The following is a 134,666-nucleotide window of genomic DNA, read 5'->3' on the forward strand; positions in this document are numbered from 1 at the left end:
TAGTAGAGAAGCTTGAATCTTCAGCTGGACTGGGTTGCTTTGATCTGAGTTCCACATTGTAAACAGGGGCAAAAGCGTGTGTCAGACCCCCTCCCTGATTAAGGCTGGGTTTAAACTGTTTCACATAGAAGGCCTCCTTCACCCCACTCTCCAACCATTTCTTCTCTCTGGCTAAGATTTTAACTTCCTTGTCCTCAAACGTGTGGTTAGTGTCTTTAAGGGGGAGATTAACTGCAGACTGAGGTCCAATGGTGCCCTCTCTGTGGTGCTGGTATAGCCTTTTGTGTAAAGGAAGGAAGCTTTGTATGTGAAACAGTTGAAACCCAGCCTTAACCGGGGTACCCCTTAATGGGGTACTCAGATCAAAGTAGTTTCAGTCTTTTGTTTATGGTAATGAGTCATTCACATCATCAGGAGAGGTGTCAGTCCCATCGTTAGGAGGGACAGCTACCCTGTCATTAGGAGGGTGCTAACTAGAGCACAATAGGTGCTAATTAAAGCAATTGTTTAATCACTAGCCAATAGCAGTCTGCCTCTTGGTAGGAGGTGTCTGGTTAGGTTTAAAACTTCAGCTTTTGTGGCTTCTGTTTGTTCTTCTCGACAAGGGTCAGACAGAAGTCAGACTACCAGAGCAAGAATTTTATCTGAGGAAGCTTCTGCAATTTGAAGAAAAACGTCCTTGTGTCAAGCAATCCAGTCCAGTCGAAGATTCAAGCTTCTCTACTATCCATCACAATATATACATGCACACACAGTCCCCTCCAAAAGTACTGGAACATCTAGGCCAATTCTTTTGTTTTTGTTGTTCACTGAACACATATGATTATAGGGTCATAAAATGAATATGAGACAAGAGTTCAGAATTTCAGCTTTTATTTCCTGGTTTTTACAGTTAGATGTGTTAAACAACTTAGTGTCACCTTTTGTACTAGTCCACAACATTTTTAGGGGGGTTGTCCCTTCAGTCTCCTCTTCAGGATGTTAAATCTGTTAGATCTCTAAAACCTTCCACTTTTTTTCCCCCTGATGAAGCCTTCTGTTTTGTTGGCAATGTGCTTTGGGTCATTGTTGTGCTGCATGATAAACGTCCTCCTGACTGGTTGGATGCATTTCACCATAAATTGGCAAACAAAAGGTTTCTGTACACTTCTGAATTCATTCTGTTGCTACCATCATCAGTTACATCATCAGTAAATATTACTGAGCCTGTTCCAGAAGCAGCCATGCAAACCCAAGCCATGACATTATACCTCCACAATACTTCACAGGGGAGCTTGTATGCTTCAGATCATAAGCAGTTCCTTTCTTTCTCCACACTTTGGCCTTTCTATCACTTTGGTAGAGATTAATTTTGATCTCATCAATCCATAAGATTGTGTTCCAGAACTTTTGTGGTTCATCTCTGTACGTCTTTGAGGATTCTTATCTGGCCTTCCAATTCTTACTGCTAATAAGTGGTTTGCATCTTGTAGTATGACCTCTATATGTTTCTTCTGTCTGTGATATCTTCACCCCTGCACTGTGGAGGTTGTTGGTGATGTCACTTAGGCTACTGACGTTTTGGGGGGTTTCTTCACAGCTCTCACAGTATTTCTGTCATCAACTGCTGTCGAACCTGTTCGATGCCTGTTGCTCAGTACACCAGCAGTTTTATTCTTTTTCAGGACATTCCAAATTGTTGTGCTGGCTATGCCCAATGTTTGTCCAGTTGGCTCTGATTGATTTTCCTTCTTTTCTCAGCTTCAAAATGGTTTGGTTTTCTCCCATAGACAGCGCTCTGGTCTTCATGTTGGTTTATCATCTTTAAACAAGAAATGCAGCCTTTATAGGCTAAACCCAAGGCTTAAACCTACACTAGTCATGCAGAGCGATTTTAATGATTGAACAATCAATGTAAAAGGCAACAAGAAACACCTGTCAGTCACATGCTCCAATAGTTCTGCTCACTTCAAACAAAGGGTGGTATGTCCTGAGTTGTTTAACACTTGTAGAGGTAAATACCAGGAAATGAAAGCTGAAATTCTGAACTCTTGTCTCATATTCATCTTTTGATCTTAAACCCAAATGTCTTCAGTGAACAACAAAAACAAAGGAATTGGCCTTGCTGTTCAAATACTTTTGGAGGGAACTGTATATATATATATATATATATATATATATATATATATATATATATATATATATATATATATATATATATATATATATATATATATATATATATATATATATGTAAAATGCGTGATGAGAGCAGCTGAGATGATAATATAATATAATATATAATATATAATATATATAATATAATATAATATAATATATATATATATATATATATATATATATAATATATATATATTATATATTATTATATTATATATTATTATTATTATATATATATATATATATATATATATATATATATATATATATATATTATATATATGGGTCATTTACTTATAAACCTGCTTGCTTACTCTCTAGGCTACTTACTAAAATTATTTGTTACTTATTTACTTATTTTGTGACTTACTTGGATATCGTTTGCAAATTCACTATTGAAAACATAATAATAATAATAATAATAATAATAATAATAGCGTCAGCTGTTGGAAGATGTATGTGTGTGTATTTGTTTACGTACGTACTTACGTACGCGTTTGCGCATGCGCACCATCATGGCCGACGCAGGCTGGTTAGAGTCTGTAAAGCGTTTGAAAGGTGTTATTTTGGACCTTTGCGGTGTTTTATATGACAGCGGGGAGGGTGACGGAGTGGCTATTGCTGGCTCTGTGGACGCAGTGAAAAAGTAAGTTAAAATAATGAGCGAATGTTTAGCGATAAACATGCTAGTACACTTATAAACCCATGCAGGTGTTGTGGATAAATATGCTTCCTTTTTAAACCTTCATCCCGTGTCGAAGATAACATTTAGCTGTCCTCCTCAACGCCGAAAGATTAAGATGTCAAAGTATTATTCGTATGCCAACGCTAACTGGACCAGAAAATTGATCAGATTTTGCCTCTCTAGAACCCAGCATTTCTCAACAACTGGATGTGATTAATATTTACAACTTTGTTGTTTTTTAGAATTAAGTCTTTTTTTTTCTGGTGGCTGGTGAAAACTGTTTAATTAGTTATATTTTGCCAGTGTCCCGTCGAGATGAGGTGCGTCGCGCTACTGCGCATGCGCACATCGCTCTACCCCGGACTTGAAGACGTCACCCGTCGAGATGAGGTCCTTCGCGCAACTGCACATATGGGGGAGATGATGTAACTCGCTTGACGTGCAACTGCGCATGCGCATTTTTTGTCAAAGTTTTATTTATTTATTTATTAATTGTATTCAGTGTATTTACAGCCTAGTAAGTAAAACATTTTCTGTATTTTATGTTAGGAGCATAAATGTATGTATATGTATATTTTGCCTGTGGAAATGAGCTAACTCCAGGTTAAAAATACTTATTGTTTTATAGTGAGTAGATTTTATACATTACTATGTTTGGATGAACAATTTATACATTTAATTGACCATCAAAATAACAGAACTTCATCAAGTAATTTTTTCTCATTGCACACATATGCAGTTACGCGAGGAACCTCATCTCGACAGAACACTGGATCCGGCAAACACGCACCTAGCAATATTTGACCAGTGTTCTGTCGAGCGGAGGTGCGTCGTCGAGATGAGGTTCCTCGCGTAACTGCATATGTGTGCAATGAGAAAAAATTACTTGATGAAGTTCTGTTATTTTGATGGGCAACTAAATGTATAAATTGTTCATCCGAATGTAGTAATGTATAAAATCTACTCACTATAAAGCGATAAGTATCTTTAACCTGGAGTTAGCTTATTTCCACAGGCAAATATACATACATTTATGCTCCTAACATAAAATACAGAAAATGTTTTACTTACTAGGCTATAAATACACTGAATACAATTAATAAAAAAACTTTGACGGAAAAAACTGTTAAACGTGATTCTGTGACACTCTTATTTTGATACGGAATGTTATCAATATTTATATGGTTCAGCCAATCAGTCTCATCGATGTGATGTAGCGTGTGATGTAATCACGCATCCTATACAGTTGAGTTCAGCATGTCCTGAAGAGCGGCCATGCTCAAGTTTAATAAAGAAAAGATAATTGTGAAACTACGCTCCGCTTATTATTCACCACGTAGGTAAAGGCTGCGCAAGTCGGACACCTTAACAGGTTATGGGCCCAGGGCTGAAGATGAGCGAGCGTGAGTAGTAAGGTAGTTAAGCGCGACGTATTACGCGATAAAGTAAAGTTTTGAGCTGAGAAGAAAAATTGGCAGGGTCACAGTGAAAGATGGCTAGCCGAGTCACTGGAGTTCTAGCACCACAGCTGCTGTTTGATGGGTCCGAGGAGAAATACGACCTGTGGGAAACACGGTTTTTAAGTTGCCTACACATCCTGAAGCTAAAAGGGACAATATTAGAAGAACCAGCTCAGCCAAACGATGATGACCGGCGAAAGAATGCCGACTGCTGCGTCGAACTGGTAAGGCTGATCGACGACAAAAGCCTTTCGCTGATCAGACACAAGGCTGCTGAAGATGGCAGAAAAGCACTAAACATATTGAGAGAACGTTACGCCGGGAAAAGCAAACCCAGAATCATTAACATGTAAGTAAGTAAGTAAGTAAACTTTATTTATATAGCGCTTTTCACAGACAGGGGTCACAAAGCGCTTTACAAGGTAAAACATTAAAAATATACCGTAAAAATACACACTCAGTACTAAAAGATTATTGGCCATGAAAAGCCTGTTTAAAAAGTAGAGTCTTTAGTTGCTTTTTGAACATCTCAACAGAGTCCAGGGATCGCAGGGACAGAGGGAGTTCGTTCCAGTGACGAGGCGCTACGGCTTTAAAAGATCGGTCTCCTCGAGTTTTAAAGCAGGTTCAAGGAACCATCAACAGGTTCAGCGATGTACACATCGCTGACAAAATTACGAATGGAGGGAAAAGAGACTTACAGACTATTTGATAAGGGCAGAGAACATCATTACAGCGTTAAGAGAAGCAGGGGAAGCCCTCAGTGATGGACTGATCGTGGCCATGGTACTAGGCGGGCTACCAGACTCGTTTAAGCCGCTAGCTGTGCGTGTGACACAGAATGAAGAAAATGTCACGTTCGCCGACTTCAAGAGAAGGCTGCGAATTTATGAAGAGTCGGAGAAAATGAAAATGACAGAACCGAGTACAGATAATGTGATGAAGATGCATGCAAGACAGGGCAAAGGCCAAAGCAAACCAGAAAGTAGCAGAAAAGATGAAGATGCAGACATTACGTGCTACAAGTGTAGAACAAAGGGGCACAGGTCGCGAAAATGCTACAGGAAAGTGTGGTGCGGTTACTGCAAGAACACCTTGCATGTAGAGTCACTCTGCAAGAAAAGGCATGGGCAAGATGGTGCCAGGAAATTTGCGGAGAAGCAAGATGGAGACCACGATTCCCTCTTCATGGCCAAGTACGTCCAGAGAGAGAGACCACTGGGCAATGTAAAGATGAAGGGGATTATGGTGGACGCGGGAGCAACTTCCCACATCGTGAACGACATCAACAAGTTTGAGAGCTTCGACCACTCGTTCCAGCCAAGCACCCACTCCGTGGAGTTAGCGGATGGAAGCAAGTGCAGCAGGATGGCGCAACAGAGAGGAACCGCGGTGATCCACCTGCTAGACAGCGCTGGAAAGCAACGCAGAGCGCAGCTACAGGATGCATTCTACATGCCTTCATACCCACACGACATCTTCTCAGTGTCAAGAGCAACCAACGGAGGCGCGACGGTGATCTTCGAGAAAGGGGACAGTCGCATACTCACCAAAGACGGTCGCAGGTTTGACATGCATAAGAGTGGTAACTTGTATTACTTACCAACTGCTGAGAATGATGCTGACCAATGTAAAGTGTGTCATGATGTACAGACCTGGCATCAAATATTGGGTCATTGTAATTATGAGGATGTAAAAAATTTACAAGGTGTGGTGAAGGGCATGGAGATTAAAGGAGGTTCATCTGGGTTGAATCAGTCATGTGAGGTGTGCACACAAGGAAAAGTCACACAGACACGAAATAGGGAGCCAGATAGGAAAGCAAAGAAGCCCCTAGAGCTAGTACAGGATGCAGGATTGCAAGTCTAGAGAAACACCATGTGAACCAAAACTTGAATACACAGAAAATGCAGAAAAAAATGCAAGAGCCAAGAAAGTACAGGGAGGCAGTAGGAAGTTTAATTTACTTGTCCACATGCACTAGACCAGACATTAGTTTTGTGGTCAGTAAACTCTCCCAGCACTTTGCTGAACCAACTGTTGAGCACTGGAACACTGTTAAACATGTGTTTAGATACCTCAAAGGTACAATGAAAAAGGAATTGTACTTCAGGAGAAATGACACAGAAAAACTAGGTCTAAGAGTCTACAGTGATGCTGACTGGGCATCAGATTCGGTAGATAGGCGAAGTACGTCAGGATATTGTGCCAGTCTAAATGAGGGTAGCTCTTTGATTTCCTGGAAAACAAGAAAACAACCAACAGTGGCTTTATCAACCTGTGAGGCAGAATATATGGCCTTAGCATCAGCCATACAGGAAGGCATTTACCTAGAGCAACTGCTTAGTGGTATTGACAATAATCAATATGTACAGACAGAGGTGTACGAAGAGCCATAGCATTGGCCAAGAACCCAGTGAACACACAGCGGTGTAAGCATATTGACATTAAGTACCACTTCATAAGGGAAAATGTAAACAATGGAAGGTTTATTTTGGAGTATTGTCCTGCTGAGCAAATGATTGCTGATGTTTTGACCAAGCCAGCTACTAAGCTGAAGTTGAGAGGTTTTTCAAGAAGCATGTTTGGTAATTGAATGTAATGGAATGTTTTGCTTCAGGTTTAATGAGTTGTTGTTTTGTTTTCTATGTGATGTGATGAGATAAGAGCGAGTGGGGGTGTTAAACGTGATTCTGTGATGCTCTTATTTGATATGGAATGTTATCAATATGTATATGGTTCAGCCAATCAGTCTCATTGATGTGATGTAATCACGCATCCTATGCAGTTGAGTTCAGCATGTCCTGAAGAGAGGCCATGCTCAAGTTTAATAAAGAAAAGATAATTGTGAAACTGCGCTCCGCTTATTATTCACCACGTAGGTAAAGTCTGCGCAAGTCGGACAACTAAACAAAAACAAAATGCACATGCGCAGTTGCATGTCGAGCGAGTTACATCATCTCCCCATGTGCAGTTGCGCGAGGCACCTCATCTCGACGGGTGACATCTTCAAGTCCGGGGTAGAGCGATGTGCGCATGCGCAGTAGCGCGATGCACCTCATCTCAACGTTCACCTCATCTCGATGGGACACCTGTTCTCCTCGCAGATTGGTTAGTTCAAATGACGTCATCGTATGGTTTATTTCAACATGGCGGTGCCCTCGGCAAAGTTGAACTGGACCATATTTCACCATATGCGGCACCGGCAAAATGGCAGGTTGCGCTGTTTTGCCGGCCGTCTAAATTTATTCACGACGGAATGGCCGTGGTCAGGCGGGAACTTAAAGGCGATCAGAGTTTAAGATCTCCTTATTTCACATTCTTGATAGTAGCTCAATATTGGTGATTTTCATTATTGAAAATTGGCATATTTTACCATTCACTATTTTCAGGGGTGGACTGATCGAAGGTTATGCAGACATGACACTCACAGAGGAGAAAAAAAAAAAACAGGATAAACACACGTGCTGACGTGGACTTCTGCATTTTCATTTTTATTCTGTCTTAATTTGCAGCTTTTGTTTATCATCCTGGCCCTACACAGAAAATTACCAAGACTGCAAAAATTATTTCCACCGCGTGGCGAAAAGTGCCGGTGGAAATAATTTCAGGCACGGTGGAAATCATTTTTGAAGTGGCTAAGGATACGTACATCCGTATCTTTTGCGGGAGTGCAAAAGGTACAGACAGAGGAGAATAAGCGAAATGCACAATGCATCTGCACATGCGTGGGTCAAACGGGGGCAAAAATTTCAGCTACCAAACTCACACTGCTCCCATTGAATTTCGTATACAGTAGCATTAGCGGCCTGTGAAAGTTAAGGCTTACAGGGATTGTTTCAAAGGCTTTAAGCCTTAAGCGAGGCATACAATAATGACAGGTGCGCATGGGTACGGACATATTTGCGCATTCTGATTGGTCGGTAAGACATGACGTCACCGGGGAATACCCTCCATATCTTTAGAACGGTCTCTGTAGATACGGGACCGTACCCGTAGCCACGGCCAGTAATTTTTGCCACATGGTGGAAATAATTTCGGGCACGGCTATGCCACGTTTTTGAGCTGCTTTTAGTGTCCTAGAGAACCTGCGCTAGTAGGTGATTTTCTGTTCCGATTCAAACGACTTCATGGCACCCAAAATGACATTTAAAGATGAAAAATTAGCACGAACACTCAATGCCAAGGGCGCCGCAACACGCCGCTATGTTGAAATACCCTCTAAGATGACATCATTTGAACTAGCCAATCAGCGAGGAGGTCCGGTCAAATATCGCTATGTGCGTGTTTGCCGGATCCGGCAAAATATACACTTCGTTTAAGCATTAAGACTTGCTAACCAAATTAAAATGAACTGGCCCTGTGGCCACAAAAAGTTACTCAAATATCCAGTTTAGATGCCCCCTTTGCTCCCCATGTTGCAAGTCTTCACAAATGCAGTATCACATGACAGTTACTCCAATATTATGATGCCTACAGTTCCACAAACACCCCTATCCTTCACCTATGTACAAAATGTTCATCTCCAGAGAACCATTCCAAGATGCAACTGTGTGTGCTGCTTCCAGGACTTTTCAAGTATGGTTTTACTGAGCCTCCTCAAAATGCTAATGTAATGACACAGCTTGAGAAACACAAAAGTTGAAATATGTTATCAAATGGCTGAAATGAGCTGGGTAGTCATGTGCCAAACACAGGGTAGGCTAAGGCGAGGAGTTGGAGAGAACTCCAGCTGAGTGTGCCGAGGGAGGCCGCATCACAGTGACTTAGTGGTTATCACTGATGCCTCACAGCACGAACATTGTGGGATCACTTCCTACCCTTTCAGTGTGAAGTTTGCATGTTCTTCCTGTCTGGGTGGGTTTCCTTTGGGCACTCTGGTTTCCTCCCACAATCAAAACATGCTGTGGAACATCTACCAGGGACAACAGATGGAAATTAGCTGATGGCTATAAACTGGCTTGTTTACATCACTGTATGGTGACGTACATGAACTTGCACTGTCCCTTCACAAAAAAATTAATGAAATGTGATGTGGATTATTTCTGTAAATATGAGCTAAGATGTATAGTCTCCAGAAGACCAGTGTATTTAACATTCTTTTAAATTCACTGGTGCCACTGAATGGAATAGTTTACCTGTTGCTGCACAGACCATTACTGTCAACTTTACTGTCAAAGATCCATTTATGAAAGTTATCAAAAAAATAGCTAATTGTTTACTTTAATAACATTTTGGACTTTTTTATGTTATCTTTGGAAATTTACATGTACTGTCAAATGTGTATTTTGCTTTTAAGTGCATTTTGAATTTGAAATCGATCAATCCCATTTATCCTATGGATAAATCACAGTATATCGTATTGTCGAATTGCAATACTTGGAGAATTCGTATTTCTTAAGAATTGATGTGTATCTAATCAGCACCCAAGTACTGTGACATGTTTTGTCCCAGGAGATCAGTGTATTGAGGACAATAAGATGCACATTTTGGACAAGACAGACAAGAGTATAGATACAACCCCAATGAAGTTGGGACGTTGTAAAAAATGTAAATAAAAACAGTATATGATTTGCAAATCCTATTCAACCTATATTCAATTGAATACACCACAAAGACAAGATATTTATTGTTCAAACTGATAGACTTTATTGTTTTTGTGCAAATATTTGCTCATTTTGAAATGGATGCCTGCAACACATTTCAAAAAAGCTGGGACAGTGGTATGTTTACCACTATGTTACATCACCTTTCCTTCTAACAACACTCAATAAGCCTTTGGGAACTGAGGACACTAATTGTTGAAGCTTTGTAGGTGGAATTCTTTCCCATTCTTGCTTGATGTACGACTTCAGTTGTTCACCAGTCCGGGGTCGCGCTTCATAATGCACCACACATTTTCAATTGGCGATAGGTCTGGACTGCAGGCAGGACAGTCTAGTACCCACATTCTTTTACGACAAAGCCGCGCTGTTGTAACACATGCAGAATGTGGCTTGGCATTCTCTTGCTGAAATAAGCAGAGACGTCCCTGAAAAAGACGTTGCTTGGATGGCAGCATGTGTTATTCCAAAACCTGGATGTACCTTTCAGCATTGATGGTGCCATCACAGATGTGTAAGTTGCCCATGCTATGGGCACTAACACACCCCCATACCATCACGGATGCTGGCTTTTGAACTTTGCGCTGTTAACAATCTGGGTGGTCTTTTTCCTCTTTTGTCCGGAGGATACAGCATCCATGATTTCCAAAAACAATTTGAAATGTGGACTCATCAGACCACAGCACACATTTCTACTTTGCGTCTGTCCATTTCAAATGAGCTTGGGCCCAGAAAAGGCGGCAGTGTTTCTGGATGTTGTTGATGTATGGCTTTCGCTTTGCATGGTAGAGTTTTAACTGGCACTTGTAGATGTAGCGACGAACTATCTTAACTGACAGTGGTTTTCTGAAGTGTTCCTGAGCCCACGCGGTAAGATCCGTTACACAATGATGTCGGTTTTTAATGCAGTGCCGTCTGATGGATCAAAGGTCACAGGTATTCAATGTTGGTTTTCGGCCTTGCCGCTTGCGCATAAAACGTTCTCCAGATTCTCTGAATCTTCTGATTACATTATGGACTGTAGATGATGGAATCCCTGAATTCCTTGCAGTTGAACGTTAAAACATTGTTCTTAAACTGTTATAGACTATTTTTTTCATGCAGTTATTCACAAAGTGGTGATCCTCACCCCATCTTTGCTTGTGAATGTCTGAGCCTTTTGGGGATGCTCCTTTTATACCCAATCATGACGCTCACCTGTTTCCAGTTAGGTGTTCTCTGAACATTCATCAACTTTCCCAGTCTTTTGTTTCTCCATCCCAACTTTTTTGAAACGTGTTGCAGGCATCAATTTCAAAATGAGCAAATATTTGCACAAAAACAATAAAGTTTATCACTTTGAACATTAAATATCTTGTCTTTGTGGTGTATTCAATTGAATATAGGTTGAAGAGGATTTGCAAATCATTGTATTCTGTTTTTATTTACATTTTACACAACATCCCAACTTCATTGGAATTGGGGTTGTAGTTTGAGAGATCTGTAAAAAAGAAGCCAACTATCTGAAATTCTAAAAACCTTTCTTCAACCATGAGGACATCTGCCACCATCTTCCTTTCACTTGTGTATTTTGTCCCTTCCTCACTCAATACACATCTGTCATGGAGAACACACCAACAACCCTCTGGAGATGAGTAGACTTCAGTGACTATCATGAAACACTCTTACCGTGATCTTTCTTGTTGAACAGTTGTCTGTGTTCGGTGCCAAGTCTTCCTGCGCGGTACCTTTACATGGCTTGTGTGTCCCAAGGGAAGGTCAGCATACTGGTTGGCCGACATCGGCATAAGTCAGGAAAGGTTGGATAAACTTGTTCCAGTTTTGAACCTACTGAACATTTTTGGAGGTTCAGCTGCCTCATGCTCAGTTCCAAGCAGCCTGGTGCAGGCTTAGCCCAACTTGGCATCCAATTGTCATGCTGAGCACGGAAAGAATTACCCCGAGGTATCAAGACTGTACACCAAATTTGTCCAGTTACATTGAGTTATACCAGGCGTACCTGGTTTGTCCTGAGCTGAGAGTGGGTAGTATAGAAGGGGCTGGAAGTCCACCAAGGCACACCACTTTTGCCAGGTTGTCTGCATGCTCAGGAAAAGTCAACACCAAACATGACTAAGCAAGAGCTGCTTTTTGAAATCAGTCAAGGTCCAGTGTACTGCGCTGGAGCTCAAGTGGCCTGTTATGGCGTCAAACAGTGCCAAAGTGACATCACTTAGACAAAACGTCTTGAAGACCAACAAGGGAAGAAGTCCAGTTCCTGTACAGTAACGTTTTAGCTATTTTTTGTTTTGTTTACTGAAAACCTTTATTGACAGGATTTCAAATAGCATCTATTTTATTATTTATTGCCATGTTAACAGTCTCTTTCTAACCTTCTGACTCTTTAAAGGCTCAAATCATCTGACCTGAAGCTGCGCTTCTGCACTAATGAGACTCAGGCCACTAGAGAGAAGTTTGTAGCAAAACTCCAAAGACTGGGCTTTGACATCTCTGTTTCTGAGGTCTTTTCTCCAGCCCCTGCAGTCATTGCTGTTCTCAAGGAGAGAGGATTGCGACCTCATCTGCTGGTGTATGATGGTAAAGATTTCTTTTTTTAAATTTTATTTCAGATTTTCACAGTGCCTCGGAGTTATTTTCAGCATCTTTTTGTTTTGCCTAAAAGCTGTTTGCCATAATGTGAATGCATGTATGCATGTTGTGGTCCCAAGCTCTAGATGATAAAGACTCCGTATAAGTACACGGAAACAGCTCCTTTAATCTGATATTTGAGCCTAGTGACCTTGAACTTCATTCAAATTATTGACCTTTGGCTGACCTTGACAGGACAATTCTGGAATCCACCTAAATGTGTGCTACATGTGGTCCAATTTGGGTTGAAAAATAAAATTAATTGACCTTTGACAAAATGATTATTTTACTTTAACAGAAATTTCAGATCCAACCTGAATTGATATGCCATGTTTGGGTAGAAATCAGCAAAAGGATCTGGGAGGAGAAAGCCAAACAACAAACAGGCAGATATGATGTTGACCCCAATTTGATCTTGCTGGGCAATTCCAGAATCTACCCCATATGTGTGCCAAGTTTGATATAAATTTGGGGGGACAATATACTTTTGACTTTTGAAACCATTGGCCTTAACGTTGGCCAAAAGAAACCCTTTGAGTACAATTCTGTGGTTGACTATCATCCACATATCATATCTGGTGGAAATTGGTGAATGGACCTCAGAGGAATAGTAGTACAAATGAACACACACACAAAGAAATGTTTCTGAACTCCCACTATAACGTGAGCCAAAAAGAAGCCATGTCCACAGTTTTTGGCTAGCAGTAAAACAGTATTTCCAGATGTATACTACTTTCTTAAAGATGGTACTGCTCATAAAATGGACAAAAATGCATTCTATTCTACAACATTGAGCCCGCATTAGTGAAAATGACATTGATTTAAGGCAAAAGATGACTGGACATAATGGGGACTCAAATTTCTTTCTTGTGGGCATTCCATCCATCCATTTGTAAGAGCCTATCCCAGCAGTCATATGCTGTGAGGCTGGGTGTACACTGACAGACAATAAATAATGTGTTAGACCTCATAAACAGTGATATTTTATTGTGAAATACCTACAGCTGTTTGTGGGTGTGAGAATTTCAATGAAGCATGTGGCAACTAAATGGAGTGGTATGGTTTACATTGTCGGTAGCTGCAGAGATATTCAGGTGAATAACTGTTTAATCACTTGGGCTTAGTGTGGCACACGGTTGAGCAACTGTGCAGTTTTTGGAATGCAACCAAGCAGCAACAAATGTGTAGACGTCTTTCTAGGTGGAGCATCCCTGTTGCTTACTATATTCTACTGTTTATGCTGGGCAGTCATTCAACTGAGTTGTTCTTCCAAAATAAATAAATTTGACATAGACTCTTACAATGGGAATATAGTATGGAACATTGATTTTAAAAAAACAACAAAAACCTCCCCGCAAATATTTGAGTTGTAATATCGCTGAAACTGCACCTGATTTTACATATGAGAAGCTGTGTATAAAACTTAATTTTCTTGCTTTTTACACTGTGGTTTCTGTAGGTATTCAGACCTGCTGCTGGATTTACACAGTCAAAATTATCGGAAATTATGGGACCCAGCATTCTATGTTAAACTTGAGTCACATTCCTGAGTCCAAATTCAGGACCAGCAGTACCAGAAATTACCAAAATTTGAAGGACCTAGCTACTATACTGTTACAGATATTGTAGTTTTAATATGTCTCTGAAAGAGAAAGAGAATGAAGAAGCTGGTCAGGAAGTCTAGCTCTGTCCTGGGCTGTCCTCTGGAGGAGGTGGCTGAGAGGAGGGTGTTAGCCAAGTTCAAATCCATCATGGACAACTCCTCTCACCCTCTGCTCCGGACTGTAGTGGAGCTGAACAGCTCATTCAGTGACAGGCTGAGACACCCTCAGTGCAAGAAGGAACGATACCGCAGGTCGTTCCTCCCTGCTGCTGTCAGACTGTACAATAACACTGTGAAATAACCACATGAAATAATATGTCCACAATCATGTGCAATATTATGTCCACAAATCATGTGCAGTAACAACTCATTTACAAATCCCTGCACTAATGTCACCTTACCACATCTAAACGCCATTTCACATATTGTAAATAAGATGCTCCTATCTCTTTTTCAATCCCAATCATGTTTATATATGCATATATACTTATATATGTACATACATATACGAGGTCTGTTAGAAAAGTATCTGACCTTTTTATTTTTTGCAAAAACCTGATGGATTTGAATCACGTGTGCTTGCATTAGCCAACCTTGAACCTTCATGCGCATGCGTGAATTTTTTCATGCCTGTCCATTGCGTCATTTGCTGGCAAGCAGCCTTTGTGTGAGGACGTGTGTTGTGCTTTCGGCGGATTTTCATTGCAAGGAAAATGGGGGAACGATGGAGCAGCGCTACTACATCAAATGAAACTGGGCGACAGCCAGGTGGAAACCATTTGGAAGATTCAGACGGCCTTCGGTGGCTTTTCAGTCGTGTGACTATCCGAGAAATTGTGGAAGAGGTGGGCATAATTTTTCGGAGTCCAGCATGTCCTGAGACCTCAACACGGAGGTGCTTTTGCTCCGCCGTTAGCAGCTTTGGCATGAATTTCGCCGCCACTCTTTTCGTGGCCAAATCGTCTGTCACAATGGAATGTGCTGAAAAAGTGCTGATGTCCACCTCTTCAGCAATTTCTCGGATAGTCACACGACGGTCCCGCATCACCACAGCATTCACTTTGGAAATGATCCAGTCATTTCAGCATGTTGATGGCCGACCGGCGCGTGGCTCGCTCTCCACCGTTGTGCGGACATCTTTAAACCGGTTGTACCACTCCTTAATCTGTGTGATGCCCATAGGATCGTCACCGAAAGCCATCTGAATCTTCCGAATGGTTTCCACCTGGCTGTCGCCAGTTTCTGGCAAAATTTGATGTAGTAGCGCTGCTCCAGTCGTTCCGCCATTTTCCTTGCAATAAAATCCGCCGAGAGCACCGCACACGTCCTCACACAAAGGCTGCTTGCCAGCAAATGACACAATCAACAGGTGTGAAAAAAATTCACGCATGCACACGAAGGTTCAAGGTTGGCTCGTGCAAGCACACGTGATTAAAATCCATCAGGTTTTTGCAAAAAAATAAAAAGGTCGGATACTTTTCTAACAGACCTCGTGTGTGTATATATATATTTGTGTGTGTGTATATATTCTATTTCTTCCTCATTTTCTTGTCTTGTACTGTTACAAGTATTATTATTATTGCTTATCCTTGCACACGCTGCTTGATGAACATGTTCCTCTACTTGCACCCATCTTGTGTGTTTTTTAAGAGCTGACGTAACGTGAATTTCTCCTCTGTGAGATCAATAAAGTTTATCTTATCTTAAATGCTACAAAAGGCCCATATATATTATATAAATGTATATAAATTATTTTATTAAATTTTTTTAAAGAGGGAGAATGGTGCAGCCAATGGGCGATTATGCCAAAAAGGCCCCAAATAGCTGAACATATGTTTAACACTGCTGTCTGCAATGTCTGAGTTCAAGTCTTCAAGTTTTCTGACAATGGTAGTGTTTATTTCTCTATATATTCACTCCTAGTGAAATATGGAAGAACTACATATAGTTGCAGAGTTTGTCGGGGTGATGGCCAAGTGGTTAGTGTGCTTAGTTTCGGAGTGGAAGGTTCCTGGTTCAAACCCCACCTTTGCCACATTTGTCCATGTAATATGGAGCTGTGTCAGGAAGGGCATCCAGCGTAAAACTTATGCCAATTCAACATGCCAGTTCAACAACACCTTGGATCTGCAGTGGCGACCCTGAGTGGAAAAACAAGGGAGCGGTGGTCGAAAGGACTTACTTACATATGGCTGCAAAGTGTAATAGTGAGTCATTATAGGTGGACAAGGGATACAGTCGAGATACAGTGCAGAAAACTAAAAAAGAAGCTACTAAATTAAGATTGAATTGAATTGAAAGCCTTTATTGTCATTGAATTGATTATACACTCAACAAAAATATAAACGCAACACTTTTGGTTTTGCTCCCATTTTGTATGAGATGAACTCAAAGATCTAAAACTTTTTCCACATACACAATATCACCATTTCCCTCAAATATTGTTCACAAACCAGTCTAAATCTGTGATAGTGAGCACTTCTCCTTTGCTGAGATAATCCATCCCACCTCACAGGTGTGCCATATCAAGATGCTGATTAGACACCATGATTAGTACACAGGTGTGCCTTAGACTGTCCACAATAAAAGGCCACTCTGAAAGGTGCAGTTTTGTTTTATTGGGGGGGATACCAGTCAGTATCTGGTGTGACCACCATTTGCCTCATGCAGTGCAACACATCTCCTTCGCATAGAGTTGATCAGGTTGTCAATTGTGGCCTGTGGAATGTTGGTCCACTCCTCTTCAATGGCTGTGCGAAGTTGCTGGATATTGGCAGGAACTGGTACACACTGTCGTATACGCCGGTCCAGAGCATCCCAAACATGCTCAGTGGGTGACAAGTCCGGTGAGTATGACGACCATGCAAGAACTGGGACATTTTCAGCTTCCAAGAATTGTGTACAGATCCTTGCAACATGGGGCCGTGCATTATCCTGCTGCAACATGAGGTTATGTTCTTGGATGTATGGCACAACAATGGGCCTCAGGATCTTGTCACGGTATCTCTGTGCATTCAAAATGCCATCAATAAAATGCACCTGTGTTCTTCGTCCATAACAGATGCCTGCCCATACCATAACCCCACCGCCACCATGGGCCACTCGATCCATAACATTGACATCAGAAAACCGCTCACCCACACGACGCCACACACGCTGTCTGCCATCTGCCCTGAACAGTGTGAACCGGGATTCATCCGTGAAGAGAACACCTCTCCAACGTGCCACACGCCAGCGAATGTGAGCATTTGCCCACTCAAGTTGGTTACGACGACGAACTGGAGTCAGGTCGAGACCCCGATGAGGATGACGAGCATGCAGATGAGCTTCCCTGAGACAGTTTCTGATAGTTTGTGCAGAAATTCTTTGGTTATGCAAACCGATTGTTTCAGCAGCTGTCCGAGTGGCTGGTCTCAGACGATCTTGGAGGTGAACATGCTGGATGTGGAGGTCCTGGGCTGGTGTGGTTACACGTGGTCTGCAGTTGTGAGGCTGGTTGGATGTACTGCCAAATTCTCTGAAACGCCTTTGGAGACGGCTTATGGTAGAGAAATGAACATTCAATACACGAGCAACAGCTCTGGTTGACATTCCTGCTGTCAGCATGCCAATTGCACGCTCCCTCAAATCTTGCGACATCTGTGGCATTGTGCTGTGTGATAAAACTGCACCTTTCAGAGTGGCCTTTTATTGTGGGCAGTCTAAGGCACACCTGTGCACTAATCATGGTGTCTAATCAGCATCTTGATATAGCACACCTGTGAGGTGGGATGGATTATCTCAGCAAAGGAGAAGTGCTCACTATCACAGATTTAGACTGGTTTGTGAACAATATTTGAGGGAAATGGTGATATTGTGTATGTGGAAAAAGTTTTAGATCTTTGAGTTCATCTCATACAAAATGGGAGCAAAACCAAAAGTGTTGCGTTTATATTTTTGTTGAGTGTAGAACAGCGAAATTAGGGTTGCAACTCCACTAGGTACTCATACAAAAAATAAAGTTACATAATAAAATACACTTACAACAATTTAAAATACATAAGTATAAAGTGCAGTGCAACCAGGTAAACGTGCAAGTAAACATATGCAGGAAGGTGGTGGGAAAGGAAGGGGGGGTTTATTGTCAATGATTGTTTAGTGCAGTTATGGCATGCGGGAAAAAGCTCTTTGTGAGTCTTGATGTTCTGGAGTTGATAGCCCTGTAGCACTGAAAATAACGTATTATTAAAAAAAAATATATATATATATAAGTAGTTGTTTGGGTAACATTATATCCAGAATTGGCAAATTTCCAAATGTTTTAATACATCATTCACTGTTTTAAGGCACCCTTGTGCATGTAAATTGACACAAGGGGGAGCGCTGTCATTTCTCCAAAGAAGCCATACCAAGAAGCTCACCGCGGGGTTTTTTTGGGGGGGGTGGGGTGGGGGGGCTTTTTTTTTTTTTTTTTTTTTTTCCCCACTTTGTCTCATGAGCACATACATGAAACAATTGCCAACGCCAATTATCTCCAAATTCATGTAATTGGCCAACCAATTAATTGGTTTGCCACTAGTGCAACTAGTGGGTATGAATCCCAGAGCAGGCAACAAGTCTCTGGGGACCTCAGTTGATTGAGATGTAGTGTATGGGGCTGTAGTGTCTTGTTTCAAGAGGTTGAGGAACTCATCGCTGGATAAGAGTCGTGTTCCCCACATCAACCACATCTGCTTTGTCACCAAAATGTCATTTTCCTAGCATGATGTTGAACCAGACAAAGGCTGTTCTGCAACTCAAAGGTAATGATTAATAGAGACACCTAAACATGAATTTCTGGAGTTGAATCTGAGTTGTTCCCCGCCCTATGATGGTCTGACAGTCATGCAGCCTTTTAAGTCAAATGGAAACGTGGTCTGCAAAGAGAGCCAGCAACTATAACAGGCATCGGATGTCCAGTGTTACGAAGCTGTGTGAGAGTTGAACTCTGGAGAGTTGTCTCTTTGTGCACACTGGTCAGTGCATCAGATTGCATTACATTTGTAAAGAGACAGGGTGATGCTATCAGGTGATGCCTAAAAAGATACCTGAGATACAAGAAGACAGCAATTGATCCAGGTCAGGACACCCTGTATTCGCTAAATAAATGGTCCAGTGGCTAACCTTTTACACAGTATGTTGACAATACAGACCTGAAAGCTTTCATTTTTCTTTCAAACAGTTAAATATTACCCTCCAGAAAAAAAAAAAAGCTCAAATGGTTAGATTAAACATTTCCTTAAAGTGTAGGTGACATGTAATGCCATGTTTTCATTAATATTTAAGACTAAAATTAAACAGTTTGAAATTTATCCTTTCCTGGTGTGCAGTTCTTGAAGAGATAAATATTCGGATTTTGAACTGCGCGCCACTAACAACCAGGAACTTCCCGGCGTGCCGACATTGGACAAGCAGGAGGAGGAAGTGGCGTCAGCTTCGGAACCATCATCTTAATTGTCCCATTAATTTATGGATTTTTATACGCTACTGACAGCACTGTGGTTCGGGTCGGAGCTGCACCATGCTTTTGGTGTCAGTGGTTACTTTTAGCCGGCAGAATGGCAGGTGGAACGCTGACATTGACGAGCGCGCACTTGCACGGAGTCCCTGGCTTCTCCACTCCACACTGAGACAAAACTGAGGATCTTCAGATTATTTTATTGTTTTCTGGATCATGGGGTAATGTCGTCACATGCAGACTGAGACGTTATGAGGCACTGGGAGTCTTTTTCTTGCAGCACAAAGCTGCTCATTAACAGCACAGACTGGATCGATCAGCTGCGATAACCGATTACAGCTGGTGCTGGAACCTGCCACCAAAGTGGCAACAAATAGCGTTTTCTTGAACCAGGACAGAAGGAATTAAATTATTTTTCAGATGTAGTTTTGTAAAGGTGGATACATTTAAAAAAGATCTCAATGAAACGGACAGGGAAGACTATATATTTACGTCTTGTGTGAATGGTTTTAATATTTAATAATAACGTATTTAAGAAGGAAAACAGTATTTTAAAAATGGCTGATATTTTCAGGCCCTTGTCATTTTTCAGATTTGAAACTGTTTCTAAGAAAAAAAAAAATCCACACTTCCTCATCACTTTTTTCTAATTTCACAGATAGTAAAACTATTCTTTTTTTATTCAGTTGATTACAACAAAAGAGCTGGCAAAATAAAAACAATCACCAACTATAATTCTAATTACCAATATGTGTTCTGAACTCTGCCAATATCGTGACTGTTGTCAGACTGAAGCTTTTCCTCCAAAGTTTGTCATCTAACTAAGGCTCAAAGCCATAAATGCTGTGTCCCCCACAGCTGCTTCAGAAACACCTTTAGATTGGACTTAAAAAAAAAAAAAAGGAAACAAAAATCATCTTCCAGACAGGACTTTAAAAAAAAGCTCCACACTATAAAAAAAAAATCGCCGGAAAACAGCTCGACCGGGCTTGAATCAGCAGGTACTGTTCTGGTGACAACGCAGCAACAATATGGCCGCGGCTGAGGGCTAAACAGGGCTGAAATAGACCGCAGGCTTCAGACAACTGTTGTTTATCCTTCACCTGCGCACTTATCGACTTTTATTGTTCATGATTTTGCTTTCTCTTCCACAGGGCTTCTCCCTGAGTTTGACATAGTTGACCAGACCAACCCAAACTGTGTGGTGATAGGCGATGCAGCCGAAAAATTTTCTTACCAGAACCTGAACGATGCCTTCAGAGTCCTCATTGATTTGGAGAAGCCAGTGCTGTTCTCACTGGGCAAAGGGTTAGAAGGCGCTTCCTTTATCTCACATCTTTCTAGTTATTACAGGGTCAAAACTGCATAGACCATAACATGAAGTGTTTGTGATGATACACTTGTTTATTTTTTTCGTAGGAGGTACTACAAGGAGACGGATGGTTTGAAACTGGATGTAGGAGTTTATATGAAGGCTCTGGAGGTACGGTCAGTGCTTAATATGCTCATTTTTTATGATTTAAGTGGTAACCGTAGCTTGGAATAAGTAGATCATGATTGATATTAATTATTACTCTTTGTTCCCTGTAGTATGCTTGTGATTTGGAGGCTGAAGTAATCGGAAAGCCGTCACAATCCTTCTTCCAGGGTGTTCTCAATGACATGGGGCTTCAACCACATGAGGTATGTAATACTGCCAGACTTGTTGATGTGGGTTAAATTGTCATTTATTACTTTTGAACGTCACTGCGGCGTATTCTGCTGTGGCCAGATTGTGTTTTCACTGCACAGTGAAGTGAATTCTATACTTTTGAACTGCTGTGATTCCTGAGTATTCAGTTCTCACTAACAGACCAGTTCAGACAGCAGGTCTGCTGACTGTAGGTTGTAACAATATGTACAAGTACATTTGTAGTAGTATTTGCAAAAATATAAACCCACCAGTCAGCATCTGACATTTTGTATTATATGGAAAAAAAAAACTTGACTGGAAGGTAATTAGAACTCTTCTGCAAGGTAAAATGAAAATCCAATAGCTCACAGGATTGTTCACTAAAGTCTTACCTACTATTGGACCTGCAGCATTAGCCATTGTCAAATCATCAATGATTACAGGTTATGTCCGTTCCTATTTTAAACATACCTACTATTTATATTCAGCCTATTTTAAATATACCAAATTTTGAGCCATCGGTGTTGAAGAATTATAGGCCCATTTCTAAATTGTCTTTTTTTTTGTAAAATATTGGAAAAGGTTGTTGTCAATCAACTTACAACTGTTTTGGAAATCATGGACCTATGTATATGATTAGAAAGAGTCATTCCACTGAAACAGCCCTGTTACAGATGCATAACGACATTATGGCTTCTGACGCAGGAAATTGCTCACTTCCTGTTTATAACATTTAACTTCTTGTTATAATCCTTCAGACGAGCTGCGCTCTGATGCGATCCGCTGACGTCACCACTCGCTCTGTTCATATCTTGTTTACTCCACTTGACAAGCTGGATGTCGTGCTGGAGATTAGATCGCGCCACATAGCACAACATTTGTATGTGAAATATTTTTTTGAACATTTCAAAATTCTCTTTGTGCAATTGCACGCACCGGCACCCCTCTGGTGTCCTGTCTGCACCAGTTAAAGACGGGTTTACTCTCCAGCGCAACACATCACGACACAGGTCATGCTGTACAGTAGATTACCACACCCGAGACTTCATGATAGGCATCTCAGGTATGGCCCTGCATTGGTTTATCTCCTCCCAGACAGACAGGACTTTTGCTATCTCTGCTGGGGATTTTCCTCTACCTCCTCACCTTTGTCATCACTGCAAAAACTGATATTTAAGAAAGTAACAAAACGACTTGTATAAAGAAAATTCAACTTAATTTCTGTCTAAATAGAAAAATCATCTTGTCAAGCATTTTTTACATAAGAAAAAATGTATTTTTGGGGAAAATGTATCTCACTTTTTCTTAAGTTTTTCCAGCTAATATCAAGCTCTATTTAACCAGTAACAAGGAAAGGTAATGGATTTCAAATCAAAGGAACAAGATTGTTTTCCTTATTTTAAGATGGAGGCTAATCTTAACATAAGAATTCTGTCAAGTTTTAAGGCACATTCTGATTATTCATTGCCTAGGCATTTTTCTAGTTTTGAGAATTCTAACCAAGTAAATTTTTCTCACCCCATTTGCACATTTTTTTGCTTAATACAAGACAATTTGGCTAGATTTCGGATTATTTTGCTTATTTTGAAAGGGACAGTTTTTGCAGTGATGCGATGTCCCTCAAGGTTTTTTTTTTTGGATTCAGCTGTTGGCACTTTTGAGAAATGGTTTCACCTCAGCCTAATAAGCCTTGCTAGATTCATTTGGTGTTATATCTTTAACTGCAGAGCCTAGAATGTGCACGGCCATATCTGCTGCCCTTTCTAAAACCTTTAATTGCACCGATAGCTTTTTAAAACGGAGGCAGCGGTTTTACTTTTCTTGAGAGGAAATTCCTTTTTATTGAGTCACTTATTGTCCCATGAAATTAAAACCAGTCCGCATCTGCAGTGGCAGTCAGTTCTCTCTGAAACTATTGCTATTGTTTTCACTCTTATTTGGTATTCATGAACTCATATTCCTAATTCACTTCTTAGTAGAAATGAATTCAGATGTTTTACCTTTGGTGAACGTGACTGTTTAAAAGGCTACATAATATTTTCTGTAACTGCCTGATACTTTAAAATCTGGGTGTGCCAGTGCTGTGCTTGGTGGGCACGCTTTGAGCCAGTTTTGTGGTTTGATTTGTTTTTGGATAAAGACACATTCCATCACACATTTGTTTCACAAACATGCAAAACCAGATACACCAGTTCAAATGTAATAGGAGCCCTTCTGTCTGGTGCTGGTTTTAGTTTCAGGAGCACAGTTAGTGAAATGAGTTCACGAGTCCTCCTTGACTTGTGTCATGCCTGAGTCTGCATCAGTCTTCCTCTTTCTTAAACCCTTTACCAAACAGCGGTTTATGGTCTATGTAACACATATAAACACATTCATATGTGACAAGCCTCATGCTGGAGCAACATCATTTCCACACACATCATCTACAGAATTCATACCCTCACTTTCTTTATGATCTTTACTTGCAGGCGCTGATGATTGGCGATGATCTTGTAAATGATGTAGGCGGGGCCCAGCACTGCGGAATGAAAGGCATACAAGTCAGGACGGGCAAATACAGGTTAGTGTTGATGCCAAATTCTGTTTCGAGTCCACTAATGTTCTGAGCAACATCTTACCAAGTATATTTGTCTAGTTTCTAGTCAAAATATCTGATATACACTTAATGTAAGACACAATCACTTAAGTAAATTTTCAGTAATGCTGCGTTTACACATAATAACGACAAGTTATGAATGCCACAAAGTATACATTCTTGGCCGCTGATCACGAATGTGATGATTTGAGGCAGAGGCCTCAGGTGTCCTCAGGAGCTGCTGTAACCTGTTACCACATGTTACGATTAATGGCACGTGTTGCTGGGGAATTATTAAGAACCATTACCATCCTGCGTGATGTTGGAAGATAGGGTGGATCTTTTAGGAAGCCATATCCATAAGTTAGAACAGCTTCTTAGCTCAGTGGAGTTAGATGTTATGGACACTCCAGATGAGGTTAGTGTTGTGCCAGCTAGCGTGCCCATTAGCATCAGCCTTGAAACGCTGGCTGTGGAGGATGGCTTTCAGACTGTGGCAAGGCAGAGGAAGCCCCGTAGGGCTTGGTGCCTGGTTGTGGTACCCCGATCACACTCGCCACTGCAAACTGTAAATCGGTTCTCCCCCTTGGATTTGCCTGATGTGAATTCTCTGACCCCATGAGTGACTTCGACTCCTGTCTCCAGGCTGAAACGCCGGACTTTAGTGATAGGGGATTCTATCAAAGTCAGGTTACAGACGCCGGGTGACGTTAAATGTATTCCTGGGGCCAGAGCGCCCAACATTGCCTCCCATCTTAGGGTGCTGACGCTGCAGAAGGGAAGGCAGACTAAGGAACATGACATGAGATATAGTCACATAGTTATTCACTTCGGCACCAATGATGTCAGGATGAAGCACTCAGAGGTCACAAAAATGGACATAGAGAGGACTTGTGACCTTGCCAGAAAGATGTGTCAGCATTGATTAATAGTCTCTGGTCTCCTCCCCTCCTGGGGTAATGATGAGGCGTTTAGCAGGCTGACATTGTTAAATAGGTGGCTGGCGCAATTTTGTAGACAGCAAGGCTATAGCTTTATCAGGGCTGTGAAAACTCCACGAATCCGCGGGATTCTGAGGATTTCATCATGGGGAGGGGGGGTGGGGTGTTGGGATGTACTGTTTAATCGTGAACATCACTGAGTTTTTAAAATGCTTATCGCAAAGCGTTCTTTTTTATGACATCGTGTAAGTTTTATAAGTCAGCGGACACTGATCTGTGTGTTACAGATACAAATCAGTTTCCTCGGATCCGCGGAGTTTCGCGGAGGAAAACTGCCACTCGAAGTGTAGCTGTTACGACAGTAAAGCAGGACTGGTTGGTTGCTGCGGCGACGCTGTGTTGCTCCTGTGCGGCGCTTAAGCTAAACTTAGCATGTGGACATCCCAAACTTTTAGAGCTTTCAAGTTTTTAAAATAAGATTTGTGCAGCATGTCTGTGTCACGGACCGACGTCGCAGAGAGAGAGGATGGCAAGAAAGACTGTTTGAGCAAGTCTTATTAGGACAAGAATCCATGGAATCGTTGCTGGCTTCATCAACACATCTGAAAGATAAAAGAAACGGGAAAAGTGAACTGTGTTCTCTCAGGAAACACGGTAAGAATTTTTTATCTCCCTGGAAAATAAACATTCTGTTGTTCAAACAGGATTTTAGGCAAGATTATGTGACTTTTTTCACTAATCTAGACTTTGACATTGTGGCTTTGAATGGATTTAGGCTGCATGAATTTACACAAGAATATAAGTGACTTTTTACTATAAGGTATGTTACTGATATTTTACCATGATTTTCCAAATATTCTACAAGCTTTTTCTGTTCTTTTCAGTCTTCATGAATTTCATGTAGTTTAATTGTTCTGAGTTATTGCATAATTTGGTTTACAATTAAAAGGAAAATCATTCCAGGTCCTGCTTCCACGTCATATTCTGTTATTTCAACATCATCATTGACAGATCAAATAAAAGGTTGAATGTAGGATCATTTAAATATGTATTAATTTTGAGAATTGTTCTTCCAGGAGATGCTGAAAAAGTATCATTAGATAAGAATTTAATTGTGGGGCTCCACAGGGCCCTAGACCCCAGCTCCTGGGGAGCTGTACTCCCCCCGCAAATTTTCCTCGGATTTCACAATTTTCATTTCACAGCCCTGCTTTATTGATAACCGGCCTTCGTTCTGGGACCGCCTTGGCTTCCTGATGCCAGACAGCCTCCACCCTAAACCACCACCCTAACCACCCCCTAAACCCAAACAGTCCAACTGTCAGCCCCACTGAGGTCCTTAGTCTGGGTCTCATTAACATAAGATCACTATCCTCAAAATCAGTGACTACGTTTACATGCAGCCAATAACCCTTTCATAACTGGAATATTAGCAATAACCTGGTTGCGCACGGCCATGTAAACACCTGCAAAAACCCAAATATGCTCATATTCCGGTTTTTAAAAACCCGAATATACTCATATTCCGGTTTTTAAAAACCCGAATAAGACCCCTGGGTTACTCCTTTTCTAAAAGTGAATAAGTGGGAGAAAGAAATGAGAATCGTCCTCCGTTCCGTTGCTCCAAACGCTGCGCCACCGAGTCAAGTTAGAAAGATAGAGTCCGTTAAATTGCCGTTTAAATCAAATGACAGCTCTTTCCAAACGTTATAATACAAACAATAACCTGCAATCGATCAAAATATTTTGGTTTGTTTTTTTCCTCCCAAAATGAGACATTCTGGCTGACGTGCAGCAGCCCAAGACTGTATGGCTGCAGACCTGCAGACTCCAGCAGCCAGCTGAGCTCAGCTCAGACGTATGGAGTGACATCGATGCTGTTAATGCATGAAAGGAAATGCTTTTGACAAAAACTACAGGGTTTTTTTCTATGCATGTCCAGAGATCAAGGATCCAGTGACCAATTTCATATTTATTTACTTTAAGACTCAATAAAATGTTAACATAGAAAACCTGTAAAGCCTACTTGTAGCAGACAGAAAATTCACAGGAGGTATCGATAAGGAATCAGATTGATAAGCGGAATCGGTAATGGTATCGATATCGATAAAATGCGATAAGCTGCAATTTATGTATGATCCGACTAGTCGACTAATCACAAAATAATCGTTGACTAGTCGACTATCAAAAGTCGTTTGTAGCAGCTCTAGAGCAAACAATCCCAAGAACATGGAAGACAGTGAACGGGGAAGATGTAAGGGCGCACGGACAGCGGGAGACCACACAGCTGACCCCCACATGCATGAGGGAGACACCACGGATACACGCACACACGCACACACGACAGAGACCCACACTGATGACAACAAGCACAAACAGTGACACACATGGAAGATGTAAACACCGGGAGCGTGCACACACCAGACTCGCACATGAACCGGGGGCCTGTCCACACACACACACACACACCAGACATGAACAAGGAGCACACACACACATTTGCAGCAGGTGGCTTAGTGGTTAGCACTGTTGCCTCACAGCGAGAAGGTCATGGGTTCAGTTCCCACCTGTGGCCTTTCTGTGTGGAGTTTGCATGTTTGCGTGGGTTTACTTGGGGTGCTCCGGCTTCCTCCCACATCCAAAGACATGCAGGTTAGGTGGATTGGAATCTTTAAATTGTCCATAGGTGTGCGAGTTTGTGTGACTGTGTTTGTTTGTCTGTATGTGGCCCTGCGACAGACTGACGTCCTGTCCTGTCCTGGGTGTACCCCGCCTCGCGCTCTATGACTGCTGGTATATATATATATGGACCAACCCACAACTACCCCCCCCCAACACACGAAACCTATGTCAATGCACAGAGAATAAACACGGAACTCAAACAGAATGAAGTGTTGACATGAATACTCCATAAAGGAACTGATGAGCAAACAATCCCAAGAACACGGAAGACCGTGAACGGGGAAGATGTAAGGGCGCACGGACAGCGGGAGACCACACAGCTGACCCCCACATGGATGGAGACACCACAGATACAATCCCACACACGACAAAGACCCACACGAATGACAACAAGCACAGACAGACACACAGAAGACATACACACCGGGGTGTGCACACACACCAGACCCACGCATGAACCGGGGGTGCACCCACATACACACCAGACATGAACATGGAACATACACATATACCCGACAAGACCCACGGTTCCAGACACATACATACCATGACACAAAGCTTCACGGGAGACAGACCAGAACTACACACATGCAAAAATGGCACAGAGACAAATAAATACACAATGCCTGGACCGACCCACAACAACTTCAGATTGTTTTAATCTTTCGTTTTTAGCAAACAGCACAGCAGCTTAAAAATTTTATAGTACCCCCCAGTCATCTCGGATATAACTCAAACCAAGATTTAACAATATCAGGATTTAACGACACTTAAGACTTGATACCACAACTTATCAATGTTTTTAAGATGAAACACCTACAAATAAATCCTTATATCTCACTGAAATTTTACTTGTGAAGTCATTCTGTCATATATTAAGTGCTATTTACATTTTAGACTACATTCACTAAAGATTTTTTTTAATTCATGGAAAAATCTCACTTTGAGCTAAAGTTTCCAGTATTATTAGGCAGTGTGATGTCTTCAACAGCTTAAAAATCTTATGGCAAATTATAAAAGCTTATTTCATCTCTAATATGACTGAACTTACCAGGACTCTTTCACTTAAATTTTAACTTTTATTTATTTATTTATTTTATTTTATTTTTTTTTTACTGATATTTTGCTTAAGCAGTTATCATATATTGAGTGTAGAGTAAATGTTTCCCACAAATTAGACAAATTCACTTAAGCTATTTCTTAGTTAACTGAGAAAACTCGCGTTGAGCTACATTTTACTTTTATTAAGGAGTGTTCTATCTTTAACAAGTAAAAGTAGCTGACATTTTTCAAGGGTGGTTATAAATTAAGCAATGGGTTGGAATCGTGTGTGTGATTCCAGAATGTTTTTAGAGCCTTAGACCTCAACAAATTTTAGAAGAGGAACTCATGCCTTTTATTTCCTGTTAATTATGTAATTGTTAATGTTGATTTACTGTCTTAATGTATTTATAAATTGTTTAGGTTGTTGTTATATACACACACTATTACTATTTTATTATTACTTCTGTTTTGTCATTTGATTATTAAATGGACCACAATGGAAATAAGTGTCTTCACTTTGTTCTGTCATCCATGTGTTTTTAACATATTTATAATTAAATGTGCTTACATTCATGCTTTTAATATAAAGATGATTTACTGCCCCCTGCTGGAAAGGCATGTGAGTCCAAGATATAATTAGCAACATTAGCTAATATTCGTAGCTTCTCCAAAACTATTAGTTTTATCAGTGTTCTGTTTTTGCAGCGTTCACCCTTGACCCAAAATACATAAGCATGCAAAACGGCAAATGTCAGCTCCTCCCAGTTTTTGCATGATCGAAGCCGTACACACACACACACACACACACACACACACACACACACACACACACACACACACACACACACACACACAGAGGCCACTTGGCTATTATAATATAGACTATCTAAAGACAAGTCCTTATACAGTATCTTACAAAAATTTTACTTCGGTGGTTGTCTTATATTGGGTATAGATGCATTTTTGTTTATAAACTAGACATTCACTTAAGAATTTTTGAAATTAGCTGATAAAACTGTCATGAGATTTATTTTACTTGTATTAGGGAGTGTTATATGAGTTTAAAAAGCTTCTTTCGTGTCAGGTGAATATGATTCAAAAGCTTATTTTGTGTCATGTGAATATGATTCAAAACCAGATCTTTCTAAGACTTTCTCTGCACAGGAATTTTAAGATGTATTATCTAAAGACAAGTCCTGCCATCACCCTTAGATGAATGAAATAAGCAGATATAAAAAATGAATGAAGTCCTTACAGCTTACTGAAATTTGACCAAAGTAATTGTGTCTTATGTGTAGACTGGATATTTTGATGAGAAATAGGCAAATATGAGTGAATGTTGTCAACTGTGCAAGTGTGATTTTGATATACGTACCCATGCCACCAAACGACTGGTTTCAGAGGTTTAATGTAAAGGTTGCATTAACGCCTACCATCTTTTTGGTTTGGTCTGGTTTGTAGTAGTTAACAGACAATCTCAATATTTAGGATTTTATTAACCTTTTATTGTCAAATATGCTTTGAGCAACATTGTATAATCAGAAAATGTGTGCACTATTGCCACAAGAGGACGCCCTTACGCCACTTGTGCACATAATCACCCTCCCGAACATGCAAGACAAGCCCTTCATTCTACATACAGTCTACCAGATTTGTTGGTTTAATTGAGAAAGTGTCCCAAATATAACTTTATTCACTCCACATGCTGAAAACATGTCTCACCCACAACGACATAGCCAGTGAAGGATTTATGGTCCCCAATCTGGAGGTTACTGGGACGCCCTTCTTATGTTGTAATTACACTCCCATATGGTTGATTATTTTAAAAGAAATATGTTGCATTTATGGTTGGGAGAAATGAGAAAACAGACTGGGTGTAGGAGGGGTCGCTGTATACCTTAGCTTTAAGTTTTATGTCTTTACTTAGCATATTTTTGGAAAGGGTGACCAGTTCTCAAATATTTTAAATACTTTTTTTATACACTTGAGGCACTCCTTCTGGAAAGCCTTTTTTAAATGTCCCACCACTGTGTGCATACCATGTGTGATGTGGTGTCATCTTTGCACGCTTGTGAAAATAACACATTCATCAACAATACATGTTAGACACTCGATACTTACACTGGGAAAAGATCAGCTCATTTGATTTTAAGGTTGTCTGGTGCATATTTGAATACTGGTGAGGATGAAGTGATCCGTCTTGTGAACGTGATCACTCTTGAAGAATCTCATGAAGAATGCATTATAGATACTTGATACTTACATGATAGATAAATTTAGGTTGTGTTTTTGTTTTGTAGATATAATTGAATATTAATGAGGGTGAACTGATATGTTCTGTGACATGGTAATACCTGAAGAATAATACATGGTAGGTGATTAATATTTGCCTAATTGATGCTTCCTAAGGAGCAGATGAGCCAATTACGTTTTAAGGTGATTTGATGCATATATTTGCAGATTAATGAGGACGAAGGGATGTGTTTTGTGAACATAATGAAGCATGAAAAATAAATGACAGGCACTTAATACGTACACAAGTGATACATCCGGGAGAGCAGATGAGCTGATTAAATTATGAGGTTGTTAACCTCCGCCAACAAAGTTGGAGAAGGTTATGTTTTTGCCCCTGTTTGTTTGAACAGGCCACAATTTTTCATATATTATTATGAAAACTTACTTAAGATTTATATCCTGATGAGCAAGAACTGATTCAATTCAAGCAAAGTCAGGAAAAATCTTGGAAAATTTAAAAAATCCCCATGTTTAACATTGAACAAATTTTAAAAAAATTCATACCTCTGTTAAAATAGATCAAATTTCTCTCATATTTGGATGTTATGTAGGATGGTATAGTTTATTGACAACACCATTTCATGTATATTTGACATTATATCTTATACAAACGTGCCCCAATCACTGTCATATTTGAAAGTGAGGTGCAGACTGGCACTCACTATCACCTGACAAAGTTTGATCCGGATCTGATCCAGATTGCAGATTTTGTGGCCATTCAAATTTAACATTGGAAACCCAATTTAATGTATATTTTACATTATGTCTTAATCAAACATGCCCCAATCATTCTCATATTTGAAAGTGAGGTGCAGACTGGCACTCGCTATCGTCTGACAAAGTTTGATCTGGCTCTGATCCAGATTATAGATTTTGTGGCCATTCAAATTTAACATTGGAAACCCAATTTAATGTATATTTTACATTATGTCTTAATCAAACGTGCCCCAATCACTCTCATATTTGAAAGTGAGGTGCAGACTGGCACTCACTGTTGCCTCTCAAAGTTTGATCTTGATCTGACCCGGATTGTGGATTTTATGGACATTTGAATTTAATATTGAAAAGCCCATTTGGGGTACATTTTGCATTCTGTCTCAATCAAAAGTGCCTCAGTCAGTCTCATTTGTGACACTGAGGTGCAAACTGGCACTCTCAATGAGTAGTCTAAGTTTGATCAACATCTGATATTGCGGATTTAGCAGATATTTGATTTTAACATTAAAAAGCCCTTTCGGTCTATATTTTGTATTATATATTTTAGTTTGTGAAAAGCCACTTCTAACAGGACTTTCACCTTGAAAATGTTTTCCAAGGTAAAAATTTGTGGAATTGGAGGTTTGCACAAACTAGAGCGCAGTGCTCTAGTTTGGTGTATGTATTGCATACATTTACATGTTAATGAGGATAAAACAATATGTCTTATGAACATGACTAGCCGATTACCCGCTACAGGGTGGGTTTGATTCACAGGCTGAAATGAAAACTTTATTTTTACCAACAAAGTTGTCACCTCCCACCTATCCTGGAATCCAGAGAACTGTTAGGGTGCAACTACAGCTGCCTCAAGAAGAGACAGCTACTACTACTACTAATAAGACTACTACTACTTACAAAAATGAAGAGGTAAAAAGTTCAAAGGAAAAAGAAGAGAATAGAAAAGTATGACACCAACCTTTTAGCAAATTTGCCAATGATAATGCAGTACAAAAATGTCTGTCCCCTAAACTGCTACTAGTGCAGACAAACAGTGATATTTAGGAAGTGAAATGAAGTTTATAGGATTTACAGAAAGTGTTCAGTAATTCTTTAAACAAAATTAGGCAAGTGCATAAATTTGGGCACCCCAACAGAAAAAAATACATCAATATTTAGTAGAGCCTCCTTTTGCAGAAATAACAGCCTCTAAACACTTCCTATAGCTTCCAATGAGAGTCTGGATTCTGGTTGAAGGTATTTTGGACCATTCTTCTTTACAAAACATCAGGTTTGTTGGTTTCTGAACATGGACAGCCCGCTTAAAATCACACCACAGATTTTCAAAAATATTCAGGTCTGGGGACTGAGATGGCCATTCCAGAACGTTTCTACTTGTTCCTCTGCATGAATGCCTTAGTAGATTTTGAGCAGTGTTTAGGGTTGTTGTCTTGTTGAAAGATCCAGCCCCGGCACATCTTCAATTTTGTCACTGATTCATGAACATTGTTCTCAAGAATCTGATATTGACTGGAATCCATGTGACCCTCAACTTTAACAAGATTCCCAGTACCTACACTGGTCACACAGCCACACAGCATGATGGAACCACCTCCAAATTTTACTGTAGGTAGCAAGTGTTTTTCTTGAATGCTATATTCTTTTTCTGCCATGAATACCACCCCTTGTTATGTCCAAATAACTCAATTTTAGTTTCATCAGACCACAGCACCTTATTCCAAAATGAAGCTGGCTTGTCCAAATGTGCTTTAGCATACCTCAAGCAACTCTGTTTGTGGCATGTACACAGAAAAGGTTTCCTCTGCATTACAGCATCATACAGCATGTCCTTGTGCAAAGTGCACTGTATAGTTGAACGATGCACAGAGACACTATCTGCAGCAGGATCATGTTGTAGGTCTTTGGAGGAGGTCTGTGGGTTGACTATGACTGTTCTCACCATCCTTCAGTTCAGCTTATGAGATTTTTCTTGGCCTGCCACTTCGGGCCTTAACTAGTACTGTGCCTGTGGTCTTCGTTTTCCTCACAGTGGAAACTGACAGCTGAAATCTCTGAGATAGCTTTTTGTATTCTTCCCCTAAACCATGATGCTGAACAATCTTTGTTTTCAGGTCATTTGAGAGTTGTTTAGAGGCTCCCATGTTTCCACTTATTAGAAGAGATGCAAAGAGGGGAAACATTTGCAAATGGCCTTTATCATGAAATACCCTTTTTCATGACTGGATTCACCTGTGTAAGGAGGTCAAGGGTCAGTGAGCTTACCAAACCAATTTTGTGTTCCAGTAATTAGTGCTAAATGTATTCAAATCAATAAAATGACAAGGCAGTGACATTTATGCACCTGTCCAATTTTGTTTAAATAATCATTGCACTCTTTCTGTAAATGGAAACTTCATTTCACTTCTCAAATATCAGTGTGTTTGTCTGCTATATGATATATTTAACTGAAATTTCTGATCCAGACAACCAATGATTTATAAAGGAAAATCATGAAAATGATCAGGGGTGCCCAAAGGTTTGCATACAGCTGTATGTAGAAGGCCATTGTTGTATCTGGATATATCATATTAATAGCCATAATATTAAGTACATGATAACCAGAAACAAATACTTGAAGTGCGTGTACCTCAGCACACTATCTCAGTTAATGTACTTGTCTACTGTCCACGATGCTTTGGAGGACATGAACCACCTTGATCCCAGTATTGCTGCCATCTGTGCCATGGAGTTATATGCGCCATAATGGGCTTCGCTGCTGGGAATTGGCATGTATGTCTCAGTCACGTAACCAAAGAATGCTGAGTAATCTGTTTGAGCATCAGCTGGCCTTAATCCTGTCATCAACAGCGCACACAGTGCACTCTGTAAAATCTGTCCCCCGTGTTCAGTTATTCACATGCATGTAATAGCTATACGTGTCAGCGGGTTCGACTGCACGCAAACGACAGTTTCACAGCAACACAAAAATCACATAAAATATTACGTGAAAAAATATAAAGGGAGCTTTTTTTCCCACCACTATTGCAGATGCACTCAGCAATGCACATCTTAATGCTCATGTTCCTACAAACGCACGTCAACATGTTATGATAAATTCAGTTTAGTGCTACGTTTCATGTTTTAGGGCTCATTCTGTGAATGGGAAAAAGTTCAAGTGGTCTTTGTGGTGGTACTTAAGTTTGGACTACGGTACTTGAGGAAGAAGATTCCTCCTTGCAAAACTGGGGTGAAATCTGTGCTTTCATGTCCGTTCTCCTGGTAAAACTTACATTTAAGTCTCATCACATTTTGGTTAGAGCAGATGTGGTTATAGTTTATATTACTTGTCCAGTCTTGCAGGAACCTTGAGCTGATCTTTGAACTTTTCTGGGTTTGAAGGTGCGACGTGAAGCACAGGCTGCAACACGAGCTCAATGATGAGCTTCAAATTAGTCCTGAGTTTTTACTCCTCAGGTATGCACACCTCATAATATGTCAGCTCTTTGAGAAGACTTAATGGATTCTATTTATTTTGGATAAAAGAGAGAAACCATGACGGTGACAATGAATTTTGGGAGCCTGGGTGTGTGGCAGATTTAACACTGTTTAGTCAAACAGGCTCAGTGAACCCAGGCTCGCTGGGAACAGCTATAAACACAGTCAGATCTGTGAAAACACAGCTGTTTTCAAGTCATCCAGATGCTGAGCAGGCCTCCAGTTCCCATCTGACTCAGAGAAATGACCACTTTATAGTCACAGGACCACTGACAACACAGGAAAGGGAATAGCCACAAATCACCGATAAATCTAATTATATCAGCCTACAATAAAAAACCTTTTGACTGGAGTAGCTGAGTGTAGCTCCACTACCAATGTGACAACTTTTAACATTTATTTAGAACTGTGGAAAATTTCTCATTTGGTATGTTTGTATTTCATAGACAGCATAATAAAATATTCACAAATATCAGCTTAAATGCTGTTCAACTGTTATATTTTTACTTTCACAAGATTTCTGTGTGTTTGCTTTGGCAAACTTTTTCATATTTTTGTAGGGGCTATTTCTGAATGAAAACATAAAAAAGCATCTTTTCTAGTCACACTAGATTATAATGTGTTTACTTTTAAATGGTTCTTGTCTTTGAAGAACGAAACAGCACTCTGAATTCGAAACAGTTTATCTTCAACTTCACCATTTCAAAATAAAGTAAGGAGGTAGAAATACTGGTTTTGCGGATGTCATTTTGGGCTTAAAGGAATATGTGGACATTCTGCTATACAAAATTATGTGCTTATTTTAGGGTCAGTCAATGTGAACTCACTAGAGGCCTCCACAGTAAGCACGTAGTCCAGTGGGATTGGAGTAGGGCTGGGTTTGAGCCCTGTCAGGCTGCCTGTTCTTGTCCTAATCCTAGTCCACCCAACAGAAAATGGGCACTGGCCTTGGATTGCGAAGTAACCTTCATTGGTCTAGCGTTCCATCCAGGCAGAATTATAGACTTTCATCTGCATCACACTGTGGTATCCAAAGAGCAATGCATCCATGGACCTCTGGGGTTAGAACTTGAATCTTCTTCCTCAACATTGACCATCACATACTTGGTTCATATTTTCACAAAATAATGCCGTTTTTACCAGTAAACTGCAAAATTTCAACCTTGTATCGTCAGCCGAGATATTAGGGATTTAAAAATGGGGAATGGTCCCATTTTAATATTTTTAAAAATTAAAAAAGAGCAACATGGAAAAATCTGCAAACTTCAACAAGTCATAATTTTGTAGCATTCGTGCTAAGTGCACACTAATGTAATATAATGTACACAGTTGCATATTTGTGTTTGTATGGCTTGCTGAAAACTCTAAAAATGTATATGTTTTTGTTGGCATTTTGGAGCTATTTTTGCCCTCTGTCCAACGTGCAACACATAGAACCTTTCACATTTTTCTTATTTATTTCTCATATTGTAGTACTGTTTGAGTAAATAATTATTTGTCTGAAATAAAACAAAGTTTCTGACATCCAAACCATTAAAATGGGGGAAAAAATTATTTCACTTCAGTATTTCAAATGTATGTTTATTTGATGTATGACAAGGTTTACCAAAAAAAGAATTATACCACTGGAAAGAATGTGTACTCCAGCAGACACAAATCAGTATAACTGTTATTGTTTGTTTCCATCTGATGCCCCCAGGAGGTTTTCCACATCCTGTGCCCAGTGCCCACATCCTCTAAGTAAGGAGTCCACTTGCGCTCATTTGGTCATGTTTGTGTCTGGCACCAGAAAGCAGTTACGGCATTGTTTAGGGAGAGTAGAATAATCATGCAAGAGGTGCCCTTGAGGAACAGATTTTGGGTGATTTGCGCTATATGTTATAGGCCTATCACCAAGATGGAGCCCTATGTGATAATTAGGCCATTCACGAAATAATAAATCATGTCTTGAACCAAAATATATTTATCATGGTATCAACCATGTTTTACTTCTAAATCCCTCTGCCACACACAGTTCTAAATTTTAAACAAACTAAATGGCTCAGAAAAATCAAAGTCTACAAGAAGTACTGTTTACTTAAAAAGGTTGAACAATGCAAGGCTCTGTTTTCCACATAAGATATAAGCTTATACTTCCTACCAATTGACATAACCAAGGCATCAGTGATCTAAAGAATGCGTCTTCTGGGCCAAATGTAAGTCCTCCAGGTTCTTTGAGGATGCATAAGTGTTACTTGCACATCTTTTTCAACTTCTGATATTACACGTGTTACCTACCTTCCATTTTTGTAACATAGTGTAGTTTGAGGTTCAACAGTTAGTTGTCAGTGCTTCAGAAATCAATTGAATGTTTGTCTTCTTTCTTGAGGTCCAGTCTTGTATGGTTTTTTGTTTATTTAATGGTCTGTTTGTTTGTTTGTATTATTCCTTCCCTACGGAATATGGCCTGAGAATGGGGTCTTTCTGTAGCAAGCACTTGACGTTGAACATGAGTGTTGGGACCCCATTTTATGAGCTTAGTGTAAATGCTCCAGAGAGGGTTAGTCCCAGATGGTACGAACTTTAAACTGGTTTATAAAAAAATACCCTCACAAAAACACAGGCTGCCTCTTACACATTTTGTCTTCCACATGCACAGAGGGACACAACAGGAAGTGTTGGTGTTGGTATGTGAACACCCTGCAGGGTAGTGTTGCTTCCATATACAGTTCATCCAGAAAGTCGTCACAGCGCTGCACATTTCCCACTTTTTTAATGTTACAGTCATTCCAAAATGGATGAAATTCTTTTTTTCCCCCTCAAAAAACAAAAACAAACAAACCACAGAAAAACCCACAAACAAAAACAAAAAAACATTGTTTACTGTTTCTGTACTCTGGCAAAATAATTTCCTTTAGGATGAATAAAGTTGAGCTTATCTTAAATTCTACACACAATACCCCACAATGACAATGTGAAAAAAGTTTTTATGATATTTTTGCAAATTCATTAAAAAAAAAACTAATAAATCACATGTACAAGTATTCAGTCTTTGCCAGGAAGCTCAAAATTGAGCTCAGGTGCACCCTGTTTCCACTGATCATCCTTGAGATGTTTCTACAGCTTAATTGGAGTCCACCTGGAGTAAATTCAGTTGATGGGATATGATTTGGAAAGGCACACACCTGTTGAACATCTCTGGAGAGATCTGAAAATGGCTGTGCACTGACACTCCCCATCTAAAAAGGAATGGGCAAAACTGCCCAAAGATAGGTGTGCCAAGATTGTGGTATCATATTCAGGAAGACATCAGGCTGTAATTGCTGCCAAAGGTGCATCAACAGGGTATTGAGCAAAGGGTGTGAATATGTATGTACATGTGACTTCTTAATTTTTATTTTTAATAAATTTGCAGTAATAATAAACTTTTTCATGTTATCATTATGGGGTGTTGTGGGTAGAACTTTGAGGGGAAAAAAATAATTCACTCCATTTGGAATAAGGCTGTAAGATAACAAAATGTTGAAAAAGTGAAGTTCTGTGGATGCACTGTAAGCTCTTGTAGTTGAAGTATTTCCTGCTTCTGATGTTTGTATGATCTGTATGCGAGGGTCGAGTGAAGGGTTCTGCCTCCTACATGATTAATGCAATAACAAACAAGATATTCACATGAATCATAGAGCTGTTTGAAGCTTGGAATGTTCTCTGTCAGGCAGTGTCATTTCTTATCCCCATAATCACCTTCCCTTTCCATGCACTTAACCCAATGCTGGGAAAGTTTTTGGCATCACTTTGCTGGTATGAACAGGAAGGCACGAGGATGGACGGACATGGCTGCAGAATAAAAAGGTGAAGAAACACAAATTAGCAAGTGGCAAAAAACTTGGCTAGAACAACGTGGAGCAAAGAACACAGGTGATATAGAGGCCAAGTTACCACACTGCTGACAGAAATACTGTGGCAGCGATGACCTGAATATCCGGGACTAAATATACTTCCAGGATGATGAGGAGCAGGTGTGCAGCAGTCACAGGTGTTCTCAATCAGCAGCTCCACTGATGACATCAGGGAGAGAGGAACAGCAGACATCCAAGACAACCACAACAGTCAGTGAAGAAATAGTGTCTTTTCTCAGCACCTGCGATGCCCAGCGACTTGCCCCTGCACATCATTTGTAAAACTGTGTCCCTACAGTTGTTCTTTCAGTTTGGGGGGAAAATGGAAAATGTCAGAGGGCACAAGACCCAGACTGTACAGAGGGTATAGATCTCTTAAAATTTGAGCCGCTACAATACATCCTGCATATGTCGACTGGTGTGTGTCTGGATGAGTTTTGTCATGCTGAAGAACTGCGTCTTTTCCAGGATGAACCCACTGTTCTTTATTTTGATCAGAGTTAACAGTGTTGTTTTGTTCCAAAAAGTCTGTGAGGACTGTGCGATCACAACCACACTTGATGCTGTGCCTCTGTGGATGTTATGGGGCGCCTGTTATGAGCCTGGTCATGCAGACTCATCATGGCTGGATTTTCACACTTCAAAGTCCTTGCTCACCTCCTGACTGTACTGACAACTTAATATTGAAATAATCATGTTGGAGGTAGAAATTTTCAGCTGACCCTTGTATTTTATGTTATTTTGTTATCTTTGCTAGGGGGCATTGTTTAGATTTAATGATTTAGTAAGAATTAGTTCACCTGCATGGCCATAAACGCAGCCTGTTGAAATCAAAACAAAATGCTTCTTAGTGTTGTATTTAACTGTTAAAAGCGGCAGCAAGACGGCTGAGATTTGCATGTTAAAACGGCGTGCTGTGCCGCACACACAAGATCCAAATTTCCACAGTCTCTCTCAAAGTAAAATAAAAATAAAGCCTATTGGCTCCATTGAGGAGGACACTACAAAAGAGGAAAAACTGAACATGCCACTCACCCAGTTGTAAAGATTTCCAAATGTAAAGTCCACACCATCAAAGACGGCTTTATGTGTGCGATCGCCAGTCAGAGAACAATGCAGGTCCACTGTAAGTCCTCACACATATCGCCAGCCAGAGAACATGCCCAGGTTCAGTCCTCTCTCACGCACACTTTGTGCTCGTGATCGCCAGCCAGAGAAAGTCCATTATTATTCTAACTTTATCCAATGTAAGAAATAAATCTGTGTCCAGGCAGCCTGTGAAAAACAGCATCATGGCGCTGTCCCACATCCATGTACACAGCGGCAGTAAACCAGCATCCTGCCACACAAACAGCAGCGTCACCACTAGACATGCAAATCTCAGCCATCTTGCTGCCGCTTTTAACAGTTAAATACAACACTAAGAAGCGTTTTGTTGTTTGTTTGAAAAGCCACTGTATTAAAGCCACTAAAATTTTCCGTTATACCGTCCCTACAGTATGAGTGGGTTATGAGAATTCTTGAGAGGCAGAGCGGAGGCAGCCGCTGCTGCCCTTCCCCCTGGTGCGCACCTCTGTCTCTGTGTACAAATAGGCAGCTAACGTTAGCTAGCTCTGACAAGCTCTCACACGCGCTTCATATGCAAATAGCCATAATGTTGTTAAAGCATATTTTAAAGCTATACATAATACCGTGAAACTGCGGTATTTTTGTCCATGGTTATCATACGGTCCAAATCTCGTACCGGCCCATGCCTAGTCACCACACTTAAGGTTCCAAAATCTGAAAGACTGAAAAAGCTAAGAGTTTTGGGGTGCAGCGTGTCGTCTCCTGTCTGTATATCATCTGTAAATCCGAGCCATCACTTTCGATTAAAAGCTCAGAAGCTTTATCGAATGAAGCAGGTTCTTTTCACTCTGTCAGTCATCGAGATGTTTTGACTTACTAAAATGTATGTCTCACACACAGAGAAATGCTGAGAATTGTGGACTGAGTTTTCTAGAAATGCACCTGCTAATGCTCAGAGAGAGAGGAAAAATTACCAATAAAATACATCTGCAACCATTTAATTGGTTGGTTAGCACATGTGCATGAGAGACTTAAAATCATATTAATTTTTGTTTGATGGCTAGGTTAGCAAATTACAACCAGACAAATGTATTTATTGACAGATTATTTGGTTTAAGATGGGGGAAGGTGTTAGATTTGTGTTGGCAGATACTGAGGGTTCTAATATCAGTATCGGACTTGAAAAAATTGCTTTTGTGTCATCCCTAAAAACAATATCCATATTTTGTTTGTCCAGTTACATAAGGCTTCGGAAAATGGAGGTGCTACAATGCCCTCCAAGAGTATTGGGCCGCTTGATATTTCACACATTTTAATTTGTTTATGCCATGTCAAATACAAAAAGGAAACCAGGCTTCTCAAGATAAACATTTCTAAAATGATCTTCCATAAACTCAAAGCAAATCTCAACTTGTTAGAAATGAATTAAAAATATAAAGGTCAAGACAATAGTTTGCATAAGTAATGGGCCACTTTGGTATAATACCTGTAAATAATTAATTTTATTGCCAGTTTTGGTCAGACAAGTGAGGGGATGGATACATGTACATTTCTAAGTCACTGAATATATCTTGGACTTTATTTACATCAATTATGAATACAAACAGTATGGCACTCTATGGTAAATCTGTGTGCAGTAGACAGTTCTCTGAAACTGAGTGACTGTGCAAGAAGGAGAAGAATGAGGAAAGCCACTAAGAAACCTGGATAACCCAGAAGAAGTTATAGGCTTCTGTGACTGTGATTGGAGAAATGGTGCATATTGCATGTTTTACATTTTACATCACCAGTTATACAGCTTCATGATGAAGTAGTATAGAGGAGGATTTTCTTTCACCAAAACATTAAATCTAGGCTTGCATCTCAGATGTACCTTCTGGCAAGTTGTAGCTAAACTTTCAGGTTTCTCCATACAGGAGGCATCTTGAGGTTGTCCTTACCAACAAAGGCTTTTGTACCAAGACTGTGTTCAATGCTTTTCCCCTGTGTTATTGCACATAACTTAATTTCTGTACTTATTTGTGTCTTTGTATGTGTGGATTACTTGGGTTGTTACTGACATCTAGTGAAAATTTAATGTCGGTAGCCCCTTATGAATATATTTACTGAGAGAAATATATACAGCTATCAGCCAATCATTGGCCATCAGCCACTGTTGCTCTCTAAACATGGATATTGGCACCAGCCATTGAAAAACACACATTTATTGTTTCATTGTGGTGATATACAGCAGCAAAAGTACAAAAATTGTCACTGTCCAAATACTTATGGGCAAAACTGATAAAGTCAAATACAGCAAAAACAAGCTGCGTCTTATCTTATGTTCTACCTCTAATTAAACTTTGTCTATTACTATAATTTGATTATTTCTGGAGTATGTACTTTTTTTTTGCTCTTTTGTGTTCTTGCTGGTGATTTTACAGAATTAATTTGATCTTTTCTGCTGTGACATTTGTGCCACATTGACAGTGAGAGTCTGCAGCAGGTCTGCAACACATCTGTTGCTTGTCGCACTGCGCCACCTCCAGGAAAGGAATGTAATAGCGTGTGTTCCTGGGTGACACACATATCAGGCAGACACAGGCTTGAGCAGGAGTGAGGGGAAACCAGGAGACGTCTGCAATCGGCTTCACCACCCTTCAGGAATCATTAGAATTACTGAATACTGATGTTTTTCACTCAGTACACATTTTCATGGGACTTCAGCTGATTACAGAACTACTCACACACAGCTTCACCATGTATTTTAGTGTTGGGTCTGTTAATGATTATTGCAAAAGCTCAGTTTTCTAAAATGAAGCAGGGAGAACTTAACACTGCTTGGGATAGTTACAGGCCTGAGAGCATCCACATGGTGCAGGGTGCTCTTCTATGGGCTCTGACTGTGCCCAAGTACTGTTTTAATCTTTATGGTTGCTGTGAAACCGATCTACACACGCATGCTGTGGTTCCACTTCTTATGAAACTGTAGTACTTTCATGGCTCTCATATGCACATGTATGTTATTGTGCACTGAGTAATGTCAGTTAAAAGAGCCAGTTCTCACCAGATGGTTGGCATGCAAATACTTCAGGCTATCACTGTAACTGCTGTTTGTGTAACTGGAGCCAATAGAAGCAGAAGGTCTGTGATGGATGTGGCTTGATGGCATACTGAAGGCCTCTTATGCGACCTGTAAAGTACTCTTTGTACTCAGCAATCAGTCCAGTGGATACACCAAAGAGTTTCTCAAAAATTGAGTTTTACTGTGTGCTATATGAAATTAATTCTGTAAGGTAAAGGGGAAAGTCCTGGGAACTTACACTCAGTCTCCTCCTGTGCTTGCCTCACACTCAGTAAATACAAAGTCCTTCATATAGTTCACTTTACCAAAGCCAAGCCTGGATTGGTTGACATTTAATGGTTATTGTATGCAAATCTATGCATATGCTTTGTAAGTATCCCATACGGTTTTAATTAGTAACATAATGTATTTAATGTTGGACTTTGACCAATATGGATTGTTTAGTGGCCATTTCTGATATCCTCCTGACTACCAGGACACACACATACATACATATATTGGCTAATATTAACAGCCACTCGCTATCTAAATCTATTTAATGTCCAAATATGATGCTTCTACTGTTGCATGAGCCTTCATCATCAGAATTGACCCTGGGTCCAGGACCGCAGTCAACCAGGTAGACAACCAATCCATCCCCACCTCTCGAAAATAACCATCTGTCTGCTGCATTCAGGTGAATTGTGGGCATTCCCATGACCTTCTCCAGTCACTGGTGTCTGCAACTTTCAGGCATCCATTTTCAGATGCATGCATTAAAAAATATAATGCAGTGTTAAAATACTCTCGGCTGTATGAGCGGAGGAATAGGAAACAGAATGTGACCTTTTGACCTCTTAAAATAGGTCAGGGTTAGCCATCTTTGAATTTGTCCACGGTCTGTGTCCCAAGAATGCGCTCTGTGAATTTGAAGACCCTGGAAGTAATTGGACTGGACTTATGCTGAGCACGGACAGACGGGCACAAGGCCTTCGCAATACCCAATGGCCATATTTTGGCCTCAGGTAAAAACAGAGTGTGTGGCCAAAATTTTAAAGCTGATGCTCCCTCACAACACAAGTGATGCTTCTCATATGAGTCACACTAAGTGTTCGTTTGATACAAAATTATTTTAGCAGTACCCAAGGATCCCTAGAATGACCTGGTACCAAAGACATCCAGACATTGCCTTAGGTCACTGATTAACGTTCAAGTCTCTCAACAGTACAGTGAGACTAGTAGCACCAGTACCCCAAGCACTTGGACCTTTGTTTTCCTGCAAAGATATTGGCTTTGCCAAACACATCTATCAACCTAATGACTCCATAAGTTGTTTCCAGGCGTCTCTCGATCTCAAAGCCAGAGGACCCAGAGACATGAATGTCGCTGCTGAGATAACCGAATGTCTCTACAAGTTCTAACACTTTCATCACATACAGATACACCTCTGATGGTTGAGTCCAAAAACTCATTTGTAGTGTGTTTATAGTGTGGAAGAGAAGAGAGATGTTTTCTGTTGATGTAAAACTATGAACTGCAGCAATGTGTGAACTAATCTATGATTTATGTTGAAACACTAAACAAGACTGCTCTGATGTTAGCTGTGCTGTAAAGGTTTCATTTAGCAAGATTTATTCACACAGAAAAGCATAGTTTGGAACAGATTTTTGACAGTGATGAGAAGAAAACAGGATGTGCCTGTCAGATAAACAATCAAAACCAAAGTAGGATGAAGTTGATCTGTTGCTCGGGTTCAATGTCAGGGTTAGACGGATCTTTTTGTTGATACTTAGCAACAACAACATTTAACAGTAACAAGAGCAGATATGCTCATAATCAAAACATGGCATAACGTTAGCAGAATTCACTGCCGTTGTTTGGAACCTCTGACATAATCTGAGCCACTTTCAGACATCAGTCAAGATTTTGATGGTATTACTACTCATCTGGATACTGCCTATTGGTCCGGTACTTAAAAAAATATATATATATATATTTATCATTTCTTTTCAACAAGGAACTAAACACTAGCACATCTTTTTCAAAAGTACAAGCATAATTAAAGTAAAATCAAATATGTGCTACAATCTGAACATTTATGAACATCCAATCCCAACACACTAACCATAGGCCCTTATGAAATAATAATAAAAAGCCACACGCAACACACCCATGATGATCAATTCAATCAAGTCCAGAAGTTTTCAAGGATCCATGATAATTGATACAAGGTTGCCACAGTTTTAGAAACCTGTCAGTCCTCCCTCTGAGTCTGAACTATACCCTCCCCCCAAGTAAAAAACATGAGAATTCTCAACCATAAAGAAATTGATTTGGGCAGTGGAGCTTTCCAGGATAATAATATTCTGCGACATGCTAGCAATGAGTTAAAGGCAATTACATCCTCCTTCGAGTTAGTAAAGGACTTTGGGGGCTCAGGAACTCCAGAAATATTGATCAGCAGACAAGGCTCCTACCTGACTCCAAGAACATGGGAGGTAACATAAAAATACAAAATCCAATATGGTTGATGTTTGGGGCAAAGAAAAAATGTGATTTAAATCATAGGGAGACGAGTTACATTTATCACACAAAGCAGAAACATGGGGATAAATTTTAGATAATTTGGACTTTGATAAATGCTGCCTGTGTACTACTTTAAATTGAATTAAGGAAAGTGTTACACAAGATGATGGCGTACGAATTCTGCCTACAGCCTTATCCCAGAAACCTTCACAGAACTCCAGACCAAGTCTTGTTTCCAATTACAGATAATTTAATTGAGTGGATGATTGTTCACTGAAAGAACAACATTATATATCTGTGATATAAGAGCTTTCTTATGGGACATAAGTTCAAAGAGGTCCTCTCAAGGCTATTTAATGGGCTGAGTGGGGAACACAGAAAAGTAGGAGATGCACAATGTCTTAATTTAAAACAAACAAACGCATAAATAAATTAGATGAAGGCAGGCCATATAAGGAAGGCATATCAGTCAGATTAAGAAAGGATTATCCTTTAAAAAGATCTCAGAAACATTTAATGCCCTTCTCACCCCATAAGTGAAATGCAGCATCTAAGAAGGAAGGAGGAAAGAGGTTATTATTACAGAAAGGACCAATAGCAGAAGCAGAAACGCATTTAAATTGAAGTCAAATTTGATACCATATTTTAAGAGAGGCAAGTACAACAGGATTGTATGTGTATCAAGACAGGGACACAGGGAGGGATGAAAATAATTAGAGCCCGACCGATATTATCGGCCGATACAAGCCCTTTTCAAAGTACTCACCATCGGCCGAAATTTTGCCGATAAAACGCCGATAATTTCTCATAAACAGAACAGTTACTGAAATAATGTTTGTGTCGGCAATGTAAAATGTCCTTGCACCGTTCGTCCAGTAGATGGAGCTCTGACTCCATTCAACTGAGAGCTGCTTACACCCCTGCTTAAATGTGTTCATCACCATCCCCGTAGTTCATCGTCACACTGCACTGATCGGCTTGACAAAAGCATACAAGTAAGTTTATAAGGATGTTGTTTGTAATAACTTTGCGATTACATTCACCCCACATTTCGCCCGTTTCAATTTAACTCAGTTTGATTAACTCAGTTTATGTAGTAATGTGTGTCAAGTGTGCTTCATTGCATCGGTCACGCTTTTTATTAAGCCCACATTGTGTAGACCTTATTTCTTAGTCCGGGGGCTGATTCTCAGAAGGGGCTTAAAAACACTTTTACTCCACCTCGCAGCAATCATACGTTTGATATTTTCTGTTTATTGTGTCCATAAGCTTAATATTTCAAGACATTACCCCTCACAAAAAGTGTCCAAAAGAAACGCCCAACTGCGTTATTGCATAGTGGTGATTTTGGGCTTTTAGCTCTAGAACCTTCAACTGATGGTGCTAAGTTTATGATGAGGTTATGTACATCACTAGAAAATTATATGTACATTAAAAAGAAATAATTCTATACTCTATGTTTTTTTAAGCCTTTTTATCCACACATTTGAGAGGAAAAATGAGTAATTTCCCAACAGTTAAACTAGTTATACCCACGTGGGTGTACGTGTCCATTTACAAGACAATGTGGTAGTTTTGTGATTGCATTTACAGTATTGCAACTCAGTTGTTATTTCTTTACAGAATGAGTGGAGGAAGCAGGGGTTTAAAGACAGGATCTTTTCTTTCGACATTGAGAAACCTGAAAGCACAAAATCAAAAATAAACTGGAAAAAGTGTCTTTGCTATGGGACATTAGCTAGTGTTGGGAATCTGGAAAAGTTCACAGAGAAGCCCTGGAAAACCTTCTGTGAAGCAGCAAAACGTCATCAAGACAGTGTGTATAATAACTTAAAAGCTTACATCGAAGAGGAGCTTTCATTACCAATAAAAGTAACAGAACTTATAAAACATCACAACTGCTTGGACAAAGCAGAGTGCTGCCCCTGGAGAAGCTGCTGGCTTATCCTCTTGGACCACTTCCACTGTCTGTTGCCACACCTGAAGGGACACCAGTCAAGACTATGAAGGCCACACTGAAATTCCTCCAGGTGCAGTGTGGATAGTAGATGCCATGGCAGTCCTACAAACACTGAAGACACCCACGAGCTACTCATACTCTCAGGTGGCATCTGACATCTTTGAATCATCACCAGAGGAGTATCAGAGCAGGGGCGAGTCGACTGGGTCGAGTCGACTGGGTCATAGACACCTATCCTGAGGTGTCTATCAAAGAACCTACTCAAGACAGAAGCACTAGTGTGTCTGGGACCATAAACATCAAGATCTGTTTAGGTGCCCAGAAAGTCAGCATTCATCTGAAGAAGTCCCTGAGAAGTGGCCTGTTTAAGCGCTCACTCATGCACTTTCTACTAGAGGAGTGGTCCAAAGACACATACACTGGCAAGCTGAAAGGGCAGTCTTTATTTGTTACTGTAGATGACAAGTGCTTCCTTTTGATGGTCAGTGGAGACATGACTTCCATCAAGAAAGTTGAGATACCTCACCTGAGGTGCACACATGAAGAAGCTAAAACCAGGCTCCTCTTCCATGTGGCACATGCATCTGATCATGGTGTTGCAGGTGTCGTGATCACATCACCGGACACAGATGTGGCTATAATTGCAATAACAGTGAGCCATCATATCCAGACACAGCTAATCTTCCAGACAGGCATCAAGCAATGTGTGTGAAGCCCTTCCAAGTTACCATGCCTTTAGTGGTTGCGACTCATTTGCTGTTAGAGGGAAATCCAGTTGGTTCAAACTCTTCAAAGATGATGCCAAGTTCAGGGGTGCCATGCAGGGGCTTGGGCAGTCTTTTCAGATGGCTGTTGACTAGCTTGCAGCAGGGGAGGCAGCCATATGCTCCTTGTATGGAAGAAAAGACATGGACTGTGTCAATGACTTGCGCTATGCAATGTTCGGGACACACACCACTGACCCATTTCGACTCCCACCTTTCCAGAGTGGTGCCAGGCTGCACCTGCTCTGTGCAAACTACCAGGCTGCCATTTGGAAGCAATGCTTGAATGGAACTCCAGACATTTCACCTCCACATGGCCGTGGGTGGGAGATGTTGCACCTGCACCACAGTCCATTCTGGAGTGCATCTCATGCAAATGCCAGAAGAAGTGTGCAGACCGCAGGTGTTCCTGCCGGCGCAACAACCTGAACTGTACAGGGGTATGCAAGTGCAATGTCAACATGTGTGAGAATTCAAAGGATGAGTCAGATAGCACAGACATTCTGCTATCAGATGATGAATCTGATGAAGAGTGAACACCTGTTTCAATGAACATAACAGTTCGACAGTCTGGACTGCCAAAATAAAGCCATTTGAGTCATTTTTGTTATGAATACTATCAATAAACCATTCTGTTGACTGTCTTTGTGTCAGGGTTGGGTCCGGGCTCAGGGCGAGGTTATGGGTTTGTACCCTGTTGTCATCTGCCTCCCTGGATTTGATCCTTTTGGTTACCGTTTTGATCATTTTGTATTATGTTTTCTCTGGTTGCATTTATTATGTATCTTTGGTGTTTTATTATCTTGTTGTATTCTTTTTGTTTTCTGCGATCATTGGTTCTAGTTTTTCCATTGTTTTACTGTAGGTTCTGGTTTTGTTTCTGTTCTTCTTCTTATCGGTTCTGTCTTATTTCCTCTGTCTGTGATGTCAGATTGAGATTCAGTTCAAGTGGTGTTTTTAGTCTTATTATTCTTGTGCTATTTTTAGGTCTGTCACTCTGTTTCCTAGTTTGCCCTTTATTCGATTCACATTTAGTTTTGTTGGTCTGTGGGCATGTTATGGTTTTCATTCACTGACTCCTTGTGCTTTTGATCTGCTTTGTTTTCACTCCACGCCACTGGACCTGTCTCATCTCATCGTCCCTCACTCATTCTGTCTGTTTAGTGTATTTATCCACTCACGCTCCTTACTCTGGCTCACGTCTCTTTGCATCTTACATCACTCCAGTTTGTGTTGTCTCCACTGCACTATCTTGCACCTGCTTCCCTCATCTTTGTTGCATCCAGCCACACCTCCTTCCAGAGCCCTCGATCACACGTGCACCTTGTTTGATCACCTGTTATTTAGCGCTCACTTCCCTCACCGCGGTGCCAACTCGTTGATCTTCGTATCTTCGTTCCAGCCCTGTTCTCGTCTCGTATACCTCAGTGTTTTTTGACCTCGTTCTGCTTTTCCGGATTTTGCTCTCTGCCTCTGACTCTGATATTGTGTCTCACTGTGCCTTCGACCTCACCCTGTTCCTGACTACGTATTTTGCCTTGTCCTCATCTGTACCTTTGCTACGCGGCCTGCCTTTCTGTGTACCGGACCTGGACTGTCTGTAAGATAAAGATTATTATTACACTGCATCGTCTGAGAGTTTGCATTTGTGTTCAAACACCTTCTGTGTCACGCGACCACGAATCCTGACATAACGAGCTGGCCTGAACATGGAAGCAGTAGGCTCTCACCCGGTTATGAACTTAGCCTTGACGGATTCTGACATTTCCACTATCAAGGAGGTTTTTGCTGATCTGAAATTTTTTTGTGTGTGTGCTTTCATGGCATCCTCTCCCCGAGAGAAAAGTTTGATTATTTGGATCAAGCTTGGGAGTTACTGGAGGCTCACTCATGGCTATTTAAGGTCTTCCCCGACCTTCAAGGGCTGGATGATTTGTTTTGCCGAAAAAGACTTCCTGACTGGGTGAAACACCCTGAGGCATATCTGTCGGCCACACTGCCACCTCCTGACAGCGAGTCGGAATGGGAGGACATTGAGGATGAGGAGGATGAAGATTGTGACGCCGATGAGTCCTCATCTGAGTCGGCGAGATTTGCGCTTCAGGCCACAGCAGAGACGCTGTTTAAAATACAGGACTTATTTTTTGAATTTCTGGGCAAATCAGGACAGCGACACAAGCAACATATTTTTTCCGCTCTCGATCAGTTACTTCTAGCGGAGCCTAATATCATCTCAGCTTTCCCGGAACTGGCAGATATTAAAGCCCAGTTTGAGCGAGGTCAAATTCCTCCATGTGTGGAAGACCCAATGGACTTTTTGTATGAATCCGAAATCCATGATGCCTTGTCAAACATGCTGAAGACCATCATATTATCCCCTGCGGCAGTCTTGCCACCTCAGATTTTTTCTCCTTCATTTGTGACGTCACGCCCGCCGACGTTACAGGCCCCGCAGCTTCTTTCATCCGTGCTGAGTACGCATGACGTGCCACCTAAACCAGCTCTGCGGCACATCTTGGTACAGGAGTTGGTGGTGCCAAGTCCCATAACCAGAGCAGCGGTACAGCCATGTTCGGGCTCCATCTGGACTGTGAGTTTTTCCTTTCTTATTTTTGGACTATTATTGTGGTTGTGTTATTTTCCTTTTTCCCTGAAAAGTAGACCATTCATTGTCTGTGATCAATGCCCAGTTTTGTTTTCACTGAATAATTTTGGTACTTCAGTAATCATCACTTCCTTGTTTTTATGTATTAGGACCCCCATATTGGTCTGTCTACGTTTAAGAATGATAAGGGTCTTTCCCTCACTTTATGGTATTGTTAAAGTCTCCCTAAGGTCTTTATATAAGTTACCAATTTTTTGCCACCTCCAGAGCACATTCTCATGGTTTATTCGTCTTTTACATTCATTTGCTTTTCTGGTTTGGGCCCTGGTTAGTTCTTCTGTTTGTTTGTCTGGTTTTCAGGGTGTTAGGGGTTTATTTAATCTTTTTCATTGGTCATACTCCTATTTCAGGCTAAGGTTCCCTTTTGGCCTTCTCCCCATTTATTTTTGTGATTTTTTTTTTTTCCATTTTTGTTTGGCCCCTAGTATGGTGTGTTTGGATGGTTCTCCGGCTACAGCTGATTTTTTCACAGTATGGTTCCCCCTATTCTTTTACTAGCCTGGTTAGGTTCTTTTGCGCTGACAGCATCTTTTTTGGTTGGTTTCTTCACTTTCTTTGCTTCCTTCTTAAGTCAGTTTGTTCCTCATGCCTTTTCTCTGTTTTCTTTCCCCCCTGTTCATTTTGTGGTTTGTTTACGACTATTTACCTCCGGGATAAGTCCTTTTGTTGGTTTTTTTCATTTGTTAGGTTCTGGTAATAGTGGTTTGGAGTTTTTTGTTCCACTCATCAATTCGTCGTTTGCATGGTTGCTTTCTTGGTTTGTCTGGTTCTTATTGGTTGGAATATATTTTTGTTGGATCCTCAGATTTTTGTGGTCCTTTCTTGTACACACCCGCATGATTATTTGTTCTTTGTTTACTTTGATGTGTCTCTTCTGCTGCACCGATCACCGGCAGTTGGTTCCTGGTCAGGGGCGCTGTGTTCCTGATGTTGTGGTTCCTGTGTCCTCACCCGTTTTTTGCCAGGTGCCCGCTGTCTCCCCATCAGTTCACTATGGGCCCCCCGGCCGGCCTCCTGACTTACCTGGGGTCTCTGTTTTCGGTTGCATGTCCGATGGTTTTTCTGTCCGTGGCCTCTTGCGTGGTTGTCCTCTGACCTCTGTTGCCCCCCTGCCGGTCCCCCTCCGCCCTCCCTTATTTGGTGGGCTCTGGTTGCCGCCTTCGGTGCTGGTGGGGGGTGTTCTGTGTTGGTCTCATTTGCCGGCCTCTGGTCGACTTCGTCCGCCGGGGTTTTTCTGTGTTTCTGTTTTCCCCTTTGGGGTTTGTGGGGGTTCTGGTCTCTCGGCCATCAGTGTCGGCCGTACGGGGGAGGGTACTGTCAGGGTGGGTCCGGGCTCAGGGCGAGGTTATGGGTTTGTACCCTGTTGTCATCTGCCTCCCCGGATTTGATCCTTTTCGTTACCGTTTTGATCATTTTGTATTACGTTTTCTCTGGTTGCATTTATTATGTATCTTTGGTGTTTTATTATCTTGTTGTATTCTTTTTGTTTTCTGCGATCATTGGTTCTAGTTTTTCCATTGTTTTACTGTAGGTTCTGGTTTTGTTTCTGTTCTTCTTCTTATCGGTTCTGTCTTATTTCCTCTGTCTGTGATGTCAGATTGAGATTCAGTTCAAGTGGTGTTTTTAGTCTTATTATTCTTGTGCTATTTTTATGTCTGTCACTCTGTTTCCTAGTTTGCCCTTTATTCGATTCACATTTTGTTTTGTTGGTCTGTGGGCATGTTATAGTTTCACCATTGGTTTTCATTCACTGACTCCTTTTGCTTTTGATCTGCTTCGTTTTCACTCCACGCCCCTGGACCTGTCTCATCTCATCGTCCCTCACTCATTCTGTCTGTTTAGTGTATTTATCCACTCACGCTCCTTACTCTGGCTCACGTGTCTTTGCATCTTACATCACTCCACTTTGTGTTGTCTCCACTGCATTAAAAAATCCATATCGGTCGGGCTGTAATAATAAGGCTGGGAGAAACGGGTAGATAAACACAACTGAGTGTCTAACTGACACCAAGTTGTATGAGGATCTTTTAACCAGTAAATGTATTTTTGAAGGTTAGCTGCCCATTAATAAAACATCAAATTAGGTAAAGACAGAGCTCCTCTGAACAGACATTATTGTAATAGGGATTTATGTATTCTTGAAGTTTTTCATTCCCATATAACTGAGGAAATCATTTGATCAATAGATTTAATAAAGGTTTTGGTTAAGAACAGATAATACACTGAAAAGGGTATAAAACTTGGGTAAAACATTCATTTTCACTATATAAATCCTACCTAAAAACTGACCTTATATTGGACAGTAAAGGAGCAAAATTTGCAGCCCGCAGAGCCTGAGCTGCACCAGTTACATTCACTCCCAAGTACTTAAAACCAGAATGAAGCAGATGGAAGGGAAGAGAAGTTTGTCTGAGATGCTGTGCAGCTACATTTATAAGAAAGAACTTTTTGTATGTTAAGCCTATATCCAGAAAAAGCCAAAATTTTGGACTACTGCCATAATATATGTTAAATGACTAGTTGGATTTGTGACATATAAAAGTAAATTGTCTTTATACAGAGGAACCCTATGTTCTGTACTCCCACGAGTCTCACCCTTGAATAAGGAAGAGGTTCTGAGGCTTATTGATGGTGGCTCTATTGCTAAAGCAAAAAAAGTACAGGAGAGAGGGGACAACCTTGATGTGTTCCATGTGATAGACTAAAATAGTCAGATTTTACAATATTAGTACAGACAGAAGCTAGGGGGAAGTATACAAGAGACAAATCCAAGAAATAAAGCTATCGCCAAAACCAAATTTCTTCAGAACTGCACAAAGGTACTCACATTCCACTCTATCAAATGCATTTTTGGCATCCAGTGAAATGACCACTTCAGGGAGATTAGTATGGCATTTGGAATACAGTATATTGAAACGGGTGCATATATTTAAAAAAAAGAATCCCTTCCTTTGATAAAACCAGTCTGTTGATTTGATATAAGGGAGGATTCTATATGGGATGCTAACAGCTTGGCTAAAATTTTCACCTCCACATTATGGATGCTAATAGGGCTAGAAGAAGCACTGGAAGTTGGATCTTTTCCTTCCTTGAGCAGTAATGAACAAAGCTGTCTCAGCTTTGTTGGGAGAGAACCCTGTTCCAGTGATTCCTCAAAAAGTGACAAAAGTAAGGGGGCAAATTTCATATGAAATGTCTTATAAAAATCAGAGGGGAATCCATCAGTGCCAGGGGATTTGCCTGACTGTAACAATTTAATCCAGGATAAAATCTCTTCCAGATTAAGGGGAACCTTTCATTCTACTGCTTTTTAAAGTATAGATTTCAGGGATTTCTATGTCATCAAGGAGTTGCTGCATATTTTTAGAGTTAGAAGGAAACTCTGATGTGTAAAGAGTGACATAAAATGATTTTAAAATGAAATTAATTTCAGTTGGGTCAGATGTCAAGGTACCTGATGTATTGTTTTATTATTATTTGTACAGTTTGGCACCTGAGTTGGTGGACCAATAAGTGAGTAGCTTTATCACCATATTCATAATAGCTACTACAAGACTGTAGTAACAACTGCTCAGCTTCCCTCGTAGAGATGAAGTCAAGCTCAAGTTGTGAATCAAGATGTTGCTTATAAATGTCTGGGGGAAGGTTTCTGGGTATAGTGATGGTCAAGTTTAAAAAATTCTAAATTAATTTTTATACATTTTTTTGTTACCTGACAGTTCGGCTTTTGCAGCACAGATGTCAGGTGTGAAACAGGAGTTAATGGGAAGTTTTTACAGCAGTAATGGATCACTCGAATGGTGAGAGAACATTTCATGAAAGTGTGTAGTGCAAAAACGCATTTGGAGTTAGAGGTTAATGTCTGACTTTTTGTATGATGATACAGTGGTATGTTTACCACTGTGTTACATCACCTTTCCTTCTAACAACACTCAATAAGCCTTTGGGAACTGAGGACACTAATTGTTGAAGCTTTGTAAGTGGAATTCTTTCCTATTCTTGCTTGATGTACGACTTCAGTTGTTCAACAGTCCAGGGTCTCCGTTGTCATATTTTTCACTTCATAATGCACCACACATTTTCAATGGGTGACAGGCCTGGACTGCAGGCAGGCCAGTCTAGTACCCGCACTCTTTTACTACGAAGCCACGCTGTTGTAACACGTGCAGAATGTGTCTTGGCATTGTCTTGCTGAAATAAGCAGGGACGTCCCTGAAAAAGACGTTGCTTGGCTGGCAGCATGTGTTGCTGCAAAACCTGGATGTACCTTTCAGCACTGATGGTGCCATCACAGATGTGTAAGTTGCCCATGCCATGGGCACTAACACACCCCCATACCATCACAGATGCTGGCTTTTGAACTTTTCGCTGATAACAATCTGGATGGTCTTTTACCTCTTTTGTCCGGAGGACACGATGTCCATGATTTCCATGACGACGCCAAAACAGAACGCTGATAGGACTAATATTTTTGGAGAAACTACGGATATTAGCTAACGTGACTAATTATATTCTGGACTAACACGCCATTCCAGTATTGGGCGGTAAATCATCTTTATATTAAAAGCATGAGTGCGTGCGTGATTTTATTTAGTAAGTTCAGTCTAAGTACATAATATAATTGTAAATATGTTAAAAATACATGGATGCACAAGAAAGTGAAAACACTTATTTCCATTGCGGCGCAATTTAAAAATCAAATGATAAAATAGAAGTAATAATATAAAAAATATGATAATGGTGTGTGTATGATAACAAGAACCTAAACAATTTATAAATATATTAAGACAGTAAATGAACACAAAAGAATTATGTAATTAACAGGAAATAAAAGGGTTGAGTTTCTCTTCTAAAATTTGTTGAGATCTAAGGTTCTTAAAACATTCTGGACTCACACGCCATTCCAACTCATTATACATGCTTTGCTTAAATTATTATACCCTTGAGAATTGTCAGCTACCTACTTTATAAACACTACCCAATCTAGAGCCTGTGGATCCCCACAGACAACATGCTAGTAATATACAATTCTCTTGTTGAAGAACAGTTTTGTCAAACTGTGCAGTCGTGTTTGTGCAAGATGTGCTTTACTAACTAATCATTCTCTCCACATTCTCTCATTTGCAGTTTGCAGAGCCTTTAACCTCAGTGCATCGCTTTTCTCTGTAACATGCAGGCATTTCACAGCATCTAATAGAAAAGTACAGTCATACGCCCTTTGCTTTCAAACACTGTGACCACACTAGTTTTGTCTGTGTGGGAAGAAAATTACGTTAGCTCGGTTCATGCACGTCTCTGTTCAGGCTGTGGGCTGTGTTGCTTGGCTAATCTGACAGTAACGGTCTTTCTGAATGTGTCATAAATTCTGTTTGCCACTATGACACCAGAAAGAGCCTTTGCAGATACTCTGAACAGGATACTGTGTCCGCAGTACGACCTATAAAATGGATGCAAAATCTACAATAACCTGTCTGTATTTGTTCAGCTTCCCTCAGATAACAACCCAAATCAGCATCTCTGAGGTCAAGTAAAACATTATATATATATATATATATATATATATATATATATATATATATATATAAAAATGCCTGACCTTGTTTTAGGGATTAATGTTGTCATCACATTCATGATGGAAATTAGGAGCAGCTGGAGGTGAATTTGCATTTAACTTGAAATGAACTCTGTTGTGTGGGCCGCTGAAGAGGAGGTACTGCTGGCCCACCACCACCAGAGGTGGTAAAAACCATTTCATAAACCATTTCATAAACCATTTCAAGGAAGTTTATTTTCTCCATAATTTGGTGGTTTGTTGGGCAACATGGTGGCACAAGGTGGTTGTACATCTTGCATCAGGAAGGGCGTCTGGCATAAAACTTGTGCCATATCAACATGCCATATCCAGACCGGTTCTGCTGTGGTGACATCAAGTAAAAATTAAAGAATAAGTCACTTTTTTATGTGGTGGTACTGCTTCATGCAACAAGAAGCAAAATTAGTTAAATTGGTGCACTATTTATTTATAAAGGAAGCACCATGCTAGCAAGCAGAAGCTATTAGACTAATCAAAGTTATTGTAGGAGGCACCGTGACTTCAGAGTAAACTGCTTCTTTTCATCACTGAGCAGAAAATCATAGGTAAGGTAAGCGTCCAGTGTAATTAAATATTTGAAAACTTAGCACATTATTTATATGTAACAAAAGTACTTAGTAAGTAGAAGCTAATGGAATAATTAATGTTTTTGATGAAAATAGTTTAGTGGCTTGTTTCAGTGTAAATTTTTGAACCATCCTGTGTAAAACGTTTGTAAAAGATAGCAACCTTACCTTACCTTTAGCAAAGCTAACCTACCGTTGCTGTTCTTGTTGGCTGTTCTTGTTGACTCAAACAGATCAGACAAGTCTTGTTCTCAGGTGTATGAAAGTTACATCCCCTCCTTTTTTTTTTTGGTCCCAAGAGTGTGGTCCTTCAGTTTGAGAGCATGATTTTTTGAATTTACACAACACCTTTCTCATTCAGAGCTGCTGCTTCTTCTTTTACTGTTGACATCCAACTTAATGGTGTCACGTTCTGCTCTGGGGTGTGAATTACAGCACCTCAATCAGTACACAGGGGCATCTTTTTATGGGTTGGGGAAAAGATTGCTTATTGTTGATGCTTGCTAACAAGAAACTCTACAAGGCAAGATTTGAGAAAGTGAAACTATGATGACTTTAATTGGCCTTTTACTGCCTTTAAACATATAAGCAATATCAGTAACCTCAAATTTTCCTGCCCATTGAAATTCAGGTACCTTCCTAAATATCCTGACCCTTGTTGCAAAAGTTACTTTTTAAAATTCTTTTTAATTAATTATTTTTCATTGTTTATTGTAATTTTGGAACTGAACATGGTGTTGATGTATTTTATATGATAACTGTTAAAATCACAATGTATGTGTTGGGAAGGTGTCATAGCACGGACCCACAACAGGGGGCGCAAAGGAACGGACAATGAATAAGCCAAAAAGTAACAATTTAATGTTGTGACAACACACAACTAAACACACAAGATCTGTAAAGTCAATTAACACCAAGTGACGTGTGGGCAGGCTCGAAGATAGAAGACCCCCGACGAGAGATGAGCCGCGTCCCACACGGCTTCCACCACCAACGGCCTGAAGAACACCGGAGCCGCCAAGTCCCGAGTCCCCAGGTGGCCTCTGTCTTCGGCTGTCAACCCTGGTACTGCTGGCAGAAAACAAAGACAGGATGGATGAGTGTGAATTCGCACACTCAGTAATCCACAGTCTGCACTCAGGAGGGAGCACCTCCACCTCCAATCACACACTCGTGCAGCTCCTGTTTAACCACTTATCTGATTGGAGTGTGAAGCGAAGCCGTCGCTGATCACACCAAACGCCAATCCCACAGATAAGGCAGACACAACAGGATAACGGCTGCAAAAGAAGTTCAGATTATCACTCAACGATTTGAGTCAGCAGAGAAAATTACCTCTTCGGTAGTTGATTTCTCGGCGAGGAGGTGGAGTTGCAGTCCGGCCTTTATGGTGATGGTGATGATGATGAATGAGTGACAGCTGGTGCTGAGGATGAGTGACAGCTGTCACTTCTTCTGGGTCTGGTGCCCTCTCGTGCTTGGAGCCCGCACTCCAAGCAGGGCGCCCTCTGGTGGTGGTGGGCCAGCAGTACCTCCTCTTCAGCGGCCCACATAACAGTATGTTTTGAGTTGTAATCCAAAAAATAATCTTTGGGGGTGGGGGAAACAGCAACCGGCCCGCTCTGCTCTCTTCTACTGGGGGGGGGGGTGATATTGTTTAAAGGGGGGGGGGGGGGGTCTGAAACAAATCTGAATGAAGATACTCTGAAGGATGACCATGGGGCTTTTCATACATGTTTATTCATACAAATGTTAAGATGTAGTGCTTTATTTATTTTGATCAATTTACCTTTACTAAGGGACTCATTCAGAAACACATTATAATTTTTACACTTTATAGCATTTATAGTGCGATATATACTGTTACCGTGAAGGGATTCAGTTTATACCGTGATATGAATTTTAGGCCATATCTTACAGCCCTATTAAAATGTCACTGTTATTTGTACCTTTTTATATAAAATTACACACCACTGACTAAACATTAGAAACAATGGCAATAATTATGACAAAATATCTGATTGTGCAATTGATGGAGCCATTATTATTGATGAATTACATCATAAAAATGCCAAGTGTAGTTTTATTTTTTGTCTACTTCCTTAAATGTACAGTAATTAATATTTTCAAAACAGAAGGAAACGCTTTCAAAACTATTCCACCAGACATGATCACGCATAATAATGTAGCCTTTATTGTCATTATACATATAAACACACAACGAAATTTGTCATTTGCATTTAACTCATCCTAATTACAGCTAGACACAATCCAACCACTTGGAGCAGTGGACTACCATGTTTGTTTTCAATACATCAAATTACAGGAACTGGAAGTAGAACACGCCCATGATGAAGTCAACTGTATATATGCAAACCATGCGCTGGAATCTGTCTCACTTACTCACTTTATATATATATATATATATATATATATATATATATATATATATATACTCAACAAAAATATAAACGCAACACTTTTGGTTTTGCTCCCATTTTGTATGAGATGAACTCAAAGATCTAAAACTTTTTCCACATACACAATATCACCATTTCCCTCAAATATTGTTCACAAACCAGTCTAAATCTGTGATATTGAGCACTTCTCCTTTGCTGAGATAATCCATCCCACCTCACAGGTGTGCCATATCAAGATGCTGATTAGACACCATGATTAGTGCACAGGTGTGCCTTAGACTGTCGACAATAAAAGGCCACTCTGAAAGGCCGGCATACTCACCGGACTTGTCACCCATTGAGCATGTTTGGGATGCTCTGGACCGGCGTATACGACAGCGTTTACCAGTTCCTGCCAATATCCAGCAACTTCGCACAGCCATTGAAGAGGAGTGGACCAACATTCCACAGGCCACAATTGACAACCTGATCAACTCTATGCGAAGGAGATGTGTTGCACTGCATGAGGCAAATGGTGGTCACACCAGATACTGACTGGTATCCCCCCCAATAAAACAAAACTGCACCTTTCAGAGTGGCCTTTTATTGTGGACAGTCTAAGGCACACCTGTGCACTAATCATGGTGTCTAATCAGCATCTTGATATGGCACACCTGTGAGGTGGGATAGATTATCTCAGCAAAGGAGCAGTGTTCACTATCACAGATTTAGACTGGTTTGTGAACAATATTTGAGGGAAATGGTGATATTGTGTATGTGTAAAAAGTTTTAGATCTTTGAGTTCATCTCATACAAAATGGGAGCAAAACCAAAAGTGTTGCGTTTATATTTTTGTTGAGTGTATATACAGTGAGGAAAATAAGTATTTGAACACCCTGTGATTTTGCAAGTTCTCCCACTTAGAAATCATGGAGGGGTCTGAAATTTTCATCTTAGGTGCATGTCCACTGTGAGAGACATAACCCCCCCCAAAAAATCCGGAAATCACAATGTATGATTTTTTAATAATTTATTTGTACGTTACTGCTGCAAATAAGTATTTGAACACCTACCAACCAGCAAGAATTCTAGCTCACACAGACCTGTTAATTTTTCTTTAAGAAGCCCTCTTATTCTGCACTCTTTACCTGTATTAATTGCACCTGTTTGAAATTGTTACCTGTATAAAAGACACCTGTTCACACACTCAATCAGTCACATTCCAACCTGTCCACCATAGCCAAGACCAAAGAGCTGTCTAAGGACACCAGGGACAAAACTGTGGACCTGCACAAGGCTGGGATGGACTACAGGACAACCGGCAAGCAGCCAGCTTGGTAGAAGACAACAACTGTTATGATTATTTATTAGAAAGTGGAAGAAACACAAGATGACTGTCAATCTCCCTTCGGTCTGGGATTCCATGCAAGATCTCATTTTGTGGGGTAAGGATGATTCTGAGAAAGCTCAGAACTACACAAGAGGACCTGGTCAATGACCTGAAGAGAGCTGGGACCACAGTCACAAAGATTACATTAAGACCGTTAATTACGTCCACCAAGGACATAATAAATTCATTGGCATTTATTTATTTGTCTGTCTGTTAGCAGAATTATGTCAAAACTACTGCACGGATTTTAACAACATTTTTACCACAGATAGATATTAGGCCATGGAAGACTCTGTTAAATTTTGGAGGTGATCTGGATCCAGATTCTGGGTCAGGATTTCACTTTGTAGACTTTTAAGTATTCCATCAAAACTACTTCAAAGATTCGCACCAAATTTGCACCACAGATAGATATTAGAGCATGGAAGACTCCACTGAATCTTGGAGGTGATGCAGATTCTGGATCAAGATTCCCCATTATATAGGCTTTGAAGGATTACATCAAAATTATTTAATGTATTTTTGCGAAATTTTCACCACAGATAGATATTAAGCTGTGGAAGACTCCATTAAATTTTGGAGGGGATCCTGTTTGTGGCTCAAGATTTCCCTTTATTTAGGCTTTGAAGGATTATGTTAAAATTGTTTCAAGGATTCTCACCAAATTTGCAACACAGATAGATATTAGAGCATGGAGGACTCCACTGAATTTTGGAGGTGATCTGGATCCGAATTCTGGCTCAGGATTTGTTGGGAGTGACCCAGATAAATATGCAGGTTCTGCAGTAGAAAGATACGACATCACGATGTAAACCAAGATCGGGAAGACACTGTTTTGTTTCAGCTTGTGAATTCAGTAACAGCTTGATCAATCGGACCATTCTGGATCAGTATGCAATTCTTGCATTGTGTTGTGGAATCCGGATCCAGATGAAGTCCGGTTCAGGATGTGAATCACGTATCTTTGAGTCCTTGACAACCCTTGGTGGACGTCAGAAATTTCAGATTGCTCTTGTTGGATGCATCCAGGGCTCACTGCAGATCACTACGGTGCCTTCACTCTTATGTACGGCTTCTACTGTGGGTTTATTAATGATGGTGTAATGCACCATGATATAAGACCCTCATTCGTTCGCTCTCCATTCTTTTTGCCATCAAATGGATTATTCTTGACTTTTTTCTTTTTCCCAAAATCAAGTTTACTGATAAACTGCTAATTTTATGTGTGAGTTTTCAGTCGTCTTCCTGAGTAGTACAGTGCATGTAGATTCATGATAAGCATCACAAAACTGGAAGCTAATTGGTAATGTATTTTGGTTGAAAAAGTTGCAGGCCCTCCAAAACAAAAAGCGACAATGGAAAAGCATCTGTTACTCCAGTGTGTCAAAGAATTACTAAGCAAAGAAAGCACAGAACCTAAATTGTTCTGTCCCGAGTATGATGATGATAAATCTACATCCTGGTCGGCATATTGTATTTAATTTTGGGAGTATCAGATGAGGTGTATCACTTGCATTGTGAGGGAACGTCAGCGATGAACATTTTGGCCATGTGGAATGTTTCTGTAGACATGATCCAGCACTCTGTGTTGAGGACCCCAAGAACAAGAAAAGTCAAAGAGATGCTAACTTTTCAAATGCAGCAAATGGGTGGTTACCTCCAAGAGGTGAGGACTGACAGGTTGGCTGCCTGCATGCTTGTCATCCAGGATCCAAGGTGGTTCCATCGTGTGGTGGAAACAATCAATCAATCAATCAATTTTTTTATATAGCGCCAAATCACAACAAACAGTTGCCCCAAGGCGCTTTATATTGTAAGGCAAGGCCATACAATAATTATGTAAAACCCCAACGGTCAAAACGACCCCCTGTGAGCAAGCACTTGGCTACAGTGGGAAGGAAAAACTCCCTTTTAACAGGAAGAAACCTCCAGCAGAACCAGGCTCAGGGAGGGGCAGTCTTCTGCTGGGACTGGTTGGGGCTGAGGGAGAGAACCAGGAAAAAGACATGCTGTGGAGGGGAGCAGAGATCGATCACTAATGATTAAATGCAGAGTGGTGCATACAGAGCAAAAAGAGAAAGAAACAGTGCATCATGGGAACCCCCCAGCAGTCTATGTCTATAGCAGCATAACTAAGGGATGGTTCAGGGTCACCTGATCCAGCCCTAACTATAAGCTTTAGCAAAAAGGAAAGTTTTAAGCCTAATCTTAAAAGTAGAGAGGGTGTCTGTCTCCCTGATCTGAATTGGGAGCTGGTTCCACAGGAGAGGAGCCTGAAAGCTGAAGGCTCTGCCTCCCATTCTACTCTTACAAACCCTAGGAACTACAAGTAAGCCTGCAGTCTGAGAGCGAAGCGCTCTATTGGGGTGATATGGTACTACGAGGTCCCTAAGATAAGATGGGACCTGATTATTCAAAACCTTATAAGTAAGAAGAAGAATTTTAAATTCTATTCTAGAATTAACAGGAAGCCAATGAAGAGAGGCCAATATGGGTGAGATATGCTCTCTCCTTCTAGTCCCCGTCAGTACTCTAGCTGCAGCATTTTGAATTAACTGAAAGCTTTTTATGGAACTTTTAGGACAACCTGATAATAATGAATTACAATAGTCCAGCCTAGAGGAAATAAATGCATGAATTAGTTTTTCAGCATCACTCTGAGACAAGACCTTTCTGATTTTAGAGATATTGCGTAAATGCAAAAAAGCAGTCCTACATATTTGTTTAATATGCGCTTTGAATGACATATCCTGATCAAAAATGACTCCAAGATTTCTCACAGTATTACTAGAGGTCAGGGTAATGCCATCCAGAGTAAGGATCTGGTTAGACACCATGTTTCTAAGATTTGTGGGGCCAAGTACAATAACTTCAGTTTTATCTGAGTTTAAAAGCAGGAAATTAGAGGTCATCCATGTCTTTATGTCTGTAAGACAATCCTGCAGTTTAGCTAATTGGTGTGTGTCCTCTGGCTTCATGGATAGATAAAGCTGGGTATCATCTGCGTAACAATGAAAATTTAAGCAATACCGTCTAATAATACTGCCTAAGGGAAGCATGTATAAAGTGAATAAAATTGGTCCTAGCACAGAACCTTGTGGAACTCCATAATTAACTTTAGTCTGTGAAGAAGATTCCCCATTTACATGAACAAATTGTAATCTATTAGACAAATATGATTCAAACCACCGCAGCGCAGTGCCTTTAATACCTGTGGCATGCTCTAATCTCTGTAATAAAATTTTATGGTCAACAGTATCAAAGCAGCACTGAGGTCTAACAGAACAAGCACAGAGATGAGTCCACTGTCCGAGGCCATAAGAAGATCATTTGTAACCTTCACTAATGCTGTTTCTGTACTATGATGAATTCTAAAACCTGACTGAAACTCTTCAAATAGACCATTCCTCTGCAGATGATCAGTTAGCTGTTTTACAACTACCCTTTCAAGAATTTTTGAGAGAAAAGGAAGGTTGGAGATTGGCCTATAATTAGCTAAGATAGCTGGGTCAAGTGATGGCTTTTTAAGTAATGGTTTAATTACTGCCACCTTAAAAGCCTGTGGTACATAGCCAACTAACAAAGATAGATTGATCATATTTAAGATCGAAGCATTAAATAATGGTAGGGCTTCCTTGAGCAGCCTGGTAGGAATGGGGTCTAATAAACATGTTGATGGTTTGGATGAAGTAACTAATGAGAATAACTCAGACAGAACAATCGGAGAGAAAGAGTCTAACCAAATACCGGCATCACTGAAAGCAGCCAAAGATAACGATACGTCTTTGGGATGGTTATGAGTAATTTTTTCTCTAATAGTTAAAATTTTGTTAGCAAAGAAAGTCATGAAGTCATTACTAGTTAAAGTTAATGGAATACTCAGCTCAATAGAGCTCTGACTCTTTGTCAGCCTGGCTACAGTGCTGAAAAGAAACCTGGGGTTGTTCTTATTTTCTTCAATTAGTGATGAGTAGAAAGATGTCCTAGCTTTACGGAGGGCTTTTTTTATAGAGCAACAGACTCTTTTTCCAGGCTAAGTGAAGATCTTCTAAATTAGTGAGACGCCATTTCCTCTCCAACTTACGGGTTATCTGCTTTAAGCTACGAGTTTGTGAGTTATACCACAGAGTCAGACACTTCTGATTTAAAGCTCTCTTTTTCAGAGGAGCTACAGCATCCAAAGTTGTCTTCAATGAGGATGTAAAACTATTGACGAGATTGTTCTATTGTTCTGTACTTCACAAACTGAAGTACAGAACAAAAAATTGCGCTCTTTTTTTATGGCTTCATGATCAGCTAGACTTTTTGCTTATTTGTTTTGGGTGCATCCTACAATTTGTTTTTTTTTAATACATTCAGACTTTTTCTGGTATTATGAATGTTATAACATGTGGAATGTTCAAAATCTAACAAAGATAAAAATCACAGTCAGTATGTCAAAGTGGTACGTATCATATCGGGACACCATAGACTGCAGATCTGAGGCGTCTGTTGTCGTAGAGGCTGAACTGCTTGATGAGACTCTCCACTGCTCCCAAACCTGGTGGAGAATCCCTCAGCACTCGGGGGTGACAGCTTCCACTCGCCTGCAGGCTCCTCGAAAGCCTGTCAACTGTTAAGTCATTGCAATGTTAATAATTAACCTGAGCTTTTTCTACAGTGGGAGTAGACTCCTGCGGTGGGACAAAGGAGTGGGCCAGGCCTCAACCACCGAGTCCCTCAGCAGTATTTTTCCACTCGTGAGAGTGAAAAAGAAAGAAAAGGGGTGAGAGTGGGAGAGAAATGGAGTGCTAAAGCCCACAGATGGCAGACTGAAACATAGCACTGCCTCTTAAATACATGAGCACAGGCCCTTAGCCGTTTCAATGGAGATCCAATCCGTCTTGCAGTTACCCACAGACAGGCTGCTTGGCTGAGGCGGGGGACTTGGGCCCTTGCCTGGTTTCTGCTCAAGCCATTTTTCTGCTAATGGTTTGTGTATGTGTGCGTCTCCGTGCTTACACGTGTGTGTGATTGCATGCTCTGTACTAGAGGCAAGTGACTCAGCATTCCCTTTTCAAAAACAAAACAGTCACACATCTACTGCTAACAACACGTTGGTGAAAAGAGAGCACTGGAAATTGGATGTGGGTCACACAGGGTTTTGCATGCTGAGCAAAAATCTAAAGATGACAGCTGTGAAGTGGAGTGAGAAATAAACAGGGTTGGATACATTTGTTGCAAAGTTTTAAGTGTATGTTCACAATGCATTTGAAGACAACCTGATGAAACTTGCAGCCAAGAAAGTTGTTTTTGTGGCTTCTAACCTTTAACCTTAGTGTGACCTTTGACCTCAGTCAACAGAACTGACCTCAGCTGAAAGGTCTAGAGACCAGATTCCTGCATGTGTAATGGAATGTTCCATGCTGATAAATGGCAGCTTGTTGAATAGTTTATAATTTTTTGAAAATAAATGAAAAAATATACACATCATGACTTTTAGGGAAGTTAGGCCAATATTGGGAGTATCTTCTGGTGTTGTACATTACCTGATCTACCACATCATTTAAATGTTTTGAGTAACAAGTGATAACCAGCCTGTAATGTTATAGCGGTTATATAAAACAAATAATGTTTTTACATTCTTTCAATGGAACAAATATTTCATTTGTTGAAAGATGGAATGTTCCATTCAACTCTGCTTTGCCTCGTTGAATGGAACATTCCATCTTTCACCTCATGAAATATTTGTGCCATTGAACTCATAAACATTCATTATTTGTATATTACATAACGGCTGAGTGGATCCTTTTCATTTGACTGGTGCTTTGTATGTCACGTGACATGGATTATTCATCCCATTTGTGTTGCATTGCATTTAGAGTGCAATTTGGTTCCATACGTTTGGTACCATTGCAGTCTGCGCATGCACACATGCATCTACACCCAAACGCTTACACAAAATAAATCCACTGCACTGTAAACTGTCTGGAGACTGTTAGCAGGATGTTAGAGCTGGAGTAATTACCTCCGCCAAGGAGGTTATGTTTTCAGTTGTGTCCGTTTGTTTGTTGGTTGGATTGTTAGCAGGAGTACTCAAAAAATCCTCAACGGATTTCAATGAAATTTTTACCAGGGGTGTATCTTGGCCTAACTTAAAAGTTATTAAATTTTGGTGATGATCCGGAACACGATCTGGGTCCAGTAATTTTTTAAGGATTCTTTATCATTGCAGGATAGGGCCAATTTCAACATTTTTGCATCTAACTTCATGAAGACGGGTCACAAAGGCTGAACAAAAATTAAGTTACGACACAACAATAATTTAGCACTTGTTTCTCCTCATTGAATAAACTTATTATTAGAAAATTAAAAAAAAATTGTGTAGTTCATGCAGTTTCTCTTTATAAATACATTTGCTGAAGATCTAAGGGTTTAACCCTCTGGGGCCGACGCCGTTGGATACAACGGCTGAGACCAAGCTTTACTAAATTATAAATAACTTTTTAATGATATGAGATAGAAACATCATTTTTTTTTTGCTGAAAGGTTAACTCTGTGGACTTTGGAGCCACCGTCCACCATCTTTGTACTCCTCATAGAAGCTGTGTGATGATGTGAGCAATTAGTTCACCGTCACATGGTTTTTCAAAATCCAATTGTAGGGCAGATTCACTTCACGTGACACACCAAAGATTGTTTGTAGGAGTGATGTGTTACTAGTTGGCCCGTTTGAATAGCCCCCTGGCTGCTCCAATGCACCCTGCACCACTACGCACAGCGGAAGTGAAAGTGAGCAGACAGAGAGCCTCTCATACAATCTCACATGCTCAAACAGTGTGTGAGTATCAGGATTGCTCGACTAGCTTTCCTGTGAATGTTACTGCAGTGGCAGGCTCTCTTGCTCCGGCGTAAAGCACTGTTTACCATATCAATGGAGTGAGGGGGGAGGAGCCGCTCCTCAAACTGAATGAGCCTCGAAGTGTGAATGTTGCTTTCAGAGCAGGAGAGAAAAAACACAGTCAGCTTCATAGTAGAAGTTTGTGATGTGACCTTTGGGTAATAGCAGACAGAAATTGCTTTGAGATGAAGACAAACAAAATGCACAGACCGTTTTGTATATATTGTTCAGAATGTGCGTTTGTGTTTATTGTTTGAACCTTTTAGTTGTACAGTCTTTCAACAGGAGCCCAAATTACCTTTATAAAGTGTCAAAACTGTTGTTTATTATAGTTTGCTGTGTGTTTTGAATAAATGTGTGAAAAATTATTTTCCACTTTTTCCTTTCTTATTTTATGATTGTAAACCTGTATTACGCTTATAAAAATTACAGGTTGTCCTGAAAAAAAGAGACATAAAACCTGATTTTGAGATGCAGGGAGAGCTGTTAACAGCAATAATAAAACATTTATACCAGGCGAGTGAACTGTCCAAAAAATGCCCTCGGACCCCAGAGGGTTAACCACTGAATCTGAAACATGACGGTAGATGCGTGAAACGATGTGGAATAAGCCAAAGGGTATTCCATGTGATGTCAGTGACCCTATGGCCTTGGCGGAGGTTTGCGCTCTCCGAGTGCTTCTAGTTTCTGACTGGATTTTTTTCGCTGCTCTGAGGAATATACAGTCCTTTTTTTGTAGTACACACGCACACAAGGGACATTGACACAAGTGGGACTACGATTTGATTGAGCTAACTGACGGTGCTAGTTCTTGTGAAACACACACACACAAACAGAAAAATCCACTCTGCTGTAAGCCATCTGGATGCATGAAGAACTGTTCAGATGAAAAGCTGATGTGATTTTTGGCTAGACTGAGGAACTCCATGAAGTCTTTTTTTTTTTTTTTTAATGGAAGTATGAAGTCAGTGCACAGCATCACCGGACTACACATGTCACAATTTGGACTCCTATTTAAAGTTTGTGTTGGACTTTAGCAACAGTGGAACCCCAAAATGTAAGTTCCTTTTCTGTTGTTTATAAATTAAAAAATATCAAATGACAATGATCTATTTTGGCCATTATATAAAACCAATAATGAATGTTTTTACATTCTTTCAGTGGAACAAATATTTAATTCGGTGAAAACTGGAGCATACCATTCAGTGAGGCGAATGACGCACCAGCATCCTGGTTCATACTTGCCATATGGCTGCAGTGTCACACCAAAACCCCTTCACAGTACAAGGAGTACATTTGATCTGGGTCTCCATATGTAACCACTAATTTGACACAAAGTCATTCCAGTGGTACCCAAAGATTGTCAGAGGGATCTGGTGCCAAAGACATCCAATCATCATTTGAGCTCACTAATTGGCATCCAGATGTTGCACAGGGATGGAAGTACAGTAACTACAGCTCCTCAAGTTAATGTAAATAAGTACTTTTTTTAGTTACTTATACTTTTGTGAGTACATCTTTTAATTATGTAATTATGCAAAATACACATTAAATCATGTAGTCTACTTCACTGCTACTAAAATCACAATAGATTGAGTATGCCAGTTCTTCATCTCGCCCGTACACCTACTCACGGAGAGGAAGAAAAATGTCGTAATGCCAGTCACGTGCTCGTAAAAATGACGCACATCACATCTCTGTCTTTTTCATTTGATTTCATTTTACACTGTCCACAATCAAATGTCAGTTGTACAGTGGTTGGAGAATATTGTCCAGAAGCCATCAAATGCTGGAAAGTTGCAGCTTTGAAGGAATTTCTGAAGACGATAGTCATTATGCACTCGTACATGCATTTTTCAGTTCTCCAGTTAGTGGTGAATAAATGTCTTTGTTGGGAATTGACAGAATGAAGATCTGTTTCATGAATAAAATATGAATTTCCTTCATCTGGTCATGACTGTTATAATAAATGTTTGTAATGTAAATGTTTTCATCATACTCAAACTCAGATATGTAAAGGAGAGTGGCTCAGTCCGTGGAGAGAAAAAAATAGGAGTCAATGTGTTACAGTACTGTAATATACAAATAATGAATGTTTGAGTTCAGTGGTATGAATATTCACCTTGTTGAATGGTTTGTTCCAACTTTCACCGAATTAAATATTCGTTCCATTGAAAGAATGTAAAAACATTATTTGTTTTATATAATGGCTAAAATATATCCTTGTTATTTGATATTTTACTAATTCATAAACAACAGAAAAGGGACTTAGATTTTGGTGTTCCACGGCTGCTGAAGTCCAACATGAACTTTAAATAGGAGTACAAATTGCGACAATGCAGTCTGGTGATGCTGTGCACTATCAAAAAAAAAAAAAAAAAGACTTTTCATCCGAAGACACTTCATGCCTCCAGACGGCTTACAGCGGAGTGGATTTGTTTGTGTGTGTGTGTGTGTGTGTGTGTGTGTTAGAAGAATTAGCACCGTCAGTTAGCTCCTTCAAAATGTCGTCTGTCAGAAAAACAAACTCCGAATGTCTAGCTAAACGCAGCCAACACTAGTGGGCAGGGTTCGCAGTGTGCAGTGGTACAAAACGTATGGAACCAAATTGCATGCTAAATGCAGTGCAACACAAATGGGACGAATAGTCCATGTCACCAATCATATGACAGGGATCTACTCAGCCATTATATAATGTTAAATACTTAAACAGTTTAAGTGAATTAATGTGACTGTTAATGTTGGTAAATACAATTAAAGGGAGTAATTTAAGATTTTATACAGAAAACTCACACACCTATATATATTAGAAATGACAATGGAAAAACATGCTTTCCAGGCATCAAGAAGCTGTCTATCAAGTTAAACACATCCTGGCATGTGAAAAGCTTTTTAGTTTCACCTATTCACAGCCAAACAAAGCCGGATAGACTGGTGTATCAAAGAGTTTAAGGCCCGTGTTCAGCTGTTTGCAGTGCGCTGCGAAAAGGTCATACTATTCATACAGATTCAGATATATTTTCAGCATTCTTAAAATGTGTTGAGAACACAAACTGCCTGATTTTGGTCAGTTTATACACTTAATCAGTCAGAAATTTGTTTTGTTGAAAGTAGGAAAGTAGCTATTTTCGACACAGCTCTCCAGTTTGATTCGGTGTCTATGTATAATTCATTAAATACCAATGACTAAATAGTAACTTGTTCTCTGAGTAGTTTTTGAGAAAAGTACTTTTACTTACAGTGCCTTGAAAAAGTATTGGGCTTCTTGGTATTTTATACATTTTAATTTGTTTATGCCATTTCAAATACAAAAAAATAAATAAGGCTTCTCATTACAAAAAAATTCTAAAAAAAAAAAAAAAAAAACTCAAATTCAAAGCAAATCTCTACAACTTGATATAAATGAATTAAAAATCTAAAAGCCAATATGATGGGTTGCATAAGTAATGGGACCCTTTGGTATAATACCTGTAAATAATCAAGTTTTATTGCCAGTTTTCTTCAGACAAATCAGGGGATGGATACATGAACATTTCCAAGTGACTAAATAAGTCTTGGACTTTATTTACATTAGTTATGAAGGAATACAAACAGTGTGGCACTCTATGGTAAATCTGTGTTGGTAGATAGTTCTCAAAAACTGAGTGACTGTGCAAGAAGGAGAAGAGTGAGGAAAGCCACCAAGACACCCAGGCAACCCAGAAGAAGTTACAGGCTTCTCTGGCTGTGATTGAAGAAATTGTGCATAGTGCATGTTTTGCATTTTGTATCCCCATTTATACAGCTTCATGATGAAGCGATACAGAGGAGGATTTTCTTAAAAAGAAGACCTGAAAGTTCAGCTACAATTTGCCAGAAGGTACATCTGAGATGCAAATCTAGATTTGATGTTCATTTACAGGTAGTATACCAAAGTGGCTCATTACTTATGCAACCCATCATCTTGGCTTTTATATTTTTAATTAATTTGTATCAAGTTGTAGCGATTTGCAATAAGTTCAAGGAAGATAATTTTAGAATTTTTTATATTGAGAAGCCTGATTTGAAATGCATAAATAAATTAAAATATGTGAAATACCAAAGGGGCTGAATACTTTTACCAGGCATTGTAATTAGTTTTTACCATCAGTACTTTAACTTGTAATTGAGTATTATTTCAGTAATGTAACAAATACATTAAAAACGTTTAAGTATTCTTTTCACCATGGTTGCAATCACACAGTAAAACTGGAAGAACCAGTACTCTCAAAAACGTAAACTTCTCTTCTCCTGCAGAGGTCCAGTGTCAGCAGCACCACACACCTCTATCCAGGAATGTCATGACTTCATAGGCGGTTTTTGGATGTCTTTCAGCTTTATATCCTGAGCTCCCAGAAATGTTGATGCCAGTGCAAAGATATACAGTAGTGTTTAGAATAATAGTAGTGCTATGTGACTAAAAAGATTAATCCAGGTTTTGAGTATATTTCTTATTGTTACATGGGAAACAAGGTACCAGTAGATTCAGTAGATTCTCACAAATCCAACAAGACCAAGCATTCATGATATGCACACTCTTAAGGCTATGAAATTTGGCTTTTAGTAAAAAAAAAAAAGTAGAAAAGGGGGTGTTCACAATAATAGTAGCATCTGCTGTTGACGCTACAAACTCAAAACTATTATGTTCAAACTGCTTTTTTAGCAATCCTGTGAATCATTAAACTAGTAATTAGTTGTATAACCACAGTTTTTCATGATTTCTTCACATCTGCGAGGCATTAATTTTGTTGGTTTGGAACCAAGATTTTGCTGGTTTACTAGTGTGCTTGGGGTCATTGTCTTGTTGAAACACCCATTTCTAGGGCATGTCCTCTTCAGCATAAGGCAACATGACCTCTTCAAGTATTTTGACATATCCAAACTGATCCATGATACCTGGTATGTGATATATAGGCCCAACACCATAGTAGGAGAAACATGCCCATATCATGATGCTTGCACCACCATGCTTCACTGTCTTCACTGTGAACTGTGGCTTGAATTCAGAGTCTGGGGGTCGTCTCACAAACTGTCTGCGGCCCTTGGACCCAAAAAGAACAATTTTACTCTCATCAGTCCACAAAATATTCCTCCATTTCTCTTTAGGCCAGTTGATGTGTGTTAACCTCTTCTGCATATGTCTTTTATTTAAGAGGGACTTTGCGGGGGATTCTTGCAAATAAATTAGCTTCACACAGGCGTCTTTTAACTGTCACAGCACTTACAGGTAACTCCAGACTGTCTTTGATCATCCTGGAGCTGATCAATGGGTGAGCCTTTGCCATTCTGGTTATTCTTCTATCCATTTTGATGGTTGTTTTCCGTTTTCTTCCACGCGTCTCTGTTTTTTTTTTTTTTTGTCCATTTTAAAGCATTGGAGATCATTGTAGATGAACAGCCTACAAGTTTTTGCACCTGCGTATAAGTTTTCCCCTCTCCAATCAACTTTTTAATCAAACTACGCTGTTCTTCTGAACAATGTCTTGAGCGTCCCATTGTCCTCAGTCTTTCAAAGAGAAAAGCATGTTCAACAGGTGCTGGCTTCATCCTTGAATAGGGGACACCTGATTCACACCTGTTTGTTCCACAAAATTGACCAACTCACTGACTGAATGCCACACTACTATTATTGTGAACACCCCCTTTTCTACTTTTTTTTTTACTAATAGCCCAATTTCATAGCCTTAAGAGTGTGCATATCATGAATGCTTGGTCTTGTTGGATTTGTGAGAATCTACTGGTACCTTGTTTCCCATGTAACAATAGGAAATATACTCAAAACCTGGATTAATCTTTTTAGTCACATAGCACTGCTATTATTCTGAACACTACTGTATGAATCATTCAGTGAGACACGGAAGCAGCCACACAACACATGGCTGTGTTCAAGAAGTCACAGAAAGCCTGAATATGGGTCTTAATCCAGGGTACTTGCACAAGCAATTGACACTGAATTATGTTGATAATGATCCTTGTAAATACCTTTGCTGACACAGAGAGTATGGTAATACCCCTGTTGTTGCAATCCAGGTAGTTGCTCTTTCCTTTCTAGAGAGAGACCACATGTTCTTTATTCCAGTCTGCTGGGATGATACCTGACTCCCAGGTGGAAGCAGAGTATGCTTCCAATGCCAATAGAACAGTATCTCTTTTCATCTGAAGAAGTGTATCTTCAAAAAAAAACACATTCATGCAATTTTTTTTACCTTACGGATGTTTCATCACATAACATGCAAATGGAGGCACCAAATTATAATAATGAACTCATAAAAATGTTCATAAGATTAAAATAAGACAGAATATTAAAAATAAAGTAAAATAACATGTAATAAATGTACAAAAAAATTAAAAACAGTACTGAAATTAAAATGCTGAAAGGTCGAGCTCTCCTATAGGTTGCACAGTAGGATGTGGGCTTATTGTAAGAAATGGGTGAGTTATCAGCCATTTTTTGGTGGGAGGTTGGGGTCAGTGCTGAGGATGAGGCAAGTTCATACACATGTGTTTGTGTGCACAGTCTGAGAATATTAATTTTATTTGTTTTGGCAGGTCTATGTTGAGCCTTGTTTTGGTAGTTTTACTATGTTGACCTTGTTGTTTAGTGCCCAAGTATGTCATTGAGAGTTATACCGGGTAGTTTCACCAACTTGCACCAAATGCGGTAAGCTTGTGGGTTTACCAGAGAACATTTGTATGCGCATTCCATTGGCCATGTCCAACAAGAAGCAACTTATTTTACATTTTGTATATTTTGACACTTTACATTTTGATGTTCTCTTCCTAGGCCATTCATCAGATTTGTGTCAGGTTTGGTTTACATGGTGTCAAGATGTTGATGGTTTTGAATTGCAAAGAGATTGTGATATCTTCACCACCATTGCTTGATACAGTTCAGAATTTGCTGGTTGTGAGTTATGCAGGTTATGGTGATAGGTACATGCCCAGACTGGGTGTCGAAATCCAACCCTTCGTCTGCATCGTGACACTTTTGTAATGGATCAAGCAGGGGATTGCCTGTTGGGGTGAAATACAGCGGGGACCATGTGTGCCCCGTGGCCACTACTGTAACCATGAAGGCCCAACAGGAACCCTGAAGATTAGACGGTTAATGGGGCTCTGGTGAAACAAGAAGCCCTCAATGGTGGATCAGGTAGAAGAGGTGACGGCTGTGAAGCCATATGAAAGTTGCAGCAGGTCCTCAGAGCGGTGTCTGGGATTTCCCTGTCATTGGACCAGGCTAAGGATCTGTCAAGGACCGTGTGTTTGTTGGCGTGCAGTGACATTTCTACGTTAAACTCACTCACTCACAGGCATCTCTAGATCGACCATGGATGCAGATTTTTCTCCATGTCCACTATCCCATCCGAGAATCAATCAAGAAACAGTCTTCCTCACCACAGAGGGATTGCCAGGATGACAACATGCCCAGACTGACTTTATGGTATAGCGTCACCATCTGGAAACAGGAAAATGGTGCATTCTTTGTCATAAAAACTCATAAATTGGGCACATACACTGCATCTGAATTTTTTTTTTTGATGTTTTATACAAAATGTCACTGCTCTCAGAACAAGATTGCTGAGGTCCCTACATTAGCACTTGGTAAACAGAGGTTAAAACATAACTGACATGGTTAAAACTTTGTTGTAATTAATATTATATGATGCTGACTTTTCTAAATGTGTTTGCATCTACAGCTGGAAGGGCAGTTAGAGAGGTCCATGCCTCTGCTAGAGAAGTACCTGTTGGTATCTGTGCCACCTGACAGATGAAGGCATTGTGTTCCTGTTGTATCATAAAAGGGAAATTCTTAAAACATACCTGATTCATTACAAAAAAAAATTTCAAATTCTTCCTGATCCACAGATTATCTCCCCACAGAGTAGCTTTGCAGCTCACCCACCACTTTGTGAATTGTAGCCTCCACAGCAAACGGGGGTAGTCACATAACCTTTACCCTCCTGTGTTAGCTGGCTAAGGTAACTACATTACTGCGACAATAACTGGAATGGCACTCAGCAGGGTGCTGACCCATGCATTTGATTGCGCCTGTTGACCTCATGGCCTAATGGTTGTTATGGTAACCGTTCACCCTAGCTGGACTACCCAAGTGCTCTTATGGCTGGGTAACTGTGGAGATGTGCCAGATGCTTCGAGCGGAATGAGTGTCATCAACCAACCTCCACCCACCAGTAATTGGAGTGGGTAATAATGGAACATTGATTATTTTCAGAGTGAAGATGATTGTGATTGATTACACATCCGTAGCAAATTTTGGGTCTGGACTGTAAAATAAACAACTAAAGATACCATCCACTGCTATTTTGAGGCATGTCAGAATAATCTGATTTCAATATTTTGTCGTAGATTGCATTCATACTGATTCCTTTTTTTGGTCCCGACCAGTGACCAAATGTGCAGTGTTGTATTTTTCTTTGGTTATCTTTGCTTTCACAGAACAAATCTTATAAATAAAAGCCACATGTGAGCACAGTGGGCCCTCACTGGTCACAGCTTCTCTCTTTATGTTTCAGGCTATGTGTTGTTTCGCTACTCCTTGGTGATTTGCTGTTAGCTTCGACTAACCTGTCTCTTTTTTTCTTTTCCTTTTTTAAATACATGGCACTGTTTCTCTTTTTCCTTTTTCTTTTTTTTATATGTGGCACTGTATTATAGACTCTGAAGTCATGCACTCCATGCTTCACTTTCCATTTCTGTGGATTTCATAAGCTGTACAGAATTGTGTTCATCTTAAAAAAAATTAAAAATTCGCTGCACATTTGAACGCCGCACTAGCCCCCATTTCTTTGTTGTGTGGTTTTTATAGTAAAATTAGATATGTGTGTTTATAACATTAAAACATTATCTTCGATAATTATCTGTTATCGGATTATCTGAAGTGTGCCCACCACTGTATGTGTATATATATATATATATATATATATATATATATACCAAAATTAAATAATCAGATGGGATTAGAGCAGGCAGGCATGAAAACATGCCTATCATGAGTTGAGCTTCTGCTGTAACATGCACACAGGCTCTCTGGCCTCGTCCTCCCTCCCAAAATAATAAAAAAAAAAAAAATCTCAGCTAACATAAGGACAAAGTGTCCATCGTCTCTTCCCTGTTTAGCCGTGAGCCCAGCGAACCCACTGTCTCACTCGAAGCACGTGCACAGCCAACCTGGCTGAAATTCCATAGCTCCGGAAAATCTAAATTTTACTGTGTGCCCATCAAACGAGAAGTAAATTAGTGATTTAAGTGATTTATGTTTATTTTAATCAAAATAATACTTAGGTGCTGTGTGTCACAAATTTGGTGGGGTTTGGTGTCCCCCTTTTCAGATAAAAACTCAAAAAAGAAAAATTTCAAGATAATTTTGTCCTCGGTTATCACATATAGAGAGAGACAATGATTTGATTGTTTTTAACTGCACGTAGGGCTGTTCTGTTTTTACTGACCAATAATGTTGGCTTGTGTAATGGTGACCCTTTTCATGAAATGACCCATTTCAGACCGATCGAGAACCCTTAACCTCATCCGGCCCTGAGGGTTTATTTTTCCTCAAATTTCTCAGTTACTGAATCACATCCTGATCTTTACGTTTTGGGAGAGTTCTTGGCCTTGGCAGAGGTATTGCCTCAGAGTGCTCCTTGATGTTCACACAGTACTGAATAGAAACCAGTTACTGTCTGAAAGCCAGGAGATATTCCTCACCAAAATATGAAAAAAACTCAAAATATTTTGAGAATTTTAGATGAGCTGCAGGATGGAAGCATCTTGTGTGTCACTCTGCCACCAGTAGGGAATCCCCGTTGTGTTTGTCAAGTGGAAAGAACTATTAATCCGTGCAAAGTACAAAAACCGTGCTGCAGCTGTTTGCTGAGCGTGACTCAACATTATAGATCATGTCGAGGAAAAAGCATGAATGTTGCATCGCGAGGGGATGTTGAGGTTCCAGTTTTGTCCTTTGTGTTGCAATACGATGTATTTGACGTAGTTGTTTCCTTGGTGCAGTTGGGCTGGTTTCCATAAGAGGCAGCAGCTGTATTATTTCAGCTGCTATCTGTGTGCTTTATTGGAACTCTGTAAACATCAGGTAGAGACAGACAAAAAGACAAGAAAAGAGGCTGAAGAGGGGGATGGATGGATGATAAAACCGAGCTGGAACATCTGAACAAACCTGCACTGTGTTTTCTCTCTTTGAGGATCTTGATACACTATTAATCTGTCCCATGACATTCCAACTGTGATCACATTCTCACCTTCAAGGCCCAAGACTCCTGCAAGCTCACACAGCAGCAGAGAGCAGACCTTCTCCTGCCGGCTTTGTTTTGTGTCGGTATCTCGTGTCGCCCACACGGCTTGGCTCACATGCAGCTGATATTTATGGCTTTGTAGCCTGCGTGTGAGAAACAGCAGCGTTTGGCTGCTCATACCTTCACAAGCCTCGTGTAGTTTTCAATTTCGTCTTCACACGCAGAGCAGGTAGCTCAGTGAATAGGAGTTGGGTTACCAGTATTTAGACCTGGGATCAATTCCCAGTCATCCTTAGACAAGTCACTGTATCTGCAATGCCTCAGTCCCAGCTGTAAATGGGTCCTGGCCTAAGCTGGGGGGTAGTAACCTTTGGGCGAAGATCGCAAAACCACTCGCGATAGGACACACTGTGTGTAAAGATCTGTGTAAAATGTCATGAAAAATTGTAAAGTTAGTTTTCATTTGACAGACAATAAAACTGAAATATAAAAGAACACTTGTGTTTCATACGTGGAAGTGATACGGTCTATTTCGTTTCACATAATACGAGATTTAATTTGATGATTCAGAAGTGGTTGTAACTTTGAGTACAGATTCCATGGCAATTTGTAATACTTTTTGAAATTTAACCTTAAAAGGAATTACATTGTATGTTAAAAATTAGGCTGTGGTAGTCTACAGCCCATCTAACATTTAGACAACCCCCCCTCCCCCACCGAAATCTCTTGAGCATACGTCATTACACCCCCTTTTTTCCGGCCAATATGTGATTCATTCAGAGGATGTTTTGTAACCAGCCTCAGTAACCACATGTCATTCTCTGCATATTCAGTGTACTGATTCACTTTGGAAACTATCAAAACAAGCATTTCCCCCCTCAAATACTCCTACACTACTTATAATTCAGTGCAGCAGACAAATTGAGGATGTGAAACTGAATAATAAAAGAAAAAGATGATTACAGCAGTCATAGTTGGACAGAGAAAACTGGGAAGAAATATCTACACTGTGACCCTGAAGGACCATTTAAACTGAACTTGATCACGAGATTGGGGGAAAAAAAATGGCATTTTGCAATTTTTTTACTTGCGATTATATACAGTAGTATGTATTGCAGTGTAGAAAAAAATACAGGTACCTTCACACACATTAATTGAATAGGTCTGTCTGGAAAGAATGGCTTATTCTAGAATGATTGAGGTGATTTTGTAGGCCAGTGCACTGAAGATTAAAATTATAAACTACAAAAACAAAACTAGCAAACGTGGGACCTTATATGTGAACTGTGGGACCTTACATATAAACAGGTGTGTCTTTCCAAATCATGTCCAATCAACTGAATTTACCCCAGGTGGACTCCAATTAAGCTTTAGAAACATCTCAAGGATGATCAGTGGAAACAGGATGCAAGTGAGCTTAATTTTGAATTTCATGGCAAAGCCTGTGAATACTTATGTGCATGTGATTTCTTAGTTTTTTTTTTTTTTTTTTTGTATTTTTAATAAATTTGCAAAATCTAAAAAAAAAAAATCACAGTCAGTATTGTGTATAGAATTTTGAGGGGGGGATTTCATCCATTTTGGAATAAGGCTGTAACACATTGATTAACTGATTCAATTTGCTCAACATCACTTTGAGCAGATGGAATCACTTAATCAGAAATCACCTGGTGGCGTAGGTGGTTGTAAAGAAAACCTGCACCGTCTTGCCCCTTTCTGGAATCAGTTTGAGACCTCTGCTGTAACATAACAAAATATGGAAAAAGTGAAGTGCTTTGAATACTTTCCAGATTCACTGTATATCATGTTGCCCTAATATGAATGTTGTTTAAGTAATGAATGTAATAAAATTTTGATTCCACACCAACGTATATTGGTGCAAGGACTACTGTTATAAATGTAGAACTAATCGATATATTAATATACAGGACTCTCTGGAGTATAGACCGCGTTATTTACTTACAGTACTTTCTGGAGGATAGGTCTCATTATTTTATTTATTTATTTATTGCTAACCTGGGAGGTCCTGCAACTTATACTCTGTTGCAACTTACCGAAAAATCGCATTCATTACTAATAATAATCATTAGAACAACTGCTTGTGTAGGACTTTACCAGGAATCAAATCACGAAACTAAATAAACTATAAATGCCATTAATAATGAATAAATGACAAAAATACAAAGTACACTACAACAGTGCACAAAAAACAAAATTTAAAGAGCTAATAACACAGAAAAATGGTACAAGTCTCCAGTGCAGCTTATACGAGGTCTGTCCAAAAAGTAACTGACCTTTTTATTTTTTTCAACAACTATATGGATTTGAATCACATGTGATTGCATCAGCCAAGCTTGAACCTTGAGTGCGTGAGTTTTTTCACACCTGTCGGTTGCGTCATTCGCCTGTGGTCAGGCTTTGAGTGAGCACTGGTCCACCCCCCTCGTCGGATTTTTATTGTCAGTGAAATGGCTGAGAGACTGCCGCTTTCTCCATGAAATTTTTTTCAAAAACTGTTAGAGACAGCCAGTTGGAAACCATTCGAAAGATTCAGATGGATTTCGGTGAAGATTCTGTCGGCGTCACACTGATTAAAGAGTGTTAAAACCTTTTTAAAGACGGCCCACAGCGGTGGAGGGCGCGCAGCGCACCGAGCGGCCATCGACAGGCTGGAACGACCAGATAATTTCTAAACTGAACGCTGTGTTGATCCGGGACATCGTGTGACTACCACAGAAATGGCAAGAGAGCTGGACATAGCACTTTTGCGGCACATTCCGCTGTTACAGGAGATTTTGTAATGAAAGACGTGCGGAGGATTTCGCGTGTCGGCACGGAGCCGCTCATGGCGCACAACAAAAAAAACACCTCCATGTTGGAAGTCTCACAGGACATGTTGTGGCATGTCCAGCTGTTACACAATTTCTTGGATACTCACTCGACTGAAAAGCCATCGAAAGCCGTCTGAATCTTCTGAATGGTTTCCATTCCATGTGTGGCCTCACCCCCTCCACATGAAGTCCACACGGTGTACAGTAATTTAACATTTTTAAAATTTATTGTAATTTTATTTTATTTTTGTCTTGGTGGATGAACATGGGATTTATTTTTATCGGGTGCAGAATGCTGAAGAGTGGACACTTGGCTGTTGTAAACGCTGGCGTGAATTAATGAGGCGCTGTGACTCTCAACTTTTAAAATAAGTTAACTTTCTTTTTGTGGCACAAACCACCAGTGTTCTCTGGATCAGGCTGAGAAACGTACCCGGAGCAGACAAACACAGAGGGACTTCTTTAAAACGCCTTGTTTCTTTAGCCACAACAAGGAACTAAAGTATTTTCAGATGTCGTTTTCCAAAATAAGGACTCTTTATGTGGATAAGTTTTCATCAGGATGTGATGGTGAATCCGACTAAAACAACATAACAGGTAAGATTAAGACTTTATATGTACTCAGTGTGTGAATGGTTTTAATATTTGAAACTGAACTGTTTGCATGAGGATTGCAGCTTTCACTTTTAATTGCTGGGCCAAGCAATGCTCAGCTGTGGGATAGCGCATCCCTTTTGTATCCATCCATCCATTTTCTTCGGCTTTATCTGGAGTCGGGTCACAGGGACAGTAGCTTAAGCAAAGCCGCCCAGACCTCCCGATCCACCCACACCTCTCCCAGCTCCTCCGGGGGAACCCCAAGGCATTCCCAAGCCAGCCGAGAGACGTAGTCTGTCCTGCGTGTCCTGGGTCTTCCCCTGGGCCTCCTCCTGATCGGACGTGCCTGGAACACCTCTCCAGCGAGGCGTCCAGGGAGCATCCAGAAAAGATGCCCGAGCCACCTCAACTGGCTCCTTTCGACGTGGAGGAGCAGCGGCTCGACTCCGAGCTCCTCCCGAGTGACCGAGCTCCTCACCCTATCTCTAAGGGAGCGCCCAGCCACCCTGAGGAGGAAACTCATCTCGGCCGCTTGTACTCGCGATCTCGTTCTTTCGGTCATGAGCCAAATCTCATAGCCATAGGTGAGGATCGGAACATAGATTGATCGGTAAATCGAGAGCTTTGCCCCCCTACTCAGCTCTCTCTTCACCATGACGGTCTGACACAGCGACCGCATCACTGCAGATGCTGCACCGATCCGTCTATCAATCTCACGCTCCATCCGTCGCTCACTCGTGAACAAGACCCCGAGATACTTAAACTCCTCCACTTGAGGCAAGGACACTCCACCAACCTGAAGAGGGCAAAGCACCTTTTTCCGGTCGAGAACCATGGCCTCAGATTTGGAGGTGCTGATTTTCATCCCGGACGCTTCACACTCGGCTGCAAACCGCCCCAGTGCACGCTGAAAGTCCTGATTTGACGAAGCCAACAGAACCACATCATCCACAAACAGCAGAGACAAGATTCTGTGGTTCCCAGACCAGACCCCCTCTACACCCTGGCTGCGCCTAGAAATTCTGTCCGTAAAGATAATGAACAGAACCGGTGACAAAGGGCAGCCCTGGCGGAGGCCAACATGCACTGGAAACAGGTTTGACTTACTACCGGCAATGCGAACCAAACTCCTGCTGCGGTCGTACAGGGACCGGCTAGCCCTTAGCAAAGGATCCCGTACTCCCGGAGCACCCCCCACAGGGTGCCCAGAGGGACACGGTCAAACGCCTTCTCCAGATCCACAAAGCACATGTGGACTGGTTGGGCGAACTCTCATGAACCCTCGAGCACCCAATGGAGCATGTAGAGCTGGTCCAGTGTGCCACGACCAGGACGAAAACCACACTGCTCCTCCTGAATCTGAGGTTCGACTATCGGCCGAATTATCCTCTCCAGTACTCTGGAATAGACCTTACCAGGGAGGCTGAGGAGTGTGATCCCCCTGTAGTTGGAACACACCCTCCAGCCCCCCTTCTTAAACAGAGGGACCACCACCCTGGTCTGCCAGTCCAGAGGCACTGTCCCCAACCACCACGTGATGTTGCAGAGGCGTGTCAGCCAAGACAGTCCCACAACATCCAGAGACTTAAAGTACTCGGGACGGTTTTCATCCACCCCAGGAGCCTTGCCACCGAGGAGCTTTCTAACCACCTCGGTGACTTCGGCCTGCGTAATGGATGAGTTTGCCTCTGAGTCCCCAGTCTCTGCTTCCTCTTCGGAAGATGTGATGATGGGATTGAGGAGATCCTCGAAGTATTCCTTCCACCTCCCGACAACATCCCCAGTCAGGGTCAACAGCTCCCCACCCGCACCGTAGACAGTGCGGGTGGAGAGCTGCTTCTGCCTCCTGAGGCGTCAGACAGTTTGCCAGAATTTCTTCGAGGCCGACCAATAGTCCTCCTTCACGGCCTCCCCGAACTCCTCCCAGACCCGAGTTTTTGCCTCTGCGACCGCACTGGCTGAGCCACGCTTGTCCTGCCGGTACCTGTCAGCTGCCTCCGGGGTCCCACCTGCCAACAAAGACAAGTAGGACTCCTTCTTCAGCTTGACGGCATCCCTTACTTCTGGCGTCCACCACCGGGTTCAAGGATTGCCGCCGCGACAAGCACCAGAGACCTTGTGTCCACAGCTATGAGCGGCCGCATCGACAATGGAGGTGGAGAACATGGTCCACTCAGACTCCATGTCTCCAAACCCCCCCCCACGGATCTGGGAGAAGCTCTCCTGGAGGTGGGAGTTGAAGACCTCACTGACACAGGGTTCCGCTAGTCATTTCCAGCAAACCCTCACGATACGTTTGGGTCTGCCAGGTCTGACCGGCTTCCTCCCCTCCCAGCGGATCCAACTCACCACCAGGTGGTGAACGGTCGACAGCTCAGCCCCTCTCTTCACTTGAGTGTCCGAGACACGTGGCCGAAGGTCAGATGATATGACTACAAAGTCGTTCATCGACCTCCGGCTCAGGGTGTCCTGGTGCCACGTGCACTTATGGACACCCTTGTGCTCGAACATGGTGTTCGTGATGGACAAACTGTGACTAGCACAGAAGTCCAACAACTAAACACCACTCTGGTTCAGATCGGGGAGGCCGTGCTTCCCGATCACCCCCTCCAGGTCTCATTGTCGCCACCCACGTGGGCATTGAAATCCCCCAGGAGAACAATGGAGTCCCCAGTCGGAGCGCTATCTAGTACCCCTCCCAGGGACTCCAAGAAGGTCGGGTATTCTGCACTGCCGCTCGGCCCGTAGGCTGAGACAACAGTGAGAGACCTGTCCCCGACCCGAAGGCTTAGGGATGCGACCCTCTCGTTCACCGGAGAGAATTCCAACATATGGCGACTGAGCTGGGGAGCAGTAAGCAATGCAACCCCAGCTCTCCGCCTCTCCCCGTGGGCAACACCAGAAAAGTGGAGCGTCCAGCCCCTCCCCAGGAGTTGGGTACCAGAGCCCAAGCTGTGCATGGACGTGAGCCCAACTAGCTCTCGTCGGTATCGCTCAACCTCCCGCACAAGCTCAGGCTCATTGCCTCCCCAGTGAGGTGACATTCCACGTCCCAACAGCCAGGGGATGTGAGCGCGGACCGGGCCGCCGGCTACCCGCCCTCGACTGCCACCCAATCCTCTCTGCACCCGACCCCCCATTGCCCCCTCTGCACGTGGTGAACCCACAGGAGGGCAGGCTCACGTCGCTCTTTCGGGCTGAGCCCGGCCGGGCCCCATGGGCTAGGGCCTGACCACCAGGCGCTCGCGCGAGCCCCAACCCCAGGCCTGGCTTCAGGGTGGGGCCCCGGCTCCGCCATACCAGGCGAGGTCTCAGTCCTTGATTTTTTTACTGGTCATGGGAGTTTCTGAACTGCCCTTAGACTGACCCGTCACCTAGGACCTGTTTGGCTTGGGAGACCCTACAAGGGGCACAAAGCCCCCAATAACATAGCTCCTAGGATCATCCACGTACGCAAACTCCCCCACCACGATACGGTGGCAGCTAGAGGGGGAGATCCCTTTTGTAACCAGTCCATAATTTTGGCACCCCAGTTGAACGGTGTCAAAAAGGTAGTACAATACTGGTCGGTTATTTTGGTACCCCTTTCTAAATCTGGATGTGGAAATGCACAAAATAGTGTGCTGTCAAAACCCGGAGCACTCTGTGTAAACGGGGCTTTATACTCTGGAAAAGATTACCCCATGCATCAAACTTCTATATCTAGAGTCAGGTCAGGAAAGGCATCCGGTGTAAAACTTCTGCCAAATGAACAAGTTGAGCTGTATGAGATCCTGAGTGATAATCCCAAGCAAACAGGAACAGGCAAAAGAATCACACACCCTTGGTACCTACTTGTTTTGGATAGCTATCAAGCTTACACAGTTGTGACACAGACAATAAGTTAACACTCACAAAAAGTGGATTTGTTTGTACAATCTAGTAGTATGTTTTACATAACTGGAAACTCTGTAGGGTAGACTTTTTTACAGAATTAATCCATTAAATAGATTATCTTGCATTGGTAGCTAACTGTGGTTTTTGGAGGTTGTTTGACTTCTGTCCGTCATCTGTACCAGCTTAATGCCAGTTCTGTTATTCTTGTCAATGTGTAGACAAAAATTGCAAAGAAACGTAATGGTGTGTAAGACCGTGTGACCCACATGACAAACAGGCAGGCGAGTAGGAAGACTCGGGTGTCAAAGTTGTTGTTTTTGCATAGGTACGGATAAGTCAGCGAGCCCCTGTCATCAACGTGACGTCCCACTGGGGAAGGAATGGATCATGTTTGGGAAATATCGGCAAAGCTAACGTCATGCAGTTCCTCCAGCTGCCATGCTGCTGGAAAGAAGGCCGGTTCTTCCAGCTGAAGTGAAAATCCACCTGGCATCAAGCACTTAAGACCCATATAGTTGGAAATGGTGTGTGTGTGACAGCAAAAGACTTGAAAAGTTTTTCCAAAATGACAGAGTTAGTTTCAAGTTAAGTTGTCATTTCCCAGTGTCAGTGATTTTTGGATGTTTTCTGTGTCATGTGCTGTTTACTCAGGTTCAGGTTGAACTTTTCGTCTCCCTGCTGCATTCTTTATCTGTTGTATTTGTGTCGTGTCAAGCAAACTCAGCAAAGGACAAAAGGTTAAGGGAGAAGTTTAAATAGACAGCAAGTGTTTGTGACACTTTTGTTTCTCTCTTCGCACGTGTGTCTTTGTGTACGTGCTCATGTGTTAAGTACGAGTATTAACCCAGGAGAAGACTGTCATGCCTTTCACCCAGAAGTCAGCTTCTTTGAGAAGACACTGGAAATACCTGAGAAGAACATATGCTTTTGTTTTGCTCAAATGTCCTTACGTTAAGCTGGGCAAAAGTTGACATTTGATCACCAGGGCAAAGGCCGAGCCTTTATTATGTCAGTTTTGGATTAACGATTTCCTCTTTGGTCAACAGTCTTTTAGGTTAAAGGTGAATGATGTCACATGTCTGTCTGATGCCTCCAAGTCCTTCATCAGTTCCTTAGTTGGGATCCTGAGGTTGTGTTGGACTACTATAACAAAAGCTATCTTAAAAGAATCTTAGATTTTCTTCTAAAATAGTTTATGCAGTTGCTCGTAGTACAATTGTTTCGAGATGGCTCATGAGGAGGGGTTGGCTATGGATCGTGCCTGACTCCACCAAACTCCCAGCCAATCCATAAATGGGTAAAGGGGTGGAGCATAAGCAAGGCGTGTTCTAGGCGGGAGGAATGACATCTGAAAACACCCACCTAATACATCACCAAACTGGCTTAGCCTAGCCAACCTTAAATTAAATTTGGATGATTGATTAACGCAGTTTTGCAAACTGGCCGTTGGCTTTTAGAGCTGGTGGCTTGTGTGCCAGTACTAGAAACTCATTCATTCACTCATTTTTTCTACTTGTCTGGAGTGTTACAGCGTCACATACAGGCCTGCCGTTTATACTACAGCATTGAATGAAGCTTTGAGGCAAATTCTTTGCCTTTAACATTTTTTGTATTTGAATTTTTCAAGTTACTTGGTTAATCCTTTCAGTCCTAATATTTAGTGCATCTGGAAAATATTCACAGCACTTAACATTTTTTACATTTTGTTATGTTACAGCCTTATTTGATAATGGAATACAAAACTATAAACCGAATACTCGCACTCACCAGACAAAAGCAAAAGTCCCAATGCTTTTGTATGGTCTTCCATTTAATATACACCGTGGATACCGGATTTTGTATAACAGATTTTCGCTCACATCAGACAAAACGTCCCATCCCATCGTAATATATTTCCATTAAAAACCCCTCACATGTAAATGGACAGAGCAATCTGGACGTGCCCAGCAGCAACAGAGGTACGAATTGAAGTTCAGCACTGACACTCCCTAATTCGAGGAAAGTGGGACTGTATTTCCTTGATAAAACGCCAGGGCGTTTATTTTTTTCAAACAGTGCGCAGACCTGGGGTCCTAAATGAGGCAGGGCTTTATTCAAGGCTGGCAATTACCGCTTTAGATTAGCGCCCTCTGCGTGGCTGCGAACCCTCTCTGTAGCCTGACGTGCACCTGCGAAACAATGAAGGCTGTGATCACTTTGCTGGATTCACTCCTTCCTCTCCTGTCATATTTTAAAAGTTTTTGCAGTGCACACGCTGATTACATTTTGATCATGGATCAAATAGAGGAATGTCTGGCAGAAAAGTCTGCAGATATGAGTCAAAAAAGCTACAAAGCAGAGAGAACATAGAGAGGGCCGACTTCCTATATGCTGCATTGTAATTGGCTGAGCGCTAGCCGCCATTTTGAATGTGTGTAACTGGGTGTTGCTATAGACACACAGTGACAGTCTTTGTGTCACTCTAGAGTCGTATTAGAGACAAAAGTTTCTGTTTATGTGCATTTTTCATGACCAGGGATCATAACTATCATACCAGCAACATCAGAAAAACATCAAGATCTAAAGTGAGATGAAGATCTAAACTGAGTGTTTGGCTATCAATTGCACCAAATACACTAAAACAAACAAGGTGTGGCATTCTACTCCTTTCCAAAGGGTATCGTTAAGAAATTATTCGATCCACCGACATCAATAACCTTTTTGCTAAACGATTCCCTTACCGGTCCTTCAGACTGGCTGTTGTTTTTGGGGGTGTTGGTCAGGAAAATGATAATTTCTCTACATTGATTACAGACCCTGCAGTGGGTCTGTAATCAGCTTTTCTGCAGTGTGGCTTTGCTTTGAACCTTGAACCAATCGAAACAGTGATTCGCAGATCGAAGCAGTGCTTTTGATCTAATGCTTCGATGATTCATTGTTTTATTTCACTTTATTTGAATTTTTTCCCCACTAAAACCCTAAAGAGCATAAAGAGCATATGTCTGTGATTAATATTTACCTTTTTTATGTTAAACTGACCTGTTATGGTCTTCTGAAACAGTTGATAGATGTATTTTATAACTTAAAAATGGGACTGATGCTAACACGTTAGCATGTCTATGGTGTTTTCAATGATAAAGTTAGCATTAAGCTGTTGCAGCTGTCAGCACGTTTGTGTGCATTTGTTTTCTCGCTCAGTGTTTGTTGTCGTAAAAGAGTCAAATGTATTACAAATTGTAATATTTTTTAATTTCTTTTTATATATTCTAACAATAATAATAATAATAATAACTAATAATGCTACAATACAGTTTTAGAGAAAGAAACAAAAAGAACCCGATTAAAAACACAACAGAAAATATAAAACTAAATATAAAATATAAAACTAAAAATATAAAAGATCAGGCTGTCTAGGGTATAATATACTTACAGCACCTTATTTTCCACTCTGTACATTCCACAATCATAACAGCTGTTTAAATAAACGTTTGGAGTAGTAGTTCCTTGTGTTCTAAAGTCAGTTAGTGCATTACAGTAGCTTGTAGTACACTCGAGAGAAGTTTTGTTTACAAAACGTCACTCCACTGCAGCAGCCAAGCTACCCCAGTTACACACAATCAAAATGGCGTCCAGATTACATAATTTTGTGGGAGTCGGCCCTCTATGTTCTCTCTGCTACAAAGACACTCAAATGAACTGGATTTCATGGAGGGAAATTGCACGTACTGTAACATTGGTTTGGAGGTTGGTGATTATATAAAGAAGTGGATCTTGATGAGGGACAAATTAATCCAGAAAAAGCCACTATTTCCTGTGGTAAATTGCATTAACCACCAACATGACAGAGAACTATAAAAGGGTCACACGCACATTGGCGTCATTCCATAGCCACAGTGTTGCGGAGTTGTAGAAGCATAGATTTGCTTTAGGATTTTAAGGTACCACTCTGCAGGAGACTTGAGCCCCGGTCACAAGGCACTAACGAAGGACACCGAAGCCAAAACAAAACAAGAAATCTGGACTTACGAGGTCTGTGAGAAAAGTAACGGACCTTATTTTTTTCAAAAACTATATGGATTTGAATCACGTGTGATTACATCAGACATGCTTGAACCCTCGTGGGCATGCGAGAGTTTTTTCACGCCTGTCGGTTACGTCATTCGCCTGTGGGCAGTCTTTGAGTGAGGAGTGGCCCACCCTCTCGTCGATTTTTCATTGTTTAGGAATGGCTCAGAGACTGCTGCTTTGATTGATAAAAATTTTTCCAAAACCTGTAAGGCACAACTGAGTGGACACCATTCGATAAATTCAGCTGGTTTTCGGTAAAAATTTTAACGGCTGATGAGAGATTTTGGAGTTTTACTGTCGCCGTAAGGACGGCCCATGGTGCTTGCGCTCCGAGGCGTCGTTGTCTCGCTGTTTCAAGCTGAAAACTTCCTAATTTCAGGCGCTGTGGACCCAAGACGTCGTGAGATAACAGAGAACTTTCAGAAGAATTTGGGATCAGGAGTTTATGCGGACATTCCACTGTTAAAGGAGATTTTGTAATGAAAGAACGTGTGGGCAGATTCGCATGTCGGGCCGGACCCGACCGCGGGGGGTCGCCACAGGAAAAACACCTCCGTTGGAAACCTTAACGGACAAGTTGGAACATGCCCAAGCTGTTAAACAATTTCTCAGATACTCACTTGTTGAAAGCCATCAAAAGCCGCCTGAATTTTACAAATGGTTTTCAACACGGAGGTGTTTTTCATGTCGCGGCGCAGACGGATTTGCCACGTCGTCACGGATCCGACTCTGCAAATTCGTCCGCATGTTCTTTCATTACAAAATCTCCTTTAACAGTGGAATGTCCGGGTAAACTCCTGATGCCGGCTTCTTCTGAAACTTCTCTGTTCTCTGACGACGTCCTGGGTGAACAGAGCTTTAAATTAGGATGTTTTCAGCTCGAAACAGCCAGACGGACGCCACCTCTGACCGCGCCATGCCGATCCGCTTTGTGGGCTGTGCTTAAAGCGAAAGAAACTCCACAATCTCTCATCAACCGTTAAACTTTACACCGAAAACCAGCTGAATTTCTCGAATAGTGTCCACACGGATATCCCTCACCGGTCCTGAAAAAATTTGATAAAGCACATGCGCCGTCTCCCTGCAGCTTCTCAGACAAAGAGATTCCGACGGGAGGGGGAGTCCACACCTCACTCAAAGCCTGCCCACAGGCGAATGACGTCACCGACAGGCATGACAAAACTCACGCATGCGCACGAGGGTTCAAGCTTGTCTGACGTAAAAACATATGAATCAAATCCATTTATCTTTTGAAAAAAATAAAAAGGGCCGCTTTTTTTTTATCACAGACCTCGTATGTTGACTTTCGGAGACATCGTTTAACCGTCATCCAACTTCGTTCCTGTAGCTGGCGCTTTGTCAGAATTTTCAAACTGTAAAAAAATGTGAACGAATCCTGACGACAACCTCAAATCTTCCGTATTCCATTTTGCTTTCTGTCTTGACGGTCCTCATCGTTTGTGTAGTCCCGTACCATCAGCGTTCCATTTGACTGTCATCCAGCTTCATCCAACCTCCCAAGTCCGTCATCTTGCACGAATATTGACGATATCTGAAAGGATCAGTAACTAAAGCTGAGACGAGCTGATTGTGACTTGTCCATGTGTGGGATCAAAAGCAACATTGTCATACAGAAACAATAGTGGCAAGAACATTTTATCAACTACTTTAACTATTTACGCATGTTCCAGCCATCTGTGGCTGGAAAGGCTGTGCGCACATGCATATTCCAGCCATAAACGGCTACAACGTTTTTTTAATGCACATAATGTCCCGTGCTTATTTAAGGCAGGCATTTATTTTTTTCAGACAAAGTTTTGACCCGATCATTAAATGAGGCAGGCCCCTATTCAAGGTCAGGCACTTAATTGAGGAAATACGGAAGCCTAATTGGTGCTGGGATCATTCGGTGCTTCCTGAATGTAACTAATTCGTCACATACACATAGCAAATGTTGTCCATTTTGTACATATAGGAATTTCGTTTATAATGGACAAAATTCGCTGGTCCACCTGAATCCATTATATGCAGGTTTTACTATGAATTCATTTTTTCCCCTCAAAACTCTACTTACAACACCACATTATGGCAACAGGAAAAACGTTTTTTTTTTTTGTTTTTCTTTCACGTGTATACAAGTATTCACACCCTTTGCTCAATACTTTGTTGATGCACCCTTTGGTACCAATTACAGCCTAAAATCTTCTTGAATATGATGCCAAAAGCTTGCCGCCCTTATCTTTAGGCAGTTTTGTCCATTCCTCTTTGCAGCACCTCTCAAGCTCCATCATGTTGGATGGGGAGCGTCGGTGCACAACCATTTTCAGGTCTTGGCTTTGGCTGGGCCAATCAAGGACATTCACAGAGTTGTCCTGAAGCGACTCCTTTGATATCTTGGCTGTGTCCTGAGGGTCAATGTCCTGCTGAAAGATGAACCGTCACCTAGTATGAGGTCAAGAGCTCTTTGGAGCAAGTTTTCATCCAGGATGTCTCTGTACCTTGCTGCATTCATCTTTTCCTTAATCCTGACTACCACCACCATGCTTCATTGTAGGGATGGTGCTGGGTTTCCTCCCAACATGACGCCAAAGGCTTCAATCTTTGTTTCATCAGACCATAGAATTTCCTGTCTCGGAGGTCTACAGACAATTCCATTGACTTCATGTTTGGTTTGTGCTCTGACATGCACTGTCAACATGTGGGACTTTATATTTAGACAGGTGTGTGCCTTTCCAAATCATGTCCAATCAACTGAATTTACTCCAGGTGGACTCCAGTTAAGCTGTAGAAACATCTCAAGGATGATCAGTGGAAACAGGATGCACCTGAGCTCAATTTTGAGCTTCATGGGAAAGGCTGTGAATACTTATGTACATTTGATTTCTTGGTTTCTTATTTTTAATTAATTTGCAAAAAAAAAAAAAAAAAAAAGACTTTTCACATTGTCATTATGTGTGTAGAAGTTTGAAGAAAGAAATTAATTGCATCCATTTTGGAATAAAGCTGTAACATACCAAAATGTAGAAAAAGTGAAGCGCTGTGAATACTTTCCAGATGTAATATATATATATATATATATATATATATATATATATATACACACACACACACACGGTGGGCCAATAAAATGTTATCACTTTTTGATACAAGTTTTTGAAATGAGAACTTATTCGAAAATTTTATTTACAGACTTGTAACAGAAGCATCAAATTAACATTTGATACCAAAGTTTTCCACTTTGTCTTGTTTTCCGCACACTTCAATAATTGATGACATTTTTTAATTGTACGACTTAAACAAGTGGTAAACATATATCCCCGACAGTCTTACAGTTGTCGTGAGTAGGGAAAGGGAACTACGAGGTCTGTTAGAAAAGTATCCGACCTTATTTTTTTTTTTTTAAAAACCATATGGATTTGAATCACGTGTGATTGCGTCAGACAAGCTTGAACCCTCGTGCGCATGCGTGAGTTTTTTCATGCCCGTCAGTTGCGTCATTCGCCTGTGAGCAGGCTTTGAGTGAGGTGTGGTCCACCCCTCTCGTCTGATTTTTATTGCGAATAAATGTCTGAACGATTTGGAGCTTTGCTGCATCAATTTTTTTTCCAGAAACTGTGAGAGACCTCCAGGTGGACGCCGTTCGAAAAATTAATATGGCTTTCAGGGCCGATTTTATGGGGATTAAACAGATTACGGGGTGTTACTGCCGCTTTAAGGAAGGCCCACAACTGCTGAGAGCGCGGCGCGCTCCCAGCCCCCATCGACAGGCTGACACCCCGCTGGAACAACCAGATCATTTCCACCGTGAAAGCTTTGTTGATCCGGGACCTCGTCTGACTTTCACAAAAAGGCAGAAGATGTGGACATCAGCACTTTTTCCGGCACATTCCACCGTTACAGGAGTTTTTTTCATGGAAAGAAAAGCGGAGGGACGCGCCACGGCTCCGTTCATTACGCGGGACAAAACCACCTAGGTGTTGGTCTCTCAGGACAGCTTTCAGGTGGATTTCAGACAGATTCCAGTTGCTTTCCAGTCCTGTGTGAATATCCGATTGTGATTGTGCATGAGCTGGAGATGCCAGAACATGTCCCATGAGGCTTCATCACGGCGTTGCTTTGCGCCGAGCGGCTGCACCGTGACACGGGGTGGAGCAGCTTCTCTTTCCATGACAAGAACTCCTGTAACAGTGAAATGTGCCATTCATTTTTAAACTGGACACTGTCTTGATCCGGTATGTCATCTGACTAGTACAGGAATTGTGAAAAGACGTGGACATCGGCACTTTTTCCAGCACATTAAGACAGATGTGCGGAGGAGTTCCGCGCATCGCGGTGCAGCCGCTCGGCGCAAAGCAACGCCGTGATGAAGCCTCACGGGACATGTTCTGGCATGTCCAGCTCATGCACAATCATAGTCGGATATTCACACGACTGGAAAGCAACCGGAATCCGTCTGAAATCCACCTGAAAGCTGTCCTGAGAGACCAACACCGAGGTGGTTTTATCCCGCGTAATGAACGGAGCTGTGACGCATCCCTCCGCTTTTCTTTCCATGAAAAAAACTCCTGTAACGGTGGAATGTGCCGGAAAAGTGCTGATGTCCACATCTTCTGCCTTTTTGTGAAAGTCAGACGAGGTCCCGGATCAACAAAGCTTTCACGTTGGAAATGATCTGGTTGTTCCAGCGGGGTGTCAGCCTGTCGATGGTGGCTGGGAGCGCGCCGCGCTCTCAGCAGTTGTGGGCCGTCCTTAAAGCGGCAGTAACACCCCGTAATCTGTTTAATCCCCATAAAATCGTCCCTGAAAGCCATATTAATTTTTCGAACGGTGTCCACCTGGAGGTCTCTCACAGTTTCTGGAAAAAAATTGATGCAGCAAAGCTCCAAATCATTCAGACATTTATTCGCAGTAAAAATCCGACGAGAGGGGTGGACCACACCTCACTCAAAGCCTGCTCACAGGCGAATGACGCAACCGACAGGCATGAAAAAACTCACGCATGCGCACGAGGTTCAAGCTTGTCTGACGCAATCACACGTGATTCAAATCCATATGGTTTTTAAAAAAAATAATAAGGTCGGATACTTTTCTAACAGACCTCGTATTTACATCCAACTCATTTTTTGTGCCAGCTTTAAATATGGACAATTTAACATGGGGTTCCATGTGGATTGTCTCGCTTCTGGGGCCAGCCCAAGTGGCCATTTGAGGAACTGCAACGCTTGGCACTTACCTATTGACTTCATTTTTCAGCACAGGCGGATGCAGTTTGACAACAACTTGGAACGTGTTGGTGGGACATTAGACAGTTCAAGCGCTTGTTGTTTCTTCTGAGTGCACGCTGCACCAAAATGGTTAGAGTGCAGCTGAATGTGTTTCTGTTATACCAGATTTTTGCATCACAAAAAAGCACTTTGCAACACTGAACTAGGTACATTCCCCTGCACATAATAGTTCACATGTATTATTGGTGAAAATGTGTACAGTCACATTCTTTAGCATGTTATAAAGTTTACATTAATGTTGCGCCAAAATGAGTTGAAGTCAGTGGTGTTGAGGACTGGCAGAGCTCACACATCTACATCACCCATATGGTACTTTAATGGCACAGCTGTCGTGCACGCCAGTAGATTGACCGTACGAGTCATTTGTATCCACTTTCATTTAATGGAGCCACAGTCTGCCGTTATAAAACCGTATCCTCACGTTTTATCGAGCAGCGTATCATGTTTTATTCCACGTGGCACTCGCTATAATCTCATATTGCCTGAGCATTATATACAGCACATACGTAACCCGGCACTTGGGATGATTCCACCATCACATCACAGCTGTTCTACAGGATTAGAGGCCAGTGTACTTCAGTTCTTGAACATGATAAGTAATTACTGGGATAACTTGCTGACTGTTTGTGATTTGTGACTTGGAAAGATGTGTTTCAGTGGTACCAAAAGCATTCATATGTTAAGAGCATCATATTGTGGAAAACCTGGTTTTAATTATCCTTTTACAGTTTTTTATATGGTTGATGTCCCGTGTTAAAAGTCCTCAAAGTCTTACAGTTTTGTGTGTGTGTGTGTGTGTGTGTGTGTGTGTGTGTGTGTGTGTGTGTGTGTGTGTGTGTGTGTGTGTGTGTGTGTGTGTGTGTGTGTGTGTGTGTGTGTGTGTGTGTGTACACAGACTGCCCTTGTATAAGCTAAATTTAGGCCTGAACATGTATCATAGAACTCCACACAGTCTGGTCCATATGTAATTGAACAGAGACACAATTTATGTCATTTTGCCTCTCTGCACTACCACAATGGAGATTCAGTTCAGTTTATTTCATTTCTGTAGCGCCAAATCACAGCAGGCTGCCTCAAGGTGCTTCACAGGAGTAAAGCCCCCATCACACATAGCAAGAATGTGCAGGAACCAGCCCGACACGGCAAATATTGCCATAATCAGACGGAGTCGGGAGTGAAAGAGGCGTGGTCAGCAGTGTCAGAACACCCAGACTACCTCGTCCACACCTGCACAATGGCATCCAAAGCGCATGTAGACAACAGGTAGATGACACAGACTGCCGTCAGACGGCCATAAAAGGCGCTGAAGACTGCCCGATGTCCAAATGTCTGGATGGCAAACACGGGACCGGAGTGGGAGGGAGCGCTGTATTCCTCCCTTTGCACAGTCCCTGCTGGTACTGGACACCAGAGTACAACCAACGTATGGACCGTATGGACTCACTCACTCATGCAATCACATCTGCACTCATCCTCCACTTTCCAGTGCTACTGACCTCACGTGCGTGTGTGTGTGCGTAGAGTAGGTGCTGGACTGATGACGTGATTGCTGGGCGTGTGTGTGTGTGTGTTCATAATGGCTAAATGAGCAGCTGTGTGTGCGTGTGGCAGTGGGCCATGCTGTCCCATGCGTCAGATGCAGCCTTTCCAGGGAACTTCTACTTCTTTTTGTGTTTGTGTTTGCACTCACTTAAGCAGCACAACACAACTCTGTACAACGCGATGGTTGGATTATCACATGGGATGTATTTTTGCGTGGTTGAATACAGCACACATATGAGGTCTGTTAGAAAAATATCCGACCTTTTTATTTTTTGCAAAAACCTGAAGGATTTGAATCACGTGTGCTTGCACGAGCCAACCTTGAACCTTCGTGCGTATGCGTGTATTTTTTTCACACTTGTCGATTGCGTCATTTGGTGGCAAGCAGCCTTTGTGTGAGGACGTGTGTAGTGCTCTCGGTGGATTTTCATTGCAAGGAAAATGGCGGAACGACTGGAGCAGCGCTACTGCATCAAATTTTGCCAGAAACTGGGCGACAGCCAGGTGGAAACCATTCGGAAGATTCAGATGGCTTTCAGTGGTTTTTCAGTCGTGTGACTATCCGAGAAATTGTGGAATAGATGAGCATCATTTTTCGGAGTCCAGTATGTCCTGTGAGACTTTAACACGGAGGTGCTTTTGCTCCGCCGTCAGCAGCTTCGACACAAATTTCATTGCCACTCTTTTCATGGCCAAATTTTCTGTCACAGTGGAATGTGCCGAAAAAGTGCTGATGTCCACCTCTTCTGCAATTTCTCGGACAGTCACACGACAGTCCTGCATCACCACAGCGTTCACTTTGGAAATGATCCGGTCTTTTCAGCATGTTGATAGCCGACCGGAGCATGGCTCATTCTCCACTGTTGTGCGGACGTCTTTGAACCGGTTGTACCGCTCCTTAATCTGTGTGATGCCCATAGGATCGTCACCGAAAGCCGTCTGAATCTTCCTAATGGTTTCCACCTGGCTGTCGCCCAGTTTCTGGCCAAATTTGATGCAGTAACGCTGCTCCAGTCGTTCCGCCATTTTCCTTGCAATGAAAATCTGCCGAGAGCACAACACACGTCCTCACACAAAGGCTGCTTGCCACCAAATGACGCAATCGACAAGTGTGAAAAAAATTCACGCATACGCACAAAGGTTCAAGGTTGGCTCGTGCAAGCACATGTGATTCAAATCCTTCAGGTTTTTGCAAAAAATAAAAAGGTCGGATACTTTTCTAACAGACCTTGTACATATAGCTAACATATCATACTGGATGTTCCCTCCACGTGCAAGTGATAATTGTCTTCTCAGTCTCCCTCAGTAATGCTTGTTTCACATGAAGTCATTCAGTACCCAAGGATCCTCCAAAGACACCTAACACCAAAAACATTCAGTCGTCACCTTAGCTCACTGGTTTGCAACCTAATGTCTCCATAAGCTCTTCCTAGTGTCTCTTGATCTCAAACACCACAGACCCAGAGGCATGAATATCACTCTCAGATAAATGAGTCCAGGAAGTCATTGAAATCCTGGATTTTAGTCTTGGTCCAGGACAATCGTAAACCCAGACACTCTGATTTTTTTCTTTTTAGTCCAGGCTATAGATCAGCAAAGCCTAGCAGAGGGAACCTCATCTTCACATCACACCTACCTCACGTTGTATTTAGTACTTTTATAGCTTTTATCGAGCAGCCTGGCTGTTGAGGATTTTCTTGCTTCTGTTCCAGACTGTCGTACTTTCGTGTCTAATGTCAATAATTTCAGTGTACTTGAACAGGAAAGCAGATAAAGTGTTTGATTTTGATCATTAGTCTTCCTCGACCGCTTTGTAAAACCCTTTTAAACCGTGATGCACTTTCTTTTATGCTTTCATTTCTTTACCATAAATTTTTAATTTCCTTTCATTCTTGAAAGCTGTTAATCATTTACTTGCTACTTTCTGGTAACGTTATTTGGTTTAGAACATAGTGGCAGGCAGCTGTGTTGAGGTAAATTATTACCTCTCAACTGACCTCATCGCTGTATGCTGTCAATCAGGCTCTGGAAGCAAACCAAACTGTTTGTGTATATTGACGTTGCGCTTAACCCGAAGGACGGCGATTACCTCATGTGTAACACTAGCTTCTTTGTGCTGAATTTTGCATGGTCACATTGACCAGGTTACTCCTTCATTATTTATGGTAGTGGCAGGAAAGCAGCAAATTGAATACGAACACAAACGTGCACACGTCAAAGCAGGAGGCACCACCGTAGAGAGAGGAGGAGACGCTACGGGTAAGAATGATGTTTGTGCTTGAAGTCAGTCAGTCCTTGGGTGGGAGAGAAGTCCAGCACAAGAGACATAACACCCTGACCATTAGCGGAGCAGCGCATGGAGCCTGTGCACCGGCAGCTGACAGGCACCGCTTTCGGCTTTCACCACAGCCTCATTATGCAGCACCCCTCCTCAACCCTGGCCGGGCCCCTTCTTTCTCTCTCCGCACTCGGGCGGCTTGCAAATATTTGCCGTGGCCCCGTGCAAGCGCTCACAGGGCAGGATTAATGGCAGTGTGTACCGCACACCCGGGGCCAGACAAAGCCTCCCCATCTGGAGGTCCAGGCTGTGACTGAGGAACAGAGGGATCACACAGAGTCAGCAGGGAGGGAGGGGGATCCTTAGGCACCACTTCATAAATGAGCAGAAGTCCTGAGCAGACCTGCACATGAATAAAGTGGGCGTCTCCCTCTTTTGATTAGATGGGGAGCAAAAAGGTCGTGCATGCTGGTGACATGCCAAACGGATCACATTTCCCCTGCCAGCTGATTAAACGGCCATATCTGCATCCATCACTGGGGCCCGGGTCAAACAATGGCACCACCAGGGGAGGTGATGGTCTAGTGGTTAAAGCATTGCGCTTGAGACCAAAGGATCCTTGGTTCAAATCCCAGCCTGACCAGTAAGGTCCTTGGGCAGGGTCCTTAATCCTCTAGTTTCTCCCAGTGTGTAGTGAGCACCTCGTATGGCAGCACAATATCAATGCAATCCATTTACCATTTCACTGCACAACGCCAGTCACAGGATTTCCACTGTGTTGGAAACATGGGCCTTCATTTATCAACATGGCATTGAAAAACCTAAATTCTTTCATACAATTAAAAAAAAAAGTCACAAAATAGTGCTGTACACATTTGGCCTGGATAAATCAGACACATTCCAGAAGGCCTGATTTGCTAAAGATTTGCATGTGTAAAAATGTTTGCAAACTCAGTAGCTCCGACAAAAAAAAAAAAAAGAAATAAAAGTGCATTCTGGTTTAATAACAGTTTGCACTGAGGATTGTGTCTTATTTGTGCAAAGTAGCACGTATTGTCCATTTAACATGTTTGCTTTAATGAATATGCAGTTTGGAGAGTGTGTCCACCCAAATGTGCAAAATTGTGTGTGTTGAGTGTGAATAGATGAGGTTTGCACATGTAGTGGGATTTTCAGCAGGAAATTTCAGGGATTGTGATAGTATCTGTATATTGAACCCTGAGTGTTAACTTATTACATGAGATAGACTGCTGTTTCTGCAGCGGAGACTCCGCCGCCTCGTAGACAGAATAACAACATCATTCATTGTGAACGTGTGTAAATGTGGCAGAGTTTGTGCCATTTTGCACTTAGAATCATTAACACACACAAAATTCTATGACAAGTTAAAACGTGCTGTCATTTGAGCAATTCTTCATTCACAAAGCATTCTCCAACCCAGTGTGCATAAGCCAACATAATTTAGCACTCATGATATGCTTGGAAGTGACTTTTATTCCACAGTGTTGCAGTGATCGGGAATAGGAAAGAAGTGAATGAGTCATTGCCCCCATTTTGTGGCCATCTGCCAAATATCCTGGCAACATTTATTTATGCATTCATTTATATATATATCATCCCCAGTACAACGAAAAAACAATCACATCAGAAATTAGTCAAACTTTTCATTCTGACTTCCTGCTAACAGCCTCCAGACAGCGCAGTGGATTTGTCATGTGGGCGCACACGCGTGTGTGTGTGTGCGCGCGCGCATGTGCACAGTGCAATGGTGCCAAACGTATGGAACCAAAGTTGCACTCTAAATGGAACCAAACTGCACTCTGAATGCAATGTAACACAAATGGGATGAATAATCCATGACGTGACATACAAAGCACCAATCAAATGACAAGGATCCACTCAGCCGGTGTTTTTATATATATATATATATATATATATATATATATATACACACACACACACACACACACACACACACACACACACACACACATTGCACCCAGCAAGTATTCACAGCTCTTCACTTAGTCCACATTTTATCTTACAGCCTTATTCCAAAAATGGATGAAATTATTTTTTCCTCAGAATTCTACACACAATACCCCATAATGACAATGTGAATTTTTTTTTTTGAGATTTTTGCAAATTTATTAAAAAAAAACAAAAAACAGAAGAAATCACATGTACCTAGGTAGTCACACCCTTTGACATGATGAAGCTCAAAATTGAAACTCAGGTGCATCCCGTTTCCACCTTGAAGTTTCTCTACAGCTTAATTGGAGCCCACCTGGGCTGAATTCAGTTGATTGGACATGATTTGAAAAGGCACACACCTACATACAGTAGTGTTCAGAATAATAGTAGTGCTATGTGACTAAAAAGATTAATCCAGGTTTTGAGTATATTTCTTATTGTTACATGGGAAACAAGGTACCAGTAGATTCAGTAGATTCTCACAAATCCAGCAAGACCAAGCATTCATGATATGCACACTCTTAAGGCTATGAAATTGGGCTGTTAGCAAAAAAAAGTAGAAAAGGGGGTGTTCACAATAATAGTAGCATCTGCTGTTGACGCTACAAACTCAAAACTATTATGTTCAAACTGCTTTTTTAGCAATCCTGTGAATCACTAAACTAGTATTTAGTTGTATAACCACAGTTTTTCATGATTTCTTCACATCTGCGAGGCATTCATTTTGTTGGTTTGGAACCAAGATTTTGCTTGTTTACTAGTGTGCTTGGGGTCATTGTCTTGTTGAAACACCCACTTCAAGGGCATGTCCTCTTCAGCATAAGGCAACATGACCTCTTCAAGTATTTTGACATATCCAATCTGATCCATGATACCTGGTATGCGATATATAGGCCCTACACCATAGTAGGAGACACATGCCCATATCGTGATGCTTGCACCACCATGCTTCACTGTCTTCACTGTGAACTGTGGCTTGAATTCAGAGTTTGCGGGTTGTCTCACAAACTGTCTGCGGCCCTTGGATCCAGAAAGAACAGTTTTACTCTCATCAGTCCATAAAATATTCCTCCATTTCTCTTTAGGCCAGTTGATGTGTTCTTTGGCAAATTGTAACCTCTTCTGCAAATGTCTTTTATTTAACAGTGGGACTTTGCGGGGGATTCTTGCAAATAAATTAGCTTCACACAGGCGTCTTCTAACTGTCACAGCACTTACAGGTAACTCCAGACTGTCTTTGATCATCCTGGAGCTGATCAATGAGTGAGCCTTTGCCATTCTGGTTATTCTTCTATCCATTTTGATGGTTGTTTTCCGTTTTCTTCCACGTGTCTCTGTTTTTTTGGGGTTTTTTTTTTTGTCCATTTTAAAGCATTGGAGATCATTGTAGATGAACAGCCTATAATTTGTTGCACCTGCGTATAAGTTTTTCCCTCTCCAATCAACTTTTTAATCAAACTACGCTGTTCTTCTGAACAATGTCTTGAACGTCCCATTTTCCTCAGGCTTTCAAAGAGAAAAGCATGTTCAACAGGTGCTGGCTTCATCCTTAAATAGGGGACACCTAATTCACACCTGTTTGTTCCACAAAATTGACGAACTCACTGACTGAATGCCACACTACTATTATTATGAACACCCCCTTTTCTACTTTTATTTTTTACTAATAGACCAATTTCATAGCCTTAAGAGTGTGCATATCATGAATGCTTGGTCTTGTTGGATTTGTGAGAATCTACTGAATCTACTGGTACCTTGTTTCCCATGTAACAATAAGAAATATACTCAAAACCTGGATTAATCTTTTTAGTCACATTTATTATTTTGAACACTACTGTATAACATATAAGGTCATATCACAGCACAAACCAAACCCGAACTCAAAGGAATTATCTCACTCTGTCAAAGCTCCAGCATTCCTATGTGGAGAGAAGAACCTCCGAGAAGGACAACCATCTCTGCAGCAATCCACTAATCCAGCCTGTATGGTAGAGTGGCCAGAAAGAATTCACTCTTTAGTGAGCACACATGGGAGCCCATCTGGAGTTTACTAAAAGGCACCTGAAGGACTCTCAGACCATGAGAAACAAAATTCTCTGGTCTGATGAGACAAAAATTGAACTCTTCGGTGTGAATACCAGGCATCATGTTTGGAGGAAACAGGCACCATCCCTACAGTGAAGCACGGTGGTGGCCGCATCATGCAGTGGGGATGTTTTTCAGCAGCAGGAACTGGGAAACTAGTCTGGATGGAGGGAAAGATGAATGCAGCAGTGTACAGAGACATCCTGGATGAAAACATGCTCCAGAGCGCTCTTGACCTCAGACTGGTACGACGCTTCATCTTTCATATAGCAAAAAATAAAAATGGGGGGGGGGTGTCAATGTCCGATTCACATAACTTGTCGTCTTTCAGTAAATACACTCTTAAACCATTCTGTAATTTAAAAATGTGTTCCCAGTGTCAGAGATGAGAAAAAACACTGAAGTTATGCTCCTGTCCCAGAACATCAGGGGGTCTCTTCCAGATATATATATTTGGTAGATATATAGCCACCACAACCTACTGATTATGCGCTCCTGAGCTTTGTTTCAATTTAGTGTTAAAATGTATTTTAACATTAAATTAACTCACTCGATGCCATTGACTCTAAAACACGTCTTTTTCAGATAGTAACGCCTGCGCCAAAGACGCATCATTGAGACACTTTCTTCTCTTTTCTTTTCTTGTGGTATGTTTGTTGTTGACATGGACATAGAACTCAATTTTCTATGGGTCTTGAAAAAACACTCAAATGCTGAAGAAATCCTGGCACTGGGATGCTCTGAACTTTGAAAATGGCTGGCACTCGATGAGTTAAACACTCCTCTGTGGAGCAGAGGAGGATTTTTTTTAAAAGATCTGAAAGTGCACCTACAATTTGCCAGAAGGTACATCTGAGATGCAAGCCTAGATTTGATGTTTTAGTGAAAGAAGACCCTCGTCTATACCACTTCATCATGAAGCTTTATAACTGGAGATACAAGACGAAGAATTTGCACTGTGCACAATTTCCCCAGTCACAGCCACAGAAGCCTAAAACATTTTCTGGGTGTCTTGGTGGATTTCCTCAATCTTCTCCTTCTTGCACAGTCACTCAGTTTATGAGAACTGTCTACTCCACACAGATTTACCATAGAGTGCCACACTGTTTGTATTTCTTCATAACTGACGTAAATAAAGTTCAAAACATATTCAGTGACTTTGAAATGTTCATGTATCCATCCCCTCACTTGTCTGAAGAAAATTGGCAATTAAACTGATTATTTACAGGTATTATACCAAAGGGGCCCATTACTTATGCACCCCATCATCTTGGCTATTATATTTTTAATTAATTTCTATCAAGTTGTAGAGATTTGTTTTCAGTTTGAGTCTAAGGAAGATAATTTTAGAAATTTTTATAGTGAGAAGCCTGATTTACTTTTTGTATTTGAAACGCCATAAACAAATTAAAATGTGTGAAATACCAAGGGGCTGAATACTTTTGCAAGCCACTGTAATGTGCGCCTGAGCTACTGAATCAGGGGTGGTAATAATTTTGCAGCATATGTAGAGGAACCACTGGAGAGGCAGGTTGCACTCACGGTGCCCAAGATGTGATATCGATGAGACGTTTTTCCGTTTAATGTGACAGTGGCACAAGGCACATGCTCTATGCTCTTGTTTTCTGTGACTGTTTTACACTGCATTTTTTGGGGGGCGCTGTTGCATGTGTGCGCTTGTGCACTTCCTCCCAGTACACTCTGCCCATACCTTGTTCTTGACCTCCCATAGGCCCAGTGATGAGCGGCACCCTGCAGTGACAGCTGACGGTACCGTGGACAACCTGGCCCAGGCAGTGGACATGATCCTGGATCATAGACGTCACTGAGACTGAGGCGGAGGACTCGACATTTCCTCAGTACTGACTCGAGGTGACTGAATTCATAAAGTGTTTAAGCACTTTTAAACCAAGTCTGCACTCGGAGCCAATGTGAAGAGAGCAGTTTGACCCACGTTAGCCTGGTGTATGTGGATATCGGACCTGCACACCGATGAGATACGTCACACTAAAGTAGCTAATGTCTGCTGTTCAAACAGCTGTAATGTAACATGTTAATAATATGAGCAAACATTTATGTAGTGAATATTGGTGCAAAAAAAATAAACATGATACATCTGAGCTGTTAAATGTTTGTCTCCATAAATTTGTTTACCATTTCCACTATGAAGCCGCGGTCACAGAAGTATTTTTGAAAGGGGGTCAAGGTTCCAGTGTTGTGGGAGAAATCTAACCTTGGCTGTGTTTTCTGCTGGAATTCACGTCGGGCAGCTTTTGTTTTCCAAAAACACATCAGCGGAAATGGGAAGTGAGCAGGTCTGAGAGACGATAAATGCAGCCGGCGGCCTGAGCGTGATGGATGATCACGCCTCATGTTTCCCCCTCTGTTTCCCCCGAGCCCTCCATCATCCCGAGCTCAGCATCACGGCTTTGTTTACCTCACCGCGAAGCTTGCACGAGGGCTCCTCGTATCACCGCTACTTCGTTTACTGCTGCTGGTTCAGCGTGGCGCGTTTTCGTCGTGTGCGTGAAATGAACTGGAGGGAAGACGAGGGGGGATTTTTGGGTTGTGGACTTAAATATGCCAGCTGGATCCGCACGGCACATAATAGCGCACCGAGTACTCAAGAAGACCCAAAGACCAGCGCCAAGGGGTTCCTTCTGGTGGACTTCACCACTGGCTGACACAAGCCTGAACATTATTGGGCAATTAAAGGTAATCAAACGTTACACAGCGTTATGAAAGCGAGTGTGAGCTTGTCGTATCTGTCGAGTCCCACTCCTATTTTTGATTGAGGAATAAATATTAACGCACACGGCAAAGTGCGAGCAGCTGGTAGCTGGCGTTCTAACAGCTCACACATTGTCTGAGTCAGTGTTTTGTGGATTGTGTTATTGCCCAGCGGCCTTATGAGGACCTGTTAAAACGCAGTGCTCACGTTCACATGGCTCAAGGATCCAGGTTTTTTTGGCTTTTTCCATCTGGGAGAAGTGCGGTCATGCTAAGGCCTGTTGACTTCAACGCCTCTGCTCGGCACGCCTCCTCTTGGCAGGTTCATTGTCACTAGGTGTTCGGTTCAACACAAACACACACACGCCCAGAGCGAGCTGGTCGGTGGCCAGCTCAAGGTCAGGCACCCGCTTCACACGAGTTACAGATTAGTGGCTGTACAGTTTGACAGTCTGTTGGGACGAGTAAACAGCAGCGAACAATCAGAATATATTCAGACATCGACAACACTTGTGTTTTACTAATGTTACAACATGGGCATGAGCTGATAGTGGAAACCCTGGACTTTAATTTGAAGCTGGATGCAGCCAAATCGAGTAAATGGTGTCAGTATGATAGCACGTCTCTGTATGTGGTCCCTAATTTTTAGAACCCGAAAGTAATTAGCTGCTGTGTTCGAGGAGCTACGAGCTTCTCTGGCTGTGAATCTCCCTTGTTGGGGCTTGATGTTCAGTCTTGGCCTAAAGGCATCTTCAGGCTTGTTTGTTTTTGTTTGTTTGTTTTTTTTGGAGCCTTGGTGGTCTTGAGGGTTCAAAGCTTTGGTTATCTCAAAAAAATTTAAAAGATTTTCTGGCTTTATGGACTTTGCCAATTCTTTTTTTTTTTTTTTAAACTGTTCATATAGTTATTATAATACAGTGGAACCTCGGTTTTAGAACTTAATTGTTCCTAAATGCTGTTCTAATCAGTTAATCAGGATTAATCAGTTCCTGGCCCCAAAAAGAACACTGTGTTTTTACTTTATAACAGCATTTCATGCATAAAAGGGACAAAATACAAATAATATGAATAGTATCTTATACAAAATATTGTACAGTAATTATAATGAAATACAGAAGAGACCATAAGAACATCAGGTAACTGAACTTCTGATTGGATCAGACGCCTCTGTTGATGTGAAACTGGTCGGGTTTAATGTTGTATGCTAACAGCATTAACATTCCAAGTTATTTTTCACTTTTATTGTGAACTTCCATCTTCATATGATCGATTTTTATTTATTTTAGTTGAGCCTTGTCCTGGGCCTTGAGGGTTTGTCCCTTCATTACTTGGCTGCAAAGCGATCACAGACAGTGTACACACAACAACCTTTTTCTGTCTGTCCTCAAAATGGTGTTACCATTCAGGAAAGAGGGTAGTGAGGGAAGCCACCAAGACCCACATGACATCTCTCAAGGAATTACAAGGTTGAGCAGCTGCAATAAAAAACTTTGTACACACAACAAACTGTAACTGCCAATGGCAGGTTTCCCTCAAAAATGGTGTAACCATTCAGAAAACAGGGTAGTGAGGGAAGCCACCAGGGCACACATGGTAACTCTGAAGGCATTACAAACGTCAGTGACTGTGCCGAAAGACTGCATACAACAACCTGTAACTGTCTGTGGCTCCCTATCTTCAAAAACAGTGTGACCATTCAATGACATTGGTGAGGGAAGCCACCAAGATACGCATGACAACTGAAGGTGGCTGTGATTGGAGATATAATTGTGCCTACAATAATATTCAACTGCTAGTACAGGCCGATCTAATAAGTTGTTTAATTTTGAGTCGTGAGGGAAACCATACAGACGACCACGACAGCTGTGTCCATTTCCACATGACTCATGGTATAGTTTTTGGTCAGTTTAAGATTTTTTTGCATGTGTGTGTATGTGTGTACCTCCCACACGTACACATTTTTAGACACCATTTCTTGCATGCATGTACCAGTTGACACAAGGTGTGAAATGACATAAACAAAACGATCAATCTTTTAATTAGCCTTTTAATTACTTCTCATTACATCATGACTCGCTTTCCACCAAAAGTCCTTTGCTTCCTGAAAAATAAGTTATTTTATATCTAGAAAACAAAGTGCAAGGGGAAACACTGTAGGAAAAAACAACAAAAAACCCATCTTGCCTAATTTTCCCATTCAGCGTGGAAATGCCCCGTATGTGTACATTTTTCATCCTGGTGTACAGTGGTGATGGATTTAACAAATGAGATCAGTACCGACATCTACCAAGGATGTGATGTTTTCACCAGGGTGTGTCTGTTTGATTGCTAGCAAGATGACTCAACAAGTAATGAACAGGTTTCAATGAAATTTGGTGAGCAGATAGACGTAAAACGTGATTCAATTTCGAATGTGATCCAGAAGCATGTTTGGCACGTAGCACAGCAACCCTTAGCTCAAAAAACTGTGAGAGAATGGCAATGCAATTTAGCAAACAGATAATGTCCTTGTAAGTGAAAGATTTTGTTTTGAATTTTGGATCCAGAATTCAGAAGACTTTGTAACCATTCAGGACAATTTTCTTTAAAAAGTGTATTAATAGTATGGTTCTGTGAGTTCCCCCGGTTCTTTATGTAAAATACTGCCCCTTTCCAAGAACCAAACCATTATATTTCTCATTTTGAGTTTACTGAAGTTCACGTTGAAACCGGGCCGGAGTCCCCACAGACAGCATCCATCTTGTGAAGAGACCATGAACATAGCTTGTACAACATGTTTATGCTAGGTGGGCATTACAGTGGGTGTGGTTAGAGTGCCTTTATTAGAGAGGGTGGCAACAAGAGTCGGAAAAAATCGGTCACATGACTCTGCCATCTTGGGGCAAAAATCTCATTGACTGTTGATGTGTTTGCATGTAAATTCAGCTATTTTATTTATTTATTCGCTGAAAATGACAGGTTGTTCTGCATTTAGACAACAAAGGGCTTCAAGATGTACAGATTCCTTCAGATCCGAACAGAAGAAAAATTTGTGAAAATAAAGTCAGCTGTGTGGAAGCCGACATTATCATCAAAACTTTGAGAGATAAATTTATTGTTGAGTCCCATGTACAGGAAAACTCACCTAAACCGTTGTCGTATAAACCGGATATTCCCAGTCACTGGACAAAAAAGTCCAAAAGTTTTTGTATTGTTTTCCATGTAATAAACACCATACATAATGGATTTTTCGCTCACATCGGATAAGATGTCCCATCCAATCGCAATGTATTTCCATTACAATCTCCGAGCAGTCTGGACTTGCACAGTAACAGAGGTACAAGGGTGATTCTTAGACTACGGGCACTTATGTCCTTTGACCATATTGTATGAAAAACAGAAAAAAGGGGAAATTTCACACTTTTATAGTTATCTTTACAATGAAAGTGTTTTAAGAAATTTGTTCTAGTAGTCTATGATAACTTTTTCACCTTTTTTCAGCATCATTATATGCAAATACTGCCGTTTTGTGCTTGTCCCACACCCAGACTTTTGATCTTCAATGATAAAAATGAATGGTAAAAAAACATTTTTTCTAATGTTTTAAAATATCTCTGAATAAAATATCAGTAAAATAATCAAAACATAATTGGGGTATTCAATGTCATACAACTGTTGTGATTTTTTTAAACAAAATGTAGTTGTCCCACACTATTGCCGTAATTTCCACCACAACACTAATGTCCCTTTAAACAGTTTGTATGAAAGATTGTTTGGGTAGTTTCTATGGAGATAAACAGTGACATCAGAGCACATGTATATAGCGCCAAATCACAACAAACAGTTGCCCCAAGGCACTTTATATTGTAAGGCAATGGTGTGGTGGAAATTACATTTACAAGGCCAATAGTGCCCGTAGTTAAAGAATCACCCACAAATTAAAGTTCAGCTCTGACACTCGCCGATTTGAGGAAAGTGGGACCGGAGTCATTTCCGTGATTAAAAGTTCGACTGTTTAGTTTTTTCAAACAGTGTTCAGACTGAGCCACAGCCTGACGTGCACCTGTTAAACACAAAAGGCTGTGATTTGACACTTTTCTGCTTTCAATCCTTCATCTACCATCATAACAGTTCAATCCTTCATCTGCCATCATATTATAGCAGTTTTTATAGCGCATATGCTGATAAATGGATCAGAAAAGTCCACATTTTCAGCATGAACTTGGTAAGAGGAAATTGTAAAGCTTACCTTTGATTTGGAGGTGATGATTGTGGAAAGAAAAGCTTGTTGAGGGTCAAATTAGTCCAGAATAAAGCATAATCCAGTGAATGAGAACTCTAAAACTGTCATGCACGTCATTGCATGACACGGAGTTACAGAGCAGCAGCTCCATAAATCAGGCTTTAAATTTAATTTAATTTAATTTATTTGAATGGGACAATGCATAATAATGAACAGACCACAAGTGCTATAAATATGCCAGATTTAGCTAAAGGCTAAATCCGGCATTAAATTAATTAAATAAATCATCATAAATTGTAAATTTGATAGCTTAACATTTTATATGTATTTTGATAGCACCTGTACCTGGATGTATTGCTGTATGTGGTTAAATGATTTTAAAAAATGTTGAAAACATAAAGGGTCCATTCAGTCGTTCAGCGCAGTTACACCTAAAATGGCGCCATGTTCTGAGTTTACGCCACTCTCCAATCAAGGCACTCTAGGTGTGGTTTAGTCTATATGTTACTGGCTCGCATCGACGGGGAGCCATCCCTGTATCTGAAACTTGCACATCCGTGTTGAAAGTGAAACTTAACTCGTGTTTAAACTTTAAACCAGGTCTCAAAAACTTTCAAACAGATAACACAGACAAACACTTGATAACTAACATAAAATAAGGAATTAGCACAGATATTATTAGAGGCTTGCCTCTACTGGTGGTTGGCTCTCACTGCGGTATTGTATCACTTCCTGTTCCGGAGCACAGCGGTGTTTTTCTGTATCTGTTAGCTGTTTAATCTGCGCAGTTAGATTGATCTAGTTATCTAGATTACGATTTGTTTCCCAGTGTAATCTTTACGTGCCTTAACTAAAGCACTCCTTCTGCTGAATCACCTCTAAATTATTTACACATTATTCACTTTGCGTGTTTTTAGGAATCCGCTAGCTTAGCGTAGCTACTAGCTCTTAGCCGATTTAGCATGGCGGCTTCTCCTGTCTCTCCCGCACTTTTCTGCTCTGGGTGTGAAATGTTTAGTTATTCCTCGGCCTCCTTTAGCAGTAATGGTACTTGTAATAAGTGTAGCTTATTCGTAGCTTTGGAGGCCAGGCTGGGCGAATTGGAGACTCGGCTCCGCACCGTGGAAAATTCTACAGCTAGCCAGGCCCCTGTAGTCGGTGCGGACCAAGGTAGCTTAGCCGCCGTTAGTTTCCCCCTGGCAGATCCCGAGCAGCCGGGAAAGCAGGCCGACTGGGTGACTGTGAGGAGGAAGCGTAGTCCTAAACAGAAGCCCCATGTACACCGCCAACCCGTTCACATCTCTAACCGTTTTTCCCCACTCGACGACACACCCGCCGAGGATCAAACTCTGGTTATTGGCGACTCTGTTTTGCGAAATGTGAAGTTAGCGACACCAGCATAGTCAATTGTCTTCCGGGGGCCAGAGCAGGCGACATTGAAGGAAATTTGAAACTGCTGGCTAAGGCTAAGCGTAAATTTGGTAAGATTGTAATTCACGTCGGCAGTAATGACACCCGGTTACGCCAATCGGAGGTCACTAAAATTAACATTAAATCGGTGTGTAACTTTGCAAAAACAATATCGGACTCTGTAGTTTTCTCTGGGCCCCTCCCCAATCAGACCGGGAGTGACATGTTTAGCCGCATGTTCTCCTTGAATTGCTGGCTGTCTGAGTGGTGTCCAAAAAATGAGGTGGGCTTCATAGATAATTGGCAAAGCTTCTGGGGAAAACCTGGTCTTGTTAGGAGAGACGGCATCCATCCCACTTTGGATGGAGCAGCTCTCATTTCTAGAAATCTGGCCAATTTTCTTAAATCCTCCAAACCGTGACTATCCAGGGTTGGGACCAGGAAGCAGAGTTGTAGTCTTACACACCTCTCTGCAGCTTCTCTCCCCCTGCCATCCCCTCATTACCCCATCCCCGTAGAGACGGTGCCTGCTCCCAGACTACCAATAACCAGCAAAAATCTATTTAAGCATAAAAATTCAAAAAGAAAAAATAATATAGCACCTTCAACTGCACCACAGACTAAAACAGTTAAATGTGGTCTATTAAACATTAGGTCTCTCTCTTCTAAGTCCCTGTTGGTAAATGATATAATAATTGATCAACATATTGATTTATTCTGCCTTACAGAAACCTGGTTACAGCAGGATGAATATGTTAGTTTAAATGAGTCAACACCCCCGAGTCACACTAACTGTCAGAATGCTCGTAGCACGGGCCGAGGCGGAGGATTAGCAGCAATCTTCCATTCCATCTTATTAATTAATCAAAAACCCAGACAGAGCTTTAATTCATTTGAAAGCTTGACTCTTAGTCTTGTCCATCCAAATTGGAAGTCCCAAAAACCAGTTTTATTTGTTATTATCTATCGTCCACCTGGTCGTTACTGTGAGTTTCTCTGTGAATTTTCAGACCTTTTGTCTGACTTAGTGCTTAGCTCAGATAAGATAATTATAGTGGGCGATTTTAACATCCACACAGATGCTGAGAATGACAGCCTCAACACTGCATTTAATCTGTTATTAGACTCTATTGGCTTTGCTCAAAAAGTAAATGAGTCCACCCACCACTTTAATCATATCTTAGATCTTGTTCTGACTTATGGTATGGAAATAGAAGACTTAACAGTATTCCCTGAAAACTCCCTTCTGTCTGATCATTTCTTAATAACATTTACATTTACTCTGATGGACTACCCAGCAGTGGGGAATAAGTTTCATTACACTAGAAGTCTTTCAGAAAGCGCTGTAACTAGGTTTAAGGATATGATTCCTTCTTTATCTTCTCTAATGCCATATACCAACACAGTGCAGAGTAGCTACCTAAACTCTGTAAGTGAGATAGAGTATCTCGTCAATAGTTTTACATCCTCATTGAAGACAACTTTGGATGCTGTAGCTCCTCTAAAAAAGAGAGCTTTAAATCAGAAGTGCCTGACTCCGTGGTATAACTCACAAACTCGTAGCTTAAAGCAGATAACCCGTAAGTTGGAGAGGAAATGGCGTCTCACTAATTTAGAAGATCTTCACTTAGCCTGGAAAAAGAGTCTGTTGCTCTATAAAAAAGCCCTCCGTAAAGCTAGGACATCTTTCTACTCATCACTAATTGAAGAAAATAAGAACAACCCCAGGTTTCTTTTCAGCACTGTAGCCAGGCTGACAAAGAGTCAGAGCTCTATTGAGCTGAGTATTCCATTAACTTTAACTAGTAATGACTTCATGACTTTCTTTGCTAACAAAATTTTAACTATTAGAGAAAAAATTACTCATAACCATCCCAAAGACGTATCGTTATCTTTGGCTGCTTTCAGTGATGCCTGTATTTGGTTAGACTCTTTCTCTCCGATTGTTCTGTCTGAGTTATTTTCATTAGTTACTTCATCCAAACCATCAACATGTTTATTAGACCCCATTCCTACCAGGCTGCTCAAGGAAGCCCTACCATTATTTAATGCTTCGATCTTAAATATGATCAATCTATCTTTGTTAGTTGGCTATGTACCACAGGCTTTTAAGGTGGCAGTAATTAAACCATTACTTAAAAAGCCATCACTTGACCCAGCTATCTTAGCTAATTATAGGCCAATCTCCAACCTTCCTTTTCTCTCAAAAATTCTTGAAAAGGTAGTTGTAAAACAGCTAACTGATCATCTGCAGAGGAATGGTCTATTTGAAGAGTTTCAGTCAGGTTTTAGAATTCATCATAGTACAGAAACAGCATTAGTGAAGGTTACAAATGATCTTCTTATGGCCTCGGACAGTGGACTCATCTCTGTGCTTGTTCTGTTAAACCTCAGTGCTGCTTTTGATACTGTTGACCATAAAATTTTATTACAGAGATTAGAGCATGCCATAGGTATTAAAGGCACTGCGCTGCGGTGGTTTGAATCATATTTGTCTAATAGATTACAATTTGTTCATGTAAATGGGGAATCTTCTTCACAGACTAAAGTTAATTATGGAGTTCCACAAGGTTCTGTGCTAGGACCAATTTTATTCACTTTATACATGCTTCCCTTAGGCAGTATTATTAGACGGTATTGCTTAAATTTTCATTGTTACGCAGATGATACCCAGCTTTATCTATCCATGAAGCCAGAGGACACACACCAATTAGCTAAACTGCAGGATTGTCTTACAGACATAAAGACATGGATGACCTCTAATTTCCTGCTTTTAAACTCAGATAAAACTGAAGTTATTGTACTTGGCCCCACAAATCTTAGAAACATGGTGTCTAACCAGATCCTTACTGTGGATGGCATTACCCTGACCTCTAGTAATACTGTGAGAAATCTTGGAGTCATTTTTGATCAGGATATGTCATTCAAAGCGCATATTAAACAAATATGTAGGACTGCTTTTTTGCATTTACGAAATATCTCTAAAATCAGAAAGGTCTTGTCTCAGAGTGATGCTGAAAAACTAATTCATGCATTTATTTCCTCTAGGCTGGACTATTGTAATTCATTATTATCAGGTTGTCCTAAAAGTTCCCTAAAAAGCCTTCAGTTAATTCAAAATGCTGCAGCTAGAGTACTGACGGGGACTAGAAGGAGAGAGCATATCTCACCCATATTGGCCTCTCTTCATTGGCTTCCTGTTAATTCTAGAATAGAATTTAAAATTCTTCTTCTTACTTATAAGGTTTTGAATAATCAGATCCCATCTTATCTTAGGGACCTCGTAGTACCGTATCACCCCAATAGAGCGCTTCGCTCTCAGACTACAGGCTTACTTGTAGTTCCTAGGGTTTGTAAGAGTAGAATGGGAGGCAGAGCCTTCAGCTTTCAGGCTCCTCTCCTGTGGAACCAGCTCCCAATTCAGATCAGGGAGACAGACACCCTCTCTACTTTTAAGATTAGGCTTAAAACTTTCCTTTTTGCTAAAGCTTATAGTTAGGGCTGGATCAGGTGACCCTGAACCATCCCTTAGTTATGCTGCTATAGACGTAGACTGCTGGGGGGTTCCCATGATGCACTGTTTCTTTCTCTTTTTGCTCTGTATGCACCACTCTGCATTTAATCATTAGTGATCGATCTCTGCTCCCCTCCACAGCATGTCTTTTTCCTGGTTCTCTCCCTCAGCCCCAACCAGTCCCAGCAGAAGACTGCCCCTCCCTGAGCCTGGTTCTGCTGGAGGTTTCTTCCTGTTAAAAGGGAGTTTTTCCTTCCCACTGTAGCCAAGTGCTTGCTCACAGGGGGTCGTTTTGACCGTTGGGGTTTTACATAATTATTGTATGGCCTTGCCTTACAATATAAAGCGCCTTGGGGCAACTGTTTGTTGTGATTTGGCGCTATATAAAAAAATTGATTGATTGATTGATTATCAGAATCAGAATTCCTTTTATTGTCATTGTCAAGGTTGGGTAGGATTACTTTGAAAGAATACATATGGATTACATGTATGTATGTACATACATTTGGATTACTTGTAATCTGATTACTTTTGGATTACATTTCAAAGTAATCCTACCCAACCTTGGTCATTATACATTGGTACAATGAAATTGGGGCCATCCAGTTGCAGTGCAACAAAATAGAATAAAAATAAAATAGTGCCCCAAAAAAAAAATTATCCAACAATTCAGTAAGATCTTGTGATGAATAATGTACTAGGATATAATTTATGGATGTTTTGAGTTGATCCCGAAAATAATCTCGATCTGGGATTAAGAAGAATGTCAGAAATACAGCAGTGTTCAGAATAATAGTAGTGCTTTGTGACTAAAAAGATTAATCCAGGTTTTGAGTATATTTCTTATTGTTACATGGGAAACAAGGTACCAGTAGATTCAGTAGATTCTCACAAATCCAACAAGACTAATCATTCATGATATGCACACTCTTAAGGCTATGAAATTGGGCTATTAGTAAAAAAAAGTAGAAAAGGGGGTGTTCACAATAATAGTAGTGTGGCATTCAGTCAGTGAGTTCGTCAATTTTGTGGAAAAAACAGGTGTGAATCAGGTGTCCCCTATGTAAGGATGAAGCCAGCACCTGTTGAACATGCTTTTCTCTTTGAAAGCCTGAGGAAAATGGGACATTCAAGACATTGTTCAGAAGAACAGCGTAGTTCGATTAAAAAGTTGATTGGAGAGGGGAAAACTTATACGTACGCAGGTGCAAAAAATTATAAGCTGTTCATCTACAATGATCTCCAATGCTTCAAAATGGACAAAAAACCAGAGCCGTGTGGAAGAAAATGGAAAACAACCATCAAAATGGATACAAGAATAACCAGAATGGCAAAGGCTCACCCATTGATCAGCTCCAGGATGATCAAAGACAGTCTGGAGTTACCTGCAAGTGCTGTGACAGTTAGAAGACGCCTGTGTGAAGCTAATTTATTTGCAAGAAATACCCCGCAAAGTCCCTCTGTTAAATAAAAGACGTGCTGAAGAGGTTACAATTTGCCAAAGAACACATCAACTGGCCTAAAGAGAAATGGAGGAATATTTTGTGGACTGATGAGAGTAAAATTGTTCTTTTTGGGTCCAAGGGCCGCAGACAGTTTGTGAGACGACCCCCAAACTCTGAATTCAAGCCACAGTTCACAGTGAAGACAGTGAAGCATGGTGGTGCAAGCATCATGATATGGGCATGTTTCTCCTACTATGGTGTTGGGCCTATATATCGCATACCAGGTATCATGGATCAGTTTGGATATGTCAAAATACTTGAAGAGGTCATGTTGCCTTATGCTGAAGAGGACATGCCCTTGAAATGGGTGTTTCAACAAGACAGTGACCCCAAGCACACTAGTAAACCAGCAAAATCTTGGTTCCAAACCAACAAAATTAATGCCTCGCAGATGTGAAGAAATCATGAAAAACTGTGGTTATACAACTAAATACTAGTTTAGTGATTCACAGGATTGCTAAAAAAGCAGTTTGAACATAATAGTTTTGAGTTTGTAGCATCAACAGCAGTTGCTACTATTATTGTGAACACCCCCTTTTCTACTTTTTTTACTAATAGCCCAATTTCATAGCCTTAAGAGTGTGCATATCATGAATGCTTGGTCTTGTTGGATTTGTGAGAATCTACTGAATCTACTGGTACCTTGTTTCCCATGTAACAATAAGAAATATACTCAAAACCTGGATTAATCTTTTTAGTCACATAGCACTACTATTATTCTGAACACTACTGTATAACAACATTGAACTCAAAAAGTTAGGAATGGAACATGATGAAATGTCATAAACATCTTGATAAATTATATACATATATATTGATTATTGTGCTGTATTTGGGTGGAACTGTGTTCCTACTGGAGTCGAAGCAATTGATGATTTCAGTGCGATGGCAGAATTAAATAAATAAAAGGATGACCTCATTTCAGCAGTCATGTCTGGACAGATTCTGTTAGAGGACAGTATTGACTGAGTCACGACCATCTTCAGCTGCTGATTTTCCAGTTTGACATGAATGATACAGGATACATGAGTGACAGGTTTTTGTACAGTGTTTCCTTCTTCTCCTGGGCATCTTTGTGTTCACATATTCTATTAAAGAATGGACACATTTGACGTTCAACAGTGTTTAGTCTTATTGGAAAGTTTGAATAATTGATTTTCTCAGTTGTTCCACTTCAGAATCAGAATCAGAATTTCTTTATTGTCCCGTAAAGGGAAATTAATGTTGCAGCAGGAGCACACAAAGGACAAGGTACACAAAGATAACAATATCAACAGTGAAAATAAGACCCAATTAAAAGTCTAAAATCAAACAAGGAAGGAAAAAAAGGAATAAACTTAATAATAATAACTAACTAAGTAACCTTTATCACTAAGCTTAGTAATAAAAGTAAAACTTAATAATAATAATAATAAAATAAAAACAATAAAAACAATACCCATACAATGTCAAATATTCAATCCAGAGTCCATGCCAAAAACAAAAAGTATTGCAAAAATGCAATATGTGGATGTGCAAATAAGCAATAGTAGTGCAAAATAAACAACATCAAGGGCTAATTGCCATTGAGTAATAAAATTGCACTAGGAATAAACGAGACCTGAAATCTTTTAGTCCTCCTCATAGGAGCCCTAAAACGACGGCCTGAGGGCAGAAGCTCAAACTCTTTTTTCAGTGGATGATTAGAACAATCCAGAACAGCATTAGCCTTTCTCAGGACCTGTCTGTTATAAATGGACATTACCCCGGCCTGCTGACTGCCTGAGATTTTTCCAGCAGTTCTGACGAGACTGCCAAGATAAGATGACTCTTATTTGAACAATTCAAATTTCCAAACCAAGCAACAATACAAAAAGTCAAAACTGATTCAATAAAACTTCTATAAAAAAAGAGTCATCATCTCAGAAGAAACCTGGAAGGTTCTCATCTTCCTCAAAAAGAACAATCTTTGCTGAACCTTTTTAGAGATAACATCAACATGAGGTTCCCAACATGATAAATAACGATAACGTAAAACAGGACATTTTTAACAGAATTCTCCTGTCACCTGAGCTGTCGCAGAGTTTAATGCAGGAACTAGACATGAAGACGCTACAAAATGACATCATTTTTACACCCGTGCACAATGGCAGCACATACACGGGGTATTGTTTTGGGTCTTGTCTGTCCCATAGTTAGTATGTGAACAAAATAACTCAAGAGTTTGGATCTGATTTGGACCAAACTTTTTACAAGGTTTGAGGATCAGCCAATGGCAAAGTGGTTTGATGTTGAGAAAAATCAGTTAAAAGTCAAGGCCAGAGTCCAAGCTCACAATGCGGACTCAGCGTACAGTACGTAGGGGATATTTAGATATATATTTTGGATATTTTGTTTTGAGGAACTGGTTACAGACACACCTATGGTTACTATTAAACATTACATGAAGTGGCACATGTCCTTTCTATTGGCCACATGACCTTTGACCTTGGGCAACCTTGGAAAATCATTTTGACTGGCTATTAAAAGGAATAGTTGAAGATGAACCTGTGGCTGATATGATACAGTCACATTAACTTTTGACCGTGGGTGGCCATGAAAACTGAAACTCAAGGTCAAAGAAGCGTCATTACACATGGAGGAAGGATTGTGTGCTAATCGAGGGTATTGTGGTTCAATTTTGGACAGAACTGATCAAATATCAAGGCCTCACAGAACCACAGGTTAAAGTGTCAATGACTCAAAGAATCTGTGTCAAACGTGTAGCTCGTGTGTGGAACCTGCAGAGTGGATCTGAAGTAGTAGTACAACATTCATTTCCATGTGTATCTTGTTATATTTGCTCCTGCAGTCCGACCGCAGTGTGATTTGCGTTTGTGAGGCTGCACTCATCCGTGCTTCCCTTCTTTCCAAACTCGGATCACTAATGAGCTCATGCCATTGTTAAGCTGATTGACACAAAGCCCTGTAATGCGTGTCTTATATGTCCTGTTGCGCATGTCATACTACATGCGGCGGCGACTCCTTTTTTTTTTTTGTGCACAAAGTATGTATTCAAATTTGTGATTCATAGAAAACGTGTCTCTGCCAAAGGTGAGGTAAGCTTCTTTCAGGTGTGGACTTCATCACATCAAAGTTTGGCTCCAGAATGTTCCAGAAATGTAATGCAAGTAATTTTCCAATATTAACTATAAATGCTCATTTTGAATAGCATGTATTTAATATATCATGTTTGTAGAGTCTGGTTCATAAGTATTTGGACAGTGGCACACCTTTTTATCATTTTGTCTCTGTACACCAGTAGAACGGAGCTGAAATGAAATGTTTAATTACTGCAAATCATCACGTTTACAGACATTTTTTTTTACAAGTCAGGGGACTGGTACGTGAACATTTACGGGTGATTCTTTAGCTACAGGCACTATTGGCCTTGTAAATGTAATTTCCACCACACCATTGCCTTACAATATAAAGCGCCTTGGGGCAACTGTTTGTTGTGATTTAGCGCTATATACATGTGCTCTGATGTCACTGTTTATCTCCATAGAAACTACCCAAACAATCTTTCATACAAACTGTTTAGGGACATTACAGTGTTGTGGTGGAAATTACGGAAATAGTGTGGGACAACTACAACCCCTGGCAAAAATTATGGATTCACCGGCCTCGGAGGATGTTCATTCAGTTGTTTAATTTTGTAGAAAAAAAGCAGATCACAGACATGACACAAAACTAAAGTCATTTCAAATGGCAACTTTCTGGCTTTAAGAAACACTATAAGAAATCAAGAAAAAAAATTGTGGCAGTCAGTAACGGTTACTTTTTTAGACCAAGCAGAGGGAAAAAAAATATGGAATCACTCAATTCTGAGGAAAGAATTATGGAATCACCCTGTAAATTTTCATCCCCAAAACTAACACCTGCATCAAATCAGATCTGCTCGTTAGTCTGCATCTAAAAAGGAGTGATCACACCTTGGAGAGCTGTTGCACCAAGTGGACTGACATGAATCATGGCTCCAACACGAGAGATGTCAATTGAAACAAAGGAGAGGATTATCAAACTCTTAAAAGAGGGTAAATCATCACGCAATGTTGCAAAAGATGTTGGTTGTTCACAGTCAGCTGTGTCTAAACTCTGGACCAAATACAAACAACATGGGAAGGTTGTTAAAGGCAAACATACTGGTAGACCAAGGAAGACATCAAAGAGTCAAGACAGAAAACTTAAAGCAATATGTCTCAAAAATCGAAAATGCACAACAAAACAAATGAGGAACGAATGGGAGGAAACTGGAGTCAACGTCTGTGACCGAACTGTAAGAAACTGCCTAAAGGAAATGGGATTTACATACAGAAAAGCTAAACGAAAGCCATCATTAACACCTAAAGAGAAAAAAACAAGGTTACAATGGGCTAAGGAAAAGCAATATTGGACTGTGGATGACTGGATGAAAGTCATATTCAGTGATGAATCTCGAATCTCCATTGGGCAAGGTGATGATGCTGGAACTTTTGTTTGGTGCCGTTCCAATGAGATTTATAAAGATGACTGCCTGAAGAGAACATGTAAATTTCCACAGTCATTGATGATATGGGGCTGCATGTCAGGTAAAGGCACTGGGGAGATGGCTGTCATTACATCATCAATAAATGCACAAGTTTACATTGATATTTTGGGCACTTTTCTTATCCCATCAATTGAAAGGATGTTTGGGGATGATGAAATCATTTTTCAAGATGATAATGCATCTTGCCATAGAGCAAAAACTGTGAAAACATTCCTTGCAAAAAGACACATAGGGTCAATGTCATGGCCTGCAAATAGTCCGGATCTTAATCCAATTGAAAATCTTTGGTGGAAGTTGAAGAAAATGGTCCATGACCAGGCTCCAACCTGCAAAGCTGATCTGGCAACAGCAATCAGAGAAAGTTGGAGCCAGATTGATGAAGAGTACTGTTTGTCACTCATTAAGTCCATGCCTCAGAGACTGCAAGCTGTTATAAAAGCCAGAGGTGGTGCAACAAAATACTAGTGATGTGTTGGAGCGTTCTTTTGTTTTTCATGATTCCATAATTTTTTCCTCAGAATTGAGTGATTCCATATTTTTTTTCCCTCTGCTTGGTCTAAAAAAGTAACCGTTACTGACTGCCACAATTTTTTTTTCCTAATTTCTTATAGTGTTTCTTAAAGCCAGAAAGTTGCCATTTGAAATGACTTTAGTTTGTGTCATGTCTGTGATCTGCTTTTTTTCTACAAAATTAAACAACTGAATGAACATCCTCCGAGGCCAGTGATTCCATAATTTTTGCCAGGGGTTGTACATTTTGTTTAAAAAAAAAAAAAAATCACAAGTTGTATGACATTGAATACCCCAATTATGTTTTGATTATTTTACTGATATTTTATTCAGAGATATTTTAAAACATTAGAAAAAACGTTTCTTTACCATTCATTTTTATCATTGAAGATCAAAAGTCTGGGTGTGGGACAAGCACAAAACGGCAATATTTGCATATAATGATGCTGAGAAAAGGTGAAAAAGTCATCATAGACTACTAGAACAAATTTCTTAACACACTTTCATTGTGAAGATCATTATAAAAGTGTGAAATTTCCCATTTTTTCTGTTTTTCATACAATATGATCAAAGGACATAAGTGCCCGTAGTCTAAGAATCACCCTTACAAGTCACTGAGTATATCTGCAATTACTCCAATCATGATGCAGGTAAACCCCCCTTAACTCATGCAAGTTGGGGTCCACGAGTAAAGCCGAAATGCGACATACGCGAACACAAGTTAACGGGCTTTACTGTACCTGAACTAACGGGTAAACCTGTCTGTAGTAAGCAGTCACTGTGCAAGGAGATAAGTGAGGGAAGTCACCAAGACACCACTGACAACTCTGAAGGAGCTGTACAGTAGTGTTTAGAATAATAGTAGTGCTATGTGACTAAAAAGATTAATCCAGGTTTTGAGTATATTTCTTATTGTTACATGGGAAACAAGGTACCAGTAGATTCAGTAGATTCTCACAAATCCAACAAGACCAAGCATTCATGATATGCACACTCTTAAGGCTATGAAATTGGGCTATTAGTAAAAAAAGTAGAAAAGGGGGTGTTCACAATAATAGTAGCATCTGCTGTTGACGCTACAAACTCAAAACTATTATGTTCAAACTGCTTTTTTAGCAATCCTGTGAATCACTAAACTAGTATTTAGTTGTATAACCACAGTTTTTCATGATTTCTTCACATCTGCGAGGCATTAATTTTGTTGGTTTGGAACCAAGATTTTGCTCGTTTACTAGTGTGCTTGGGGTCATTATCTTGTTGAAACGCCCACTTCAAGGGCATGTCCTCTTCAGCATAAGGCAACATGACCTCTTCAAGTATTTTGACATATCCAAACTGATCCATGATACCTGCACCACCATGCTTCACTGTCTTCACTGTGAACTGTGGCTTGAATTCAGAGTTTGGGGGTTGTCGCACAAACTGTCTGCGGCCCTTGGACCCAAAAAGAACAGTTTTACTCTCATCAGTCCACAAAATATTCCTCCATTTCTCTTTAGGCCAGTTGATGTGTTCTTTGGCAAACTGTAACCTCTTCTGCACGTCTTTTATTTAACAGAGGGACTTTGTGGGGGATTCTTGCAAATAAATTAGCTTCACACACGCGTCTTCTAACTGTCACAGCACTTACAGGTAACTCCAGACTGTCTTTGATCATCCTGGAGCTGATCAATGGGTGAGCCTTTGCCATTCTGGTTATTCTTCTATCCATTTTGATGATTGTTTTCCATTTTCTTCCACGCGTCTCTGGTTTTTTTGTCCATTTTAAAGCACTGGAGATCATTGTAGATGAACAGCCTATAATTTTTTGCACCTGTTTATAAGTTTTCCCCTCTTCTATCAACTTTTTAATCAAACTACGCTGTTCTTCTGAACAATGTCTTGAACATCCCATTTTCCTCAGGCTTTCAAAGAGAAAAGCATGTTTAACAGGTGCTGGCTTCATCCTTACATAAGGGACACCTGATTCACACCTGTTTGTTCCACATAACTGAAGAACTCACTGACTGAATGCCACACTACTGTTATTGTGAACACCCCCTTTTCTACTTTTTTTTTTTTTTTTTTTTTTTTACTAATAGCCCAATTTCATAGCCTTAAGAGTGTGCATATCATGAATGCTTGGTCTTGTTGGATTTGTGAGAATCTACTGGTACCTTGTTTCAATAAGAAATATACTCAAAACCTGGATTAATCTTTTTAGTCACATAGCACTACTATTATTCTGAACACTACTGTAGGCTTCTGTGGCTGTGACTGAATAAACTACATAATGCAGCTTCATGGTGGAGTCGAACACAAAGACATGACACTAAATTTGATGGTTTCTGGTTACAAAATCCTACTCTTTTCCATTCCACCATGAAGCTGTGATTTTTGATGCAATAAACAAAAGTTGCACAGTTCACAGTTTCTACAGTCACTGTCAATGAAACTTAGAACTCCTTGTCATATATTATAGATGGGTGTCTTGGTGGCTTCCCTCACTAGTCTTGTTATTGCACAATTACTTTGTTTTTGAGAGCTACCTTCTCTAGATAGATTTACCATACATTACCACACTGTTTGTATTTCTTAATGATTGATATAAATTAAATCCAAGACCTATTCAGTGACTTGGAAATGTTTATGTATCCATCCCCTGACTTGTCAAAAGAAAACTGGCTGTAGAAGTAGTCAGATTCTGTGGAGACTTTCAAGTAGACTTAAGACGCACGTGGGTGATTCTTTAACTACGGGCACTATTGGCCTTGTAAATGTAATTTCCACCACACCATTGCCTTACAATATAAAGTGCCTTGGGGCAACTGTTTTGGGACAACTACATTTTGTTTAAAAAAAAAATCACAACAGTTGTATGACACTGAATACTCCAATTATGTTTTGATTATTTTACTGATATTTTATTCAGAGATATTTTAAAACATTAGAAGAAACGTTTCTTTACCATTCATTTTTATCATTGAAGATCAAAAGTCTGGGTGTGGGACAAGCACAAAACGGCAATATTTGCATATAATGATGCTGAAAAAAGGTGAAAAAGTCATCATAGACTACTAGAACAAATTTCTTAACACACTTTCATTGTAAAGATAATTATAAAAGTGTGAAATTTCCCTTTTTCTGTTTTTCATACAATATGATCAAAGGACATAAGTGCCCATAGTCTAAGAATCACCCACTTATTTTCCCTTTCGTATGGCTAGCATACTGGTATAGTTTTGTTTTACGCTTTTTACTTTTAATTCATTTTATTAGGAAACAGCACGTCCCCCGGCCTCAACTTTACCTAAATTCTGTGTCTTTTAGTGAAGCTTAGGGCTAGTGGCCGGCGATCACCTTAGTATTTACTGTTTTTCTTGTTGATTAATGCTCGCAAATTATACAGTATTTCTTGTCTTTCTGATGCCTGATTGTTTTTTTTCCTCTCTGTTTAAGGTGCAGCTCCATCCAGAGATGGGAGTTGTGTTTGTGCTGGAGGCCCTCCTGTCCTGTGCACCAACAGCTTTGCCTGTATATTCATTTTGTGAATTGTTTCTGTAAATTGTTCTGTAATTTATGTCTGCAGCATGGCCCAAGCAGAGGGTCACCCCTTTGAGTCTGGTCTGCTTGAGGTTTCTTCCTCAGAGGGAGTTTTTCCTTAACACTGTTGCTCTGGGGGTTAGTAAGATTAGACCTTACTTGTGTGAAGCGCCTTGAGGCAACTCTTTTGTGATTTGGCGCTATATAAATGTTTGTTTAATTGATGGCTCTGATAATGGAGGGATTGTGAGTTGGGGTTGTCCTTAAAGTTTCTCTGTTGCTCATGACTTGCCTGCATAAACACATAGACATTGTGTTTTTTTTTCTCAGATTGAGATTGAATGTTGCTGAATTTCAAGCTTGTATTTTTAGACCCGAGGCCTCACTGTGCAGACATTTATGTTTTATTTTTTAATCTGCTTTTACCGCGTATCTCTTACTCTGCTGCTCTTGTTGCACACCTGCGTTTACCCACTGTAACAACTGCCAGCTGCGTCTTACCTTGAACTTTCATCTCTGCTCATTTAGTGCTTCCTGTTTAAACAGGAAATGGTGGGTCAGCTGACCAGACAGCGCCACACACCTGCAGCTGTGCGCACAGTTACCCATAGAAACTTGCACTTGTTTTGAGAGCAGAAACATATTTTGCCGCCTCCTTTATCAGTGCCAAACGGCAATCTGTAACGCTCCGTGGTGCAGTAAATCGACAAAACCTGGAGCTGAGGCCTGAAGTCTCCGGCTCTTCTGCCTCCCTGACCCCAATCCATTATGCAGTTTGGATCTTTACAAGCAGTCCAAGTCCAAACAGAGCGAGCTCTGTCCTCTGCTGACAGTCACAATCGTCATTGGCCCCTCTAGTGACATGACCCCGATTCAACTGCGCACTAAAGTGTTTGCTCATGAGACACGAGTCACAACCCTGTGATGTCATCTAGAGTGTATTGGCATGTATTAGCCATGTGAAAGTGGACTTGTGTCATCATGTGGTGTAAACTGTCGTAGGCAGTGATGGTGCTGTTCTGCAAGACATTTGCACCGCTTCAACTGCTACTGTATTAACGAGTACCATTGTAGAAATTATTGGTATAGCAGGTGTGTATGCACATATTTGTGATGAATGTTTAATTACCTCTTTCCATGAATATCAGTCTGTCTACAGAGTCATAGTCAGATCTTCCCAATATCTAATAATGATAACATAAACACAACCACTGTTGTCAAAATTATGACAATGGCAAATGAAATTGCGCGGGAAACTCATGCACGATTGTCATAATTACTATAATGGTGAGTGAAATTGCACGAGAAACTCAAGGGTGATTCTTAGACTACGGGCACTTATTATGTCCTTTGATCATATTGTATGAAAAACAGAAAAAAGGGGAAATTTCACACTTTTATAGTTGGGTGATTCTTTAACTACAGGCACTATTGGCCTTGTAAATGTAATTTCCACCACACCATTTCTTAACACACTTTCATTGTAAAGATAACTATAAAAGTGTGACATTTCCCCTTTTTGATGTTTTTCATACAATATGATCAAAGGACATAGTGCCCATACTTTAAGAATCACCCAGTTATCTTTACAATGAAAGTGTGTTAAGAAATTTGTTCTAGTAGTCTATGATGACTTTTTCACCTTTTTTCAGCATCATTATATGCAAATATTGCCGTTTTGTGCTTGTCCCACACCCAGACTTTTGATCTTCAATGATAAAAATGAATGGTAAAGAGACGTTTTTTCTAATGTTTTAAAATATCTCTGAATAAAATATCAGTAAAATAATCAAAACATAATTGGGGTATTCAATGTCATACAACTGTTGTGTTTTTTTAAACAAAATGTAGTTGTCCCACACTATTGCCGTAATTTCCACCACAACACTGTAATGTCCCTTTAAACAGTTTGTATGAAAGATTGTTTGGGTAGTTTCTATGGAAATAAACAGTGACATCAGAGCACATATATATATAGCGCCAAATCACAACAAACAGTTGCCCCAAGGCGCTTTATATTGTAAGGCAATGGTGTGGTGGAAATTACATTTACAAGGCCAATAGTGCCCATAGTTAAAGAATCACTCTCAAGCGTTGTTGTAACTACAATGGAGAGCAAAATTGCACGAGAAACTCAAGCATTGTTGTAACTACAATGGAGAGCAAAATTGCACGAGAAACTCAAGCGTTGTTGTCGTAACTACTACAATGGCAAGCGAAATTGCACAAGAAACTCGAGCGCTGTTGTCGTAATTACTACAATGGGGAGCGAAATTGCACGAGAAACTCGAGCGCAGTTGTCGTAATTACTACGAGGAACGAAACTGCACGAGAAACTCGAGCACTGTTGTAACTACAATGGTGAGCAAAACTGCATGAGAAACTCCAGCGCAGTTGTAATTACTACAATGGGGAGCGAAATTGCATGAGAGACTCGAGCACTGTTGTAATCACTACAGGAGTGAGCGAAATTGCAGGAGAAACTCGAGCGCTGTTGTCGTAACTACTACAATGGTGTGCAGAATTGTGCTGGAAACTCAACCTCTTTCGTAATTGCTACAGTGGTGAGCGAAATTACGCGGTAAACTCAATTGCTGTTGTCGTAATTACAACTATGGCAACAGAAATTGCGTGGCAGTAGCTGGCAAAATTGCACAGTAAACTCAGCCACTTATATAAATTATTGCAGCAGTGGGTGAAATTGCAAAATAGCCATGCAGGTCCACGGCTACTGTGCTAATTATGAGAACAGTAGGCGAAATTGTGCATTAACTCGAGCACTGTTGTAATAAGTGGCAGTATTGTCATTCATGCCTCTTCCTACGAATGAGAGTCTGTTTACAGTTTCTTGGGCACTTTCCAAACAATTCTTTGGAATAGCAGCATCATTGCAGGCCTACGTTCTTCAGCCTAAAAATTGCCCGTCTCTTACGTGCTGGCTCCGTTGCCTTTTGTAACAACCAAAGCTTTCAGTTCAAGACCTCGCACAACCCTCCTCCTGGGTTGTATTAACCCACCACGAGACGTGAGGAAGCTGATGTGGCCTTGACACTTGAGCTGTGCAGACACAACAGTGTGTGTGGGGGGGCAAAAGCAGTTTGTGGTTAGGCTCTGCATGAATCCATTAAAATTTGGATAACAGTCTGCGAGTAGCCAGACCCTGAGGTTCAGTGGAAATTAACACCAAAAAAGTAGCTGTTATTTGACACTTAATTTGAGCTCAAGGTGAAGTACAGAAAAGCTTTGAATGGAAATGTTTTGCGGTAACTGCTAAATTGCTTTTCACCCCGGCCATATGAGAGCCGCCAAACACACAAGCCATCGTCAACACTCCATTTCAAGTCTCACACGTCTTTTAACTACTTTAAACAAACTGAAAACTGTCGGAGGGATTTTATGATCTTTAAACTTGGGTGGGGGGGAGACTGCGTCATTAGTTAAAAGACCCCACATTGCTCCCATCTGACTTTATAACGCATGCCTTTCATCGTGTGTATGTAATTTGTGTGTGTTGGGTTACAGAGGTCATTTCATGTAGTTTTGAATGTACTTTTTAGTTAAACATTGCTGGTGAAGGCTGACATACCGCATGTTCTCAGTGGTCCCACAATACAAAGTTTCACTCGTCAGTGGATCAATCAATCAATCAATCAACTTTTTTCTTGTATAGCGCCAAATCACAACAAACAGTTGCCCCAAGGCGCTCCACATTGCAAGGCAAGGCCATACAATAATTATGAAACACAGTCTACGTCTAAAGCAACATAACCAAGGGATGGTCCAGGGTCACCCGATCCAGCCCTAACTATAAGCCTTAGCGAAAAGGAAAGTTTTAAGCCTAATCTTAAAAGTAGAGAGGGTATCTGTCTCCCTGATCTGAATTGGGAGCTGGTTCCACAGGAGAGGAGCCTGAAAGCTGAAGGCTCTGCCTCCCATTCTACTCTTACAAACCCTAGGAACTACAAGTAAGCCCGCAGTCTGAGAGCGAAGCGCTCTAATGGGGTAATATGGTACTATGAGGTCCCTAAGATAAGATGGGACCTGATTATTCAAAACCTTATAAGTAAGAAGAAGAATTTTAAATTCTATTCTAGCATTAACAGGAAGCCAATGAAGGGAGGCCAACACGGGTGAGATATGCTCTCTCCTGCTAGTCCCCGTCAGTACTCTAGCTGCAGCATTCTGAACCAACTGAAGGCTTTTTAGGGAACTTTTAGGACAACCTGATAATAATGAATTACAATAGTCCAGCCTAGAGGAAACAAATGCATGAATTAGTTTTTCAGCATCACTCTGAGACAAGACCTTTCTGATTTTAGAGATATTGCGTAAATGCAAAAGGCAGTCCTACATATTTGTTTAATATGCGCTTTGAATGACATATCCTGATCAAAAATAACTCCAAGATTTCTCACAGTATTACTAGAGATCAGGGAAATGCCATCCAGAGTAACGATCTGGTTAGACACCATGCTTCTAAGATTTGTGGGGCCAAGTACAATAACTTCAGTTTTATCTGAGTTTAAAAGCAGGAAATTAGAGGTCATCCATGTCTTTATGTCTGTAAGACAATCCTGCAGTTTAGCTAATTGGTGCGTATCCTCTGGCTTCATGGATAGATAAAGCTGGGTATCATCTGCGTAACAATGAAAATTTAAGCAATACCGTCTAATAATACTGCCCAAGGGAAGCATGTATAAAGTGAATAAAATTGGTCCTAGCACAGAACCTTGTGGAACTCCATAATTAACTTTAGTCTGTGAAGAAGATTCCCCATTTACATGAACAAACTGTAATCTATTAGACAAATATGATTCAAACCACCGCAGCGCAATGCCTTTAATACCTATGACATGCTCTAATCTCTGTAATAAAATTTTATGGTCAACAGTATCAAAAGCAGCACTGAGGTCCAACAGAACAAGCACAGAGATAAGTCCACTGTCCGAAGCCATAAGAAGATCATTTGTAACCTTCACTAATGCTGTTTCTGTACTATGATGAATTCTAAAACCTGACTGAAACTCTTCAAATAGACCATTCCTCTGCAGGTGATCAGTTAGCTGTTTTACAACTACCCTCTCAAGAATCTTTGAGAGAAAAGGAAGGTTGGAGATTGGCCTATAATTAGCTAAGATAGCTGGGTCAAGTGATGGCTTTTTAAGTAATGGTTTAATTACTGCCACCTTAAAGGCCTGTGGTACATAACTAACAAAGATAGATTGATCATATTTAAGATTGAAGCATTAAATAATGGTAGGACTTCCTTGAGCAGCCTGGCAGGAATGGGGTCTAATAAGCATGTTGATGGTTTGGATGAAGTAACTAATGAAAATAACTCAGACAGAACAATCGGAGAGAAAGAGTCTAACCAAATACCGGCATCACTGAAAGCAGCCAAAGATAACGATACATCTTTGGGATGGTTATGAGTAATTTTTTCTCTAATAGTCAAAATTTTGTTAGCAAAGAAAGTCATGAAGTCATTACTAGTTAAAGTTAATGGAATACTCAGCTCAATAGAGCTCTGACTCTTTGTCAGCCTGGCTACAGTGCTGAAAAGAAACCTGGGGTTGTTCTTATTTTCTTCAATTAGTGATGAGTAGTAAGATGTCCTAGCTTTACGGAGGGCTTTTTTATAGAGCAACAGACTCTTTTTCCAGGCTAAGTGAAGATCTTCTAAATTAGTGAGACGCCATTTCCTCTCCAACTTACGGGTTATCTGCTTTAAGCTACGAGTTTGTGAGTTATACCACGGAGTCAGACACTTCTGATTTAAAGCTCTCTTTTTCAGAGGAGCTACAGCATCCAAAGTTGTCTTCAATGAGGATGTAAAACTATTGACAAGATACTCTAACTCCCTTACAGAGTTTAGGTAGCTACTCTGCTCTGTGTTGGTATATGACATTAGAGAACATAAAGAAGGAATCATATCCTTAAACCTAGTTACAGCGCTTTCTGAAAGACTTCTAGTGTAATGAAACTTATTCCCCACTGCAGGGTAGTCCATCAGGGTAAATGTAAATGTTATTAAAAAATGATCAGACAAAAGGGAGTTTTCAGGGAATACTGTTAAGTCTTCTATTTCCATACCATAAGATAGAACAAGATCTAAAATATGATTAAAGTGGTGGGTGGACTCATTTACTTTTTGAGCAAAGCCGATAGAGTCTAATAATAGATTAAATGCAGTGTTGAGGCTGTCATTCTCAGCATCTGTGTGGATGTTAAAATCGCCCACTATAATTATCTTGTCTGAGCTAAGCACTAAGTCAGACAAAAGGTCTGAAAATTCACAGAGAAACTCACAGTAACGACCAGGTGGACGATAGATAATAACAAATAAAACTGGTTTTTGGGACTTCCAATTTGGATGGACAAGACTAAGAGACAAGCTTTCAAATGAATTAAAGCTCTGTCTAGGTTTTTGATTAATTAATAAGCTGGAATGGAAGATTGCTGCTAATCCTCCGCCCCGGCCCGTGCTACGAGCATTCTGACAGTTAGTGTGACTCGGGGGTGTTGACTCATTTAAACTAACATATTCATCCTGCTGTAACCAAGTTTCTGTTAGGCAGAATAAATCAATACGTTGATCAATTATTATATCATTTACCAACAGGGACTTAGAAGAAAGAGACCTAATGTTTAATAGACCACATTTAACTGTTTTAGTCTGTGGTGCAATTGAAGGTGCTATATTATTTTTTCTTTTTGAATTTTTATGCTTAAATAGATTTTTGCTAGTTATTGGTGGTCTGGGAGCAGGCACCGTCTCTACGGGGATGGGGTAATAGGGGGATGGCAGGGGGAGAGAAGCTGCAGAGAGGTGTATAAGACCACAGCTCTGCCTCCTGGTCCCAACGCTAGACAAGGAGCGTTGGGACCAGTGGATGTTATACAAGCTTTGACATTAAGCATCGTCTTACACCAGCAGATAAAATGGCAAGGTGAAAGATTTGGATGAACTCCAATGCATCTACATTTACTTAAATTTGAATTAAAAATCATATTCTCAGTTACTATATAAAAACATACTAGTGTATCCATCTTACCTAATTTATCCGACCTATCTTTGAAGGCTCAGTAATAATGCTGGTTGTGGTTAACGTGTCCACAAAAATAGTGCTCTGTGGTCTCCACCTTATATTGTAGTATGTGTTATACAAAATTTAGCCAGTAGATGTCAGTCTCTCTTGCACTGGTAAGTGGGGATTGAAGTAAAGAAGCTTTTAGTGAAGCAGTTGACACAGGTTCTTAGAGGAGGCTTCAATACCCTAACAAGGCTTCATCTCGTTATGTTTCAGAAGTATGAGACTGTTTTTGTATTGTTTTTTTTTTTTTTGTCTTTGCTGGAAAAACCCTTAAGCAAAAGATGAAAGTCACATTGTTGAGAGATTAAAAAATACATGCGTATTGTCAGTTCACAAGTTAATGAATGACTGCAACTAAAGAATATGACTTTGGTGGAAAATATTCTCACTTATTTTGAATAATTTTGTACAAAAACCAGACACAGAGTTGGCTTGCAGGGTCCTGTAATTCCCAGCAAAAAGTTGGTTCAGGGGGGAAAACACTAGTGTGTGACTTCAATATTACATTTATCATTGCACATTATCTATTAAATGGCTTTGATGTTTGACATAAAGCTTTACATGTGGATATTATTGGACCGTGCAACCTTTATCATTGACGAGCAGTCATGCAGAAGCGTTGCTCAAACCTCCTGTTGCGCACATATCGTCTTCGTTTCTTGTCACTGCACTGATTAAAAGCTGGGGGCCCTCTGTGTCTCAGTCTACCGCATAACACGATTTGCCCACTTTCTCAAGGCAATACCCGAAAATGGTGAAAACAAGTGGCTTGCTTCCAGCACGGGCAGCACTGACTGTGTAAATATGACCTCTGAGAATACAGCAGAGTAATAATTCAGTCCATTACAAGAAAACACAGCGGCCAATTACACTTTATGTGATGTTTGAGCTTCGTGTGCCGCGTGACCACTGGTCTCTGGTCCAACTTAGGTTTTCTAAGGACAGACATGAAAGTGAGTCTGAACTATCATTCCGAAGTTGTGTGCAGTGGTACAGGGCCAGCGATTAGGAAAAGTTCTGTTTAACTCTGGAGGTTTGGAGAGCAGCAGCAGCAGCCCTGACACATGGCCCACATTCACAGCCGCCTCCCACGTCACTGTGCTCCTTAGAGGAAAAAGCCCCTTTTGTTCCCAAGCACGAGGAGGGGAGGGAGGTCTCTGGGGTGACGCACCGCTTTGAGCCCATTCACACTGGGGTTTGCATTCCATCTTAAACCAGATTCAATCCAGATTGCTTTCCAGCCAGACAGCATTCAGATTTGTTTTTCAAATCTGGCTCATCCTTCTAGGCTGTGTTTGTAATCCTGCTCAAGTCACATCCTACACCAGACTGGAAAGTTTTTGTTCTGTGCCATTTTGTACGGAAAATAAACGGGAAAAGAATACCTAACAAACTGATAAATTTTATCCCAGAGACTTCGATGACTCGAGCCTAATTCCTCAACTTTCTAACAAAATTCCAACTTACCTGGTTTTCCACGGCCTGTCACTGCACCAAAATGCAGAAAATGGTACATAAATATCCATTAACAAATGCACGCACACGCACACACACACGCACACGCACACACACACACACAAGGTTGGGTAGGATTACTTTGAAAGAATACATGTGGATTACATGTACAGTAGTGTTCAGAATAATAGTAGTGCTATGTGACTAAAAAGATTAATCCAGGTTTTGAGTATATTTCTTATTGTTACATGGGAAACAAGGTACCAGTAGATTCAGTAGATTCTCACAAATCCAACAAGACCAGGCATTCATGATATGCACACTCTTAAGGCTATGAAATTGGGCTATTAGTAAAAAAACAGTAGAAAAGGGGGTGTTCACAATAATAGTAGTGTGGCATTCAGTCAGTGAGTTCGTCAATTTTGTGGAACAAACAGGTGTGAATCAGGTGTAACCTAGTTAAGGATGAAGCCAGCACCTGTTGAACATGCTTTTCTCTTTGAAAGCCTGAGGAAAATGGGACGTTCAAGACATTGTTCAGAAGAACAGTGTAGTTTGATTAAAAAGCTGATTGGAGAGGGGAAAACGTATACGCAGGTGCAAAATATTATAGGCTGTTCATCCACAATGATCTCCAATGCTTTAAAATGGACAAAAAATCCAGAGACACGTGGAAGAAAACGGAAAACCACCATCAAAATGGATAGAAGAATAACCAGAATGGCAAAGGCTCACCCATTGATCAGCTCCAGGATGATCAAAGACAGTCTGGAGTTACCTGTAAGTGCTGTGGCAGTTAGAAGACGCGTGTGTGAAGCTAATTTATTTGCAAGAATCCCCCGCAAAGTCCCTCTGTTAAATAAAAGACATGTGCAGAAGAGGTTACAATTTGCCAAAGAATACATCAACTGGCCTAAAGAGAAAGGGAGGAATATTTTGTGGACTGATGAGAGTAAAATTGTTCTTTTTGGGTCCAAGGGCTGCAGACAGTTTGTGCAACAACCCCCAAACTCTGAATTCAAGCCACAGTTCACAGTGAAGACAGTGAAGCATGGTGGTGCAAGCATCATGATATAGGCATGTTTCTCCTACTATGGTTTTGGGCCTATATATCGCATACCAGGTATCATGGATCAGTTTGGATATGTCAAAATACTTGAAGAGGTCATGTTGCCTTATGCTGAAGAGGACATGCCCTTGAAGTGGGCGTTTCAACAAGATAATGACCCCAAGCACACTAGTAAACGAGCAAAATCTTGGTTCCAAACCAACAAAATTAATGCCTCGCAGATGTGAAGAAATCATGAAAAACTGTGGTTATACAACTAAATACTAGTTTAGTGATTCACAGGATTGCTAAAAAAGCAGTTTGAACATAATAGTTTTGAGTTTGTAGCGTCAACGGCAGATGCTACTATTATTGTGAACACCCCCTTTTCTACTTTTTTTTACTAATAGCCCAATTTCATAGCCTTAAGAGTGTGCATATCATGAATGCTTGGTCTTGTTGGATTTGTGAGAATCTACTGAATCTACTGGTACCTTGTTGCCCATGTAACAATAAGAAATATACTCAAAATCTGGATTAATCTTTTTAGTCACATAGCACTATT

At 40.8% G+C, this 134,666-nt stretch overlaps 1 protein-coding gene across 1 annotated transcript; it reads left to right on the top strand.

Annotated features, from left to right (window-relative positions):
* The first annotated feature begins 2,661 nt into the window (after positions 1-2,661).
* lhpp (phospholysine phosphohistidine inorganic pyrophosphate phosphatase) lies at positions 2,662-104,651 on the top strand. The gene is made up of 7 exons (XM_034194381.1): positions 2,662-2,806; positions 12,298-12,485; positions 20,770-20,923; positions 21,035-21,098; positions 21,206-21,298; positions 23,756-23,847; positions 104,275-104,651. Exons 1-7 carry the CDS (start codon positions 2,664-2,666, stop codon positions 104,369-104,371), a joined length of 831 nt encoding a protein of 276 aa, XP_034050272.1. The 5' UTR covers positions 2,662-2,663; the 3' UTR covers positions 104,372-104,651.
* The last annotated feature ends 30,015 nt before the right edge of the window (positions 104,652-134,666 follow it).

This window comes from Thalassophryne amazonica, chromosome 18 (genome assembly GCF_902500255.1).
Source record: "Thalassophryne amazonica chromosome 18, fThaAma1.1, whole genome shotgun sequence".
NCBI lineage: Eukaryota > Metazoa > Chordata > Actinopteri > Batrachoidiformes > Batrachoididae > Thalassophryne > Thalassophryne amazonica.

Coding starts and splice junctions, on each gene's coding strand:
- lhpp (XM_034194381.1), top strand. CDS start 2,664: ATGCGCACCATCATGGCCGACGCAGGCTGGTTAGAGTCTGTAAAGCGT. Junction 21,099..21,205: donor TTTATATGAAGGCTCTGGAG/GTACGGTCAGTG, acceptor TGTTCCCTGTAG/TATGCTTGTGATTTGGAGGC. Junction 21,299..23,755: donor TGGGGCTTCAACCACATGAG/GTATGTAATACT, acceptor CTTTACTTGCAG/GCGCTGATGATTGGCGATGA.